Source organism: Lucilia cuprina, chromosome 4 (genome assembly GCF_022045245.1).
Source record: "Lucilia cuprina isolate Lc7/37 chromosome 4, ASM2204524v1, whole genome shotgun sequence".
NCBI classification, from domain to species: domain Eukaryota; kingdom Metazoa; phylum Arthropoda; class Insecta; order Diptera; family Calliphoridae; genus Lucilia; species Lucilia cuprina.
Window position 1 is genome coordinate 2,736,729 of NC_060952.1, and position 144,179 is coordinate 2,880,907.

The 144,179-nt window shown below is 26.9% G+C and overlaps 10 protein-coding genes and 1 long non-coding RNA gene across 14 annotated transcripts in view; 7 read left to right on the top strand and 4 right to left on the bottom strand.

Annotated features, from left to right (window-relative positions):
- LOC111690481 (glycerol-3-phosphate dehydrogenase [NAD(+)], cytoplasmic) overlaps positions 1 to 9,254 on the top strand; it is a 10,193-nt gene extending 939 nt beyond the window's left edge. The window contains exons 3-6 of one of the 3 annotated variants that reach the window (XM_023452962.2): positions 5,709 to 6,104; positions 6,162 to 6,499; positions 6,563 to 6,655; positions 7,844 to 7,994. In XM_023452962.2, coding sequence (XP_023308730.1) covers positions 5,709 to 6,104; positions 6,162 to 6,499; positions 6,563 to 6,655; positions 7,844 to 7,877 — 861 coding nt within the window. In that variant the 3' untranslated portion in view covers positions 7,878 to 7,994. Of the gene's footprint in view, positions 1 to 5,708; positions 6,105 to 6,161; positions 6,500 to 6,562; positions 6,656 to 7,438; positions 7,995 to 8,731 lie in introns of those variants that run through there. The other 2 variants (XM_023452965.2, XM_023452966.2) reach the window with 2 other exon arrangements.
- A 5,358-nt stretch (positions 9,255 to 14,612) lies between these two features.
- Positions 14,613 to 21,294, bottom strand: LOC111690574 (carbonic anhydrase 2-like). Its single transcript, XM_023453078.2, has 7 exons — positions 21,163 to 21,294; positions 20,931 to 21,085; positions 17,208 to 17,302; positions 15,542 to 15,632; positions 15,182 to 15,444; positions 14,894 to 15,124; positions 14,613 to 14,834 (listed from the first exon to the last, which is right to left on the bottom strand). The coding sequence occupies exons 2-7, from the start codon at positions 20,992 to 20,994 to the stop codon at positions 14,697 to 14,699; spliced, it is 882 nt and encodes a 293-aa protein (XP_023308846.2). The 5' UTR covers positions 20,995 to 21,085; positions 21,163 to 21,294; the 3' UTR covers positions 14,613 to 14,696.
- Positions 21,295 to 24,012: 2,718 nt separating this feature from the next.
- LOC111690587 (carbonic anhydrase 2) lies at positions 24,013 to 28,729 on the bottom strand. The gene is made up of 5 exons (XM_023453092.2): positions 28,523 to 28,729; positions 27,249 to 27,358; positions 24,900 to 24,990; positions 24,563 to 24,825; positions 24,013 to 24,482 (listed from the first exon to the last, which is right to left on the bottom strand). Exons 1-5 carry the CDS (start codon positions 28,593 to 28,595, stop codon positions 24,129 to 24,131), a joined length of 891 nt encoding a protein of 296 aa, XP_023308860.2. The 5' UTR covers positions 28,596 to 28,729; the 3' UTR covers positions 24,013 to 24,128.
- A 6,015-nt stretch (positions 28,730 to 34,744) lies between these two features.
- LOC111690553 (protein spindle-F) lies at positions 34,745 to 36,901 on the bottom strand. The gene is made up of 2 exons (XM_023453057.2): positions 35,888 to 36,901; positions 34,745 to 35,215 (listed from the first exon to the last, which is right to left on the bottom strand). Exons 1-2 carry the CDS (start codon positions 36,711 to 36,713, stop codon positions 34,830 to 34,832), a joined length of 1,212 nt encoding a protein of 403 aa, XP_023308825.2. The 5' UTR covers positions 36,714 to 36,901; the 3' UTR covers positions 34,745 to 34,829.
- A 580-nt stretch (positions 36,902 to 37,481) lies between these two features.
- Positions 37,482 to 38,822, top strand: LOC111690544 (methionyl-tRNA formyltransferase, mitochondrial). The gene is made up of 5 exons (XM_023453048.2): positions 37,482 to 37,687; positions 37,750 to 37,941; positions 37,997 to 38,135; positions 38,204 to 38,366; positions 38,419 to 38,822. The coding sequence occupies exons 1-5, from the start codon at positions 37,521 to 37,523 to the stop codon at positions 38,805 to 38,807; spliced, it is 1,050 nt and encodes a 349-aa protein (XP_023308816.2). The 5' UTR covers positions 37,482 to 37,520; the 3' UTR covers positions 38,808 to 38,822.
- LOC111690545 (39S ribosomal protein L32, mitochondrial) lies at positions 38,799 to 39,614 on the bottom strand. The gene is made up of 2 exons (XM_023453049.2): positions 39,450 to 39,614; positions 38,799 to 39,396 (listed from the first exon to the last, which is right to left on the bottom strand). Exons 1-2 carry the CDS (start codon positions 39,541 to 39,543, stop codon positions 38,879 to 38,881), a joined length of 612 nt encoding a protein of 203 aa, XP_023308817.1. The 5' UTR covers positions 39,544 to 39,614; the 3' UTR covers positions 38,799 to 38,878.
- A 1,538-nt stretch (positions 39,615 to 41,152) lies between these two features.
- Positions 41,153 to 85,231, top strand: LOC111690474 (all trans-polyprenyl-diphosphate synthase PDSS1). The gene is made up of 8 exons (XM_023452950.2): positions 41,153 to 42,637; positions 68,053 to 68,232; positions 69,962 to 70,101; positions 71,076 to 71,217; positions 74,114 to 74,203; positions 78,837 to 78,968; positions 79,170 to 79,364; positions 84,814 to 85,231. Exons 1-8 carry the CDS (start codon positions 42,329 to 42,331, stop codon positions 85,033 to 85,035), a joined length of 1,410 nt encoding a protein of 469 aa, XP_023308718.2. The 5' UTR covers positions 41,153 to 42,328; the 3' UTR covers positions 85,036 to 85,231.
- Positions 85,232 to 88,753: 3,522 nt separating this feature from the next.
- Positions 88,754 to 95,192, top strand: LOC111690586. 2 transcript variants are annotated; one of them, XM_046949424.1, is made up of 6 exons: positions 88,754 to 89,167; positions 91,124 to 91,240; positions 91,337 to 91,924; positions 91,996 to 92,085; positions 92,184 to 92,620; positions 94,356 to 95,192. In XM_046949424.1, the coding sequence occupies exons 1-6, from the start codon at positions 88,994 to 88,996 to the stop codon at positions 94,612 to 94,614; spliced, it is 1,665 nt and encodes a 554-aa protein (XP_046805380.1). In that variant the 5' UTR covers positions 88,754 to 88,993; the 3' UTR covers positions 94,615 to 95,192. The 2 variants fall into 2 exon arrangements, with proteins under 2 accessions (XP_046805380.1, XP_046805381.1); XM_046949425.1 differs by having other exon boundaries at positions 94,027 to 94,385.
- Positions 95,193 to 97,183: 1,991 nt separating this feature from the next.
- Positions 97,184 to 106,628, top strand: LOC124419787. Its single transcript, XR_006940811.1, has 3 exons — positions 97,184 to 97,495; positions 106,147 to 106,249; positions 106,313 to 106,628. It is a non-coding gene; the product is annotated as an uncharacterized LOC124419787 (long non-coding RNA).
- Positions 106,629 to 111,513: 4,885 nt separating this feature from the next.
- On the top strand, positions 111,514 to 112,817 carry LOC111690585 (V-type proton ATPase subunit D-like). Its single transcript, XM_023453089.2, has one exon. It carries the CDS (start codon positions 111,599 to 111,601, stop codon positions 112,589 to 112,591), a length of 993 nt encoding a protein of 330 aa, XP_023308857.2. The 5' UTR covers positions 111,514 to 111,598; the 3' UTR covers positions 112,592 to 112,817.
- A 4,415-nt stretch (positions 112,818 to 117,232) lies between these two features.
- Positions 117,233 to 120,242, top strand: LOC111690567 (carbonic anhydrase 2-like). Its single transcript, XM_023453072.2, has 4 exons — positions 117,233 to 117,390; positions 117,569 to 117,666; positions 119,068 to 119,454; positions 119,535 to 120,242. Exons 1-4 carry the CDS (start codon positions 117,336 to 117,338, stop codon positions 119,994 to 119,996), a joined length of 1,002 nt encoding a protein of 333 aa, XP_023308840.2. The 5' UTR covers positions 117,233 to 117,335; the 3' UTR covers positions 119,997 to 120,242.
- The last annotated feature ends 23,937 nt before the right edge of the window (positions 120,243 to 144,179 follow it).

Genomic DNA, 144,179 nt, shown 5'->3' on the forward strand with positions numbered 1-144,179 from the left:
AATGCTATTTGTCGAGTACATCATCTCTTTAGTTTAGTGCATGCAAGACAAGAGTTGCCAAATTTCAATTTATTAATTTTAAAAAAAGTCATTTTAAAATTTTTTTCTAAACGGAGAAAATTAAAAAAAAAACTTTTTAATTTTCATTAACGACACGTGCAATTTTTAAATAATTTATATTTTTTTGAGTTCTAAAGATCATTTATTCCAAAAATCGTGTTTAAGTATGACTTAATTAAGTCTTTCTTTTTTTTTGACTATTATTTATCGCTGAATATATTTATGGCTAAATGAAATTTAAATTCAAATCACGTTCTAATTTGGTTTTGTCGATCTTTACAAATATGTACAATGGATTTTAAAATATACATATTTTTGTTATACCATTTCTAATTAACCTAATTCCATTTATGAATGCAAAAACTAATTCTAAAAACCTAACTTTTTTATTATAAACTATTTTAAAAGGCTTTCCGATAAATAAATGTTTTTCTTTTTTTTTTTTTTTGCTGAATTACCAACTTCTAACCAAAGACATTCTGTATTTCACAGCAATTTGTTTTAATTGTATTACTAATATAGAATTTTTTCTCATTATTACAAATTAAAGTATTTTCTAATTAAAAAACCACTTGGCATTTCTAACATGTAATTAGTTTTAAATTTTATTTACACTTTATTCTCATTTATTTATTTTTAAAAACTAATTTTAAAACTTATATACAAACTGATTTGATGTAGTTTCTAATACAGCATTAAAAAACTAAATTTCTTATTTAAAAAATTCCATTCCCAATAATCAATTTCAAATCTTATGTAAAAATTTGTGACCATATGTTTGTGCCTAATGCACCACTCACTCCATTTGTTCTTATAAATGAAAGTAAAATTCTAGCCTAACATGTATTTACTATGCACCCCGGTTTCCAATATAAACAACATACTACTTGTCTTTGTTGGTATTACCTAATCTAAAAAACATTGACATTGAAATTTTTCATTGTTACGATGGTTTATTTTTAAAATTTAAATAGAAAAAGATAAAGAATATGAATGTGGAAAGTTTTTCTTGTTATGTTTTCTCTTTTGATATATTTATATATTCTTTCAATGTTGCACATTGGCAAAGAGTGTGAAAGACTGTCATGTCATTATTTCAATTTGTTTTAATGTAACAATCAAACACTGCTGCTCTTGACGTCATGTAAAAACTAGCAGAGATGTAAAATTGAAATTTTGAAAGTTTTCTAAATTGTTATCAATAATTTAAATAAGCAATACTTTAACTATATGTTTAACAAAGTTGCAAAGAAGTTTTATTTGAAATATAAACAAGTTTTGAAATAAGTCTAAATATCCATCCCCGTATACCTTTCTCCACCCTAGTGGTTTGATTACTTGATGAACATTGTAGTTTCTGTATAAATGTATTTGTATGTATTTTATTTTTAATGCAATTTTCTCTCTTAACTATATGAGGGAGATGTTTTTCTCTTGCTTTTCTTTTTCATTGTTTTTAAATGAAAGTATAGCTTTTTTTCTCATGCATTAATGCCATTGGTAAGAACTGTAGGTCAAGGCCAAACATATTTATAACAAAGTTTGTTTTTATTGTTGCCAGGGTTTCTTGACTTTGTTTTGATAAAATATTTTGCAAATTGTCATTTGGCACTGTTAATATTATGTAAATTTATTTTGCAAATATTTATGTTTGTCAATTTACATTAATTTTCAATATTTAAAATTTGTTATTTCTTCTAATTTAAAATAGATTTTTATATGTATGTTACTAAACCATAACAGTTAAATTAAAGATTTTTTCTGAACCAAATCTAAATGTAGATAAATAGATAGATAGATAGATAGATAGATAGATAGATAGATAGATAGGTAGGTAGATAGGTAGATAGATAGATAGATAGATAGACAGACAGACAGACAGACAGACAGATAGATAGATAGATAGATAGATAGATAGATAGATAGATAGATAGATAGATAGATAGATAGATAGATAGATAGATAAATATATAGACAGGTATATTTCTGGAAAGAATTAAGTATTTTTAAAATATTGAAATCGAAATACACTTATTTCTGTTTGTTTTATAACTATGTCGGCCTAGTTCTAAAAGTTTGCACATTATACATAATACTTATTTCATTGTACAACAATTAACTACAATTATATTGCAATCAATTAATTAATATATATTTTTTACCATAATATGAAATTTATTGTTAGCGAATTTCAGAATCTTATCATTTAAACTTTAAAAATTTCAAGTTCTATAAAAAAAGTAAACAATGTTCATATATGGCCTTCAGACATACATAAATATAAATGTTGTATGTATTTTGAAAAAAAAAATTACCGATAAAAACAAATATACCCATCAGTCATAACAATCGTATGTTTTTTGATGCTTATCAAAAATCAAACATTTATCTATAAAATTTCTTCTATGAAAGGAAATAGAATCAAAACCACGAACGGCTATCAACAAAATGCACCGTTCCCACGACAATTGGATCTTCGCTCCGGAACGACCCGAGTCATACTCGGCCAAAGATTGTCAACCCAGCGACAACTGTATCAACCGAAAGTTTTTTCCCCAGGAAAGAACTATCGGCCACAGTCGAGCTGTTACAACAACAACAACAAAATGCACTTAAAAACACACTGATATATATGTGCGTATATGATATTTAAAACTTCATAAGTGGATTATATAAATTTTGTTAAAACAAATGATTATGAAAAAAAAAATTACAATATTTTTTTTTTTTTTTTTGATAAAGATTTGTTATTTCAATATTAACTAACTTCTAAACATTATATATGTATGTTTATTAAGTATAGTCGCTTGTCGTCACAATTTTCATTTCATGCTAAAAAATTTGTAAATTTTCGTTTACTTTTGTTTTTATTTATAACTTGTATTTGGCACTTTTACTTGATTTATTTTTTAAATATGTATACATTTATATAAAGAAATAAGCAAACAAACAAGTTTATTGAACTTTGTCTCCAAGTTGTTGCTTTTATTTCCAAAAGACCAAACAAAATAAATACCCAACCGAACTTGTTATGAAAAACTATTTATGCATGTAAATTGTTAAATACTTAAATGCAAAGTGTATGGATAAATTGTATGTATTAAATTTTATCAACGCAGCATTAAAAACCGTTTTTAAGGTTCATTAAACATTAACAGAAAAAACATTTTAAATAATAATCTAAGAATTACTTGTTATTTATTAATAGAAAAGGCATAACCAAAAAGTTTTATAGTTTATAAATAACTGTATTTAAGCTTACAAGGCGAAGCAATCCGTATAGTTATAATAAATTACATATACATATGTATCTATCTACAATGTAGATTCTACATATTTGATTGTATAAAGCTGATGTCATTTAATTAGTAATAATATAAAGAAGTGAATTAATCTAAGATATCTCAATTTGTTTTTTTTATTATTTAAATAATTAATAAGAGATTTACTTAAAAAAGTGATTTTTTAAAATGCAATGAACTTTCTTAATAAGAAATCTCATTATTTGAATGCGTGTTAGATAAATACATATATTTTCTTGACAAAGGCTGTCTAATGGTTTTTTATAATGTTTACATTTCTATTTTTTGGCATGGAATCAAGAAAAAACGACTGCATATAAAAATTGGCTTATTTGTTTATAAATTTAAATATGTATGTTGCAAAAAATTTTAATATTTTTTTCTTTTACAAAAATAGAAATAAATTCCAAATGACATGATTATAAGTATGACATGTGCGCATTCAAAAAATATACAAATTGTTTATATACTAAACACCTTTTCAATTAATCTGATAACCTTTTCTTTCGCCAAAATCTAAAATTATATTTTTATTTACTGAAGAACAGAAAAAAGGGAAAAAACAAATCCAATAATCTAAAAAAGGCAATTCTACTTTTTAGATTATAAACTAGACTATAGACTAGACTATATGCTAGACTATAGACTAGACTATAGACTAGACTATAGACTAGACTATAGACTAGACTATAGACTAGACTATAGACTAGACTATAGACTAGACTATAGACTAGACTATAGACTAGACTATAGACTAGACTATAGACTAGACTATAGACTAGACTATAGACTAGACTATAGACTAGACTATAGACTAGACTATAGACTAGACTAGATTAGACTATAGACTAGACTATAGACTAGACTAGATTAGACTATAGACTAGACTATAGACTAGACAACAGATTGGACTGTAGAGTCTATTGACTGCATATCAAAGATATAAAAAGTAGCATTAAATGCGTGAGGAATTTTTTGATACTAAAGTGCTGAATTTTGAATAGAGATTATACACAAATCCACAAATAACCATATTGGTTAGTCTATAATTATTCTATATTCTTTTTATCAATGGTTTATAACAAATAAAAAACTTTACACTCCTGATTAAAACTCTTATTTTCGATCTCTTTTTTCTATAATTAAACACTCCGGAAGTTAATATTTTTATTTTATTGTGTTCACCATATTGTGTTTTTGGTATTTGAATAAAAATATGATTTAACTATTCTCAAGTTAGCGTAGGCCCTAAGTAGTTGCTTAATTTATAACCAAAAAGGTAAAGAGTATTAAATAACATGCTAATTTATTGCTCAATTTCAAAACAAACTAAATTTTATAAATCATAAACCTTTGCTTAAGATTAGTTTTACATTTTAAACTGAGAACAATGACAACATATATCTCTATATAATACTAAACTCTAAAGTCTAGACACCTTTACTTATTTCTTTAAAATAATTTATAATTTTATTATTTCCAAAACCTATTTTGTATGGAAATGAGGTCGGCTTTTTCACAATTTATGTAAATATATATGTATATGTGGAGTGTTTATTTTTATTATTCTTATTATTTGACGTAATTTATTTGTTATCAACAAAAATACAAAAAACATTTGTTTCTATATTTAATAAAAAAAATACTTTGAAAGGGTTTGAAAGAAAGAAACTTTTGTTTATTTTTAACTTAACATTTCTGTTTTGAATGAAAACAAAACAATTAAATTATTTAAATTCATATAGATAAGCTTGCAATACAAGTGACAAGTTTCTATGACAAAAAGTGGACTAAGACACACTTTAATATGTTAGGAAATAGGTGATTTTTTTTTTAATTTATTAATATGACATTTAAAATATAACAAAACCAAAGATAACCTGTTTATTTTGATTTTATTGAAATTGAAAGCACACTTGTATTACAAATATTATTTAATATTTGTTTAAAAACTTCAATTGTTTATTGTGAGAATTCTTTTCAAAATATTTGTAAATAAATTGTTAGATAAAACAATTTAATTTGATTTTACAAAATTTGTGATAACTTTCATTAATTTAAGCAAATACACCCTTTAATGTTTATTTTAGAACTTAAACCATAAATTCCAAATTCCTTACTAAGAAGCCGTATAATAAACGACTCTATATTTAGTTTAATTTAAACATAGCAACACTTTAATATATACAAATATTATTTAGCTTTATCTATTAAATTAGTTAAAGGCCAACGCCAAAAAATATCAATAATACTTTTTGAATTACGTCTAGAGATTGCTTATCTCTAATTAAAAACATTAACCAAATTAAATTTTTAAATAAAAAAATATATTTTCTTTATTTTTAGGTTGCTGTACCCGATTTGGTAGAGGCTGCCAAAGATGCTGATGTCTTAATTTTCGTTGTACCCCATCAATTCATTCCCAATTTCTGTAAACAACTTTTGGGTAAAATTAAGCCCAATGCTGTAGCAATTTCCCTAATCAAGGGCTTCGATAAGGCCGAAGGTGGTGGCATTGACTTGATCTCACACATTATTACCCGTCATCTTAAAATTCCCTGCTCTGTACTTATGGGTGCCAATTTGGCCAATGAAGTCGCTGAGGGACAATTTTGTGAAACCACAATCGGTTGTCGCGATGCTAAATATGCCAAAACCTTACGTGATCTCTTCCAAGCCAATCACTTCCGTGTGGTAGTGGTTGAGGACTCAGATGCTGTAGAAATCTGTGGTGCTTTAAAGGTAGTTGTGAAAAACAAATGATGTAAATTAAAAACTTAATCTATTTTCTCTTTTTAGAATGTGGTAGCCATGGGTGCTGGTTTCGTTGATGGCTTGGGTTTGGGTGACAACACCAAGGCCGCTGTTATTCGTTTGGGTTTAATGGAAATGATTCGCTTTGTGGAAATCATGTATCCCGGCAGCAAATTGTCAACATTCTTTGAAAGCTGTGGTGTAGCTGATTTAATTACCACCTGTTATGGTGGTCGCAACCGTAAAGTGGGTGAAGCTTTCGTTAAATCTGGCAAAACCATTCAACAATTGGAAACTGAAATGTTGAATGGACAAAAATTACAGGGTCCTCTTACTGCCGAAGAAGTTAGCTACATGTTGAAAAACAAAAACTTGGAAGAAAAGTAGGAAATAACTTATTTTGTTGTAATTATATAATATATTTATTTATTTTTTTGCTTTTAAAGGTTCCCCTTATTTACCGCCGTTAATAAAATCTGCACTGGTGCCCTTAAGCCTCAAGACTTAATTGAATGCATACGCATTCATCCCGAGCATATGTAAGTTGTTCTTCAATTTGTGTGTAAATTTTCTTCTTTCTGTCTTATTTTTATTATTTTTAAATGTGCGTCTATTTTTTTTTTTAATTTTTTAAATTGCAAAATATTTTAAAGAGTGTGTTCACATTTTGGTGCAAATGCGTCGTTTTTTTAAATAGCTTTTTTAAATTTAACTTTTGCCAATTTGCTTTCTAGAATTTAAAATATATTTGCGGCATATTTTTATTAACTTTACTTTTACTTTCATTAAATTCTTAATTTCTTTAAGTATTTTTTATATTTTTTCTTTAAGTTATGCTATTTATGTTTTATATTTAGAAATATTAAGGTCGTGCTGTATTGAACTTGATTAAAATTAAAGAGTTTTTGCCTAATGCGCTTCGTTTAAAATTTTTTTAGAGAAAATTGCAAGATTGCTATATTTGATGAATTGTATATTACAATTATTTTGAAATTTGATCAAAGGATATAAAAAAAATTGGAATATTGAAAAGCTGCTAAATTCATTGATCTTGATTTTTGTAGTTTTTAAACCTTCCTTCAGAAGTTGAATTTAGATTCTAAACATTACAATATAACCTGTTATTTTTAGGAAAAAAAACTTGAGTTTTATTAGTTAAATACAATATTTACTTACTAGTATTAAAATAAACTCGTTATATTTGCTCCAAACTGTGACAAGACCTCGTAATAATTTATTTTGTAATTGTAATTATAAATTTTCTGTTTAAATTGTAACTAATTAAATATAATTTAATTAATGTTTAAACATCAATCTTACAGGATTCAGAATGAAAACAATTAGTTTTAAAGCAAACACTTCTCAAATAACATTAAAAACAAAAAAACTTCAAATACATTTTCTAAGTAAAACATGAAAACCTACACAAAATTTGTGAAACTGCACCAACCCACTGTTCAAGCATTTTGCACAAGAAAATGTTCTATAGAAACACCAAAGAAAAAAAAAACTATTGTAAATAACTAAAATTTGCAAAATGTTAAAAAGAAATTGGGCATATTTGTAAACAATCAGTTATAAATCAAAAACTATTTATTGTAATTTTTTTTTAATTTAAAAATTTTCCTTTTTACCTTTCTCTCATGCAACTGTAGCTAATAGTATATCATTTGACGTCATTTTCAGCATAACATTTTAATCATCATTTGTTGTTGTTTTGTTTTTAGGCAATCATCATTACTGCCGGCACCAAAGCTCTAATAAGTTGTTACCCAGTCCTTACAAAAACAAAAAAACCATAATAAAACCAATAAACAAAAAAAAGCCATTACATGTTTGCAAGTCTTAAATAAATAACAAGCAAAAAAAGCTTAATAATAATAGTGTGTTACTGTCTAAATGCAAAACTAATTGAACAGCAACATGTCACACTACTATACTTCTTAACACTACCACCAACACCAAACACCTGACTTACTAAACCACATAGTTATGGAATCATTATTAAGTTTAAAAACTAAATTTTTATAAAATTTTAATTTTACAAAAAAATAAACGGTTTAATGCTCAAGACTGTCTTGGAAAATATTAAAGTCTACTTTTAGCTGTTTTGTTTATATCTAAACATCTCAAAAGTAGACTTTAATTTTAGATCGAACAGCTGTTAAACTGGGTTTCCTTTGATATGCTTTTATTTTAAAGCACAATTTAACACATCATGTCATTAGAATTTACTATTTTTGTTTTATTTTCTTTTTTTTTATTAATTAATTTTTAATTTTTAAAACCTTTTTATTTCTTTTATTATTTTTGCTATTTTTGTACATAATAAAGTGTAATTAATTGTTATAATATAAAATGCATTATAAAACTAAATTAAAAAAAAAAAAAACATTTTTATAGTTAATAAATAAATAAAAATTTTTCTAGAAGAAAATTCCAAAATCATGTTTCTTTTACAGCTTAATTGGCCTTTAAAAAAATTGTTTTAATTTAATTTGAACACCAAAAAAAATGTTAAATGTAGTGCTTGTCATTGCCTAGAATGTTGATGAGTTCTTCTGACTTTCTCTTACATTTCATAAACCTTATTATTTTCTTTCTTTATTCCACAGGCAAAAATTATAAATTATTTGTAAAAAAATCTGCCTAAAATTATTTAAAAAAAAATACTTATTCAAACAAACCAAACAACATCCTCCTAACCTTGATAAGCTTATAACTTAAACGCATAAACTGTGATTTGTTTTTTTTTAATATAACATCACTATCTAGAAGAAAAAAACAACAACAGCACAATTTAATTTCTTAGATTGCCTTGGAAAAAAATTACAACAAACTAAATAACAAAAATATATTGGTGCTTAAATATTAATATAAAAAAAACTTTACTTTTAAACACCCTTAAGATTTAAAGGCATATCTTCTTAAACTCCCTCTCAAAAATAAAACAAACGAAAACTATCAAACTTGATCTTTTAACTAAAATTTTATTTTAAAGAAAAAAACCAACAAAACAATTGTATTTTTAAAACTATATTTAAGTTGTAAGTAAAACAACACTTTTACAACTAAATATTTTTGTTACAAGAAAAAAACAAGAACGAATAAGTACCTTAAACTAAAACATAAATTAAAGAAATATATTTAATAAGTAAAAAAAGCAAAGAAACAACCAAATACAAAGAAACGAATTAAGGACGACCATTTATTTTATTGTATAAAAAAGACCATAAATACATACATATTTTAGTTTATAATTAAATAACAATGAAACAAATTTTAGTTAATATTTGTCAAAGTAAATAAATAAACAAATACTATATAAATTATATAGATAAACTAAATCCCAAAAAATATGCAATATTGTTTATTATTGACTTAATTATCATCAACAAAAACACTGGATGAGTGTGTGTGTGTAAGTAAACTTATTTTGTTTATTAATAAGTAAAACACTATGTAGTATTTGAAAACATTTAGTACACACTCTTGTTTTTGGTTTATTTTATTTTGGTTTATTTCAAGTGGCATAATTATTGGCTGATGAGAACTTTGAACAAACACTCAATAATATTCAAGTAGGTATTTGCATTCAAATTTGTTATCGTTATTTGTATTTTGTTATTTTGTCTACTATTGTTTATACATGTGTTAATTGGTTATACGAGGGTTGGTTGTTTTTTATAAATTGATCAAGATTAGAGCAATATTATTGATTAAATATTCATATTATTTTAATGTAACAGTTTGATTACAATTAAGACCACAATTGAAATTTAACAAAATTGGTTATTTTATAAAAATATTTTTTGGTCTATTGGAATGATCTGTAGAAAAAACTTCAATTTATAACCAATTGATTAAGAACAATTCGTAAAGTATTAATTGACGCTTTAATTTATAATTTTTGCCTATTTAGTTTTGTTTGCACTAGTAGTTTCTCAGTTTAAAAGAACATTGTTACTATATTCCATAAACTTATTTATGAGATAGACTAATACATATATGCAATAGTGGACTTTTGACTAGTCATCGAACAGGTCTACTTAATAGCCTATAGAATAGACAATGGACTTCTCTACTGACAGACCTATTGAATAGTTTATTAACGTCCTTCCCGCTTTAAACTATGGAATCGATAGAATGTGTGCATGCTGCTTGGGTATAAGTGAGTTCAAGTACTACGAAAACTAAGGCTTTGGAAGCTTTGGTTGGAAGATATTCCATCTATTGAAACATATACAAGATATGAGGCGGCACCTACAGCCAAACGTCTTATAACTTCAGGCGAAAAAGCGGTAATAGCTCACGTCATCAATGTATAAGTATTTGACACATTTGTAGTCTATACACGATTATGGGGCGTGTCCGATTGCATACCAGACATATAATATGTGGAGTACTATGTCCACCAAGGTTCTGAAAGAGTTGATAGACATTCCACCCATTGCTACATATAAAAGATATGCTGCATTTATAGCCGAACGTATTATAACTTTAGGCGAGCTGGCAAAATGCGATAATAGGACAGGTCATCAATGTATTATAGACACATTGGAAGTGTATACACAATCAATGGACATTGCAGATTGCATACCAGACACATAGTACTGAAATACTTATCCCACAGCAAATACCCGTAGAAATCCGTTGCTGCAGGTATGACTCTAAATTGGAAGACATTCAAGACCCATAAACAGAAATATACTACCGTTTACATAATCTTTAAAACTAGCTTCTTGGCAGAAGTCAGAGGAATACGAAACAGTGCCTACAGGACGCTATTAATATCGTATTGGATTGTAAGAAAGCACTAACCGAATAATCTCATAGAGATAAGGTTTACATCATATGGGTACCAGTCAACTCGAGAGTAGTGGACGATAGTTTTAAAGGGACGGCAGCTCGAGGTAGTTAACCTGACGAACACAAAACTATTTGACGCAACGAGGGTAGATCCTAAGGAGCGTCCCTAACAAGAGCCCACAACAGGATGCGATTTAATGTGGATACATCCTACTATTAACGTAACCTAAGTAGTCGATAAATTAGCATTTTATCTAGTCCTTAGGCGACTCTGACTAGCACTGGGTTAATTTATTTATTAGTATATACTAGTTAAATTACACCTAGACAATAGAATATAGACTAGTTATGGACTATTTTTTAACTAATCCATGAACTGATATTTTGGAAAGTTTTTGACCTACTCCCAGACTGTTCTTTAGTCCAGTATATGTCTATAAACTGATCTCTTGACAAGTTTCCATACTAGTCTAGATTATAGTATGTTAAAACGGTCGACCTGAATTCTTAAGGATTTTCAACGTGCTGAATAAACAAATTTTATGATAAGTTTTAAAATGTATACCTAGTTTGTTAAAGTTAAGGAAGATTTTTAATAATGTTTAAAAACAATAGATTTTTTCCATACTCCATAAATAAATCATCAAAAATTAAGTTTTTTTCACATGATTGACACTTGAGGTTGTGAGAAATCAACTGGAACTCGAGTTACTGGTTAGTATTGTTAAATGCAAATATATGTATATAATAAAAATAAATACTAATTTGGGGCTTTTTCAATCATTTTTTGACACCCAACTCTTTTGTTTTAGATTTTTTTATGTTTAAGGTTTTATTGCAACATTTATTTTATATTGTATATCATCTCTTGCAACATTTTCTTTTACCATCATTATAAATAAATATTTTTTGTGGTTTATTAAAAATCGAACATGTTCATAGCTTAGGTGGCCCTAAACAAAAGATGCATTAGTTTGTGTTTAACTTATAGACGCCGACTACAATGACTGATTGTCAGACAATACACTTTGATAAGTTGAATGAATGCTAATTTAACTGATTTACAATTGTATTCATAGTAAATAATATAGGAGTTTGCAAATTAAAACAAACATTTAACAATTAACTTAAATAAATATTTTAATTTAACTTTTTTTGTTATTGAAACAAAAGATTTAAGAAACAAACTTGTTACTTTAATTTTATTTATTTTAAACTCATCTAACAACTTTAGAAATTAATTAAATTTGCAAAAAAATAAATTTGGGAACAACTAAATGATATCAAATATTAACTCTGTGTACAATATCTTCAAAATGTATGTATGTTTATAAAAAAACTTTTAAACTAACTTTTGTTAACTTCTTAAAACATTTATCAACATTTTATCACTTTCAGATACTTTTTCATCTTTAGAGAATCATTAAAAAACATGAATCTGTTTCTCTTTATTTGTTAAATAAATTAAGATTCATTAAGCAATTTTTATGTTAAAAAATTTTGTCTACTCATTATTGCGTCATTTGAACAAAGTTCATAAAATATTTGCTAGACATGTTATTATCAATGATTTATAGAGTTTAAAAAATAACAAGAACAAAAAAAAAGAGAATTTAGAAAAAGTTTGCTTAAATTAATTAAGCTAGACATTTGGGTATTTGTTAGTTTTGTTTTATAAAAAATAAGGATGTTTTTTATTATTCAATTCTGGATTTTTTAATAAACCATTTTAGATAATTAATATTCAAATTTTATATTATACAAAACCTATTTCAAAACATTTAATTAAAATCATTTAATTTGTCTAATATTTGAGGAGAAAAAACCCCTAAGCAGTAATTAGTGTTATTTATATCAATTGGAGAGATTTTGACTATAATTTATATGTTTTTTTTTTCATTAAGATTTTAATCTAAATTTATAAATTGTTGTTCTTTAAATAAACCACAACAACAATAAATAAAAAGTGTTTGAAACCAGTAGAGATGGAAAAAACAAAACGAAACAAACTTGGGATTTTTGAAGTTTTTGGGGAAAATTTCATAAATCAAATTTAATTATTTATTATTTTAATGAAGATTTCAATTAAAACTCTTCGCTGTGTTAAACATAATATGTTGATGCACAATTTGTTGTTAATAATAAGAAATAAATAACAAGTGCTATAAATTTTTATGTTAAGTTATATGTATTAATAAGACACAAACATACATTTGATATTGAAAGGGTTTTCCACTAAGGGCGGATCAATATCAAGTTCGAGATAATTGTTTTTATAAAGGAATTAAGAAAAATTCCTAATATTTTTGACAATTAATATAGTAGGACAATAGGCGTATCAAAAGAAATGCATTTAAAAGGTCTTTCATTTATATATAAATTTAAATGAATACGTGTCTATTTCTGTGTTAAATTGTTCGGTGTCTAAAGTCTGGTAAACAGCGTCAACGATTTTTTTCTGGAAGGCACTATAGGCAACTGTTTTTAAGTGGGCAAGAAGCCATGTCTACAGAAACTCCAATACTTTGATAGGTATAAACATTTGCGGATAAAATAAGCAGAATGGCTTGGCACCTCCCATAAACAGAATATATTAAGTTAGTATATCCTGGAACATTGATATTTATATAAGCAGTTTGGGGTAGGGTTCTATAGTTGAAAAGAAAAGTCGACTTTTCGATTTTTGCATTTAGTTAAAAGTCGATTTTCAACTTTTTGCATTATTCAGTTAGTTAAAAGTCGACTTTTGGTATTTTGTAAATAGTCGACATTTCGACTTTTATCGACCTTTTTCGACTTTTTTACTATTTTAGACTTTTTCCGACTTTTTGACTATTATCGACTTTTTTCGAGTATTTCAGACTTGTCGATGATTTTCGATTTTTCGCTTTATTCAGTTAGTTAAATGTCGACTTTTAGTATTTTGTAAATAGTCGACATTTCGACTTTAATCGATCTTTTTCGACTTTTCGACTATTTTTGACTTTTTCGGACTTTTTGACTATTATCGACTTTTTTTTCGACTATTTCAGACTTGTCGACGATTTTCGACTTTTTTCGCTTTTCAACTATTTTCGACTGTTTGACTATTTCCGACTTTTTTCGACTTTTATTTCCAAAGTCGGCTTTTTGACTCTTTTCACAGACTATAGTCGAGTTATCGACTTTTTTGTAACAAAATAGTCGACTTCGACTTTTTGACTTTTTTCGACAAATTGTTCGAAAGTCTATTTATAGTTTATGGTAACTATTATAGCTAAAATCATTAAATTATGATAGGGCAATATTATAAAAAATATGTACATCCTGTGTTTTAAAAGACCCATTCTTAATGGAAAACCCTTTGAGATTGTACTTAAAAAATTACTATCATAATCACCTAATAAAATAAGACATTTTAATAGAGCTATAAATCATATATGTATATACATATTACTTACAAATTCTCTCTCTCTATTACAAATTTACATAACTAAAATACCATCCTCTGACAGCTGGAGAGCAAAAAACTGTGAAATGAAACTGAACTTGAACCACTTTAGTTTTAAACTAAAATTATAAAATATTAATGATGCTTAAAAAACTAAACTCTAAAAAGCCTATAATAACATCAATAAAAACAACAAAAATTAACATAAAAAATTTATTTAAATTATTTTAAAAGTATAAAATATAAAATATTTGGCTAAGAAAAAAACTAACATTCTCGTACTTAATACTTTAATATAAAAAATATTAATAAATATAAATATAACTTCGTTTGTAAAAAAACTACTTTTGCCAACCAAAATATTTAAATCTAAACAAAGGCTTACGATGATAGATTTTGCGAAAACCATTATTTTGTATGGGTCTTACATTAACAAAGTTTTTACCCTGCTCGTCTAAAACATTCCAGAATTTGGGCAACTAAAACACAAATTTTTAAATTAAATTTTTAAATAATAAAAAAACTAAAAAAAAAGTACTTCTCTATAAGAAATAGGTAGAATATCAGAGAATATTATCCAAGTCACCGCTTCAGCACAAGGTGGTGTAGTCAACGAACCCTGGTAGGTGTAGAAATCTTCACGATTTATATTGCCCAATAAAGAACCCAAACTTATTAATTCGTCAGCCGAGGAGGAAGAATTAAATTGCTGCACATTAGGCAATATACCATAAACTACATTTAAGCCGGGATAATATACTTGATCGGTCTATAGAAAATTATATTAAAAACAATACAAAACAAAAAAAATATTTTTTTTACTCACCTTAACCACCTTAAATAAAACCCCCACCACTGCCACCCCATCTTCAAAAAGAATGGCCGTCTTCATGTTATCATATTTTTTATTTCTATGTACTATATGCATTTCTATATCGTATTGATGACCATTCAAAACATGTTCCGATCCTTTACGTAGTGTTGAACCCCAATGAAAATGCACCTGTTCCACTTCATAGATATCATCTAATATGCCACCAGTTATAAAAGGTTTGTCACCCAATACGGTTGGTGGTACTTTAAACTCAACTTTTTTATGAATGAAAATCATAATGAATGAATTAGTGGTTTTGCTGATTGACATTAAAATTGTGTTTTACTTAAGTATAAAAATTGTAATAAATACCTGTGTGACCATTGTTGCGCATGTTTAATGGTTGTGACATGGGGGCGTCATATAAACCAAATAATATTGGTGGAGCTATCACGTCGATAGTCTGTTTTTTAGGAGAAAAGAGAGAATTTTAAACAGTTTGACAATTAATAAAAAATTTCAACTAACGTTGCCAGTAATAATTTGGTTTAACTATAAACATATTACCAAGTCTATTGGCTCTTCAGTAGTTTTGACTATTCTTTACTCCATACTATAGACTGTTGTATAGTCGAGAGAGTAGACTATTTTATTTTTTAGACTATAGAATGTTCCATATTATAGACATTTCTATAGTCCAAACTATTTACGGTTCTATAGTCCAGACTCTAGACAGTCCAATAGTCCAGACTCTAGACACTTCTATAGTCCAGACTATAGAGAGTTTCATAGGCTAGACTATTGATAGTTCCATAGTCCAGACTAAGACTGTTCAATAGTCCAGACTATAGACTGTACAATAAACCTGACTATAGACTGTTTTATAGTCCAGACTTTAGACCGTTCTATAGTCCAGACTTTAGACAGTTCTATAGTCCAGACTATAGAGAGTTCCATAGGCCAGACTATTGACAGTTCCATAGTCCAAACTATAGGCTGTTCTTTAGTCCAAACTATAGACAGTTCTAAAGTCTAGGCTATAGACTGTTCTATAGTCCAGACTATTACTATTGATAGTAACATAGTCCAGATTATAGACTGTTCAATAGTCCAGACTATAGACTGTACAATAAACCAGACTATAGACTGTTTTATAGTCCAGACTTTAAACTGTTCTATAGTCCAGACTTTAGACTATTCAGTAGTCCAGACTATACACTGTTCTATAGTCCTGACTTAAGACTGTTCTGTAGTCCAGACTCTAGACAGTTCTATAGTCCAGACTATAGAGAGTTCCATAGGCCAGACTATTGACAGTTCCATAGTCCAAACTATAGGCTGTGCTTTAGTCCAAACTATAGACAGTTCTAAAGTCTAGGCTATAGATTGTTCTATAGTCCAGACTATTAACTATTCTATAGTCCAGACTATAGACTGTTCAATAGTCCAGGCTATATACTGTTCTTTAGTCCAGACTTTAGATTATTCTATAGTCCAGACTATAGACTGTTCTATAGTCCAGACTTTAGACTGTTCTATAGTCCAGACTTTAGGCTGTTCTATAGTCCAGACTATTGACTCTTCTATAGTCAAGACTAGATACTGTTCTAAAATCTAGGCTATAGACTGTTCTATAGTATAGACTATTGGCTATTCTATAGTCCAGACTATTGAATTAACTATCCATCCATTTGTATACCTTAGTCTTAACTGGACTGTAAATCTATTGTTTGGAAATTAGTAGTCAATATTCTTTAGTCTGCAATATAAACAAGTTTAAATTCAGAGCGGTATATCTGGACTATTCTTAGTAGGGTTTATAATATAGTCTATAAAAAACTAAAATAATTGCCTGGAAAACTTACAATTTGTATTAAATATATCACATTAAATACCAAATTTTCAATTACACAGTCTATTAGCACACAAAATAATTATACAAAATTTATAAAAAGCTAAATTTTGCATAAAAAGTACTTTTAATGTTAATAACTCTTACTTTAACTGTATGTACTTATGTATATTTTTTCAAGTTTACCTTGTGCGTTGTTATAGCAATTGGTGATTGCTTGTGACCTCCACACTGTGGAAATTCATTATACCATTCTGTTGGTTCATCATAAGTAAAATGATCTATAAATAAACAAATTATGTTTAGTTAAGTAAAAATTTTAAAACAAAATTTTATTACAATAATGTTGCTTCAGTTAAGCTACATAATTATAAAAAAAAAACTTAGAGTCATTTTGTAAACAGCCAACACAATTACAAATTATTACAACATTTAAAATAAAATTTATTAAAGTTAAGTGTTTTGTGTCAAAACTGGCGTTTTAAAATCAGGCCTAAAGTTTAGTGCAAAAAATAATAAAAATATATTTATAATGAAAAACTGAGAAATTTTATCATAATATTTGCATACGCTGGATGGTTGGTGTTGTTTTGAAAGAAATTATTTTAAAATGTTTTTTAGTTTGCTAAACAAATAGAAAAGATTTAGAAATAAATAAATTAAAAGTCTGAGTAAATGTTGACAGTTGACACGCAAGATAGTTATGGTTTTTGCAATATTTGTAAAAAACCAAAACAAAAGAAAATAAAATTTAAACAAAATCCAAAACATGCATACTAACAATTATATAATTAAAGCAATCACTCTTTTACATAAACTAAACTAACTAAATAAATAAATAGTATTTCATTTACTTAATATTTCTTCATATATCATACTTTTTCATTTACATACACACACATGTGTACATACATATAAGCATTTATGAACAATAAAATTTAAGTGCTTTAACTAGATTAACAAAAAAAAACATCTTTGCAATTTATAATTGTTATTGAGAAAACAAATTTAAATGAGTTTTAAATAATTTACATATATTTTTATATTACTATTTAGCAATTCCTCAATAGCAGAATCTAAATCTACATTGCAGAATCCCATAAATAATGGCAAATTTACAATATCTACATTGTCTAAACAATTTTTTCCAAATCAAGGAAATTTTTCGGATTTAAATCAATTAAAACGTCATTTATCACAGTGGAGTGGTAATGACACAATCTGCAATATAAACTCATTGTGTTTGGCGAGATAATACCATAATGTTCTTCATTTAAATCAATTGAAATATAGAAATCCTTGTTTAAATTTGATAAATGTTAACATTTCATGTGCAACTCTAAAGCTAATCACTAAATTTATGAAGGTTTTTAAACGTTTTTATTAGCAAATAATTATAAATTTATTTTTAATATTTGTTTTTTGTTTAATTTATTTACTAGTAATAAATTTTAATGCATTTAGTAAAAGTAGAAAAAAACGGAGTTTTTACTAAAAGTCAAATGAAAAGTCGAATCATGAGATTGAAAGCTTTCATCATATTTTAAGTGTCATGAGCTCAGAAGCCCTATTCGGGGGGTACGGTTGTATGGAGCTAAGCGAAATAATGGACCGATTTTAAACATTTTAAATAACGTCCTTAATCCAAAACTAACCTGAAATTATGCCAAATTTCATCAAATTATCTAGAAAATTGCGACCTGTAGCGTGCGTACATGGACACACAAACGAACTAAACTACTCAGAACGTTATTCAGAGCCCATTGGTACATGTTAAGGTGGGTGTAGGATCTATGTTTTGGCTTCGTACTATCTTGTTCACTAGTCCGACTTAAAAATTTACAACTTTTTAATAAATACAATATTTGACATTTTTAGAAAGACCGCTTTCAACGATATATAAAACTTTACAAAATTAAGCTTAAAATAATTTTATTTAAACAAGATACCTTGAAATTGAAAGATTTGTGTAATATGACAGTCGGTGTAATGTTTATAAAAAAAGGAAGAAATTAGACCGACTTAAATGTCTGATTTAACTAAGGGCTTAGTATATTCATCGTAATAATAGTCAGAAGACTTAAAAAAATCCAAATGCTTTACAACCTTTATAGTTAAATTATTATGTTTAAATATTACGAATAACACTATACAACACTGAAAATGCATTTCCACCTGCTGAGTTCCAAAATTCTTATATTTTGGTTAATGTGTTTTTTACTTTTAACAATATTTGTTCTTCATAAATCATGGTACATAAAATCTATATACAAATAAGAAACATTGGAAGCAATACGATCCTCACAAACATCATAATAAGCACTTAGAAACATCTACAACTACATTTTTTAAAAGAAAGGACATAGCATTTTTCCAATTCACTATTGGTATCGTATTGTTGTATCATCAAAAGAGCAGTGAAAACTTACGACATACAATGTTACGTACTTTATGGAAAAACTAAAATAAATTTAGCACAAAGTATTGTTATAAGGATAAAACAAAAAAGGCTCATGTGGTTAAAAAAACATTGGAATTTAGTTCCAGTTCCGCAAAATAAAGTAAAAACTTCAAAAAAGCAATGTCTGTAAAAAAATCGCAATATCTCAATAACTAGAACTAACCGAAAATTTTAATATCGGTTTTTGAACTCAGCGGTTGGAAATACATAGGAATTAGCTATTTTTATCAAAAGTCACGCAGAAAGTTCGATTTTGTTGACATGTGAAATTTTTATAATTAAAAAAAAATATATATTAAATGTTAGTGATGTATACATTTGTAAACATATCAGACTTTTGAACTAATAATTTCTAATTTATAAGGAGTTCTCAATTGAAGGCTTTATTACCAAGTTCTTTAGATAAATTAGTTTGAAATAAAAATAGCATTTATTTTATTCCTAAGGAGTTCTCAAAATGAGGAAGTCTAAAATTAGTAAAGCAAAATTGGACGTGCTGATTCAGACGAATGTAGAACATGAAAAGGAGCGCACAATATGTTGTAGTATACATCCTCCAATAACATTTCACTTATTCTTCATTAATAGATTTAAATCGTATTGCACATTGACCACAAATTAATTGGTAATTAAATAAAGAGTCCCATAAATATTCGCACACAAAACTTGAAAAATAATTTAAACACTATAACACGTTTTATTTTAAACTTAATTACTTTTTTAATTGCCAATAATTATATACATATTTTTCTCTAAAATATCCCCAAAATATTTTAAAAATAAACAATCATTTATATTTAGCTATTTATAGAAGAAAAAAACACAAAAGTGATATTTACGGAAGATCTAATTATTTTATTTAATGGACTACAAAAATACTAACTACCTACAAACTTTAAAATAATAAACAAACAAAAGACTTAAGACATAAACATTAATGTCAGCATTAAATAAGTAATTAGAAGTTTATGTCTTAAGTCTTTTGTTTTGTTCGCTTTAAAATGTGGTTTGTTTGTCTATTTATAATTTATTATTTAATAGTTTGCGGAATTAGTTCCTAGGAAATGTTTTTAGTTATGCACCTTAAGAAATTTAAAAAAAAAATATCTAATAAAAATTTAATTTTTTTTCATATGCTGTAATACATTTCACTGACCCAAATTGTTTTTTTTCCAAAAAAAATTTTTTTTGAAATATTTTTATACCATGGAAAAACACACATTTAATAGTTATTTATTATTGGCAGCAATTAAAAAAATTTCAAGTTTAAATTGTATGTTGTCACTGCTACTGGAAACGTACAATAATTTAAAAGAGTTCGCTGCATTTGTTATTGTCGATACACCTGATTAATTTCATAGAATAATTCAAAATTTGTTTACATTTTGTTTTGTTTCTTTTTTTTGTGTTTTTAATTTTTTCTTTATTGTCAATCATTGATTACATACCAGAAGCTAATGGCAGCAGAAATAATAAATGTTGATAAAAATTATTGAGCACCGGAAAATTCATGACAATTCTTAACTTCTTTAACAATTCTTAAGAATTAATTATTTATGCTTCAACTTGGTTTTATTATTATTTCACACAGATATTGTTGAATCTAACAATGAAAAATATAAAAAAAACAAATTTTTAATTTCAAATATTCAAATAGTAACGTTTACTTTCTTCAATTACGTTTTGGTTATGTTGTATTTTATTAATTATGAGTAACAACTACCACGACACCGACCGTCTTAAGCCGAGTAAATGCGTTTATCTTCCGTTAACAATTTTAAATGTACTGAACTCGAAATGTTTTGTTACCATTATTTTTTATACATTTTAACTTTTACTCAAAAAAACTAAACAAACTCTAATGTAATTCTTCAATCTTCTGATCATATTTTGAGTTAAACTACAAAACTTATGCTGTAAATATTATACATATGAGTTTATGTTAAAAATTTGCAGCATTTGGTTTTATTTACATGTGGTATTCATATGTTTATATGTAGATATATACATCTCTTTTAGAAATTTAACAAAAGATTTACCGGCATAATATACATACAATGACATATTTCCACTCATATACTTTTAAAATCCTACTCATTTTGCATTAGAGTCGTTTTTGTCATTGTTTTGTCAAAGAAAAAGGTTTTACTCAAACCTTCAAAACCATAAACATTTTTAAAAAGACAATAAGATTTTTTAAACAACAACAATTTGTAAGCATTTTTACCTTTATGTCTTTAACCAATAAGCAACCAAACCACAGGTAAGAGATTTAAGCTCAAGACCAACTATTATTTGAAAAAAAACACTCATATGTACTTTGTTGTAAAATTAAGAAAAACCATAGATTTAATGCACACATTGTTTGCAAAAAATACCTTTAGTATGCGACACTTAATAAAAGATTAAATTTTAATTAACATGTGCCCGAGTTCTTTTATTAAACGTGAATTAGTGTATGTTAGTCTGTCCCTTGATAATGACTTTTGAATTGAAATTAAAATTTATAACAAAAATTGTACAACATGATTTCTATCAATTAATTCATTTTGCTGCACTTATGTTTTACTGTTCAAACTGTTCCATAGTCCAAACTATATATAGACTATTCTATAGTCGAGACTTTAGACCGCTCTAGAATCAAGACTATATAGTCCAAGTTATAGACTGTTCTATAGTCCAAATAATAGACTGTTCTATAGTCTAAATTGTAGACAATTCTATAGTCCAAATTATAAACTGTTCTATAGTCCAAACTGTAGACTGTTCTTTAGTCTAAACAATAGACAGTTCTATAGTCCAAATAATAGACTGATCTATAGTCTAAATTATAGACTGTTCCATGGTCCAAATTATAAACTGTTCTATAGCCCAGGCTATAAACTGTTCTATAGCCCAGGCTATAGACTATTCTAAAGCCCAGGCTATAGACTATTCTATAGTCCAGACTATAGACTATTCTATAGTCCAGACTATAGACTATTCTATAGTCCAGGCTATAGACTATTCTATAGTCCAGACTATGGACTATTCTATAGTACAGACTATAGACTATTCTATAGTCCAGACTATAGACTATTCTATAGTCCATACTGTAGACTATTCTATAGTCCAGACTATAGACTATTATATAGTCCAGACTATAGACTATTATATAGTCCAGACTATAGACTATTCTATATACCAGACTATAGACTATTATATAGTCCAGACTATAGACTATTCTATAGTCCAGACTATAGACTATTTTATAAGCAATCCTATAAACTATTCTATAGTCTAAACTAAAGACTATTCTACAGTCTAGGCTATAAACTGTTCTATAGTCCAGATTATAGACTATTCTATAGTCCAGAATATAGACTGTTCTATAGTCCAGACTGTACATTGTTCTATAATTCCACACACACACTATAGACATTTCTATAGTCCAGACTACATAACTATTGCTCTATAGTTCAAACTATAGACTATCTAGACTATAGACTGTTCTGTTGTACACAGTGTAAACATTTTCAAATAATTATCCTGCTTTTAATGCGAAATTTCTATATTTATCTTAAAAAAATAAACACTCAAAGGGACACCCTATTATACATAAAGCTGACTTTTTTTAATGTATAAGCTTAATCAGTTTAATAAAATTAATTATCTCAATAAACATTGGAGTGGAGAACTATAAATTACAATATTATTATAACTTAGGGAAACCCTGCTCAAATCATGAGCAAATTTTCTGTAGACAATCAAATCGAAAGGGATTCCTTGAAGGCTTTTTAAGTCACGTTTTAGATTTTTAATGAAGATGATACATAATTATCACTATTTTGATTGTAAACATTTTAATGATAAAACATCACGTTTAATTGTGTTACAATCTAATTCTTTGGCAATTTGAATGAGGAATGTGAATATAAAAAAGGTAATTAGAGTTCTATTTATGATAAATCGAAAGTATTTTGTGTATTTATGTATAAAATGTAAACAGTTAGTTCAATAAAGTGTGTTCAAATAAAAGTAAAGATCTATGTATTCAATCATAATCGCAGGAACAGATATGGAAAACAAATTTTTCTTGAGATATAAGAATCTACATTATTTTTAATAATTAGTTTGAAGAATTAATTTATTAAATTTTTAAATTATAACCGCTTTTACTTACGACATATTATACTATTAAATTTTAATATGCAAATTAAACCAATTATCCAATAATTCATTATTATTTCTAAAAACATTTATCCTCATTTATATTATTTTTATATTACTTTCAAAATATTGACTGCACTTTAACAATAGTTAAAATTAAATAAATGTCTCTTTGAACAAAAATAAATAAATTTACTATAAACCATATTTGTTAAGGCTTTAACACAAATCGTGATTTCAGATAATTATATCGTGTAAACAAACGGTTTAAACAAATTATTGGCATAAAAGACAAAATGTTCTGAAATAAAACTGAACAATTGATAGTTTAATATATAATAATAATTGATTTTATTTTAATGATGAAATACTTATACGTGAAATACATAAATAATTTTTTAAATCATGATCAACATGATACATATAAATATGAAAATAATTATGATTTAAGCTTATTAACTAATAAAATGAATGATTTAAAATTAATTTCTCTTAAATTAACCACTTGTTCTGCCAGCAATACGATAGAACACAGGACGTCTATTACGATTCTGTAGTGGTCGAAAGTTGTTATTCAAAACATTACCGTTGACATCTAACAGAGACCAGAATTTTTGTATTTGTTCACGAGCTATGGGCAGGGCACCAGGAAACACATGCCAAGTAACTGATTCAGCGCAATTGGGTGTAGTTAAAGAACCACTATAGGTAAAGAATTGTTTTGTATTCAAATCACCCAACATTTGACCCAAAGACAAGCGACCAGTTACGCTAACAGAGGATTGATAGTTGACAATGACAGGCAGTTGATTAAAGATTCTATTTAAGCCGGGGTAAAGACGATCAGGTACCTAAAGTAATTAAAAGATTTAAAGAAATTGTTTAACTATTTATAGCGAATATTTAAATTACTATTTAATCTATCACTTACATTGACTATTTTAAACATAACTCCTAAAACAGCTAAACCATCTCTATTGCGGGCTGCTTGTTCCATGGTGGCATATTGAACATTTTTGTGAACAATATGCATTTCCACATCAAAACGACGATTGTCAATAACATGTTCCGATCCCTTAGTTGTTGCCGAACCCCAATGGAAATGCACTGCCATGGCTTCATATCGATTCCTCAAGAGGCCACCCGTGATATAGGGACGTTGACCATTTGTTGTTAAAGGCACTGTGTACTCCACTAATGTTAAAATATAAATAATATTTTAATAAATTAATTTATTTCAACAATAATTTAGAATTTGCTGAACTCACCTGAATGACCATTATTTGTTAGATTTAAATTTGTAGACAGCGGAACGTCATAATTGCCGAATCTTATGGGAGCAATGGGCAGAATATAACTCTAAATGATACAAATAGGTTTTGTTTATTATTCAAAAGTTATTCAAGTTTTATGGTATTATTCAATTATAGTTATAATTGAATAATAATGATAATTTATAGTATAATTGTAGAGTTTAAATATGCGTAACGGGGGTGGAACAGAAAAATTGTATGATTATGAAAAAAAATGTGTGAAAATTATTGTTGTTTTAACTTTTAACGAAAATTGTTCACTAGTAAGTGCAGGTTACTTCATATGTATGTATAACATACATATGTATATTGTAATTTAATTAATTAACAAGCAACGGTAAATAATGTTTACAATTGTCAAACGATTAGTCTTAAAATAGATCAGATAAACTGTTAACGTTTTGTATGAACATTAGGTTAATAACCAAAATTAGTCCTTATCAGTACGTTGTAGTCTTAAGTGTTCTAATAACCAACTGGTTGGATCTAATTCTTTTTTCTCCACTAATGTATTTTTTGAAATTAGAGTAAAACTAGTCGTCACTTTAGTGTTCCTTTTGTAAACGAGATTGGGCACCAAACTGAAGCGAAAAGATTCATTGCCATGTATTTCCAGCTTTCTAATTTATGCAATAACAATTAACCCATTTTATTTTGTTAGTATTATCTAAGTCAAATAAGTTGTATTCTATAATGCAAAAATTTCACATCCTAATAACTTCCAAAAAAGAACATCAAAATTACATCCTAGGAATGAATTAAGATGTTGTGAATTTGGAATCAAATAAAAAGAACATCTCTCCTATGACAAGCCTGTGTTAAAATCATCACTTCTTCAGGTCTTTTTCAGTACTTGCTTGGAGTAAATTCTACTTCATTTTTGCTTCTTTGAAAGTTCTTTTTTTGCTGGATAAACACATGGTAAAATAGCTAACTGGATTTCGCTAGGTTAAATAAATAGTTCGAGACTATCACCCCGTAATGCAGGGTAGCATAAAGTTTAATGTTATTTTTAACTTTATTTAAACTTAAACTAATTTACTCCAATTACATGTTTACATATGTAAAGTAATAGTTAAACTTTTTTCATCAGTTTGACATATCGTAATTAAGTTAACGGTAAAGACATAAATTTTTTGGGCTTAAGGTTAATGTAATTTTAAAATTTCCACTTAAATTATACGTATGTAACCTAGTTTTAAAATAATACACCCAACCTTTAATATAAGTTTAAATAACCAACAACCAAATTATATTAAAGTCTACAAACTTTTTAAATATTTAAAATCGTTTAAAATTAAATACAATTTTCTTATTCAAATGGGGCTGATAGTAGGGTAACAAATTATTCCAAAACATACATTTCGTAGTCATTTGAAAATAATAAATAAATTCTTAATTGAATTTCAAATGTGTTAAATTCTAAACAGGATTTTATGAATGCTAATTAGTTAAAACTACCAGTTTACTGACTGTAGTTTATGGCTCATGGAAGATTTAGAAAATTTTGGCGAAACTTGCCATCAATAAAAAAGTCAATAAAAACAAATCTGTTGCTAAGAATAAAAACAGATAGCTATTGTTTATAGCAATTAATATATAGACCTGTTATGATAAATTTTTAAAAATATAAAACTAATAAAATTATTTTAAATTTTCGGAAAATATTTCCGGAAAATTAATAAATTTTTTTATAAAACTTATTTAAATTTTTAAAATTATAATAAACATAAATAGGTATATTTTTAATAGATTGTAAAATATTTATGTTTTTAGCAATATTATGTATAAAAATTTTCCTACATAAATATTTAAACATGTTTTTTTTTTAGTAAATATATCCTTGAAATTCATACTAATTAATTTTGGTTAGTTTTTATTTATTTAAATAAATCTGCACAAATTAAATGGTTTAATGAACTCTTTAACTAGCAAGACATCCATAAACTTTTAAGCTAGGCCTCGTATTGGTTTAGTTTTTAAAATATGTCATTTTTTATATCATCTTTTCTAACATTATTATGCAAAAACGTGTTTTAAAAATTTTATTGAGTTAAAAATAAAATTTTGTTCGATCGAAAACACTTTTGCTTTTTTTTGTTTTATTTTTATCAAATCATTTCATTAATGAGTCAGTTGATCTTTTAGTCAGTCAAACGGTTAACAAGTGTCATTAACATATATTTTGCTGTTAGCATCTTCAAAAATGTATTTTATTTATTTAACACCGAGCATAATTATATATTCAAATATTTTATTGATAAATAAAAACTAAACTAAAAAAAATGTTTTTAAAAAACTCACCGTCGTGCTTCTAATGTGTATGGGAGACTGCCGGTTGCCATTGCACTGTGGTGAGTTAATGCCCCAACTTTGGGGGTTTTCATATGACCAGTCAATAGCACTATCGGGAGCTAAAAATATAAAAGAAAATAAACTGTTATACTTTCTTTCGCATATTTATAAAACTTATAAATTTATGTAAAAGTTTTAATTATGTTAATAATTATATAATAATGGAAATAATATTTGTTTTGAAAGATTAATTAACACTTTTGTTGATTAGTAGTTGCTAAATAATTTATTATTTTATATCGATGTACAGTGGTGGAGGCGTTGGCAAAATACGATCACTTAAGTAATGATTCGTAAAATGTCTAAAAATACATCAACTGTTTGATAAATATTGTAGGGTATACTCCTATCACATGGACAAGTCTAAGCATATGGAGTAGTCTACTGACTCCATAAAAGTATTACTTATTAAGTAAAATATTGTCTAGTCTATATACTATTCTATTAACTAAACTATAGTCTATAGACAACCCATGGATCTGTCTATAGAATAATGTCTGGACTAATTTATTGACTAACATATGAACTATTGACTAGCTTATAGACTAACCAATCGATTTAACTATTAACTAGCCTGTACTATTGACTAGTCCATATACTGTTCTATTGACTTGTCTATAAACTAGTCTATAAACTGTTTTATTGACTTGTCTATAGACTATTCTATGAACTCTTCTATTGACTTACCAATGGAATAGTCTATTGCCTAGCCTAAGGACTTGTCTACAGACTAGCCTATGCACCTGTATATAGACTAATCTATGAACTAGCCTATGGACCTGTCTATAGACTTATCTATGGACTAGTCTATTTACAAGTCTATGGACTAACCTAGATTAGAATATTTTTTTTTAATATTAAAAAAGAGAAAAAGTTTTTTATTAAAACACTTTTTTAAAATGATAAAATAAAGATATTTAATAATAACGTTAAATATTTAATTGTTTCTTTTTTTCTGCAAAACAAGAACTTATTTTTTTTGTAATTAAACTCTAAACATAAAAATAACAATATAATAAAACAGGAAGTAGTTTAAAACCAGAATAAAAATATTTCAATTTCAACAAACAGTAGCCAACGAACACCAAAACAATTAAAATTTTTAAATGTAGATTACTTCACATAAACTAAAAATATTTGTATCTATTGTTTATAATTTATTAACAATTAAGCTTTTATTGCAGTTTAAAAAAAAGTATTTAAATATTTATGTATTTCATTACCTCTGCCCACTGGAGGATATGCCAGTGGCAATAGTAAAAATAATTTTTGAACAGTTTGATTTGCTGCCACCATTTTACTTTTGCACTAAAGTTTTTTATTAATTATCTTTAATTCATAAAATTCCTTAAAATAATTGGATTTTATTTTGTTATTAAAATTTTCTAATCAATGATTTTTTTTAAACAAAATTTATTTGTTTGCTTATTTTTGCTAAAAAAAATATTAAATGAAGTTTTTTGATACACGCCAGACAAGTGACTAAAATGTATATCACCGGTCAAGAGATTTTATAGTCAAATTCATACAAAATCTTTTAATTTTATTTCACATGCAAATTTTTTGTTTTGTATTTTATTTTGTTTTATCGATTTGTTTTATTTTTGTTTTCTGTTATTTGTTTGTGGCCGTTAATTTAAAAAAAATTAATAGCATCTTTTATTGGTGGTATATTATGCATAATTTTTAAAATAAACCTTTAAGTTAAGTTTTAAGCAAAAGTACTCTCTTTGCAATTTCACTTTTATGGTTAATTGTTGTTCAAAATTAATGAACAAAACTAAAATTCTTTTTCTTTTTTTTATTTTGAGATTTTTAAGGACAAAGAAAAATGTTGTATTTAAAAGAAAACTATTAAAATTGAATGTTTAATTTTGGCTTAAGTTAAAACTTTATGGTCAAAATGTTTTATAAAAATAGCTTTGCAATAAAGTTTTATTGAAAGCTGTAAATTTATACTTTTATTTACAAAATGTATATGTCATGTAGGCATTTAAATATTTGTTTTATTTTCTATTATTTGATTATGTTTGTTTAATTCGATTATTATCTATTTTTTTTTGTATTTTATGTACTATACAATCACGCCTAGTTTTATTTTGTTTATTAAATTAAAAAAAAACTAACTTTATTTATATGTTTTAGTCATTAAATAGTTGCCCAGTTTGTTGGTAAAGATTGTATAACAAATTTTAAGAGCAGGTACCTTTAGTTTTTATCTAAAAATCTTTAAATTTTTAAAGAGCCCTTAAATCATTTTACGCAATTTAGTATTTCAATGTCTAAACACAGTGATTATAAAATTTACGAAAAAATACTATGGAAACTTTATTTTTTTAAATAAACTTTTTTGAGTGTATTATCCTAAAAACTGATTTTTGTAATATATGTATTTTTATTGAAAAAATTAATTGATTTTAACAACAAATAGAATGTAAAATTTTTATTTATACTTTCCACAACAATCTAATTAACCATTGTCTCAGGTAAGAATCGAACCCACCACCTACCGTATACCAAACTAGAACACTAACCACTAACCTACGGAGGCCATGACTTTAAACAACCAAAAGACTTCTGCCTGCACTTCGAAATGTTCTGATACCGAGCAAAATAAAAAAAGAACTTCCAAAGAAGCGAAAAAGAAGTAGAATTAACTCCATGTCATTATTGACAAAGACATAAAGAAGTAATGTTTTTAACACAGTCTTGTTATAGGAGGGATGTAATTTTTATTTGTTTCCAAATTCACTACATCTGAACTCATTCTCAGAAATAATTTCATGTTCTTTTTGGAAGTTATTAGGAAGTGAAATTGTGATAATATAGAATACAACTTAGTTAACTTAAATAACATTAACTTAAACTTCAAAGTTTAAAACAAAAAATTTTAAACAAAATTGGATTCTTTTCGCTTCTTTAAAAGTCACTTACACAGAAGGTAAACATATTCAATTAGTGCTACTTTTGAAGTGGTGATAAATGTTATTCTTTTGGAAGTAGTACTTCGTTTTATTTTTGCTAAGTATATGTACATATCATATATCAATATTTTTGGCTTGACTGTAGCTGTATTTTACGTTCGGACAATTCTATGCACGACTTCTGAAATTTAGGATCCTTCTCAAAATGATTAACGTAATTATTACACAAATTTAAAACTCACAGCTCTTGTATTAGTTCTTAATTTTATCGATTACGAATAAACATTATTATTTTATTAATAGTATTAATTAAAATACATAATATGTATCTAGATTTTTCGCCTATCATAAATTTAAAAATGTTGCTAAAAATAAAATAATTAATGGTATTTTTATTTAAATACATCTTAGTTATTTAATTATGTTAATTATGCTTATTTTAATAGCCATATATTTCAAAACAAGTTAAAAAATCGAATATAAACAAAAATAATTGCAGAAACCCCTAAATGTTAGAGTAGGTCACGTTTTTTTTTCTTCCAAAACGTAAAGTACTCTCTCGAGCACGTTGTGATGTTAACACCCTGTATAACGATGTCGTTTTTGTTAGCAAAACATAAAAATCAAAACAAAAATTAATATTTAAAAATAAATTAAATAAACCGGTTGTTAGCGAAAAAACCCACATACTAGAAATATTGCCCTAAAATTTAGACTTTGTATGTTACTTTCGGTTTAATATTTTTTCTCCTTTGAAATTTAAAACATTTAGTTTTTCTGTTTTCACTTCCGACTATTCCGGAAAGGGTATTTAGTTTTCAATCATAAAGCATTTGCCAATAAAAATATAAAATATTTCATAGTTTGATATATTGTTTAAATTAAATTTGTAAACAAGTTTGGCGTTGATTAAGTGGTTGGTGAAAAAGTACGGTTTTGCGTCAGCTTTTAGTGAGTAAAAAGACGAGTTAAGGAAAAACGAATATTATCGATATCGACGCAGAGTATGAGTAATATAGATTTAAAGTAATTTTTTAACACAGTTTACTTCCTAAAAATCTTTATATTTAAACTAATCAATTAGAATATGTTACAACTACTGTAAAAGCTAATTTGCTTAAAATAGATTTTTAAGTTTATTTACCTTTGTTGTTCGTTATATTGGCATTCATCTGTAATTGTCAAAATTAAAAAAATTAACCAAAACAACTTTAATAAAAACAAACAAGTATGAATAAATAAATAAATGTGTATGTTTGTTATATCAGTGTAAAGTGCAAAATTTTGTCTTAAGTAGGACATAATAGATCAAAAACCATAAAAATAAGAAATGATACTTTGACCTAAGAGCAAAAAAACAACAAGCCTATTATAATATTTTTAAATATCTATATGATAAACATCTAGTTTCTATATTTTATTCAAAACTTGACAGATCACGCCATTAAATTAATTTATATACCTTAATCCAAAATTTACTTAAAAATTCATTATATTTTAAAATCAAAACAAGACATTTTAAATTTACGTCTTGCAGTTTTAGATTTGTAGTAAAACTTTTCCATTTTGCAAAATTTTAAATTAATTTTAATAGTTCAAATTCAAAATCGATTTAAAAATGTTTGAAATAATCGCAAGTCATGCAGCTGTATTTCGTCATCTGAAATTTAAAATCGACTTTTGGTTTGAAAATGCATCAAAATATATGTTTCCCGAACTTTTAGAATCTAATATCAAAAACTCCTATTTTATTGACATGAAATTCATAAGGGCGTAACAAAAAATTAACCATTTCCACAAGTCAGATAAGGTTAAATTTTTCAAAATCGAATCATGTTTATAATTTTAATACTTAGGGCGGGTTTCTTACTACTCAGTTAAACTAGACTTAACATGCTGTTAGATTAAACTCCGAACAAATTCAGACTTTCACCGATGATTATGGTTTTCATTTATGGATCTAGAATCAGTTACATTGTTAGTTTTGCCAACTCTTCAGTCAAAAACATAAACAACGAACAACAACGCAAATATCACATTTGAAAATTTAAAATTTTAGAAAAAATATAAATAAAACAATAAAAGTTCTTATTTAAACGTTCAAAACCCTCAGTACTGCCAACTTTTCACTCAAAAATATAAACAATCTGTTTTTTTTTTCAAATAATACTTTTGTAAAATGAAAAATTTTAGAAAAATGATAAATAAACATTTAAAACAATAACAAATAAAGCAAAACAAATCAGAAAATTGCAATTTACATAAAATATTAAGTTTTTGTTCTTCCGAAATCATTGATTTTTTGTTTCTGTTAATTGTGTTTTCTCGCTTATAACTTGAGTTTAATTGGCCAATTACACTCAGTTAAACTAAGATAATAAGTAACTTTAGTGATAACTGAAAAACAAGAAACATATATTAAACCGGCTTTAACCAAAGAATGAAGATTATCTTTATCAAAAAAACTCGCCCTTAATTGTCCAATTACACTCAGTTAAACTTAGACAATAAGTAACTTTACTAATTACTGAAAAACACAAAACAAATATTAAACCAGGTTTAGCCAAAGAATGATCTTTATCAGAAAAACCCCCACTTAGGGCGAGTTTTTCTGATAAAGATAATCTACATTCTTTGGTTAAACCTAGTTTAATATATGTTTTGTGTTTTTCAGTAAACAGTAACGATACTTATTATCTTAGTTTAACTGAGTGTAATTGGCCAATTAAACTCAAGTTATAAGTGAGAAAACACAATTAACAAAAACAATAAAACAATGATTTCGGAAGAACAAAAACTTAATATTTTAAGTAAATTGCAATTTTCTGATTTGTTTTGTTTCATTTATTATTTTTTTTAATGTTTATTTAACATTTTTCCAAAAATTTTCCATTTTACAAAAGTATTGTTTGCAAAAAACAGCTGTTCATTGTTTATGTTTTTGAGTGAAAAGTTGGCAATACTAAAAAAGTTAACTGAGCATAAATTTAAAACTGAAAAACACAATCATCGGTTAAAGTCCGCCTAAATTTGTTTCGAGTTTAATTTAACAGCAAGTTAAGCCTAGTTTAACTGAGGAGTAAGAAACCCGCCCTTAGAAGCTTATGTGGCGGACAGTCGAATACCAAAGCTGCCAAACGGAAAAAATTTCGATTCAAATTGAAATAGAGAATAGCGATCACTAGTTGATTAAAGTTGGGTATCGATTTATTATTTCAGGAAAAACTAATGAAAAACATGTAGAAAAAAACAAGTGGAATAGTCCAAAATTAAAATTTTTATTTTCTTTTACTAACAATTTTTAGTATTAAATTTTACTTTTAGCTTTATTGTTCATATAATAAATTTTCTTTAGCTTTAAATTTAACACATAATTTGTGTTAAACAACAATTTAAAATTGTTTAACACAAATTGCAATTTAAACGCAAAATTAACAACTAATATTGTTGTAATATTAAAAATATTGTTGTAATAAATCAAGACTATTTTTTTTTTTTTTTTTTGTTTTAACAATAATAAGTTCATATTAACTATAATGTTATCCACAATTTTATCAATGAAATATTTTTATATGATGACTAACAAGTATTTGTTGATAATATATTAGATATTTTATTATAAGCAAGAAAAATGAAAAAGTCCCTTATTGCTTAGACTTTAACTATATAATATAAGTTGAAATAATAATTACATGAAAATTTTGAGATTAATTGTATAAAGTTGAAATTATGAAGATTTCGAAAATATTATCACATTTCCAATGTGTTCGATAATATGAAGGTTAATTTAATTCATTCAATATTTAATTTGATTAAATGACACATTTAAACCATGACACAGCAAAATTGTTGTGGTTTTAATCAAACATATGTTTGCATAATATAAATACTAGTTAAATTTAATTCCTTTAAAATAAAAACCAAATTTTTTATTTGTATTTATTTTATTATTTTATTCATAAGTTGAATTTAGTTTTTATGTTCAACATAGTTCAAGTAAAATATAATAAAAGATAGTTAAAATAAAAATATAAGTATATGCATGTAGTATGTATAAAAAGTAAATAAATTGAAAAAATAAAATTCATCATATACATAAATAAATTCATACCTTTTGATAGTATGTTACTTTTATAGAATTAAATTTGATATTTATTTTATTTTTTTTTTGTATATAAAATTAAAAATAACATAAACAATCTGTTAAGGGGATTCAATGTTTCAATTGTTTAAATAAAAATGTGTGCATTTTAAAAAATGTAACAATTTATGAAATAATCAATCGATAAATTTATTTAAACTATGAAGCTCCTTATATGTAACTTTGCAATCAGTCGCCAGCTTAATTTAAGATAAATTATTTATAACTTTAAAAACAAATATTTGTCACATGTATTCAATACCACCATTTATCATCACTTAAATAAACATTTTTCAATCTAATTGGTAAAATTTAATAACATGAAATGTTTTATTTCATATTATTAAAATGCATTAATATTAAAATAAAAAACAGTTTAATCTCTGTAATTAGTTTTATAATTCTTTATGTCTTCTATTTTTTTCTTTACAAATCTGATGAAAAATATATACGATTTCTGTTGGGTCAGAAATCACCTACTGTGTGCGATATTAACTCAAAATTATGCTCCATACTGTGATCAACTTCCGGTATGTTATCGTCACGAAAATGTTCTTCAACATGCTCACAGAAAGATTCAAATGTTACTTGACTATCGTAAATTTTTCCACACATAGGACACATATTATTGGTTTCATCGGCTAATATTTTGTCCTGTATTATATTCAAGTGATTATTTTGAACCACTGGTATTATTTTAGCAGATGACTCTGAGTAAATAGTATTTAAATCATTAGCCGTACTGTTGTTGTATTTTGTTACATCATTTAAGCTCTCATCGGTTTCTAGACTTTTATCGGCCATTTCAGGTTTATGGGATTTCTTAACACATTCTGGACAGGGTTGTAGAGCTGAAATAATCATTTAACAAAAATTTATTTAAATTGTTTACAAATTTATTCCAATATTTTCTATAAATTTCCTCTATATAGAAAAATGTTTACTAAAAAAGAGTAACTCAAGCTTAGAAAATTCGGTGCTTTAGTAATGTTTTCAATACTTTTTGATATCAGCGCGGTACACCTTACTTATATACATATATTTTTACTTCCACTTACTTTTTAATAGATCAGTCTTTAGTCTCGTCATTAATCTAGTCTATAGTCTACTTTACAATCCTAAAGACGACTTTATATTATCGTCTTGTCTATAGTATAGTTTATTCCTGTCTGTTCTGTTCTGTTGAATTCGCATAATTTGTCTCGTTTTAAAACCGAGTACACAAAGCTAGTCTAAGGTATACTGAAAGTATAGTAAAAAATTTAATATTTTTTTTGCGTTTTTTAATACAATTCGATTTTCAGAACACCAAATTCAGTTTTAAAAATTTCTCGGTTTTGAAACCGATTTGATTTGCAAAACAGACATGATTGTCTAGTCTGTAGTCTTGATTTTAGACTTTTCTTTAATCTATTCTATAGTATTGCCCATATTCTAGTCTATAATTAGTCTAGGGGAAAGTTAGTTAATAAAAGTACTTTTTCTGTTAGAAGTTTGTACTATTTTAATAGACAAACACTCACCAATACGACTCTCTAGCAGTGCAAAAACTGAATTTAAATCATGTTGCTGTTTCATCGCTTCACGGCGCATCTCTTGCAAACCCTCCATACATTTTCGTGCCTCTATATTAAAGTCTTGCTCTTGTGATGATCCGTTAGATGAATCCTCAACATTTAAATAACCAAAACCCATAGCAACCTGGTTTACAACAGCATCATTGCCAGCACTTGACTGTTGTCTGCCACTCTCGTCGCCAAAGACCTCTAGAGCTACATCTGTCTCCAAACTAACATCTAACATTTCACAAGAACCACTATTATCGGCCGATAAGAGTTTATGTCGCAAATTCGGATTGGGAGAATGTTGTGTGAATGTTTTAGAGCGTATAAGATTTTGATTTGCTGAACCATTTCCACCTGATCGAGGACTTAGGCCATCATCGCTGGCTACCAAACCGCCACTATTGGAATTTGTTAGTGTGGTGTCTTTGTCCTTTACAATTTTTGTTTGATCTTTGGCCATTTGTGACAGACGCTGCCAGAGCTTGCGATTCTCAGCGGATACCATATTGATGTGAGCATTAAGCTGTACATTTTGTCGTTGCAATTCAGAAACCTGCAAACGTAATTGAAAATTCTCAGCCACTCCACCAGCATTGTGTGACGCATTGCTGTTGTTTGTTTTGGTGTTTTGTGTCAAGCGTTCGCGTAATTGTTGATTTTCCTCTTCCAATTCTGAAAGTCTTTTCTGCTGTAAAATGCAACGATCTTTCATTGTATCCAAAGCTACCCGTAAAGCCAAATGCTGCTTCTGGTTGCTGAGGTTTCCGGGTGATAAGGTATCCATAGTCGTATTCTGTTTTTATCACCAAATTAGAGTATGTTATTTTGTAACACTGTGTTTGTCAAACATTTACGCGTTTGATGCAATTAGTTTTTATTATTAGTAATTGTTTAATAATAAAAAAGGAAAATTTCCCTGCAACAAAAATAAAAACTGAATGTCAAACTTCATATAAAAAAAATAAATTGAATTCGCCTGTCTTTGGCTGTCACTCTTTGTTATTAAAATATTTCCATTGGTTACCGAGTACTTTAATAATCAACGTTGTTAATTTAGTGCTTTTTCGTATATTATTAAAGTTTAATTGCGATTTAAACGTTTTTTAAGTGAAATGTAGTGTAAATTAATTTCACTTGACTTTTATTAAATAATAAATTTAGTACCATTTAAAGTCAAAGAAATTGTTTTATTCTATTAAAATTTTGTTCAAAAGAAAAACAAAAAGTAGTTTTTTCTATTTAATTACATACATTAAAAATTTACATTTAAATATATAATTTTAATGCCAATTTTGTTATACATTTTAGCTATAGTTTTTGCACTTAGAAAAAAGTGACTATTTGTTTAAAAAAGTCGGTTGTTTGCAAGTCGATCTATATGTAAATACAATACATCTTTCAGCCAAATTAAGCAACGGTTATTTCCTTTTATTATAATTTTTTATATGGTAACAATTACATTTCAATAAATACAACCATGCTTTTGTTATTGTGTGAAAGCTCCCTCTGACGGGAAACGAATATATTACAAAAAGAAGAGAAAATAAATTACAAAAAACAAACACAGCTGTTTAGATTTTAGTGCACCGCTATGATTTTATCGAGTATTTCTTCAAATTTTTATAAATATAAAAGAAAACTAACTTTAATAAGAACATTTAGCACAAAAATTAATAAAAATGACTTGAAAGTGTTGTTTTTTGGTACAGACAATTTTTCATTGCCCAGTCTTAAAGTGTTACACAAGCATAATAATAGGTTAGTCGCAAGGGATTGTACAACAAATTTGTTAAAAATATTTATTCATAATTATTTTCCAGTAAAATTGAAAATTTAGCGGTTGTTACCTCATTCAAAAGTCCAGCTAATTGTGTGCGGCTGTATGCCGAACAGCAAAAATTACGTTTATATAAATGGCCAATCGTAGCAGAAGATTGTCATGCTTACGATTTGGGAGTTGTAGTATCCTTTGGTCATATGATACCTTCGCAAATAATAGAAGCATTTCCTTTGTAAGTTATTCTTTATTGAAAAGGCTAAAGAGATTAATTCAATTTTTCTCAATAGGGGTATGATTAATGTACATGCCAGTTTATTGCCAAGATGGCGCGGAGCAGCTCCTATTATTTATGCCATTATGAATGGTGATAAGGAGACTGGTGTAAGCATAATGCGTATAGAACCCAAACGTTTTGATATCGGTGATGTAGGTACATATTTAATAAATAACATTTATGAAATAAAATTTAATGTTTTTTAAATGATATTTTTTAGATTTTTGCCAAAAAATCTGTAACTATAAAAACAGATGTTTATATGCCGGAGTTACATAAAGAATTGGCAGAAAAAGGAGCTAATCTGTTGTTGGAAGTAGTAAAAGGTTGTCCTCAAACTTTGGAAAATCCTTTAAAACAAAATGAACAAGAAGCTACATATGGTAAGTTCCTAAAGCAATTTTTGAAAACTTTTACTTGATATTTAAATTTTAGCTCCCAAAATTACACCCGCGATAACGGAAATAGATTGGTCAAATATGACTGCTCAGGATGTATACAATCGTCATCGGGCTTTATACACTTTCAAAGCTTTAACCTGTAGATTTCAAACTAAATCTATAGAAATATTGGAAGTTAAATTACCACCCGCTACTGTAAAGTCAACATTTTCTATTTCATCACCCCCCGGATCTGTGGAGTATCGCAGAGAACGAAAATGCTTGCAGGTGAAATGTGCTAAGGAAACATTCGTGGAAATCTTTAGACTACGTGTAGAAGGTAAAAAGGCCATGAATGCTATAGATTTTAATAATGGCTTTTTGAAAAAGTTGTCAAAATCCGAAATGGAATTTTATTGTAATAAAACGGCTGTATCTTGTTAAAGTTATTAAATCCAATTTCTTTTACTTTTTTTCAATTATAATTAGTGGTTAAAAATGTTTAAAAATGTAATTTAAGCTAAGTCATTGGGCTTGACTTCCTTGGAATTAGAAGGCTGCTGTGTGGTTTTTTGCAAAAGATTTTTGGTGAACCACAAAGGCCTAGGTTTGGGCATCTCCACAATACGTTTGCCGTTTAACATTTCCGAAGGCTGTTCGGAACGTTCTCCTTCATATAAGACAACAACGTCTTGTTCCACTGGATTCAAGCCCAATTGTTGTTGTATTTGATCTTGCATTTGTTTAGTTTCTTCACGAACTTTGTTATAGCAATGGGGGCACAAAATACCAGCTTCATGATCGTGGCCACATTGATTGCAAGTACGCAAATGGGTCTTGACGCGTAATGGTTTCCAATTGTATTCTGGGTAACCAAATTTGCGATTTAAACGTTTCTCCACAGTGCGTCTGTGTTTCGGAACAGCCCACAGAATCCCATCACCTATAATGTCTTTCAAGGAACGTTGAGAATCTTGGGTATTTTGATTAAAACGACCGGCATAGGTACTGGGCATGCCCGCTAAGGCCAAAGCTAAAATAAATAGTTTTTGTAAAATTTTCTAGTCTTATGTGTGAAAAACTTACCAGGAAATCCAGAATTTTGTTGAAAAATTCTGGGCAAAAGTGACTCTAGACGGTTAATAAAGTTTGCCACATAAAACACCAAATTGCGCGACATTTTTTATTTAATTTCTTATAAATAAATTGAAAAAATTACTTTCACGCTGTTATTACGAAAACAAAATGTAGAAATAAAAAATTAAACAGCTGTTGACAGTGTTGCCAATATTTTTAAGAATTAAATAAGAATGTATCAAAGTGGGTAAAAAGGGTAAAAATTACAAAAAACATACTTAAAACCAAAGACAGTATTAAATAGTGTAGTATATTTTATAATTTGAATTTCGAACTGATTGTTAAAAAAAAAAAAAAAACAATGAAAATAAAACATTTTTGTTATGTTCTTATGGAAACTTTTCGATACTCGTAAATGTAATAATGGTAAAAGGTACAAAAATCATTATATCATAAACTGTAAAATTTGGAATTTTTGTTTCAACTATAAAATGTTCACTCTTAATACAAAATAAAAAGTAAAACCTTTTGAATAAAACTTAAAAAATGCTCCTGTTCAATATATATGTTTTGTTTGTTAATTTATAATATAATATTACATTAAATTTCTTTAAGGTTGAAAAAACTATATTAACATATGTCCATAATGAAATTTTTGTAGTATTATGTATGAATCAATAGTTTCTCAATACATAACTCCTGAATAACACAATTTAATATTTTTTTCGTTAACGATTTACAGTCTTATGCAAAAAAAAACCTTATTATGACCTTAAAGTGTACATTAGTTAACAACGACTTTTAGCTTAATAATCCATTATTAAAAAAGTATATGCAAAAACAGTATTTTAACTAAAATACATTTTTATGTTTTTTTATATTTGATGCTGGCAACACCATTATTTTATTCTGTCAATATTTTCATAATGTTGTATATGAACGATTATTAGTTCATTTGGTATTCGTGTCTAATATTATTTTTTTATGCTTTTATATAAAATAATTGTATTTAATAACATAAAAATGGGGTTGTATTTGTTTATTTAATAAAAACAACGTATAAATCAAATAAAACAACTAATGTAATAGCAAAATTATATATTGATTAAAGAAAGTAATCGAGTAACGTTTTCTTTAAATTTGCATTGATATTTTACACATCACTAAACTATTTTATAAACAAAATTTATGTTTTTGGCAAAAAGAAAAGAAAAAATATGGAGACAATTAAATTGAGTGTATCCATATTGTTTTTTATTTATTTATTTTTTTTATAATTTATTTAAAAAATTAACACAACAATATTTTTCACAAAACGTCAACAGTTATAAATTGTAATACAATAATGACATTTGACTTTAATATAGGTTTAAAGTACGGTTGAACCATTATTAACTTTCGTATATTTAACAATGGTTTACTACAGGTATTTTAAGCTAATTATCGTTTTTGGATATACTTTTATCGAATTTAGCTTAACAACGGTTAGTAAGCATGTTGTAAGTTTTTTTGCATAAGACTGTTAAACATTAAGTTTCCGTTATAATTAAAAAAAAGCTTTTCATCTTATTTTTATTGATCTGGCAACATACTTTCTCGTTGTCTTTGTTTTGTTACGCATATTCGTTAAACACATGTTCGAAAGTGGAGGAAATGGCAATCATATGTTGGCAAAGAAAAAAATTACGTCAAAAATGTCAAAAACCTAAAGAAATTCTTAAAAGTTCCTATTATTAAGCAACAACTTTGATAACAAATAAAATTTATTAAAAATCATAGATAATTATAAGAATTTCATCAAACATAAATGAAATAAATAACGAAATGGTGTAATTATTTTGAAAACAAATGGAGTTGAAACGTAAAATGTTTAAGAATAGCCGGAGAATTTTCGATTGAGGTATTGATTAACTTTGGATCAAGGTTAAAACGAAACTCTTGCTGTTAACCCCTACACTCTCCCCGCTAAACGATCAAAGGTAAAGAAGTTTTATGGTCATTTCTTTGGCAATCAATTGATACGCCTTAACATTCAAGACGATAAGTTCACATACAAGCACTGCAACCAAAAGTTATCCAACTCTAATGTAAAAGCGGGAGAGAGCGTGATTTACAAGTATACTCACCACCACATATTAAGCTGCTCTTTTTTGGGAACAAACAATTGCCAAAAACGAAACCTAGGCGCAGGCGCCTCTGCTGCGAAACAAGTTTAGCCAGTGTATTATTGCCCGCATGTATGTAGCTCTAAAGTCAAGCTTAACAGTCAACATAACAGACGTCGTATCTACCAACCAACCTACCTACCAATAAAGCATATAGCAAGCAAGCTGGCCAGTCGTCAGTCTGTCAACCAGACAAGCAACCAACTATTTTATTAAACTGAAGCTCTTAGGCACTTGCAGCTTAAAACAAAAAACACTTTGCTGAAGCTGTTGGAGCCAAACGCAACGCTCGATTTTGTTGTCTTTTAAGCCGTCCTTAGTCGTGTAAAAATAAATCTTTAAAAAATATTTTCAAATTAGACAAACGTTCATTTTCAGACGTTATGGTCAAATACTTTTTTCGAAAAACAAAAAAGTCATAACAAGTACCAAATAAAAAAAAAGAAAATAAAACGAAAATTTTAATTAAAAAAAAGTGCAAGTGTTATAAAACTAAAAATATTAAAATTTTTAAAATTAAAAATATTAATTTAAAAAATAAAACATAAATTTCTTTATAGCACCAAATGAAGTCGTAACAGTTTTAAAATTAAATAAAATAATTTAAAATTAAAAAATATATATTAAAAAAAGTTTAAAAAATCCTATAACCCGTGTAACGTTCTTAAAATATCTTTTGTTTACTTTAAACATTTTCCCAAAAAAAAAAAAATCTAAAAAAATATGGCCTGTTTAAGTACTTCCGGTCGCCAAGGACTGTTCGTGGCAGTCGGTTCGCGTCGTTATCACAATCAACGTTTTCTATGTCAACTTATGCTGCAACAACAAGAGAACAATCATCGAAAAAATTTAGGTGGATCTATGACAAATACTAAATGCTCCACTGCTACTTCAAGGTTGTTGAGCTGCACCACTTCCGCTTCCCTGTCTAATGCACCGTTACATTTTCAACAGCCTAAACGTTATTTTCATGGATTTAATAAAAATACAACAACTACTACGACAACAGCAACAAGTGTTTTCAATTTAATGGTAAGTCGACACAAAATGAAATAAAATAAAAACAACCGAAAAAAACAGCTTAAAATAAAAATATTACAAATAAAAACTAAACAAATAATTATGAAAGTCTGGTTTGGGTTTTTTTTAAGTTATATATTTGTTTTTTAAAGATTTTAAATAAATAGTTAATAAATTATATAATTGCAAAGTAAAGATGTTTTATTGATAAAAATAAAAAGAGCTAAAACTTTTTATATGTTTATCAGTTTCCTCATCAAATTATGTCTTTAAATAAATAACTTTATTAACTTTTGTTGTTGTATTTTTTTTAACAAATTCTCTTAAATATATCATAGAGATTCGTCTAATCAGTTTAATATCTTAAAAGTTAATTTTTTGTAAACCAAAGTTTTGGAAAAGATTTTATTTAAATAAATTTCTCCTCTTTGCTTTTTATATACCTATTCCATTCTAAAAAATATTTTAATTTATTTAAATAGCAAGGTATAAAACTGTATAAATCTATTGTTTAAGATAACAAAAGATTTCTTTAAAAGTGTGTTGTCTGATTTGGTTTTTGTTCAGCAAGTATTTGTCTGTGTAGACTTCTAATACAAAGATTTTTTTGTCGAAATCCCATTTTTAAAATCAACAAATAAACCTAATTTATACAATTGTGTGTAAGATAAATTTTTGTTAATTCTAGTTGACTGTTGATAGTTTTTTATTATTCAGTTATAGTAAGTTATTAATTTAACTTTAAACATTTTCAAATTATTTTTTATGAAAATTTTAAATTCTAATTTCAACTTTCCATTACTTTTTGTAATCGTTTTTGCATTATTTTAACCAGTCCACTTGCACAACAAAATTATTTAATAAAAGTTTCAATAAAAATAACATAACCATAATAAAAATATTAATTCAAAAAACTATTTTTTGAAAGTCCAATTCAACTTTTTAAATCAACATTTTAGTGTACATATTAACAAAACAATTTTGCTTTTAAGCTAAACATATGCCAATAATTTCCTTTTGGGGAAAATTTTGTGACATCTAATAGTCAAATTATTGGCACTTAAACAATTCGCAAATGTACAACGGACGGTTTGGCTTTAAAACTACAACGATGTTGTTTTTTGAAATTTTTAGCAAGAAAACCATAATGTCTACCTAAACCGAATTAACCCGTTTGAAACTTATCAACTAAAACTTAAATTAATCAATGAATATTTGTAATAAAATTGTTTAATTAATTAACTAAGATAATAATTCATTCACAGCTTTGTAAAAAATATTCTAGTTTTAAATCTTAGTTACACAATTATAAGCAAAAAATACTAACAGTATTTCCCCATGCAACGCCCAAAAAATGTCTAAAAAATATTCATAAACCATGTAAGATTTACAAGTTAATGTTTTTTTATAAGTGAGTTACAAAGACAAAATGCAATAAGTTCCACCACAAACTTTGAGGAAAAAAAGTGTCAAGTTGAGACTAAAACTAAAATGATTAAATTAAAAATTGGTCAAAGTCTAAAAGAGTTGTGGTGGTTGCATGGCGGCCAACACCGTCACACACAGTTAAAAAACCAAAAAAACACTGTAACGGTGTTTTAACTGTTAAAGTTTTTGTTATTCATACAACCAGCAATAAATAAAATATAAATAAATAAAAAGAAACTAAACAAAAACAACAAACACATGTTGTAACTGAAGTGTGTTGTTGCTTACCGTACAACTACTACCTACAACAACAACTTCGAGCAAAGTTGTGGTAAGTAGTTGTTTGCTTCAGTTGCAGTTTGTAAATGAAAGTGAAATTTATACGCAGCAACAATATTTCTCTTTATTTTTAATTTTTTTTTAGCTACATGTTGCTGTTGTTGTTAAAAGAATAGTTAATATATTATTTATTTAATACGATTTTGTTTTTTGTTAAATTTATAAAAAACTCACCTTATTATTTATTACTTTGCCAATTAGAAGCCTTGGTTATTTTTTCTATTTATTTTTTTTTTGCTTTTAAAAATTATTTTAATATTTCTTTTTGCAAAGCTTCAAGTACTTTATGTAGTTTATTATGTTGTTATTTTGTTTTCTTGTTTGTGTGTTTTTGGCGGCCTTTCTCTTCATTTCGTTTTCATTTACTTTGTTTTTTTTTTGTGCAATAAATATTTCTGCATTATGTAATTTATATTTGCAAGCGAAAACAAATGTTTAAAGGCAATAACATATTCCTCAATAAATTGTTTTGTTGATGTGTTTTCTTTTCTTCTGTCTTTTGCTTTTAAAGCTTTCTTTCATATGTTGTCATTTAATTTTTTGTATTCTTTGTTTTGTTCTCTAGATTTGTAAACACTCAGTTAAATGCACTTGAAAAAATTTATGAATTTATATATAATATTGTTGATTTTAGTTTTATTTTGCAACAAGTTTAAAAAAAAATATTGTCAGTTATAATAAACTGAATTTGTTTACAACTTCTAAACAAAAAAAAAAACTTTTTTTGAACTTTCTTTTTTAAGAAAATGATTCGTTTAAGACTTTCTTGTGCATTTCTTAATACAAATGGTGAACTGTAATCAAAAATAAAAAGTAAATTTTAATCAAGAATGCTTTTTTTTGTTGAAATATTAAAATGCACTTTTTTCATTATTTGCCCTTCAAATATAGATATCAGAATCTATATTGATAGTCAAGTCTCCATTTAATTCCTGATCGATGTATATTCTACATCAAGCCTTGTCCAAGAGTGCCGGGCGTGTCTTAATGAGTTGTTTAGACATTCAACAATTACCCTTGTTTAGGTTAAAGGACACGGGGACACAAACGGGAATGGCTACTCGGAACACAGACCAATTCTGTGGAGTCAAACTATTGGCCATAAAGAAATGCATATATGCTACATGGTTTATCTCAAAACTGTTGTTCTCATGAACTTCTTACGAGACATGAGCATACACAGTGGTCTCGCTTGGATCTTCATAGAATATCGTTTCAGTTATCACTGGTCACTGTAAATTTGGAAAACATGTTAGACGTATGGGTCTTCCATATAATGACTTTTGTAGAAGCTGTCAGAATGGGGAGGACGAAACAATTACTCATCTTCTTGAAACTATTCGCTATCAAACGATAGGGTCGTCGCACTTCTCTGAACTATCTGATCTATCAGATATTCAACTGGAGTATAATGGGTGTGAACTTAGTTTATCTACTTTAACGAATATTGTTTACGAAATTGTAAATATTTTGATATTATTTTGAATAAATATAAAAAAGGTTTTGATTTAGCAAAGTCATGTTTTTAATGATGCTTTTGAATAAAAAACAAAAGTATTTTAATATTGTTTATTTAAAGTTTATTAATAAATGTTTTAAAATTCATATAAACTGTTTATAAATAACCCTATTTAATTTTTATTAGCTTTTTTTCGCTTAAGTTCCACACAAAAAGACCGCTCATTATGTATAAATTAAATTCAAATGAAATAGAAAATATTCCGCTGTTACACAATACTTAATTAAAAATGAAGGATTAAAGAGATTTTAAGGAAATTTGTTATTATTAAGTGTTCCCGTAGTCTATGTAGTGCTACTAATAGACTAATAGAATAGTATAGAGGCTTGAAACCATCGATTCACCCCAAAGAAAGCAAAAGTTGATTTTATTTTTTGAATATTTTTAAAAAAAGTTACTAGAATACTTTTTTATATTAAAGAACACTAAATTTTTAAAAAAAGTTATTAAACAATTTATAGTATTTTCTTTATAATAATAAAAAAACAAATTTCAATTTTGTAACTTAATTAAGAATTGACCATGGCATTTGTAAGTTAAATAAAACTTTGATGATAGTTTGTTGAATTTAAATTATTTATTTTCTTTAGTACAGCCAACCAGCCAAGTTTAAATGTCATTAAAAAAATGTAATTTTATGACACTTGAACAGTATTATATTCATTCATTGTATGAACTTATTATGAAGTTTAATTAACACTACCTTAAACTGTAAACAAACAAAACGTATAACAACAACTATAATAAAATTATGATAATTTTTAATTTTAAACAATTTTAATGGTTTCTTGTTTTGGCCTCAATTTAATTGAAAGCCTTTTATTTTACAGGCGATAACATGTATAAAATACATTTATTAAGTTTTTTTTATTTAATGTTTGAATTATTTATTTGATTTCTTTATTTATAACTATGTTTATGAATAATTGACAATTTTAATGGATTTGAAATATTTCGGTTTTTTTTTTTAATTTTAAAATAAAATTATTAAATTGTTAAACTTTCCCATAAGCCAAAAACAAAATAATATATTTAAAATTAAAAAAATAAAAAACTCAAGTAGCTAAATGTGTTTGACACCACTTAACATTAAATATATATTTTAGGTTTTTATACAAATATCTGTTTGTCCTGCTATTCAGCTCAATGTTAAAAAAAATTAAAATTTTATTATGCAGTAGTTGTTGTTCATTTTTTATTCATATTGTTAAAATATATTTATGACCAAAGTTTGTTTGAATGTTTTGCAGGCATAAATATACCAGAAATTATTATTTTTTATTTAAGCTTAAAGTTTGAATTTTAACAAAAAAGAAAAAAACAAAAACAATAAAACAAAATTAAATGAAATTAAACGAATTCATCTATCATCAGTAAACAATAAATAAACGCAAATAGAAAGCGCACGTTCAAGACAAGACCAGCAACAAACTATGACCAACCGAAACATTGTATATTCACTCTACCTCCACCCTGGCCCCACACACATACTCATACACACAAAAGATCACCACCAATTCAAAATACCGAAAAAATAATCAAAACTTTTAATAAGTCAAGAAAAAGAAAAACGTCAAAATTGTTATTTTTTTTTTTGTGTTAAACACTTTCTCAGCCATTCATGTTGCTGTTAACGGTAACAGAAAATAATACAACAAAAATTATAATAAACAACGGTCACATCCCAGAGAAACAAAAAAAATTTATCTTTTAAATAAATTGTAAATATCGTATTTTGTGTCGTACTCATGGTGTTACAAATTTCTATTTCATTCATTAATTAAATGATCATAATAAAAACTGTATTTTTAAATTTGTTTATCAAAAGAAAAACAAACAAAATTTTGAATTTTCCAAATAATTTAAAAATTTTTATTCTGTCAGATGCATTTTTTACTAATAGTTAACATTTATATAAAGATTTTAAAAATCTTTTAGATAAAATCTTTTATTTATTTTTTAAATTTCACTTTTCATTAGATCACATCTTGTGGGAAAGTGTGTGAGCGTAAATAGGAATTTCTATTTTAAAACTTTATTTAAATTCTCTCTCTTCTTTAGTAAAAAATAACAACAACAAATTTAAATTTTGAGTAACTTTAGTGTTGTAATATGTTATCGATCTTGTTACAAATTTAGTCTCGCTTTTAATTTCTAGTCTAGTTTTTTTCAACACTTTACATGCGTGCTGTATATATTTTTCAACATTTAACATTGATATTTATCTCTAACTGTCTAGCTATCTCAACGATCATCATTTTATCTATAGGCAGTTAAAACTAAATCTCTAATTTCTTGTTTAAATTATTTTTTTTTTAATTTTGTTGTATTAGTTTTTTGTAGTATAGTATTGTTACTTTTTGAAATAACAACTTGTAGTCTACGCCTATTTTATATATTTTTTTTCATTTTCAAATTAGTTCCGATTAACACCTTAATGTAAATTGAATGGAATTAAGTTCATTATTTCGAAATTATTGATTTTTTTATTTTAGGCAATTTTGTTTTTATAATTTTATTTTATTGTTAACTAAAGCTGGAAGTCCATTCCACGCGTTTTCGCGTCAAAGCATTGTAAGCTTTTCTTTTTACACTTCAAGTTACATGCGACGTTATACAAGCTTCAATTTTTTGTTTTATTTGTAATAAACTTTACGTTTTTCTGCAGCATCCATTTATTTTTTCCAAGCATGAATTCGTTTTAATTTATTAAAATTAATTAATACGCTTTAAAAATAATCAATAGTCAAAATCAGTTGACATGTTCTTATGCCTCTTGTGACGCTTATAAAAGTAGAAAGAATATCTATTTTAAGCATTTTACGCGTCAAAGCTTTTGTACCTGTTTCTTGCAGCATACTAATACATTGATTCTACACTTTTGACAGACACATAGAATGCAAGAAAACATAAAACGCGTGCTATGGACTTCCAGCTTCAGTTTTCCAATATAAATAAATAAACAAATATTACTAAATTGTTTCTCAACTTGAAGTTTATCTTTTATCTCACTTTTTCCTCTATTATTGTTTACAAAAATATATTTTAATATAATTTTGAATTAAAAACTTTTTTATGATATTTTCAAATATTTATCAATATGCGTTATAAAATTCACATAAAATGTTTATTTTTTATCGCATATTTTTTTATTTGTTTGTTTCTTAAATATCACACAAAAGAATGTCCAGTTTGCATAAATGAAGAAATATCGTTATAAAATTTAAATAAAATATAAAACTCAGCAAAATTTCTGTAATCGGTTGTACGTCTGCGTTACTTAGAATTACTTTAAAAACAAAATAACTTCATTCTAAGTGAAATTGCAAGAACCTTTTTAACTCCCTATTTATATGCGAGCGTGGAAGTACTTTTGTGTTAAAATAATGAGTTAAAATGCTAATGAAGAAGTGGTTAAAAGGCTTTTTATTAGCAAATTAACTCATTACTTTTCAATGTAAGTTTTTCTTAGGTTGTAAGGGTGAAAATGTTAAAATTTAAAGATATTATTATAACACGTTGATGTCACCGAATGCAAGTACTTACCACAAATGCTTACAAGTAATTAGAAAAAAGTTGTCGTTTTAAATCACATATAAAAAGTATACAGCATATACTTTGTTCATGCTTCACAGGCAAGGAACTAATGTATTTATATAACATATTACTAGTAGGACCTTATTAGCGTTCTTCTAGTATTACAGACAGTATGTAGTAGTCATTGAAAAGTATGTTGTTAGGTAAGTAATTACAATTGAAAGTCATTAACTAGTTTTTGCTGGGAATATTTCATTATTACTTAACTAAAGAATCAAAAAACACTCAGATTTTAAGCTATATTGTAAAAATAATATTATTTCTTTCCATACATAACATCCCAGCAAAATTTTTACTTACCCAGTAAGTAGGCAAGTAATATTGGAGAAAAGTGTAAGTAATTACTTTTTGGGTGAATAACTACTTATTACAAATCTTATTACCCGACTTTCTTTTAAACTAGTTTTAAAGTTGTTTTTTTATGTTTGCTAGTTTATTCTCTTACTCAATGTCCCATTAAAAAGTAATTTTATCATTCTATCTGGAATGATTTCCACTCAAATGTAAATATCAACATTTCTTGAAAAAGACTTCCAAAATCGATTACGGTTAGAAATACTAACTAATTCCTTATTGGACATACGCTACAGACAATTGACTACAAATTCTATTAAAAAAAATAATTTATGTCATTGATAACGACAACTCATTACCAAAATTTGAAAATATTTTATTGGGATACTTACATACATGACATTTTGTTCTTTTACTTTTGTGGTCTATTGACTGTTCTGGAGAATTTACTTGACTAATCCAAGTTTGTGAAGTATGGATAGGTCTATTGATTAGTCCATAGACTATTGAATAATTTATTTACAAGTCTATTGACTAGTCCAATGACTATAAACTAGTCTTGTGGCTGGTTCAAATATTAGTCTAGTCCATAGACTAGACTGTTTTATTAAGTATACTTTTGATTTACTAAATAGTGATTGACATTGACAACTAAGCAAATGTTAAAGGTATGTTAAGAAATGTATTAATTTTGCACAAAGACATATGAATGTATTCTAATTCTGAGCTACAAAGCGTATGAGTAATTTGAATTTTATAACATTAATTATTACACTTAAATGTTTCTTCTAAATAATTAAATAATAAAAGTTTTAAATGTAAAAATATTGCTCACGTTTCTTGATTTAATCATTTTAAACTTTAAATTTATTATTTACCTTAAGTTCTTTAAAAGTATATAATATTATTATGATTTTTTCTGGTCATAATTTTAATAAAATTTCACTTTCATGCAAAAAAATAATAAAAAAAACTTGCTACCTAGATCTTACTGGTATACGAATTAGCACTTCCATATTTAAATCTGCTGTTATTCATTAAGAAGTCAAACAACACTTGAAATGTGTGCAAAACACTTTCACCAGTTTTTTATTATTTTTAAACTTTAACAAAATTTGTTGTCCAAAATAAAAAAAAAAAACTTCAAGGCACAAAATAATTATGGCATCTTTAACTAGATTTTTATTAAAATTTATGTTGCTTAGTTACAAAGAAAAAAATACCAAGTAACGTTTCTTAAAAGAAGAAAATTTATTATATTATATATTATATAATTTCATTGTTCTATGAATAAAACTACAAATTAGAAAATTATGCAGATATTTATGTATGAAATTAAATAAACAAAAACAAACTACTTACAAATTTCATAAGTATCTGTATGTCTGTCCATCTATTGGTATGTATATAATTGTAGTATTTGGCTAAATACCTCAGAAATATTTCACAAATATTTACCCTGACTTGTTAACACAAAAACATTTATTGTTGAAGAGGCTCTTTACAATCAAATAAATATATGTATTATGTTTGTAGATATTAGTTACTGGTATTGATGGTACTGAATGGTGTATCTAAGGTGTAGACATGGTTCCAAATTAATAAATACATTTTTTTTGTAAAGAGCAATAATTCGTATGCATATATGTATTATTGGCAGTTTGTTGTAGTTACAACATCTACTTATTATCAACAAACAAATTATGTACCTGCCTGTATTTTTAATCAAATACACGAGCCCACATTACACCTGTTTTATAGGTTTTGTTTTTCATATTTTAGTTTTGGTATTTTAACTTAAATATAACTTGAAGTTGAAGTTAAAGAGATCGTTAAATAAGCCCAACTAAAAGAGGTCTACTGCTATGTGCATATTAGAGTGTATGTAAACATGTACATTAACACAAACACACATTTATATAGTTTGAGGTGAAAAAAATATTTACCAAGTGTGTGCAGGCAGGGGTTCCTCAATATTTAACTGGATTTTATTTTAAGGTTTCGCTTTTATTTCGGCTATTTTTGTTGCTGTTGTTGTTGTTGTTTTGGACTTGCTGACCTAATTTTAAAAATTCACTTAAAGAAATGTTTATAAACTGGTTTTCGTTATTGACCAAAGTTATTTCTTGCAGGGTAAATATTGGTTTTACATTTTATTATTACGTTCTTCGAAAAAAAAGAAGAAAAAATCACATGCCAACATAAAAAAGAAATTGAAAAAAATGCGTTCAATGAAATTAACATAAAACTGCTTAAATATGCGCTCTGTTTTTTTGGGAATTTATTTTAATTTATTCATGCAGCAATGTAACTACAAAACACACGCACACACTCAATTCAATTCCCAAAATCATATCAATAGCTGCTGTCGATCAATGTTAAAAGTTGTTAAAACTGCCTAACTAAAACTGCGCTTGTCCGCCATCTATCCATCGTTTCTTTCAGCCTATTGACTGTCGGTATGTCTGGCTGTTTGCCATTGATGAAATGCATTGATAAATGTATTATTTGATTTGAGTTTAAGTTTATGTTTTGGCTAAAGATTGTGTGCGTGTGAAACTAGTCATCATCAATTGTATCTCTTTATTTGTTATTTAAAATATTGCATAAGTTTATGTATTTGGCAGTAAAGATCTTCCTACTTATTGCTGGTGTTGCTTTTGTTTTCTCACATTGTTTTGAATATCGATTTCATTAAATATAAAAAATGTTTGATTTATAACAGCTTTAGAGAATATTCAAATGAAATTGAAAGCGTTTCATTAAATGACCATTAAATAAGGTTTATTTATTTACAATTTTATTATAATTTAAGCTAAATTGATTTAAATTTGAATAGTATTTAATTTAGTCTAATATTATATGTTGTAATTGTGATAAATACTAATAAACGTGTTTTTGGCATAAACAGTAAAGTTTGGAAATGTTTTAAAGAGCTTCTAAATCATTATGTCTAAGGAGTGAGATCGAAAAATTTTTAACACACGTTTTTCATTACATTTTTCAACCAAAGTATTATTTGATTTTTTTTTTGATCAAGTTACCTTTGAAAAACATGTCAGTTATTATGTGTAATGTCAATTATATTAATTTTTTTGTTAATCTGATTAAAATGAGTGATCAGAAAAAAGTGCGTACAGAAATTATTAAATATTTTCAATTAAACCCAACTTGGTCTTACAAAAAGTTGGCCAAGCATACAAAGGTCTGCCGTCAAACTGTTTCCAATGTTATTAAACAGTACCCTGAGAACTTGTCAGTTGATAGAAAATCTGGTTCAGGTAGAAGGAATGGTCCACATGATGTTTCTAAAGCCAAAAAAATAGAACGCATTTTCAAAAGAGCTCCCAACACATCCGGTAGGAAAGCAGCTCGGTTAGCTCAGTGCTCGGACTATTTGGTACGAAAAGTTAAAGCTAATGCAGGTTTAAAAACATACAAGGCTCAAAAAGTTCCTGACAGGAACGCTGCTAAAAATTTAGAGGCCAAAAACAGAGCACGGAAATTGAAGTCAAGTTTTATAAAAAAATATTCTTGCTGCATAATGGATGACGAAACGTATGTTCTGGCAGATTTTTCGCAACTTCCAGGTCAAAAGTTTTATGTTGCTGATGCTCGAGGGAATGTTGAAGAAAAGTTTAGGACCCAAAAGCAGACAAAATTTCCCAGAAAGTTCTTGGTATGGCAAGCAATATGCAGTTGCGGCAAAAGAAGCCAATCATTTGTTACAACGGGCTCTATAAATACCGAAATTTACATCAAGGAATGTTTACAAAAAAGGCTGCTTCCATTCATAAGACTTCATAATGTGTCCACTTATTTTTGGCCTGACTTGGCATCCTGTCACTATGGTAAACAAGCCCTTGAGTGGTACAAGAACAATAATGTGGTATTTGTACCAAGAGAGGCAAATCCTCCAAACTGCCCGGAGCTAAGGCCAGTGGAGAGATATTGGGCTCTTGTTAAAAGAGAATTGAAGAGTACAAAAAGGTGTCCAAAAGTGTGGTAGATTTTAAACGGAGATGGACTACATGTTCGAGCAAAGTGACAGAAAGCACTATAAAAACGTTAATGGAAGGGTTTCCGAAAAGGGTTCAAAATTTCATCACTAGTGATTAAAACTATAAAAATATTTTTTTTTTTGTAAATTGTAATAATAATTTGAATCAAATAAAAAAAAAATAAAGCTGTAAGTTTAGTGGTTTCTTTTTTATAAACATATATGTATGTTAAGAATTTTTCGATCTCACTCCTTATACAGTCTAAATGGTATCACATTTCGACGACATTTTCTAATGATATTTTTATTAGACAAATGAAAATATAATAATTAGACTTTTTAATAAACTAGTCCGCTGAGTTGTATATAGGTTAGTCCATAGATTAGTTAATATACAATTGATCATATACTGGTCAATAAACAAGCCCACAGACTAGTTAATAAACTATTCTATAAACATATTTTAATAGATCAGTATATTAGTTTGTAAAGAGATTAATAGAAAAGTCCATATGCGTAGTGAAATGGATATTTGACTTGTTTAGTATAATCTAAATACCTCCATCTACATATTAGTCTGGTGACTAGTCAATATATTATTTCGGGAATAAGTACATAGACTGGGCCATAAACATGCCTATAGTGAAGCCGTGGAGTAATTTATAGATTTGTCCATGTAATAAGTCTATATTATAGTTCATATATTAGTCAATAGTCCATAAAGTAGTGATGGTCACCCGAATTGTAATCAAAAAAACCTATAGGTAACTTTGTATTTGTTAACAATAGTATGTCATAGTACTATTTGCTTCTTTGTTTTTTAAGTGCCACTTTACTCCAAAGTATCCTCAAATACAGTACAATTCAATAGATTTTTTTCTATCTACATTTTCCATAAAACTGTTGCTAACTTCTTCAACCAACCATTAAATTCACCATGAGGTAACAAAATATTACAAGTAATGAAATGCAATGAAAGTAAAAGTTGAAGTCAGAAAGTAAAAAAAAAACTAAATATAAAAATAAAATCCAAGTAAAGTTGATGTAAGAAAGAAAGAAAAACTAAATTTAAAAATAAAATCCAAAACATAAACAACATTTGTAAATCGATAGTAAATTTAAGCGCGCAAATCTGATATACATTCACTTTTTTCATGAGAAGTTTTCATATTTGCGTGTATCTTTAACTAACGGCCTCTATTGTATCTAAGAAAAAAAAATAAATAAATAAATAAGAAAACACTACAAAAATATCTACGATGTGACTATTGTGTGACTTTTTGCAGCGTACAAGTGCTTATAGTCAGCATAGCTAGTTGCTGGCTGGTAGTCTGACTGACTGAATGGCTGGTTACTCAAACTACTTATTGCCAGCTTAAAAAAAAAAACAACAACTGAACTAACAACAATAATAACAATATCAACAGCAAGTATAAACTGCATTTGACGCGTGCCACAAATTACCGCAATGTTATTGCACTCCACTCCACAAGAGTTTTAATGTTTTTAGCTTTTCTGGTCTATGAATTCATTCATATACTCTCACTCACTCGTTCTTCGGTTTGTATTTATTCGTCATCTTCTTATATACAAAAATAGTTGTTGTTGTTGCTGTTTTTTGTAATAAGGCTTAACTACACGCACGTACATACAATATTTATTTATGCATATAGGATTTTTTTTGGTTTTTCTAAAATTTTTAAATCGGTTTAGTCTACGTTTTTTAATATTTTTAATAATAATACATTAGACTTGTATAAAAAACAACATAATTCTTGTATTTAAATAGGAAATAATTGTTGCTTCGTAAAAGTGGTTGATCTAGTCGAATGATATTTAGTAATTATAGTCTTAAAGGGGATAAAAATTAATTGAATAAGTGATAGTTATTTACAATTAAAAGTGTGACATTATTTATCTATTGTAATAACGACTAGATTTTAGATTGTTGATGACACTTACTGCTGTTTCTAAGAAGTTTCCAAATATCGATATAGATATAAGAATTTCAACCTGCCCCTGCCTGTCACTGCTCTATTTATTTGTTAGTTATAACAAATTACATATTTAAATCATAATAAAATTATTATTGAAATCTTTCAAAAATGTTTGATATTTGATCATTATTTTGAATACTAACCCTTTTAGATCTCAATTTTTTTAAAACAATCTTCGTACTTCTAATGGATAACAGCCAGGAAAACTAGTTTTTTTAATTAAAAGACCGCCAAGTTGTAAACATTGTTATTTTAAGAAAAAGTATATATTTTTCCTAATTACCAACTGATTTGTTTGGTTTGATTACACCACAATTATAGTTGTTAATTCAGGGTTTTTTTCTTTAAAATTTTCACATTGACTGCACCAATTACGCTGAAGAAAAAGAAAAAAAAAACTTATTACATTTTACAAAATTAACAAAAGAAAATAAAATCCTGTTTTCGGTTTTTTTACAAAACAACTAACAACTATCATGCATTGTTTTAAGCCAAACCCAGAGCCACCAAATAAACTTGAATTTTAGCCAAAATAAACACTTGAATTAACTGTCATAAACATTGTTTCTTTCTTTTGGTATTACAAGTTTTTTTCTTTTTCGTTTAATAATTTTGTAAGAAAAAATAAAGCATTTCTTTTATTGTGGTTATTTTCAATTTCATTTTTTGCCACAAATTATAAATAATTTTAGATATTTTTTAAAATTTTTTTGAGATCATTGCTAAATGGGCGTTCAATATGTGGTTTGGTTAATAACAGTTACTGCAATATAAAGTATAAAATTATTTATTTGTTTTAAATAAAAAAGTGCATTTTATTAATTACATAATAATCATGATTTTTAACATGGTTATGAGTGTCGGTTTGCAAGTATGAATATGAGACAGTGTGCTGTTTTTTTGTTTAATTTCTTTACAATTATTTATTATTTGTTTAAAGTTGTTTTTAATCAAGTTGTTGGCTTCTTCCCTGCTTGTCTGCCTGCCTGGTTTTTATGCAATTTTGATTTTAATTTTAGTTTCTTGTTCGTCTTCGTCTTTTTCTCTTTACTTTTTTTGTTGTTGTTGCATTTAAAATATTTATTTTCGTTATATTTTTCGGTTTTTATACTCGTATGTGGGTTCATTGAGAGCTACTGAATAAATAGTTTTGTCTATAAACAACTTTAGTAAGTACAAACATATGTACAAGTTTACAGTGTGGGTCATAATATTTTAAAATTAAATTTATTTTTTTTATAAGTAAAGCCAGAACTTTCATAAAGTTGACAACTTTAGTATGTCACCTACTTGTATAACCCCTTAAACCTAATCTAAAGCCTAAACTGTGATATTTTAGCAACTTATGAGATAATGTTCTTAACCATACTAGAGCGTACTCAAAATCTTCTTTTGTACCTGTTCTTAAGTAAAACATACTTTTTTCACCTCATGCTTAACACTAAATCTAGTTAATTTAAATTTGTTTTAGCTGACACTGTAAGTTTATTTTTGCTATTGTAGCTGTGTTGTATGTTTGTTTTTATTATTATTGATTTTAAATGTAACACTACGATTACATTATGAACTAGGCAATCCTTCCGCATACCATAACTATGCTCTGCTCCAAATTCAATTGACTTTAACTTTTCACAGCAATACATGTTCAGACACAAAATACTGGTAAATAAACCTGATCGATTGTAAGATAACTAATGTTTCATATTTTATTAAACTAATATTTTAAGTTATTTTGTTACACATAAAATTTCAAGTAAACAATTTTATATATTTTGTAACAATGTCGGCAAAGAGTTGGTAATTTTAATTACTTACCTATCAACATACTTTTCAGTGATTTCTTCATATCGTCCTGATAACACAGTAGCCTAGTAACGCGTTTATTATAATGTGTTATATAAATTCTTTCTAATTCATTAGTCAATTTTTTCATGATTATATAGAAACTATTTACGATTTTTTCACGCTATTGACATTCATTGATATCTCTTCACTGACATCATGTGTAAGTAAATTTTGACATTTTAACTCCTTACATGGTAATGAGAGTTTTTATTGGAATATAATAGTTCATTGATTTGACCTTATAACATATATAACATAGTTTATAGACAAATCCGATGATCGTTTTTAGTCCAGTCCAGTTTATCTATAATACTGCATAATAAATTGAACATTATTTTTCTCAACTATAAAAAATTTAAAGTTCCAAAAGCTCAAATCAAACCTATTTCGGGATTTATTCAATGTTTTATATTTTTAAATTAATCTTATATTTAACTCAAATCTTGTAAGTTAAAAAATCAATAAGAGAACTAGTAAATTCTTTTGGAGACGATTCTATACCATTTAAAATATATTTTTGAAATGTAATAAATTCGTTCGATAATCTTGATATTTTGCAAAATCACTTTAATAATGGTAAAAAACCTCTGTTATCACAATTCTTCAATTTATCTTCGATATTTAAATATGTCTTTTATATAATGACCTTAAACATGCAATTAAACTGTTACAAATTTATTAATATGATTATTTTGTATAAAAATATATTTCACATACAAGACTTTCATTTCGTCTTAATGAATCTCTAATTGTTGCTGAGTCTGCAAAAATTTACCTACATTTATGTTAACAATGCTATTGAAATGTTGTTAAATTGAATAACAGATTGAAGCAAATAATATTATAACAAAATATTTTTATAAATTGTAACATTCATACAAAATAAGTGGAGAAAAAAATTGAAATAAAACAGTAATGAATATTTATTGCATTTAACACAACTACTTATGAGTACTAAATTGATTGTAAACTAAAACCCAATTACAAATTCCCCAAAGGCTAAATGAAATACATATAAATATAAATATCTGTCTGTTTGTATCTATATATGTCGGTTTGCAGTAATATAAAAACAATTTGTATTTATTTTTTTGGTCTAAAAACATTTTGGTTTAATAAACATTGTTAGCAAATCGCAATTGATAGCGAGCCATCATTATTATCATCAATATATCATCATCATTATTATACAAACAAACCAACAAATAAATACACATGTATTAAAACAACAAGTGTTTGCAATACCCATGTTTGGCCATAAAATTTCGATAATCATTTAAAGTAAAACACAAACTCACACAAACATTTATTTTCATTCAAAAATAATTAAATTAAATTGTTAGAGGGAATCTAATGCAAATTTGTTGAAAAAAATATGTTCATGCAAATCAGCAGTAATAGCAACAACAGAAATAACTACAACAGTAATCCCCACAACAATATCACACATACACTTCCCTTTAAACAGCAATGATACGTGTCAACAACAATGTTTTATTTGATGTTGATGTATGATTGTTAAGAGTTTATGTGTTTATGAATGGCTGTGAGTTTGTCTGGGCCCCTGCAGTTCATGAAGACTTGCCCGAAAATAGATTAATTTATTCGCCCCTCTTCTGGTTAAGTTTTAAAGTTAATAATAAGTAGACTACATAGATACACTTAAGTGTCGACTCACTTCCAACTCAGTAAAAAACATTCAAACAATATCTATAGAGCTTACTCTGTAGACTACTTAGAGACAATAAAGTAAATACTAATTTTTTGACCACTGACCAAAAGACAATTGATTTTTTAAAAAGATTACTTCTGTTGCACTTAGGTGCAGGTTTAAAGTGTCTACTTAGTAGTTTACTTAGGAACACTTAAGTGCCAATGAACTTTCTCACAACGTATTTGGAAAATTACATTGACTCTTTTGAAAATTGCTGGGTAAACCAAAGAGTAAAAGAGAGAGTGCAAATTGCACACTGTATGCAGAGTGTGAATTAAACAAGTGTCTTTCTGTCTGCCGGTCTCTGTGTGTGTATGACATTTACAAAATTTATCAACATTGTTTTGGAAAACACTTGTGTTGGAAAATTTTACTCTATTATTTGATTGTTTAATTACTGGTAGATGCTTAAATGCATAGTTTTAATTATTGTTAATTTATTAAAGAGATAAATATAAAATAGAGTTTGACACGAGTATTTTAAACTTTAAATATGTGGTGTTTAGAAATGTAATACTTGATAATTAACTTTAACAGCCCTTTATGAATGCGATGGAATCTTTAATGTTTTTAATGGAAAAAATCGTGAGAATATATTTAAAAACTAAAACTTAATTGAATATTAGGTTTTACAGCAATATTTTTATAAATAAAATTTCTTTAAAGAAACAGTTTTCATTGCATTAATCTAAATTTAAAACTGTTGGAACCTGTTGGAGACTTATAGTCAGGACTATAGTCTGCTCTATAGTCAGTACTATATACAGATCTATAATCAACATTATAATTAATATAAATTTAAAACAGTTGGAATCTAGATTTTAGATCTATACAATACTTTTTTATATCCTGTAGACTTATAGTCAGGACTATAGCCTGCTCTATAGTCAATACATTATACAGATCTATAATCAACACTATTAACTAAATTAAAGCCAAGACAAGACTGCAGGTCATTCTGATTGCTAAAATTTTAGATTGATCTATAATCAGCAATATAGACTGAGTTAATACAATAACGTAGAATTATCTATAGTTAGCATTATAGACTGATTTATAGCCAAGACTGCGGATCAGTCTAATAGCTAAAGCTATATAGATAATACTGATCTACTGCCTATAGTCTAGACTACAAATTGATCTATTTTGACTTTAGATTGATATATGGTACTGATCTATAGCTAAGACTATAGATTGATTGATAGCTATGGATATAGATTAATCTATAGCTAGGGCTATAAATTGATGTTTAGACTAATATATAATCATGTTTTTAAACTGAACTATAGTTAAGAGGCTTGATTCGACTTTTATTCAATCAAACTTAATTTAAGCCAATGGAATGATTAAAGCTCGGGCGGCTTGATTCTTATTTTGATTGTATATACATATGTACATATACAAACAAATCTAACCAATTAGACACAGGGCTAGTTCTGCGTCCCTAATTTCAGATTGTAGATGATCTATTTTTAAGAATTATTAATAATTTCATGATAGATTATGATGATACTTTTAGAGAATATGTTAGGAAATGAAATTGGTGAATAACCCAAATTTCTAAATGTTTTTTTAATATTATGCAAAATAAGATGTTTCGTCTATTTTAATTCTGTGTTTTGTTACAAAAATCTCTATTAAGTCAATGAACTACAATATTGTATAAATTTAAATAATATATTCTTAAACTGTGTGTAACCAGTTGTTTTAAAAACAAGTTATAGATAAAAATAAATTTTTTTCAATCAGATTTGGTTAAGACGTACATACATTTGGTACAAAATACCTTTTTTTCAAAAAGATTTGTTCGTACTTTTATACTTATGTAAATTGTTTATTAATCTAAAACGTTCTTTTTAAACTAAAACTATAAGGGAATCACATAAAATGGTTAATTGCTAAAAATTATCACTAGCTTAAAGAAGTTTTTTTAAAAATATAAAAATTGTTATAAAACTTAAATTTGTTATTTTAAAATTTATTATTACTAATAAAAATTGTATTTTTTTATAAAAATAACTATATTTTTATAATTATGTCATAATAAAGTCCAGAATAGTAAAAATATTAATTTCAATTCAATAAATATGTAATATTATTATTTATAAATAGATAATCGTATAAAGCTTTTACTAATCAATATTATTCACTACTTTGTCTCACTGCATAGATTTATGGCTAAAACGTGCAAAAATGTTTAAATATTTAAACATTAGCATAAGTTTAGCAAAGTTTCTTCTTTTTGATTTGTTTTTAAACTAACAAAAGAAATTTTGAAAAAACAAAAATTAAAAAGAAATTATTTCATAATAAAACGCATTTGAAGGCGAATAATTGATATGTATTAAAGTAATCACATTGTTTTATACTAATAATACTTTTTGCTTTTTTTTTGTTTATCATTACCGGAATTGCTTATGGATTTTTGGACAACAATTAACGTTAACTGAATGCAAAATTTGTTGGAAAAAATATTTTAAATCATAGTCAAAGAAAACAATTACTAACAGCTTTTTTTATTTAAATAACAACAAAAAATTAAAGTTAAATAAAAAAGAAACCTAATTTATAAGGCGGTCAATTCATTGGGGTTATGGCAGGTGTTTGTTTGATTGTTTGTTTATTTTCGAAATTGTGTGAGTTTGTTTTTTTTTCTGTTTTCTTTTTTAATACCCACTACTCTTTATTTTAATTCAAAATGTGTGAGAAATTGTACTCTTGCTCTATAAGACCTTCAGATTATTCAATATCTATTCAATAAAACTCTCTTTTCTAAATACCGTTGCTTTTGATTGAGAGATTGTGTTTGATTATTTACTTTTGTCTTCATTTCTTCTTTTTCTGTTTTTTTCCATGTGCATGTATGTATGTTTGTTTGTGAGTGTAAAATTTTTGATATTGTCCATCATCAATTCATCATCGTTGGCTGTAGTCGTCGTCATTATCATCATTGTTAATGAACATTGTATATGAATAAAATGTATAAAATAAATGTATGACGGACGGACAACTTTCCCTTTTTGCTGACATAACATAAAGCAACAATACTGACAATAACAACAATGTAATAACTTTAAAAATAAATACCAATAACCAAGTTGTATTTTAAGTGATTTTTTTTAACTTCTTTTTTACCATTTCTTTTTTAATTTTGCTTGTCTTCTTTCTTGTTTGTTGTTTTTTAACTTCTTCATTTCTTCATTCCCTTAACTATCTTTATTATCTGCGTGTGTTTTGTTTTTCTTTTTATTTTGGTATGACCATAAAAATAGTTTTAAATACCAATTTTAATTTAACCGAAAATTTTGTTGTTGTATTAAATACTTGTTTATATATTTACCTATGTCTGCAGATTGTTGTGGTTTTCAATGCTGTTAGTGCAGAAAATAACTATATTTAAGCTGGAAGAAAGAATCAATATATGTTAGTCTAATATTCCGTAGTCTTTAAAATAGTCCTTAGATTAGTCGAAAGACGAGTCCATAAACTAGTCAAGATAATAGTCAATAGGGCTGTCGAAAGAGTAGTCAATAGACTATTCAATGGAATATTAAAGCCAAATTCGTTATAGGGAATTATACATATTTATATATTTTGGTAACGATTCTCATTCAAAAAGGTTATTACGAATCCTTGGAAGGAAGTTTATAAATACACCAGTCTAGAAACTAGTTTACAAGCTAGTCATATGCACATTCTATTCAAGAGATTTGAGAATATACTATTCTATAAACTACATAGGTAGCTAACCCGTAGGCCATTGACAAGTCCATAGACTAATTAAGGGAATTGTCAATAGAGCAGTCTATAAACTAGTCCAGTAGACTATGAATAAATTAGCCCATATACTAGTAAAGAGACAACTCCATAGATTAGTTTTGTGAATAGTTCGTGGTCCCATCATAGAAAATTTTATTATCTAGTACAACAATTCGAATGCCTATAAGTATGCCACATTTTTGCTCATTAAAGAAATTGAAAGAACTAAGTTCTAGGAATATTCTCGAGTGTATTTAAAATTTAATAAAAATCTAAAAAAATTTACAAATTTGACTGAATGTTTTTTTTTATTCCAATTTAGAGTTCCTAATACTTTTCTCAACTGCTAATCATCAAATATTAAAACGTGAAGTGTGTCAGAGTACTTGTTAAAGATAATAATCATAATGAGTACTGTCAGATAAATCTCAATAATATTTAACATTATATTTTTATTACGTTTTTTTTTTTTAATGTGACAACAATTTGTATTAGTACGAGTATTTGGTATTTTGGTTAAAACCACAAATATTTACATATTTAACAACTACTTAATGAAATTGTTTGGTTTTTTCTTTCTGGGGTTTTCTTGGCATTTTTAAAGTACTAAACAATTATTTAAAGGTTGAGATCATTGCGTGTTAAAAACACATTGTTGATGCAAATACTATAATGTGAATTATGAAGGGGGAATATTAAATAAGTCTCTAATTTTGTTAAATTACTTTAAAAAGATTAAAAACGCACATGTCAGAAAGTTTACAGATTTCGCGGAAATTAAATGTTAAATTAATGCGATGGAATAGTTTAGGTCTTATGAAATCATTTGATTTACATACATGCTATTTTAGAATTCCTAAGAAATAGTTTAAGAAATATCTACAATTCTAAGGTGTAAGCCCTAGTATTTAAAAGATTTTAAATTTTTTTTATAATAGAAATTTAAAAAAATAATAGCAAAAGCATTAATAATTCGCTTTTAATATTTGTTCACAATATACTTATTATTAATAATTGCTACAATTTGGAAAATTTTACGCCCTGCTGCCTTTAAATCTCTGTGACAAATGACTGTATGATTTTAGTATAAATACTTTTGACATTTATATTTTGTTGACACATAAAATAAAACTTTATGTTTATTTTGAAAATAAATTTGTGTTAAAGTTTATGTGAAATTTAAAAATCAATTGCTTGTGAATGGGCGAAAATTACAACAAGTAGAAGGAAAAACAATTTGCACTAAAATACAATTTTTAGTTTTTATTTGTTATGTGATTCTTTTTTTATAGTTTTGGAACTTGATTTTAATGGAGTTTTTTCTGCATTTTATTCTGCATTGCTGCATTTTCTTATCAGACATACATATAAAATTTTAACGTTAAAATATTATTAAATTGTAGGTTTTGTATATTTTAAATGAAGGAACTCTGCACAATGGGTGTTTAAGACATTAAGTAGTTAAATAAAAAGAAACTGCAAAATATTGAGAGATATTTTTATTTTTAACAAATTTACTGATTAAAATAAAAATTAAAAACAACAATATCGAAACAGTTTGCGACCAATATTGTGCACTTATGAAGTAATGGCATCTAAAACAAAACATTGCGATCGGTTAGACTAAATGAGAGACAATGTCTCTTATGTTGAATTAAAAGATCTTTAAAAGATCATCACGATCGGATACGATTTATAAAGAGTTATCGTTATAGCATTTAATAGAAAGTTCTTATTGTTTTGCTTTGACATTTAACATGTAAAAAGAAGTTGACACCAAATATCGCGATCATTCAGGAAAAAAAAACGTTTTCCTAAAGGAGGGGTAATATCACCAATTTTGTATCCGTAGTTGAAAGAAAAAAATAGAATAAATGTTCAACTACTAAACAATGATGACGATCTACACGACCCTTTCGATTCCTTAGATAATATCGATTGTCTTTTTATTATTCGTCAACGGTTAATTAAAGCTATCAAACAGGATCTTGACCAAGAAGTAGCGGTCAGGCAGACGACCTTATAATATGATATACAGATGAAGAAATATTAAACAATTTTAAATAACTGTCACAAACGATAATGGATAAGAGAGGGAGAGATCTCTTGTTCTCTCATCAGATTATCGAATTTTTCTAAAAGATCTTGAAATTTGAACTTTTGCTGGAAGACAACTTGTCGCTCACTTTAACATTGAAAGAGAGTGAGATTGGATATAAAGAAACGATCGCTGATCTCGAATAGTCAAGGTATTCAATATGAAATCGTTAATACATTATTGTTTAACAATTTCAACACCATCATCCAATGTAACTACCGGTTTCATTCACATGATCATCATGATCGTCTTCAATAAATGAATCGCATGCAAGCTCAATGATGATCCACTTGCTATACGTTGTTGCTTGCAACATGCATGTTTAGGGCATCCTCTTACATGCATGTAAGTAAAACTGGTTCCAGAGTGTATGGGCAACATTTTGTAACTGCATTCTGGACACATGTTTTCTTTTTTTGACGATGTATTAGTGCGCGTGCAGATATTGTAAAAGTGTGTGTGTGCATAAATACCATTAATAATTGCAGGTATGCAAGAGTAAACTTGATGATTATCATTGGATTTTTTTTTTTTGAGTTTAAAACGAAACAAATTTATAACATTTTTTGGAGGTTTCAGGTTTTTTTTGTGGTTGTTGATAGTTGTCATAATTTATGGACTAAAACTACGTGCATTTTAACATGCGGTCAAAACCTGTCTTATCTTGAGAGTTTATTAAAAAAGGACTTAAATTATTAAAAGTTATAACGAAAATGTTGCTTAAATAATTTAAAAGTTTTTAAACCAAAGCTTAAAAAAAATCCTTTTTTTATTGAAAAAAATTAGGTTGATTTTAATTTAGATTTTCAATTAAAATTATTTAACTTATTGGTGAAATATTTTTATCTTAAATAAAATCAACAAAACATAAAAATATTTATGACTATTATGTCTTCAACAATAATAGTTTCAGGTTTGCATGATAAGCAACAACAAAGTGTCTGTATATCAGTGAATGACTGACTAACTAACTGATTGAACGATTTAGTTACTAAAAGTGTATAAAGTAAGCTACTAAAGATTTCAGTCACTATGACTACAAATATTGATCGTTTATAAATAATTGACAAATACTGATGAACATTATTTGTCATTTGCTCTTGTTGCCATAAGCAATTTTAATGTAAAAAAATGTCTTTGTCTATTAAAGACTTACTGTAGATGTTGTCTTTTCTTTTCTTTTTTTATTCATTATTTAATACATATTAATTTTATTTATTTTTCTGCACAAATAAAATATCAATAAACTCATTTAAAAAGGCCATATTAAGTTACAACAAATTATTGTTTATTGCATAATTTTAGTTTATTTAATTTCTATTATTTAAACGGAGGCTGTTTGGTGTAAGATATTTATTCATGATGTTGTTGTTGTTGTTAGAAGAGACATTGAATTTGTCAACAATTTGTTGTTGATATTACTAAGCAGTTGGTCACCATAAAGTGTCAATAGAGTGACAACAGAAAAAAGTATTTGGCATTGAATAGATCATCTTAACATGTTTTTAATATTAATGTGTACTTGTGTTATCTATGGTTTGGTGCAAATTATTTATGCAGCCATCAATGTTGTAATCAAAACTCATAAAAAATGTAAATTCTATTAAATAAATATATGCGTAATAACTTTATAATCTCCTCTTAGTCAAGGTTAACAAATTACATAAATGCTGGTTTGTTTGAGATAAAATAATATTGGTATTTTAGAGTAAATAATTATGTTGGTTTTTTTTTCCTGATTTATAGTTGTTTTATGATTTTGTCCATGTTTTTTTTTTCAAAGGAATTAATGAACTTGACTTTTATTTTTGTTTTAGTTAAGGAATTGTAGTTTTCATGGTGACAACATTATTATTTTTTAATAGTTTTCCAATTTAAGATGTTGAAACTCAAACAAGTACCAATTACTAGTTAATATCAGTTTAAATATAGTCGTTGGATAAGTATGAAAAATATCATAAAAACATAAACACAATAAATACGTTAAACGTTAGAAAGCTTTCCTATTATATAAAAAGCTTTTTATGGAACACTTTAAGTGGAACGTTATCAAAAAAAGTTCATATGCATCCGAAACAATGCTCAGAGCAATAAGCTTCTTTGTAAAGAAAGCCTTTTAAAAAATATATAGAAATTTTTATATAACACCTATTCTATAAGCTAATTTGTTCGGACTTGTTTGAAAAAGCTCATTGCTTATAAGCTTTTGGAAGAGCTTTATTTTATATTTTAAAACTAAAAATATAAGCTTTTTTTAAATACATATTTTAACTTTTAACTTTTTAAATACATAGTTACATTTTTTGCAGGAGCATTTCTAGAAAAAAATCTATTTGGAAAAGCTTTACGTTAAAAAGTTTTTTGTTACAAAACAGCTTTATTAGAGCTTTAAGACTTTTTAAAAAATCTAAACTTCGCAAAATGTATTATAATATTTTGTTGTGGCCTGCAGTCGGTCGCATTAGTTGTTTTAGTTGTTTTGCTTGTTTATACATTTATAAGCGTACAGTTAATTGAATGTTGGTTTTTTACAGCAATGTTTTTCTAAGAAACTACTGTGATAAGTTTTTCTTTATTTGATTTTAATTAAATAATGATTTTCTCAACGTATTGCAGCAATATTAGAAAAATTAGAAGTAAAATAAATTATTTTAAAATCACATATAAATAGTTAAAATATTTAAATTGCATAAACAAAATTAAACACATTTACACCTTTAGAATATTTGACGCTTAATTATTTTAATCAAAAAGCGTGCCATTATTATTATTTTTATTTCATTAAACATTCAAAAAATCTTCTATAACTCTTTTTTCTTATTTCCTTCTCTTTTTAGCATAATTCTCCTACAGCCACTACAAATTCTAAAACGAAATGCTCAAATTTGAAAACAAACTGCCGTCATTACAGTTCGGTTCATACACAACAGCCAGCTGGTCCTGTACGTGAGATCCAAATAGATCCCTATATAATATTGGATGATGAACTAAAATATTTTTATGATGATGTTAGAGATGTAAGTATTATAATTTATAAATATTTTATTCATGATTTTATTGTCAAGATTAAGCCATTAACATTGACTTCTGTACATTAAATGGTCAATTATTTTGTAGCCGGCCATTAACCATGTTTTATGTTTTTATTCCACAAAATGCATCATATTTGGTAGTAAGTGCTGCGTTTGGGGTTTTTCTTTTAAGGAATTGTTTGGTTGTAACAAGTTTTATTAGATTTTTGAAATAATCTCATGTATTGTCTTGTCATGTCGTGTTTTTGGTTTTGTTAAGTGGTTATTTTTAAGAGTTGTTAAAAAGTTTGTTGTAATGTCAATGTAATGTTGTGAGAGAATAATAAATTTTCTGGATTTTAAAGAAATTCAAAAAATATGTATTTAATTTAAAATTGTTTAATTGAGAATTAATTAAAACCCGAATTAAGAGAAAATATGTTGTATGAAAACTATTCAGTTTTTGTTAGTGTTTTTCATACGAAATTTCAAATATTATTTGATTTGATTTTCTATTTATAGAGAATTTTCGACGATTTTTCTATTCATTGAGAACTTTTGACGAATTCTCTTTTTAATTTAAATTATATAATTTTATATGAATTTAAGATAGAAAATTTAGTTCCATAAAAGTTTGTTGATTGTTTTTTAAACGACTTTTTTATTTACAGACAATTTTCGACGAATTTTCTATTGGTTGAAAATTTTCGACGAATTCTCTTTTTATGTTGAATTTGCAACAAATTCTACTTTTATACAGAATTTACTTTTTATGAAGAATCTTCGACAGATTCCATTTTTACAGAGAATTTAAAGAAAATGTTTCATTTTGAAAAGATTTTTTTACAGAGATATTTCGACAAATTTTTATACTTCTTTAAAGTACAATTTTACTTTTTGGAACTTTTTGTTAAAAAATATATTTATAGAGAATTTCTGACAATATTTTTCTGAGAATTTTTGATAAAAAAAAGAATTTTCGACGAATTTTGTTTCTGTAAATAATTTTCGATAAATTTTCATTAAATTTAATTTTATTCGATTTTTTATTTATGGAGACTATTCGACGAGTTTTGTTTTTAATAAAGATTTTTGAAAAATTTTTCATTGAAAATTTTCTTTATACATATAGACAATTTTCGATAAATTTGTTTTTATAGAAAGAATTTTTAACGAAACAGACAATTCAAGAAGAGTTAACCACATTATTTAACAAACAGTTTTTGAAGAGAAGATATTCGAGAATTTTTTATTAATTGATATTTTTTTGATGAATTTTTTTTTTGTAAAGACATTTTTGATGAATTTTATGTTTTACGGAACATTCAATAAATTCTTTTTTAATAGAGAATGTTTTATGAATATTATAATTTTGATTAAAATGTCAATTTCAAAAACTTCGATTCATAAAATTTTCAAATAAAACTTTCGAAATTAATTTTTGGAATTTCTCAAAAAAAAAAAAAAAAAAAAAAAATAAAAAATAATATAATTAAAACAAAATTTTTAATAAATTATTTTTTTATAAATATTAATTAGAATGACAATTTCAAAAAATTTCGATTCATAAAATTCTCAAAACAAATTCTTTAAATATTCTTGAAAAATATATAATATTAATAAAACAAAAGTAATTCATTGAATTCAGATTTTATCTCTTGTTTTTTTCATTACTTTTAGTTTAATTTTAAAGTTATGCTAATTCCATTTTCTTATCATCCCTCTCATATTGCAGTTACTTGCACAAGGTACAAGTCAAGCAGAACTTGATAAAATCGCCACATACTACTTCGATGGCCAGGGTAAGGCCTTAAGGCCCATGGTCACCATGCTCATGTCCAAAGCTATAAATTATCATTTAAATAAAGAATCAAGGTAAGTATACATATTAAAATTTAGAGCAATTTATAAGCAATTTTCATTTAATTGCTTTCGATTAGTTTTAATTAAAATTTAATTTAAATAAATTGCCTAAAATCGACTTTTTTGGGAGAATAATCATTGTTAACCTTTAGAAAAAGTAATTTATTTAAATTTTACATAAAAAAAGGGAAAAACTAACAACAAATTGCATTCATTTATTAAGTCAATCACTTTGTACAATCAGTGAAATACAATGTTTTTCCATTGTTATTGTTGCGGTGTGTGTTTTTTTATAATGTTAATGATTTTTTATAAATATTTAAATTAAATTTAATGTATTTTTTTCCACTTTTGTTAAAAAAATGCAATTTTATTGTGTTGTATTGATATTAGTTATTGACCCTATAAAAAATTGGCCAAAAGGCTATAACAAATAAATATTTTGTAATTGTATTCGAGCATAATCATACACACGCATACACGTGTTTAAACACACATATATTACATATACAGTTACAGTGTGCACTAAAACTGTGTGTATCAACAGCGTTTACATAATTGTGGAAAAACCAATTTAATATTGTACAACCTGTAAGCCGATTTATGCAATCTTTAAATTGAACAATTGTTTTGTTAGCCACTGTATGAGTAAATTTTTGCAATATTTCTTTTTTTTTTTGCATTTTTGTTTGTCGATAGGCTTTTGCAAGTAATTAGTTGTCGTATTAACCTTATTTTTATGATTTAGTGCAAATATATCTGAACACAAAAATTTCAATATATTTCATTCAAGTACTCGTACAGCAATTGTTATAACATTTTTGTACTAACAATTATTTATTCGTGCCTGTCTGCATGTATGGAACTTATAGATTGTTTATCAGAGTGATTGTATGATTTTATGTCATCATTTTTATATATTTTATCTTTTATAAATGGTTTTTTTTCCAAACATTTTATTTTATTTATATGTGTTTTTTCCATAGACAATTGCTGCATAAACAACGACAAATCGCTTTGTTTTCTGAAATGGTGCATTCGGCCAGTTTGGTACATGATGATGTTATTGATCAGTCTGATTTTCGTCGTGGCAAACCAAGTGTGAATGTATTATGGAATCATAAAAAGGTATGTTTGTCTACAGTTTTATTTTGTTTGCATATCGCAAATTACTGTTAAATTGACCTAAATTAAAGTTATAAACTATATTTTAAATGAATTGTAGTATACAGTTTATGTTTAATGCAAAGTGTTATTTAAGTTTAATTGCATTGAATTCTAAATGACCCGATCATTGTCACTTGACTAAAAACTTTCATTTTAACAAATTCAGTGATTGTTTGATTTTATGATTTATTTTATTACGTTACTAGAAATGTTTTATTCAAATGTTGAAGGTTTTTAATATTTAATCCTTCATTATTTCACACCTTCTCAATAATCATTGATTGATTTGTTAAATAAATTTTGTTTTCGGCTTTATATTAAGATGTTTCCCGATATGTTTGGTATTTCCAATAATTCCTGTTTTTGTTATGAATTATTCTTTTGTAGGTAAAGAATTCTCTTTTTATATTTTTCGAGAAATTTTATTTAAAGAGTTAAATTCTCTCTTTAGAAATTGTTACATAAATGTTGTCGTTCTTTATAAATAATGTTTTCAAATTTTTCTATTTAAAAATAATTTTCAAAACAAATTGTTGAACTATTTGTGAAAAGAAATTTTACTAAACCGATAAATTTACTAAATTAAAAAAGTAAGAAAGTTATAGTCGGGCGAGGCCGACCATATAATACCCTACACTTGCATACGAATAAAATGTAATTTAGTTTTCATAATAAAGCAATAAAGCAGATCATCAAGATTAGTATAGAACTTGATTTTGCAGCTTTTTGTCGAGATACGGGTATATTAAACATAATTATAAACTTAAAAGTCCTATTTGGCGGGTTCAGTTCTACGGGGCCTGGGTGAAATAATGGACCGATGTTAACATTTCTCAATAAGCTTTGTCTACAGTACCATAAAAGATCATGTGCCAAATTTCATTGAATTATCTCCAAAATTGCGACCTGCAGTTTGATTACAATGTTTACAAGCCCTATTCGGGTGTTCAGTTGTATGGGACCGATCTTAACCATTTTCAATAGGGTTCGTCCCTGGGACAATAGAAAATCATGTACCAAATTTCATTCAATTATCTTCAAAATTGTAGTATGATTAAAGGTTTACATGGACGGACGGCCATAGCTAAATCAACTCAGATAACGATTCCGTTTATTACATATTCACATTTTGTGGGTCATATACCCAAAAAATTGTATATATTCTAAGACGATCTAGCGATGTCTGTCCGTACGTCTGTCTGTCTGTTTGTTTAAAGCAAATAAGTTACTTACGAGTCAAAATTTCTTGAAAAAATGTTATAAAGATTGGTCCACGGTTGACTCTACTCCGCATTATAGGTCCTCCTCAAAAAATAACATTAATACTCATTAGTTTATTACTAAACAAAATTTTTAGACCTTTTTTACCTTAGCGACAACAAAGTCGTCAAAGTACGGCCCTTCGGATCCCTATTTGTTTCAGATCCCACTGAACTAAATCTCTTTTTCTACAAATTGCCAATAATAATAATAATAATAATAATAATAATAAAATTTTGATTTATAAAAACTTCGTTAATTTTTTTAAAGAGAATTTTGAATGATTTTTTTAATAGAGAGTTTTCGACAATTTCTCTAAAAAAGCAAAGAATTTGATAAATTTTTATTTTATACAAAATTTTTCATGTTAAAAACAAATTCTCTTTTTATATAAAATTTTCAAAAAATTTTGTGTAAGTTTTAAAACAAATTCTTGGAATATTCTCGAATATTTTCTATATTAAATTTTGTAAATGTTATAGTTATTTATATTCACAATTCATATGTGACATGAATTATAATTTTTAACGATTTGCTGTTGCAACATGCTCTTAAAAACTCAAAAATTATTGCAACATTCAATTTTCGAATATAATTCTTAAAAACAACAAACTTCCTAAAATTGCATGCAATAATAACTGTCTAGTATAGCTAACAGCTAAAAAAATTATAAGACCAAGAAATAAAAAAACAAAATAATCTTGTAATTTATCTAGTGTTACACTACAAGTGTAGTGCCAAAAATTAAAAAAGAAAAACAGAAGTAAAATGTGTCTTATCTTTAGTTGTTAGTTTTGTTGTTTAACATGTTGTAAAAGAACCTTCAAGAAAAATTAACAACAGTATTATAATAATTTAAACTTAAAAATTTTATATTTTAAAAAATCATATATGTATGTAGTAGTATGTCCGCAATTCTTTACACATGCTCAATTATAAAATTTACTAAAATAAATAACAAGTCATTTACAATGAAAACAAGCGAAAAATATGAAATATTTGTAAAATCACATTAAATTGTAAAGAGTTTTTTGAAAAGACAGAACAATGTGGTCAATAGTCTGTGAAAAATTAAGAAACAATTTAAAAAACTACAAACTAATATGTAATAAGCTGCATACTACTGTTTAAACGAGGGTTGTATGAGAAGGCCAAATGCCAACAATTTTGACACTAAAAATTTTTCGATATTTCATAACGTTTGAAATAGTAACAAAAACAATATTCAATCAATTACTTATCTCACAACCCTCCTATAAATAGTTAAACCGAAATGTGTTTTATTTATAATAACAAAACTCACAAAATGCAAACTTTAATAAGTAAATCTATGACTCAATTCTTATACACTTTCAAATACTACTACACACTACTTTTTGGCCATTCAATTTAACCGCTCATTCATTGATTTCTTTTTAACCCAAATACTACGAACATATTTCGTTATAATTAATTAATGTTTATTAAAATGATGATCACCATGATAATGATGATGATGATGATGGCGACAAAAATGTTGATGATTTCTAAAGTTACTCATGTTGCTAATGTGTTGTTTTAATTTCTATTGTTAAATATATTTCTTTGTACTTTCCAGGTTACAATGGCTGGTGATTATATTTTATCGGTGGCTTCCATAATGATTGCCCGTCTGAAAAGTGACGATGTAACAATCGTTTTAAGTCAAGTGAGTATTTAATAATATTGATAAATTCATTAATAATAACGCTGTTTTTTTTACTTTTGAGTAACAAATTGTTTTCTTGTACATATTGTTTAAATACGTTAAATTATATTTAATTGTTATGAGGAAGTGTTTTTTAGGTCTGCTTTGAAATTAAGGTTCATTTGTGCAATTTTTTTTAAATATCATTGTTTTGAATTAAAATTTTAAGGGTTTGGAAGACTAAAAATGACCCAGTTACATTTTTAATCACTGGGTCTGCTGTTTGTTTCTTGCGATGAACATACAGTTGGCAATTTTTGTACATGATTCTGCCAGTCTATGAGCAAGCATTTTGCTCAAGTACTCAAGTTATTTTCAAAATTCAAGAACATTGCTTCCGTTTATATACATACATAGATGGGATTCTATTTGTTGATTAGTTTAACAGCACATATAGACGAATTTATGCAAACAAGACAAATTTACTCCCAAAAAAACACTATCCTGTTATGAACAGAATCAAGCAGAAATATTCCTTGACAGGGTAATTTTTGTAGATTTCTCTCTGTATCATTACATTAACCAACATTCTTTTCGCGCGAATTTGACGATTCCAATAATGGGACAAGACAAAGTCTGAAACTTTGTCCTGCGGTTTTACCAATTATATGGTTCGACGCCAGTTCAAATCATTTCAAAGTAAGGCAGAGAATGTATTACACACTACCAGTTTATAGTCCCTACATACTAGAGGATTGTAATCACACTAAAGAGATATCCTGTCTGGTCAGACCATCACATGTGAACTGTTGCGAATGCCACTGCGATATTTGGTCAATAATACATCCTTAAAAATTCTAAAAGCGAAATTATCTATCACAATGTACGTTTTACTTCAGAACAAAGTATCAAAAGATGACTTGATTTGTTCTTAACCTCAAAAGATGAGCAGTGACATATTTGAACCATTTTTAATATAAAGTTTGGTCCATTTTTTAACATCGTCCTTTCTCTTCCAATTAAACAAGTATCTTGCGCTTTAAAAAAGTAAATTTTTCACCAATAAATTATTTTTTCAATAAAAATCCATTTATTTACATTTAATTAAAATTTTCTCTAGAAACGAGATATTTCACTAAAACCCCAATTTACTCAAATTTACTAAAAATCTAACTTAACAGCAAAGTAATCCGTTCATTAAAAATTTACATTTTTTATTCAAAATTCGATTTGTCGATTTATAAAAAGGATTTTTTGAACCGTTTTATAGATCTTTAAATTATATGGGTAAATTATATGGGTTTTGCAAGATTAATTTCTTAAAAACCACTGTACTCTCTGCTTTTTAAAAAGCTCTCTTAAAAAAGGAGCACAAATTAACAAACAAACAACAAGAGGTAAATTCATTCCCTTGAACTCGCGATTGCAACAGGAAGTACTCGCGTTGGTTACACTAAAGTTGACAACCTTGAAAACCAGACAACATTTAAAAAAATTTTCAAGTTCTTAAACAAGAATCCAACTGTGCAACACCGAACAAAGGCAGCAGCAGTAGTTTTTATGTTTAAACTCAGAATAAATGTTTATTTTTAAACTTTCGGCCATAAAAATGTTTAAGATCATTTAATATTTAAAGTACAACAAATAGTTTAAACCATTAAAATAAATTAAATAAACTACGAAAAAAAAGAAGATATGGTCAACTACTACCAAAACAAAAATTTTATTAAAAAAAAGCCGCTAAAAGGTGTGTCAAATTAAAATTTTGAATATTTATGACAGAAGAGTATGTTTTTAAGAAATATGCTTTTTAGTCATAGTCGCACTTATAAACGCACCTTTATCAAAGATGTTAAACAAATATATGTTGTTTTATTTTTGATTTTTTTTGGTTTGAAATTTACATTAATACATGTTTTATGTTTTATTTCAAATTTAAATATTACATAACATATGAGTTTTTTTTTTGGGTTTTGGATGATGCCAAATTCCAAAATATTTACACCATGTCAGTCAGACATACATACTACTATTGCCAAACCTCAGTTAATAGTTTAAATGAATTTAAAATTTGCATATGTATGGAAAAGAGTTGCTTTGCTAAGCTCATTTGTGTGTGTGTGTGTAAACGTAACTAATCAATTTCCGCATGCTTGACTTGCATTGTAAAATATTTGATTTGTATTTCTTAACTTTATTATCTCTCTTTACTTTATTGTAAAAAATTCTTCTAACTGACGGGATGACACATTGTGGATTTTTTTTCTTAAACACATAATTTATATTCATTAATTCAGGGACTTTTTTCTTCTTTAGATGCTTTAATAAATATAAAAATTTTAAACGTTTTAGTTTTTTTTTCGTTTTTATTTGTTTTTATTTAACAACTCTCGTAGTGGTGCAAACTTATTAAATAAATATTGACCAAAAAATATTTCTATTCAGTCAAATATTTTTCAACAAAAAATTAGTCTTCTACACTTTGAATTAAATATGATGATGGGTGATGCTGCTGCTGGGAGTGACAATGTTTAATTTAACGATGAATGTTTAAAAGATTTTATTTCGTTTTCAAGTGAGCCTTTCAATGATGTGTATTACGAATCGTCGACATATTAGTTTTGTTATTAAGTTTGTAACAATTATTAGTATGTAGTTTGGATATATCAGATCGAAAGTAATATACCTAAGCAACTATGAGTGCTGTTTTGTTTTCCTTTAATTGAGTCTTTTAGGCTAGCGAACTTATGAGCTTTACAATGATAGACTATACAACTACCGAGCAAAAATAAAACGAAGTTCGTCCAAAAGAATTACATTTATCACCACTTTAAAAGTAGCACTGAGTGATTTTTTTAGCATCTGTGGAAGTGATGTTTATGGAAGATATATTTTCAAATTAGATGTATTCTTTAATACTACAATTTCACTTCGAAAAATAACATAAAAATGACTTCTTGAGAATGTCTTTAAAAGCAGTGAATTTGGATCAAATAAAAATGATATTCTATATATGACAAGGCCTTTTTACACGGGCTTCTCTTCTTCAGGTCTTTTTTCAGTACTTCCAATGGAGTAAATTCTTTTCATTTTCCCTGCAAAGGATAATATTTTAAATTAAATTAGATATTATTTGAGAAAAGTTTGTAAGGGAAAATGTAATAACTTACAAAAAAAGCTTTAGGAAAAATTCCTAATATCTTGTGGTGCTTATAATATCACCACTGCCTATTCATATTAAGAATTCAAATTGCTAATATTATTGACTATTTCTATTAGTTATGCATGCTAGAAGAGGAGATGAGCTCAGATAAATTTAATTTTGGCAGTTTATTTTCTAAATGTTTAAAATAGAGAATTCAAAAAAATAAATATTTAGTGTCAATGCCAATTAACATTGTTTTCTCAGTATTTATACATAGTATTTGAAATTTACATAAATAAATCCGGTTTAAAGTACTTTAAACTAAAGTATTGTTAAGTAAAACAATTTACGTTAAAATTAGTATTTTCAATTTTAAATCATATACAATCTTCCATCCCTGATAGTATCATCACCCTTGACTGCCGCAGTAGTTAAGAGGTTTTAGCATACCTGATTTTTAGTTCAGACATTCTCCCGACCCAATATTTCCGATCTATGCTGAACGATATGCTGAGCGATATCAAAAGAACGGGTATGGAAAGTTGACTTGATTCGATCATAATCTCAAAAGATGAGCAGATATTTTAGGTCGAAAACCATGTGTTGCCAGAAACAATTCACAACTGAAAAATTCTTTAGAACTTGACTTGATTTGCAAGAAAAATTTTTTTAATTTTTTTTCTAAAAATAACTTATAATTTTAATAAACATATTTTTTTGAACCCTCCTAATGCTCTTTAATTTTAATATTATTAAGCAGTTAACATTATTAATTTGAAAACTTATGGACATAAAAACAATTTAGAAAATAATTAAAAACGTAATTGCCTTCAAAAACAAAATATTAGAATAGACATTTTATTACTTAAATTAATCATACGCACCAATGTACCATGGAAATTTATTAAATAGAAAAAATGTTAAATAATAATAAAAAAATATTAAATTTTTTCTTAAACATTTTTTTTGGCAACAAAATAATATTTTTATAAATTATGGATTTTTATCAAGTTCAAAACGATTAAAATTGCAATAAAACTCATTCATGTGCAAATGCGTAAAAATACATTTTATTGCCTCTAAAGCCAACCCAACTCAAGGCTGTTTCTATATTTAAGTTTTGTTCATTATTTAGAAAGAAATCGATGTTAAATAAAAACAGTTTTAAAAAAATTACACGAATTTAGAAGTTTAAGTTTTGTTTTTGTTGTTTAACAATGAAATACCTTAAACTTGTTAATTAAACAAATTAATTACATGCCATAAATATGCAAAGAGTACAAATAAACTAAACACATTAACATATACAAGTACAATTAAATCTAGACACAGACATTAGAAATATTTAACATTTAAAAGTGTTGGTAAGAAAACTATGACTTCCGTTTGAATTAAAACAAAAATATTCTTTGCTTTAATTTAAATTAGTTAATTAAAATATGTATATGTTTAATTTAATTTTTTTATTATTTTATTTAAAAAATTTCTGTATTTGTTTATATTTTTCAGATTTTAACTGATTTGGTACAAGGTGAATTTATGCAGTTGGGTTCAAGGGAAACTGAAAATGAACGTTTTGCCCACTATTTAACAAAAACATACAGGAAGACGGCTTCTCTGATAGCCAATACATTAAAAGCGGTTAGTACAAAATTTGCCATTAACAAAATATTAACAATAGATGCAATCGTGCATAAACTACAACTAATAAAACAAACTGTTTACATGTTAGCACTATGTAATCTATTAAATAACTATATTGTTGTAAAGAACCTTAACCTGGTAATAGTTTAAATAAAATTATTTATTTTAATTTTATTTGTTTTTTATCTACAATTATAGACGGCTGTTATTGCTGAAGCTGATGAAAATATGACCGAGCTTGCTTTCCAATATGGCCGTAATATTGGTTTAGCTTTCCAATTAGTGGATGATATGTTGGACTTTGTTTCCTCCACAGAGACAATGGGTAAACCAACAGCAGCCGATTTAAAATTGGGTCTTGCAACGGCGCCTGTTTTATTTGCCTGCGAAAAGGTAAGTGTTAGATTTATTTAATTATTTTATTAAGTGCAATCTTAACTTTAAGCCTTATCATATTTTATAAATATTTATTCTACACTTATCTTTAATATACATTGTATTTAATTGTTTTTTACTATTAAGTATATTTTTGTCTGCTGACCTTGTCTGCTTATTTCCTTATGGGTTTTTATTGCAACGTTTGTGTGGGATACAGACAATTTACACATTTTTATACCCTACACCACTATAGTGGGGAGGGTATTATACGTTTGTGCTGATGTTTGTAACATACAAAAATATTGGTCCAATACCCACCTTAAAGTATACCGATCGATTCAGAATCATTTTTTAAGTCGATTAAGACATGTCCGTCCGTCCGTCTGTCCGGCTGGCTGGCTGTCCATGTAAACCTTGTGCGCAAGGTACAGGCCGCAATTTTCAAGATAATTTGATGAAATTTGGACCAAGCATGTTTTTTTGCACAAGGACGAAGCCTATTGAAAATGGTTGAAATCGGTCCATTATTTCACCTAGCCCCCATACAACCGTACCTCCCGATTTGAACTTTTTATGCTATAATTACGTCAAATATTCTGCTATCTCTCTAAAAATTGGCACAAATATGTTTTATATAAGTATAAATGATACTGCAGATTTTCGTAAGGATCGGCCTATATTTGACCCTAGCCCCCATACAAACCCCCCTTCAAAAAATGACTTAAACGTCTAAAATTGACTTGTAAGCATTTGTATCGCAATGAAACTCAACAAAACTAACTGTTATTTAGAAATATATATACTTCCCAAATTTACCGAGGATCGGCCCATATTTGACCTATATAAAGCCTCATTTAGAAATTTTAGTTTTTTATCAATAAATGGCTTAAATATTTTGGAATTATGGTAATATTCAACATAAAAGTTTCTTTACAAAAAATAAAAATTTTATAAAAGTAAAAATTGTAAAAATATACTCATGGTGTAGGGTATCATATGGTCGGCCATGCCCGACTATACTTTCCTACTTGTTTGTTTTGCGGTAAATTTTTAACAAAAAAACATAAATTTTGTATAATTTAGTTGGTTTTAACATTAAAATCCCCTAAAACCATAACTGAAACTAAACGGATTAAAATATTTTGTATTCATGTGAATTACAATGCACCGTGGTAATGACGATAAAAATATGTGATATAAAGCTGTGTTAACTTGAATATTTTTTAACTCCACCACTTTATTGGGATGAGTATTAATGCACTTGTGCTGTTGTTTATAACACCTTAATTATGCTTATCGATTAGGCCATGTCTATTAAAGTATAAATCTTAACTTTTAAATAGTTCGATATAATTTGGAACATGTACTCTTCAAGGGAGAACTTTATTAATTTTCATTAAAATCGATCCATTATCCTATGCAACTATATTTACTAACAATAAACATAGTTGTACTGAATTTTATTAGATTATAATAAATGAGGAAATCGTTGTGTAAAATTCCTTGAAAATCAATCCATAAACGAAGGTTTAGGGTAAAATATAGTCCGCCTTAACCGACTATGATTTCTTAAATATTGTTAAATGGACTTAACATATTTTGTATTAATAACAACGAAATTATTTAGACTCTAAACACTATTAAGTTAGGTCAAAAAGAATGAACATAAAATCAGATCCTTAAAATACACTTATCCCATTATCCTGGAAAGAAAAAACAACTAAAATGTTTAGAAACTCAATTTCTTTGACGTAGTTCCTTAGAATTTTCCAATAAGTGTTCCTGAGTGATGTAATATCTGGAATAGTAAAACTTCCAAGATATTTAGGTCTAATTCGGCGATTGCCTGACAATGACAAAGAAAGTGTTTCCTAGAATTCCACTATCCTCTCTTTGTGTCAATCAGGATACCAATCTGGGACTTGTTTACATCAGGTGATATATTCTAGTTAACATTGTCCTAGATGAGGGATAAGATCCTTTCCCTTACATTATCTTAATTTTCTCTAGTCACTCCCTTTATAGGTATTATATACATTCCCTCTTTCGTTGCCAATTATTTTGTAGTGGCCATCATATGTGTATGATGCAAAGGCGACCTCTGGAAGCATACTCTGTGTTACGACTCTCTTAAAGTTAAAAACGGTTTAAGATTTCCATTTTTGCACAGAATATGCTTTGCTTTCTTTTGTATCCTTATTTAGATTAAACTCTGTTTATTTTTTAAAAAATTTAAAAGAATAGATTCCTGACTTGGAAAAAATAAAAATAGCATGTAGGAATATACTCCATTCTTTTTATACCCTTCACCTTCGTGAGATGGGTATATATAAGTTTGTCATTCTGTTTGTAATTTCTATAATATAATTTTCCGATCCTATAAAGTATATATATATATATATTCTGGATCCTTATAGATAGCGGAGTCGATTAAGCTATGTCCGTCTGTATGTCTGACCGTCTGTATGTCTGTTGAAATCAATTTTCTGAAGACTACAGATATCTTCGAGATCCAAATCTTCAATAATTCTGTTAGACATGCTTTCGAGAAGTTTTCTATTGAAAATCAGCAAAATCGGTCCATAAATCTGACTTGTTTATAAATAAGTATTATATTTTGATTGATATGGATGTCGGTGTAACAATGTTCCTATGTCAGAATGAACTTAGCAACGTTCCAAGGGTTTATATTAGAATTTGTGTGCCTAAGATAGGTAAGTAGTTAGTGTTCCAATATGTCAGAGTGGAGATCACAGGTTCGAATTCTACAACAGACAATGATAAAGAATCGAATAACAGGTCCACGGAACGAAATATTTCTTAAAATTTCTTTAAAATAAAAGTCTTGAATTAAACCCCATTAAAAAATTTCAATTATTTAAAAAATCTTTATAAAATTCATATGTCACAAAAGGCGAAAGTAGTATCACTCCTTTTTTAATGTCTAACCAAAAATAATGCCACCAAATTGAGTTCATTCATCTACAAACATACACACACATAACTTTTAAAGTTGGCAACACTTTTAAATGTTGCCATTTATGCATTCAAAACTATAAGCATTTTTTTTACTTAATACAAGTAGTCGTGCATAAAATACTAAAATAAATCATTAAACATTATTTAATGATTAAGTCATACACATACCGATGATTTGCAATGCACTAAAACAAATAACAGCACAAAATATTCGTTCGAATAATCAAAATAAATACAAATATACTTTTATTTTCACCCTCTTTCTTTTCTCTCACTCTTTCTTACATACAATGTATTGATATAAGTTTTCGATAAATTATCAATCAATATTGCAAAAAAAAAAATGTTTAAAATAAAAACAACAAAAATTGGCATTAATACAAAATATATTGCCTATATTCTACAATTGTTTTGTATTTAATTAAAAATATTACGATAGACATGAAATGAATGGATTTCCCTTTAGTTGGAAATTAAAATGAAAGCTATTTTTTATGTCTAAACTTAAATTAAAAACTTAAGGAGGGACATTACAGCTAAACTCTGTATTGTGCCCGCAATTAATCTTCTTAATATAGGAAGCCATTTTTTGTTATAAAAAAACTGTGGATATATGGAGTGCATAAAAAAAATAAATCCATTAAGCAATTAACAATATTTGTGTGGTGGAATTTATGTCTGGCATTCTGTCATTTCACAGTCAGTCGTAGTAGTCAGACAGTAGTGCTTCTAAATGCATTTAAAACAACAGAAATATTAAATGCGCCAATCAAACAAAAGTGAGTGAAGTGTGCACGTGTTATGCATAATTGTTGTTGAACAAAATTTAAAAAAAAAAAAAATATTCAATATTCGATTCAATGCAACGCCACGCATCCCAATTCAATATTCAGACTAAATGTAAAATACGTAAAACAAACAAACATACATATTTACTTACTACAATTTTTACATTTATTGAAATGCGTCAATTGACTGTCATCGTAATACATCCTCGTTCAAGTAGTTGTAGTTTCTTACTGTAACCGTTTATCTTGTTGTCTATCTAACTGTCCCTCTGTATATCAGTCCATCTGCTTAAATTTTCCACAAGATTGATCGAATTAATGATCAGTAAGTAAGCATTAACAGTCATTCAGTTTAACATCATGAAGTTTATCTATATTTACACTTGAGTTATAAATATAAACTGTTACGTAAGATTTATTTAAAATTGCTTTTTGGTTAATTTCCATTCTTTTGTTTAGAACTTTGCATTTCGGTATTTGTTTGTTATTTTTTTGATTTGACAGTTACTTATTTCAATTGTAATCAATGTCAAAATTATTCAGTTATGATTAGATCTTGGTAATATTATATTATTGCTTTTTTGATGTCTAGCAAAAGAGAAAAATATGTATAAGTCGTAAGAGAGTGTGTTAAGCATTAAGGGTATTCACAGTTCAACTGGCGTCTTTCAAAAAAGTTGAATAAATATAATTGTATACTGAAAGTTACAAATACAAAAGCGTAGAATGCATTGGCGCTTAGAATGTTTAAAGGAGATAAACATTCTACTTTTATAAGCGTCACAAGCTGCACACGAACATGTCAGCTGATTTTGACACTTTATAATATTTTTTAACAAATAAAAGCTTTCTACAGCTAAACGCGAAGTTTTTAAAAGTAAAACAAGAAATTGACGCTTAAAAAATCGTCAAAAATTTATGTTTTTGTTAAAAATGTTTAACTATATTTTACAGACTAAATTGAAATGAATTTATAATCTATATTCATAAGAGATTTCTCTATATAACAATCGCATATATAGACAAATTTCAAAAAAATCGTAATATTTTATAACAAGCTGCCGCAACCAATCAAAAAATGGTCGAGACGCCTTCGATCGTTTTGCATTAAACAATTTCAAAATCAAACAAACGCAGATTTTAAACTTTTTCAAATGTCAAAAGTGACATCTCTGTATAGTTTGTGCTGACTAGCAAAGAATTTGTTTAAATAAATTGATAAATTTTTAGTCAAATTTGACTGAAACCTAATTCCGTACATATTAGGTATCAGTGTTTAAAAGTAATAAAATGTTTTTTAAATCTATTCTGGCAATTAACTTAAGTGAATACCCTTAATAACAACAAATTAGAATTCATTACAGTGTGCCAATGGTAAAACGATTTGTATGCAAAACTTCATGTTAAAAAGCATTTATTTAGCAAAAAATTAACAATTGTTTATTTTTTTAATTTTTTATAGACAATTTCATTATTATTGTTGTTACTGTAGATATTTTTAACGTTTTATATAGACGATAATAATATTAGAATGTTAAATTTCTAAAAATATGTGGGATTTCTGTAAAGTGTATAGTGGGTGCGTTTTACTTAAAATAAAACTAAACTATAATTATAAAAAAATAATAACAATAATAAAAATAAAATAAATTCCTAAACAAACATTAATTTCTTATAACTAATTCATATCTTTTCAGTATCCCGAATTAAATCCCATGATTATGCGCCGATTTGGTGAACCCGGTGATGTAGAACGTGCCTTTGAATTAGTACACAAATCTCATGGTTTGGAACAAACTCGCTTTTTAGCCAAGAAACATTGTATTGAAGCGATACGATTGGCCCAAGAAATGACAGAGTCACCCTATCAGAAGGGTCTGCAGGTGGTAGCTGATTTAGTCATTAATCGCATGAAATAATATATATATATATAATTATTTCTTTTTAATTTTATAATGTAAAATTTGAACAATTATTTTTGGCCAAAACAAAAATATTTACAAAATTACAAATTTATTAATAATAATTTATAAAACCCTTTTTTTTATATACAAAACTACACCACACACATACACTTGCATATACACGAATGATTGTAATGATAAAACAACAAAATTGAGGAAAAAAATATTTAAAATTTAAAATAAATTAAAAAAAAGTTTAACAAAAACTCATAATGAAAAAGAATCTAGTTAATAAGTCTTGTTGACATTGTAAATAATTTCTAAATAAAAAAGAAAAACATATAAAATGATGTAAAAAATTTAAAGAAAACAAATCTTTAATAGAAAATGAAAAAAAAAAACAAATTATATACAATTTGAAATTGTACATACAGTGAAACACAAAATAAATTTTATATGTACATAATATACAAAATAAAAATTAAAAAAAAATTGTAATAATATTATACACAAAATGAACAAAAATTTACAATAAAAATTAAATTTTTTTGTAAAAATCTACAAAAATTAAATAAAAATAGTCAATTTTTAAAAAGTTTTAAAGTCTTGTGTATCAAGATCCAAACATCTTACAAATAACAATTTAACACACTCTCCCCGATTCACCATCCCTTTAACTTAAATAAAACAAAAAAAAAAAAAAAACATTTCTTTTTGTGTTCTTTAATTTTTTGATAAGAAAATATTAAAATAATAAAAAAAATATTATTGATTGTTGTTAATAAAGTAAATTATAACTTAAATAAAATTATAAATTAAAAAAGTAAAAGATTTAAAAAAACATTTTGTTAAAGTTGTATGAATGTACGTACGTAATTTTATAGTCAATATTTCTAATTACTTTTCTTAAACTCTTTAAATAATATTTGTAAATTTTTTTGCAATTTATATGGTTTCTTATTTTTTCATTTTTGAGACATTTTAAATAAATTATTCTCTTTATTATTATTTTTATTTCAAAATCTATTTTTCTTTTATATTAAGCAAATTAAGACAAATCTATTGAAATTCTTATTATTTTCTATATAATTTTTTTGTAAATCAAGAAAAACTCAAAATGTTGTATAATTTAATAATTGATTTGATATTTTAAATAAAGCAAAAAGAAAATTATATAAAAAAGTACAAAAAATAATTGCTTGATTTTTATTTGTTAGAGAAGCTTTACAGAAAATGACAAAAATACTCACATTTTTATAATTTCAAGATTTTGAGATTTCCTGACAAATAAATCTAAAATCGTTATACTAGTATGTGGTACCAATGAAGGCATAAGGTCTTCCGAATTAAGAGATAAAGAATGTATCAGATGTATTATAAAAAAACTAATAATGCAAAAAAATGTTTGATTATATACATCCAAATGACTAATTCAGTTATAGTTTAGTTCTATTTTAGTTCTTTTAGCTCTAGTTCAGTTCTAGTTCTGTTCTAGTTCTGTTCTAGTTCTGTTCTAGTTCTGTTCTAGATCTGTTCTAGATCTGTTCTAGTTCTGTTCTAGTTCTGTTCTAGTTCTGTTCTAGTTCTGTTCTAGTTCTGTTCTAGTTCTGTTCTAGTTCTGTTCTAGTTCTGTACTAGTTCTGTTCTAGTTCTGTTCTAGTTCTGTTCTAGTTCTGTTCTAGATTGGAAATTCTCATTGGATAGCCTTACCAACCAATATTTGGTAGTGGAACTGTTACAATAAAGCGATCTCCGTTCTCCAAGTGTTGTTAAAACTTCGTTTGATAACCATTTGATTAAGCATAAAACTTTGAATTATGTAGGTCACAATTGTTTTTATAAAAATTTAACTACTAATCGAAATATTAAAGTAACATAATAGCTTTAACATAAATATTTATTAAACTTTTAAAAAAATATAAAAACAATATGTATTTTTCGCTTTGCAAATATGCGTTGTTGTTTGTTTTTCTTTTTATTTATAAACCAAAGTCAACCAATATCTGCGAGTAGAAGAAATTATGCATAAATATTTGTTTGTTTGTATTGAAAAGTGGGCCAAATAAATATTCAAACATTTATGAGAAAAGTTGTGCAAGGACTCGCCCACCATTTTTATGCTACAACAACATTTTATAAATTGTCGTAGTCATGTTTTGTGTGTATGTATATATGTTTGTTTTTTATGTTTTTGATTGGCAGAACTAAAACTGAAGCAAATTTATTTTGATTTTAACTGTGTTTGTCATGTTTATAAAACATCAAAATCAAATTTAGTTTTTGTAGTAGTTAAGTTTTGTAACTCGTATCATGTTTATATCAAACTTCTTTATTCTATTAAAAGATTGAAAAAAGATTTGATAAATGTTTATAGTTAATTTATGTTACAAATTGTTAAATAAATTTGCAATGAAAATATTTTGGGGAATCTTAAAGAAAAAAGAATAACATGTTTTCTATATTGTATGGTAAAATTTTTAGGTACAAATTGTAGTAAATTTTTCAAATTAAAATGTCATTTTTGTACTTTTTGAATTTTCTATAATATTGAATATATTATCATAAAGTTACATATGTAGAGCCCGGATTAAGTGGGAACCAAGAAAAGGGGACTTTTTGGTACTTACTCGTTATCAATGGGACTTTTTGAATTTTCTATAATATTAAACCTAAAAACATGAAAAATAATTAAGTGGGAATCCATAAAAGGGGACTTAGTATTACTTTTTTGCTCTTCAAAATTTATGTTCAAAATTTGAACCTAGAAAACCACCCTAACTGCTTTATTTATGTATATTGTATTTTATAAAAAAGTTCTTCCCCACTGTGCAATGTATCAAAGTAACTTTTTAAATTCAACCCATTACCTGTTTCCTATAATAACTATGTCAAATATTTGCTTAAAATATATGCTGCCAATCAAAGTTTCAACTTGATATTGATGTTTTTTTGTTCGTTTCGCATTTTGTATGTTTTATTTAGTTTTCCTAATAGGGTCAGTATTATGGATAAAAAGTTCTGTGCATAAAAATAAATGGGCAAAAAAATAAAAACTTTCTCCAGTTTTTTTTTAGTGTTCCCAAATAAAGTGCAGATTTCGTTTTAAAAATATACTCTTCCATATCATCCACCTGGTATACAAATGTATGTATGAATACTGTTTGTTTAATTTTGTTTTATGTAAAACTTGTGTTTATGAATAATAATTTTATCTACAAGGACATTGCATGCATGCATGTATTGCTAAGGAATTCGTTGTCGAAAAAAGTCTAAAAAAGGGAAAATGTTATAATCTGTTGTCTATTGTTTTATAATTTTGCCACTGCCAATAGTTTGTCTGTAGCTGAAAATGTTGAAATAACACAAAAACTACACGTGCTTTATATAAAAGGATTCATAACAAGGAACTTATTTACTGGTATTTCCTTATTCCCTCCTTACCTTTAGCAACTTCATCCGCCAAAACATAAAGCGCGCGCATTATAAAATTTTGTTATTTACCAGTTACCAACTGGTACCTATAAGGTGCCTTTAAACGATTTTATGTCTGCTTTGGGAAAATAAAAAAAAAACAACAACTAACAAAAATCCTTTAGTATTATTTTGCTTCAATTTAGTTTTTTGTTGGTAGGAGCTAGAACACGAGACTTTAGTTTAAAACTATTACTTGAACGCACCACTTCCATTTCCGGTTAAATTATCCTTGACAAAGACTATTGCTAGTTTAACACAATAGACAAAAATTATAAGAAAACAAATTCATTGCTACAAATTTATTATTATTGTAGTAATAGTTGTTGTTTTTGTTAGCCACAGAAAATTTTACTCAACATAAAGTTCATTTAAATGTTGTTACGCTTCTTTGATTTTGATTATTTCTGCCCAAAGACCATAGAAAGGGAATCACTAAAAGTAACAGAAGTCTATAAAGAAAAAAGTGTGATGTGAGTGAGAGATTTTTGTCGCAGACATAATGACGACAAGCGATGAAGCGGCTGCCTTTTGCCACGACCACATCCAACATCCTTTGATGTGGTGTGATGAAAAAAGACGTCTAGTGGAACGTAGAAATGCGGAAGAAAGTCTAAGGATGTGGAGGCGCAGAAAGGCTGAAGAAATGGCACGTAAAGAAAAAGATAAACAGGAAGTAAGTATGAAATTTAAGAAAACGAAATAAATTGTTTTAAAATTTTTAAATAAATAGTGGAGGAATTGAAGAATTGTGCACAGATAAAAACAGTTTTGGATTAATTTGTATAGTCATCATAATCATAAAGAAAATAAATTATGGTTTGCTTACCAAAACTTAAACACAGATTAAAAAAAATGTATTTATATGATTATATACAATTTTAAATTTAGATGGTCCTAGTAAAAATTTATATAAACCAAGGAAAGATTTAGAACTTTTCCTAGAATGAGTGTAAAGAGAACCACTTTAGATTCATAAACAACAATATTGGAACTAGTTATGTCAAATCACTTCTGGGATTCGATCTATTAACATTGGTTTTGTTTAAAACTTCTTACTTAGTTAGTTAGTGTGGCCTCCGGTAGGTTAGTGTTCTAGTCTGGTAGACCGGAGGTGGTGGGTTCGATTCCCACCTGAAACACTGGTTAAGGAGCGCACAACAGGCCCGATACAAAAACAAACAAATACCAATGCAATGAAAGAACAGAAACCAAAAATATGTCCACTTACTTAGTTAGTTAGTGTGGCCTCCGGTAGGTCAGTGGTTAGAGTTCTAGTCTGGTAGACCGGAGGTGGTGGGTAGAGGCCTAGGTGTATTTCTTCGGATTTTATGTATATATGTACATCCTTTTTCAAACTAACTAGTTAGTTAGTTAGTTAGTTAGTTAATAAGTCATATAGTCATATTGTCATATTATGCTAAAATTGCCCTGAAATGCTTTTATATGATTAATATATAATTGCTTAAAAGTTTTAATTGTTCATTTTATTGAGAAAATTCTTATCTTCTTATATGTTTTAATATTTGTATTTTTTTTTTATAAAAATTTTAAAATAACAGGTTAAAAGCACTGTCAGTCATTGTGTCACTTTTATTTTATTTCAGTAAATCGAACAAAAAAATTTCAAACAAAACGATGTGTTTGCGTACTTCCCCTTGTTGTTTTATACAAGTTTAATGACCTTTTCAGCAAATGTGAATGAATTTTGTCGCAAAAAAAAATTAATTTAAAATGTATGTTTTTATAAAAGACTATATCAATAATTTATCAAAGTAGATTTAAATGACATTATTTTTCTAACTAAATTTAAATAATTAAATGACATGAAGATACAATGTATACAAGTAGAAGTATACAGTACAGGGTGTATATAAAGTCAATGTCATTAAATTTACCAATTTCAAAACGCTTTATAAAAATGTCAAACTTTTTACTCAAGTCCTTTTTACCCCGATTTCAATATCGGTAATTCATTTCTATGCGAACTTTGTTCTACTGTAATCGAAAATTTTTTTCATTTTTCATGATATCGGGAAGCTTTAAAAACTTGGCGGTTGATCAATATAATAAAAAACACCTAATTTCATAACTCGCTGTTTCCTTAAAGTAGCAAAATACTTATTACCAAGTTATCAAGCTTTTTTGTATTTTTGGCAAATTGCGTGACTACGATTATTATGAATTCTACTTTGCAAAGTCAGACAAAATTTTATATTTGCAACAATGTTTGTAAGTTTATTGGTATGTACGTGTATGCATTTGATTATGTATTTGCAACTATAACAACAACCTATAAATTCAAATCAATATCTGGCTAAATTTATAAAACTTTTGCAACAATTGCGAACAGACACAGAGGTGGAACAAAACGAGACAAACTCCTTAAGAAAAGCAGACATAGAGAAATTCTGATGTCTGAAAATCAATGTTTATGTTAATAATTGGTGTCTGCACGTGTTTGCCAAATAGTAGCCGAGTAGCAACAACTAACTACTGTTGCAACAAAAACTTTGTTATAAATTGAGAAAATAATAATGAAAAATTATTGTAGACTTGAATAAATAAATTTTAATTTTCTAATATTAATATTTAAATGTTATTTTCGCACTTCTTCTCTTTTACATTTTAGTATTATGAATTATTTGTAAAACACTGTCCTTGGGGTAGACCAGGAGGTGGTGCCCCCAACATTGATGTGAGACGAAAGGATATAACAGCAGTGGGTCTACATTCCACCGCACCAATTGTTAGTATAAACTGCTATAATGTTGTTAATTAAAAATTTTAATTTGTTATTTATTGTTGGTTTGTGTAAATTTGTATTTTGTTTATTTTGCTTTAGACCACTACTCATCGTTTGACTTCATTGCAACCATGTCGTTTTAGTGATTATTTTGCTAAACACAAACGTTGCTTAGATCCAGTAGCCGCATATCATCCTCATTATCATCATCATCACCACCAGCAGCAACACCATTCGGTGCCTCGTGTCACCGCTCACACACATCATGCCGTGCAACATATAAGTGGTGATAATGCACGTCCCATGCAAGCCAGTAGCACTTTAACACTGTGTGAACGTGATGTGGGTACAGCAGCTACCAGTAGTGGTGGTAATGGTGGTGGAGCTACTAATACAGGGGCTGGAGGTGGTGTTGGTATTAAGAGCGATGGCAATAAACATGCTGAAAGTTTGCAAATTACCTTAAAAGATCATCCATCCATGTCATTTCGCAACAAGGGGCATGTTGACATAGAAGTGCGTTATAAACCCAATGCTGCCACAAAGGGTAAACCAATGTTAGAAAAAATTGTGGTTACCGAAAGTGACAAGTGTCCTTTGTTGTTGGATCACAAGAATGCCAAGATGGTGGAGGCAAAAGTGATGACAACAAGACCAAAGAAAACATTAGAGAAAATTGAAAAGCCGGTGAGATGTCAATTATAAGGGTGTAGAATTAAAACTTTATTGGTTTTTGTTTTTTTTTCTGAAATATTTAGCCAAGCAAGGATCCCTGGGGTAAGGCAGGTCCTGGTGGTAAGCCCTGGCGTAGTCCTAAGGCAGTGGGAAGTTCTTTTATGAAATCGTTGGTAAGCTAAAATTTGCCATACAAAACACTTTTCATAAACTTTGTATAACTTTATTAAATGTTTATGCATTCATGGTTATTTTTATTAACTTCTTTTAGGGTTGGACTAACAAACAAATGCTTAAAGATTTAGATCAAGATAATCCTGCCACACCAGCGGAAAAACCAACATTTCGCAAATCACGTGCTTCCCGTAAACTCACAAGATGTTGTGACGTATGCACCTGTACATGTCCGGCCATGATCTTAAATACCAGCCCACTTAAACCGATACAAAAACAAACAAATACCAATGCAATGAAAGAACAGAAACCAAAAATATGTCCACGTTTGTTGCGGCACAACAAAACGATTGATACGACCACAGACAATAGTGCCAATATGAAAGTTGGCGGTGGTGGTGGTAATAAAACTGCGACAATGGCTGATAATAATGGCGTTGAATTGGTGCCGTTGTTGGCACGTAGACGTGCCTTTGAACGTCCCATTAGTTTATCGACAACGGATGTAACCAAACGTACAGCATCAAATGATAGGTACGCTACAAAATTGAACATGAACATGCATAGTAACAACAACAACATCAACAGCAACAATAAATACAATAAAAACTTTAATAACAACAACAGCAATAACAACATTAATAACAACAATACAAATGGCACTACATGTTGCTTGAAAAAATTCACACTGCATATTCGTTAGATACCAATGTATCTATCCCCAACATTTCAATTCCCTTAAATATAATACACCAACTACATATACACACATACTCATACGCAAACAATTATTAATCTAGAATTGGAATTAGTAGAATAAAAAACAAAGTTATGCCAAAAATGTTTGGCAACAAAATTATCACATTATAACATCAAACCATGGCATAGATTGGTATGAAATTGCATAGATTTTTTGTTGTATAATTAGTTCATCTATAGAATTGGTTGCCGCAAAAATAAAATTCAATAAGTTCTTTAGAGATGTTCACTGTTAAATATTTAAAACATCTGCGAGTTTTTAACGCATTCATAAATTTTGGTAAATAATTTAAAAAATTTGTATGTTGATATGCTGCATATTATGTTGCACAATGGTTTGGAAATTAACTAATTTTGAAAACAATTTTGAGATTTTCTTCTAAGCCATAACTTTTTTCTTTCAAATAATTGAAAATATAGTAAAATAGTTTTGACTCTTATCAAATTCTAACAAATGCTTTAGAATATTTTTAAAAGTTTAAAGATCAAGGTTAAGTTTCTTAGCAATGGGGAGGAAATAATATAAAATATTTCAAGAATTATATCTTGATTTGAAATGTTTAATCTAATAAAAATTAACTAAAAAAACATTTATCAAATATTTCCCATGAGAATTTTAAGAACAAAAAGTGTAAACAATAATCAGACATATATCAGCAGCTTATTTAATATTCCAGAGCTTGCACTTAGTATACGGGTTAAAACTGTAACTTTGTATCATTTTTCTCGAACGTACTTAAAACAATTAATTTTATGTTTAATCGTGAAAACTTGTTTAATACCTATTGTGCAACACATCCAAAAACCAACAAAATAATTTTGTAAATATTTGAAAGTTTTATTTAAACAATTTCAACCAATTAGATATTTTTTTTATTTAATAAACGCTAACCATGAAAATTACCAAAAAATATCGAACAAAATTCAATTTATTTCATGTACAAATCATGTATATTTCTCATTATCTTAATCACCACTATAATTAATGTTCTGCAAGCACTTGTTTTTTGTCTGTCTATTTGAAATGTACAAAAATCAATTTAAAAAAAAAACTTATTTATATGTACTTTTTTTCCTCTTTCTTTTAAAAACTTTATATTACAATGTGTGTGTGCGTTTAAATCTATATGTTTGTGTATGCGTGCTATATGTTTTTTCATTCTAACTAATAAAACCAGCAGAACAGTAACAATTGTTATTAAATTACAATTGCCAAAGAAGTAGTTGCAATTACAACAAGTTTCAACAACAAACAACAAACTACTTGAAACAACAACAAACTACTGCCCCCACAAGTGCATATTTTTACTTACAGAATTTCTTTCTTTAATTTTATTAATCTATAACTTGAAATCAAAAAACAAACTAATTAACATTTATATTTTAAAAACAACTCGTACTAATCTTTAAACCACCACCCACTACAAAATAAACCAACAACAACACCCTTAAAAACACCACAACTACTACTTACAACCATTATTGTATTGAATTGCATCTGTATAAATAGACTCCACACAGCGGCAGCAGCAGCTGATGTTGCAACCACTGATATGCGTTACTTGCATGACCTCAATTGTCAAGTTGCACAAAAAAGACGTTCGATTAGCGTGGCTCAACAGCTCGATAGGGATGAGTGTAATCAACATTTCATGGTCTTTGATACATTTTGGGGTCGTCCCGGCCATGGGGCGCCACCAGTGCTAACAAATAGAAAATTAAAATTGGACAATTTGCTTTATGGCACTCCCGGTTGTAACTCCGAATAAAGCAAAATTTAGTGCAATGCTAGAGATGAAACAGAAAAAAAAAACAATGAGTGAAATAATGAAAAATCCACGTCATCATGAAATCTACATTTAATTTCTTTATTTCATTCCCAATTGCATCTTTTAGTTGCAATAAACTTCGTTTATTTTGTTTCACCCTCCGATTAAAAGTGTTGCAGCAAGGAACAAAGGAACATTAAGACAAGCAACCATAAAAATAAACCAAAAAAAAAAAAAACTATTTTAATTGAGTTTATTTGTTGTTATCATTTTTTTTGCCAGACTAAAGAAACTAAATATATATCTAAACTAAACTTTCACCAACTTCCCAGGTAGTAAGATGGTAAAAAGTTTGTTCTTAGCCACGTTAAGGATTTGAGCAGAAGTACTTGGCAAAACTATTTCTCTGTGTTTGTATTGTTTATACAACAACAACTGTTTAATGCAAAACTTTTTCATTTACTTTTAATAAATTCAATCCTTGTTTGTTCGTTCGCTTGTTACGATATAGTATAAAATTGGTTGAAATTAATTAAAAATTGTTTATGTATATAATTTAGAAGAAAATTTATTTAATAATAAAGAATTTTATACAAAACAAATATGTTGACTTCTTAATTATAAGGGATTAAAGAAAATAATTGAATATTTATTGTTCAACAGAACGTATGATTGTTTTTGTATTCTTAACGATAGAATTATTTCGTTTGTTTGGAATGAGGCGTATGAGTAATAATATTTTTAGTTTTAAGAAAGTATATTCAGTATACGTTATCATAACTTAAGAAGAAACGCTCTTGGCAAAAACATCCTAATATGTATGTTCTTTACCTTCGTAAGAAGGGTATATATAAGTTTGTCATTCCGTTTGCAATTCTTCAATATAATTTTCCAAACCTCATATATGTATATTTAGGATCCTAATAGATAGCTTGTTGAAATCAATTTTTCTAAGACTCTAGAAGAAACAAATCTTCAACAATTCTGTCATACATGCTTTCGAAAAGTTTCCTATTTAAATTTGTAAAAATCAAAAATAAATTACGATGATATGAGCAAAAATCACATAAAATGGAGATTTTTTGGTACTTTTTATTGTTCAAATTTTCTTTTTGCATTTTCTAATAAATATTAGCTAGAAACATTCACACCTAACAAATATTTGACGTAAAAGACGTGACGTTTTGATTTCCTTTAGATATATGTATATTTATTTATACAAACAAACATATATATGACGACATCATTTTAGAACGTCTTTATTGTATGTTTCAACATTTTTTGCATGTTAAATTAAAAATAAATTTAAAAAAATTGTGGTTACGTCTTTTGGCTCAAATATTTGATAGATCTGAGTGTACTTTAAGTGAGAACCAAAAAAAGCAGACTTTTTGGTATTAAGCAGTCTTTAGCTGGTACTTTTTTGTTGTTTATGCAATATTGAACCTTGAAACATATAATCACATATCTTTGTTGAATACAAAACTATAAAAGGAAACTTTTTATTAATTGTTCGATTTAAAACTGATACTTTTTGATTCATTGTAATATACTTTGCAGATTCTGCTTTTTAACATTATAATGAAGGGTATATGAGATTCTCTAAAGCTGAATATAGAACTTTATCTTCTTCAAATTGTACTAATTAAACATATACACTACATATGAATGTGCATTGTACAGTGTACATATAAATATTATGATGGAATAAAAATGTATAAGAGTGATTTTCTTTTGGTACTTTTTTTCAATGGTATATTTTGAATTTCTCTATCATTGGGCCTAATAAAAAGATTATTTAAAAAGGTTTTTAATTTTCAGCATCAACTTTACATGAAGTTGGAAGTAAAATTCTTAATTTATTTGTTTAGAGTAAAACAACAATATAAAATAATAGTATTCTTACAAAATTATTGACTAAAGTCGTATTTTTCACAAAATTATCTAATTTGATTTCGCAATTGGGCAAAATATCAATAATACAAATATTAATAATAAAATCAGTATGTAGTGAAAATATTTGTTGATAAAATAATTTGATTTAATGTTAAGCAGTTTAAATTACATGTACACTGTTCAATACAGTTTTAAAAGTACTGCCTGGGAAAAAAGCTTTCTGTTAAAAAGTTAACAGTAAATGGAACTTAAACGTTTCCAAGAATAACAGTATCAAGAAAACAATAAATGTTAAATTTCTACTTCCAAACAGCAATGACGACAAAATTTGGGTTAACAACATACAAATGTATGTTTGTTACAACTGTAACAAACATACATTTGTAAATAAAAGAACAGCAACAATAAATGTTGTGGATGTTGTGACGATTTACGAGTGTGAATATTTCAACTGTTTGTTCGTATGTATATTCGTAACATTTGTTAATTTGTATGTTTATGTGTTAATTTTTGTTTGTTTTAGTTGTTGTTGCTTTTGGTAGCAATTGAACCACTGTTACCACTACCACCGCAAACATGTAAAGCACATTCGTAAATTCATTTGGACGACTGTTAAAAAGCAAAAGAAGCAGAATTAGCAGCAGCATTTGTTGTTGCTGCTGCTGTTGGCTGTGTAAGTAACACGGTGGTTTCTGCTGACAAGGTTCAGGCATTGCAGATGGATGTTGGTTCGTTATTTTGTCCGTCGGTTGCTACGTTAGATGGACCCAACAACTACTAGATGAATGAATGGTGAATTTTAAATAAAACAACAAAACAAGAAGAAAATATTGAACTGAAATTTTAAACAGAAAATGTGTAATGACGTTGCAGATGGCACATAAAAATTAAAAAAAAATGCAAATAAAATAACAAAAACATCATAAAGTTTTGTTTGCAACTACCAGAGAATTGAGTTCAGTTTATTTGAAATTCATTTCAGAAGGTTTGTAACTAAATACAACTAAAGATGTAAAGGTGTGTGAGTTTGTGCAAGAAGTTTATTGAATGTTTATAAAATAGTATATTTATTTTATTATATTTGTGTGTGTTTTTTTAATAAAACTTTAAGAAACCAGGGAATTCCTTTAGTCCTCAATTCAAAAACAAATGTACAACGTAGAAAAGAGTGTGTGTTTTTATGTAAATATAAAAAGTTTAGTTAATAAAACAAGAAACCAAGGATTTTTGTGTCCTGGTCCTTTCGTTTGTTTAGCACTTCTTTTATTATAAAAAACGGGTGATGGAAATTAGTTTTATTTTGTTCACATCTTTGTATTTGTATATTTTTTTATTTTCCATTCATTTATGTGTCCGTTTGTTTATTACAACTGAGAGTAATAAATATTTGAATGTCGTATTGTTTGGGGAATTTCATCAGTTTTATCATGTATACAATTGCATATTTATTTATTTATTTTTTTTTTTTTGGTTTTATATAATATTCGTTTCATAAATTTAATTTCTAAGCTGTGTCTCTAAACAATTATATTGTTAGGTTCTGTAAAAGGAAGTTATTAGTTTTTGAATATTAAGAAATTGTTAAGATAATGCTTGCAGAAAATGTTTAATTTCAATATTTACTAACTAATTAAATAAACTAATATACTAATAACAATCAAACTAACAAAGAGACAAATAAATAAACAAACAAACTAACTAAATAACGATCTAAATTTGTATTACACAGTTTACAATTAGTATGCCATCTTATGATTGCTCAAAGAAAATACTTTATCACATACTCAACTAATATTCGAACTAATTCATATAACTGAAGCATACTTTAGGGCCTTTTTTTAAAATAAAACAACAACTAATAATAACAAGGAAACGTATGAATACATATGAGCCTCTTGTATTTTTCATTCTTTTAATAGAATGAAATTACTTTTATATAAATCTGTCCCTCATTTCCTGATTTCCACAGTCATTAACAAAGACTTAAAACAAAATAAAAACCGATAAGAGGCAAACGATTACGAGTACAATAATTGAAACCAGGAAGTAAAGGAAATGAAGTGTTCAGTTTTGTTTTTAACATAAATGTAATGAAAATGGGAAGGTGTGCGTGAGAATGTATAAATATATTTCCGGTTCCCTGTTTTAACACATGTATACAAGCTGCCTCCTCTTGTTCTCCACTTATTGTTAACATTAACAATTTGCACATGATTCACATAATGATAATTTTACCACAATTTTATAAAATTGTGGAATAGAAAACGAAAGAAACACAAAGAAACCTTTTAGTCTTTTTTTTAATATGAAAACCAAATTCTGTTAGATTTAAATTTCATATGTGCACAAAGTTGTAGAAATATTTGGCGTAGTTTTTTAATACATTTTTGTAATTTTGGTAACATAATGGTTGGAGAAAGGTGTTGCATGTTGTTCATTTAATTTATTAGATACGTTAGTGAGACTTGTTTCTGCCTTCGAGAATAAAAAAAAGGTTTTTTGTTTTAGATTTGTTTTACGCATTTTATATGTCAGTTACAACAAATATTATGACAGAGATTTGCTTTTGATTTAAGCAGAGTTAAGGAAAATTATAGTTATTCTAGCTAATGTAATTTATAGACTCACAACTATACAGAGCTGTGTGTTTGTGCGTATTTTAAAATAGTAAAAGACATGTAGCAAGATTAGTAATAAACTACTACAATCATATGAAAATCATAATATTTTTAAGTAAAATAATCACGTATCATCTATTCCAAAACCTCAGACTGATGTGACACCACAATTTTGTAAAAATAAAAATAAAACACAGAAAACTAAAAGACATAAAACAAATATGAAATTTGAATTAAGTTAAAACAACGTTGCCAATTTTATTCTGTTATTTTTGTAGGGACTACATAAATTGCGTGAAATAAGTTAGATGACAGAGCTGGATTCTTTATACCCTACAGGCCAGACTATGGACTAGATTATAGAGTAGGCTATAGACTAGACTACAGACTAGACTATAGACTAAACTAGACTATACGCTAGACTATAAAAAACACTATAGACTAGACTATAGACTAGACTATAGACTAGACTATAGACTAGACTATAGACTAGACTATAGAATAGACTATAGACTAGACTATAGACTAGACTATAGACTAGAATATAGACTAGACTATAAACTAGACTATAGACTAGACTATAGATTAGACTATAGACTAGACTATAGACTAGACTATAGACTAGACTATAGACTAGACTATAGACTAGACTATAGACTAGACTAGACTATAGACTAGACTATAGACTAGACTATAGACTAGACTATAGACTAGACTATAGACTAGACTAGACTATAGACTAGACTATAGACTAGACTATAGACTAGACTATAGACTAGACTATAGACTAGACTATAGACTAGACTATAGACTAGACTGTAGACTAGACTATAGACTAGACTATAGACTAGACTATAGACTAGACTATAGACTAGACTATAGACTAGACTATAGACTAGACTATAGACTGGACTATAGACTAGACTATAGACAAGACTATAGACTAGACTATAGACTAGACTATAGACTTGACTATAGACTTGACTATAGACTAGACTATAGACTAGACTATAGACTAGACTATAGACTAGACTATAGACTAGACTATAGACTAGACTATAGACTAGACTATAGACTATAGACTAGACTATAGACTAGACTATAGACTAGACTATAGACTAGACTATAGACTAGACTATAGACTAGACTATAGACTAGACTATAGACTAGACTATATACTAGACTATAGACTAGACTATAGACTAGACTATAGACTAGACTATAGACTAGACTATAGACTAGACTATAGACTAGACTATAGACTAGACTATAGACTAGACTATAGACTAGACTATAGACTAGACTATAGACTAGACTATAGACTAGACTATAGACTAGACTATAGACTAGACTATAGACTAGACTATAGACTAGACTATAGACTAGACTATAGACTAGACTATAGACTAGACTATAGACTAGACTATAGACTAGACTATAGACTAGACTATAGACTAGACTATAGACTAGAATATAGACTAGACTATAGACTAGACTATAGACTAGACTATAGACTAGACTATAGACTAGACTATAGACTAGACTATAGACTAGACTATAGACTAGACTATAGACTAGACTATAGACTAGACTATAGACTAGACTATAGACTAGACTATAGACTAGACTATAGACTAGACTATAGACTAGACTATAGACTAGATTATAGACTAGACTATAGACTAGACTATAGACTAGACTATAGACTAGACTATAGACTTGACTATAGACTAGACTATAGACTAGACTATAGACTAGACTATAGACTAGACTATAGACTAGACTATAGACTAGACTATAGACTAGACTATAGACTAGACTATAGACTAGACTATAGACTAGACTATAGACTAGACTATAGACTAGACTATAGACTAGACTATAGACTAGACTATAGACTAGACTATAGACCAGACTATAGACTAGACTATAGACTAGACTATAGACTAGACTACAGACTAGACTATAGACTAGACTATAGACTAGACTATAGACTAGACTATAGACTAGACTATAGACTTGACTATAGACTAGACTATAGACTAGACTATAGACTAGACTATAGACTAGACTATAGACTAGACTACAGACTAGACTATAGACTTGACTATAGACTAGACTATAGACTAGACTATAGACTAGACTATAGACTAGACTATAGACTAGACTATAGACTAGACTATAGACCAGACTATAGACTAGACTATAGACTAGACTATAGACTAGACTATAGACTAGACTATAAACTAGACTATAGACTAGACTATAGACTGGACTATAGACTAGACTATAGACTAGACTATAGACTAGACTATAGACTAGACTGTAGACTGGACTATAGACTAGACTATAGGCTAGACTATAGACTAGACTATAGACTAGATTATAGACTTGACTATAGACTAGATTATAGGCTAGGCTATAAAATATACCATAAACTATAGACTAGAGGTATCAGTGAAATCTCGATACAATAGTTCAAATATCCCATGAAATATTGCGTCATATTTACGATAAAACGTTTTTATCCACTGTGAATTCTGGAAATGTCGATCCATCATGTGGTAGAATATGAACCGAATATTTGTTTGCAATGTTACAATCCCTATATACTTTAACATACTCCATAAGGAATTGAATGTAAGGGAAGAATACAAGAAGTTTTTCCAAACGCTTTCAACTCACATACACATTACTCGTACCCCTTTTGCTGAAGATATGTATTTATATTTTATTTATGCTTATTTTTACCTTCATACTCTAATACATAAATTTCCCATACTTACACATGCACTTAAAGGTCCTTAAAACATAATGTTTGTAGTTTACATGTACATTTGTAAGACTTTTACTTTGTGTGTCTTCTCAATTTTTATTTAAATACAAATTGAAAGTCACGTTCTTGTCATTTGTTTCCATAGATCACCTGATAAATATTGTATTTTTATGGCAATTTCGAAACGAAAACGAACGAAAAAAACATTTATTAATACAAGTGAAACAGTTTTACAACAATTGCAATAACAAAACTTTATCTCATTTGCTACATGTATAAAAAGTTTGGTACTTGCTCTCGAACACATTCTTATAAGTTTCAATAAAATTGTATATAGAAATGAAAATGATGTAAAATCATCAATTTCATCGCTTTTTTATTTTTGCTGGAATACACTTTGAAAAACGATCTAAAAATTAACTTTTTAAGGCGTGAGTGTCAAGTCATTCTTGATTAATACATTTAAGTTGAAAATAATCAAAATTTCTTGTTTCAGTAGAAGTTTTTTGAGAAAAAATCTTTTCCTTATTGATAAAATTTTAATTTGTTTAGTAAAAAATTTCAAGTCATTGTTAAGTCACGTTTAATTTGTATTTGAATAAAATGCAAGGAAAAAAGGTATTCTTCAAATTTTAACAAAATGATGGTAAGAATAATTGTTTAGTAGGGAAAAAAAACTTATTTTAATAACTTTTTAAACATTTTCCATTTTCAATTAAAAATTTATTTTTTGAAAATTTTCAAAGTGTACTTAATTTTCATAATTTGCTCTTGAACAGCGATTAAAATTTATATTTAAAACACTTTTTAGTTTAAGCAACAAATTTAGTCATTATTCATTGTTTTTGTTTTTTTTTACAGAGATCTTAATTTAATTAATTAAAATGTCAAACATTTCCACAAAAAAACAAAAACACATCCTTTAACGTCTGGAAAACAAAAAAAACTTGGTGAAAAGACCTCAAAAACAACAATTAAATATAACGAAGGTTTTTTTTTAATATTTGGTAACAAAAAACCTTAAACTTTCATAAAATCACGTAAAAACATACGAACATACATACAAATATAAATATTTGTTTGTTAATATGTATTTATTAAGTATAATTTATATAATAAATTAAATTATTTATCCTGTTTAACTTTAACCTTTTGTGGACAATTATTATAAATATATGAGTAAATGTGTGTGTGTGTGTAAAAGGCAAAAATAGTGTTTTTGTATTTAGTTACTAACTAATTGCATGTAATTATGTACATACATTACAACCATTAAGGTTTTTCGTAAAAACTCACACACAAACAAAAAACACATACATTAATGTTCATTAGGGTGTCCCTGGCACCAGTAATGCCTCTAAAACGATGCGTATTTATATATGTACTGAGTAGGAAAAAATAATATAAAATATTTTTAAAAAGCTCCTCAGTTTAATTTATTTGAAAAAAAAAAAAACTCGCGTAATTTTGAGCTTATCTCAAGAATAATAATTAGTTTTTTTTAAGTTTTTCTGCTCCGCATTTGTATGGGTATTTAAAATATAGTTCCTCGGGACACTCTAATGTTTATACATACATATACATACAAATAAATGTAAGGATTTTTGTTCATTTGCTTAACAAAGTATTAACATCTCAGAAGACTGAAAAATAAAACATATACAGTAGAGAGTAAATAAATGGCACAAAATTAATTATTGGGCACACAAATATTAGACTATGTGGAATGGAAAAAAGTGCTGGCCTTAACTACTGCTTTAATACTTTGGTATACTCATGAATACTCATGAACGGAATTGAAAACTTCCCTCGATGTTGAAGATAATGGAAATGCTATTTATAAGGAATGCAAAGGCAGAATTGATGGTAATGATAAGTATGTGATTTCGGATCCACACATCGTACCGTGTGGATCCGAAATCATATACCAATTCTGCCTTTCTACTTGTTCGGTTAAATGTCTTTTTAATATAGAATTATGTGTATACCCAGCAAACACGTGAGTAATGACGTGTGTTTTCTCAAAAACTTTAATATAAGTACTTGGTTTAAAGCCTTGAGATATTGTTTTCGAGGTTTTGTTTTTTACAGAAAAGTTATAAAATTATTACTTACTATTATCTAACTAAATCTTTGCATTTTAATTTTTTACTTTTAAATATAAGTTTTTGCTGGGTTTCTTTTTCATAACAAGAAAACCAAAGAAAAAAAACCAAGTCGTACATATGAAGAAGCTAATTACCATATGAAAAATAAAAAAAATAAACAGAAACAAGAAAAATTTATAAAGAAATAAATAAAATTAAATAAAAACACGTAAATTAATTTATCTACAAAATATATATGTTTGTGTGTATATGTATAATAATGTGTATGAATGTACTTGAAGAATTAACATTTAAGGAAAAGACAAGCCGTCTAACAATACTATGTATATACATACACAAATATAAAAATATTACGACAATAACAACATATGTAAAGATTCAGCAATATACATACCTCTACAGTGTGACTGATTATTAAAGAAACAAATTTTTTTAAGATTTTCATTTTATTAAAATAATAAAAAAGTTTATTTATTTCTAAATAATTTTTTTTTGTTAATTTTGTAATAGTTTTCTTTTTTAATGTAAGTTTGTGTGTTTGTTAATATGTACATTCCACACACAGTATCTTGTCCAGCTTCTACAAAGTTGTATAAAAATATTTAAAGCCTTCTGAATATAAACATATATATGTATGTACATATGTATGTGTGTATATAAAATGAAGTAAATAACATCTACAAGATCCTTTCCTATTCACATGTGAATTAATAACTAAGTTGTTCTAGTTGCTGCTGGTTTCATTATTTCCTTCTCATCAAATGTCTGCTGGTTGGCTTCTATGTATTATTAACATTTGTGTTTGGTAATGATGATGTTAATGTTAATGATTTCACTTGTAAAATGTTGATGACGTTGGCTCGTTTATTGTTTTTCCTTTTGAGCTTTTTTTAATTTTATTTACTCTGTAAATAATTACTGCAAATAAAACAACATCATTAAATAAGTAAGACACTGAAATATCCTTTGAAGAGGGTTTCCGATTACTTTTTGTGGTTCTATTCTTGTCTTTTACTTATTTTAATGTGATATTAGTTAAATTTGCAGTAAAATTAAGTTGTTAGGGTAAAATTATTTTCAAAATATTTACATTGAATTTTTAACAAAAGATAAAATGAAAAAGATTTGTTTTAAAGGAATTTAAAAAAAAGTTGTAAACATTTTATACAGACTTAGTGAAGAGCAAAATGGGGATTGAATAATCTTTGGAGAGTAACAGAAAAATTAACTCCTTAGTTAGTAATGAAAATTCTTATTTAATTTATTTTTTAAAATTTAATTAAATCTAGTTACATATACTAATTAAATCTTACTATCTCTTTGTCACAAACTTTATTTGACGAATATAAAAAGAATCTTTTTATTTAAATTACTTGAGACTACTCAAGGCTTAAACAATTCCTGCAGTCATGTCATCTGTGTCATTTGAGTTCCTTTACCCAGTTTTCATCTTATTTTGACACTTTTGCTGTACTTATTCTCTATTATTATGAATTAATGCATGAAAACTTAACCGCATTTCCTGCAACAATTGTAACAATTTTAACAACAACAACTATACACACACAAATACAACCAAATATTTAGTCTCTTCTGCAACTAAACAAAGAAAAATGTAATACATACATAGTTGTACATTAGTAAGGTACTTTTTTATTTTATTTGAAGTCGTATCCCAAATATTTAATTATTTAGTTATGTAGTCATTTAGACTAGTAATTTACTTACCACCAGGCGTTCCTTATTTTCTTCCGGAATAAGAGACGCCCTATTATTCTGTAATGTAAAGTACTTTAGTTTTTTGTTATATAAAAAATGTTGTATGTGTTCAAGTTTTTATTTCAAAACAGACGTTTTCCATTCATTTGGTTCCTTCATTTTTCATAAATTCTGTGTTTTTTGTCATCCGTCCGCCAGTCACTCAGCCATAACTAACACACCAAAAGAACACATATTCTCCATTACATTTTCAAACATATACAACGGTAAAAAGGACATTTATAAAAACATATTCTTCTTTTTTAAAGAGAGTACAAACAATTTACAACAGCATACTTTTAGGTTATAAACTAAAAGTTTCGTATATTTTGTGTGAAAAAAAGCAAAATGAAAATAAACTTATTTTTAATTGCAGCATTTTACTAGAGATGGCAACTTTTTCTTCTGTTACAACTTGTTCAACAAAAATGTTTTTTGGGTATTTGGTGGATTTAAGTACGAATATGTTGTTGTACTTAGTAAGTAGAAGGAAAAGTATAACTTGTAACTTATAACTATAAAAAGATTTTTCATTTCATAAGATGTTGTTTTGCGAACATGAAATGTGGCGAAAAAAAAAAACTAAAAACTTTTTTAAGTGCTGAGTTTCATTTCATACCAACAAACATGCCAACAGCCTGTCTGCGATGGCTCATGTATTCATAAGATACAAAAGTGGAGAAAGCTAAATGTGAAACCTCAAATTTAAAATTACGAAAATGAAGACATGGTGAACCAATATCAATCATACTTGTGAATGTAGAGCAGATTGTTACTTTAATTTTGGAATATTTAGTACATTTTAAGTTTATTTTCTTTTACTTTAATAATTTTAAATACGTACTTGAAGAAAAGTTTTACGCATAATTTAATATTAATTTAGTCTTTTAACAATTGACCTATTGCATAAAGGTACAGAATAAATGTTTAACCACCTGTAATAATTGATTTAAATTAAAAAAAAAAATTTGTTAGTTCTCTCTTTTTTAGAAAGAAACACTTTATTGGATAATTCATTAGACGACAATCAAGGATATAAATGAATTATTTTATATTTAATATTCTTAATTGTCATTTTGTTCTAAAACCTTCATAATATTAGCCCAGGAAAAACTTACATTGAAAAGAAATAAGTTAAAAAGCCGCTTGTCACTACTTCTTCATTAGTGTTTTAAGTCATTATTTAAACACGGTGATGTCATTGGACTTCTTAAAGTCCCTAAGTCATTACAAATAGGGACTGAAGTCATAACAAATAAGGACTTTTCAAATAGAAACTTCAAGTAGTCATTATAAATAGGAAGATTGATGCACAAAAATCCCAAATTAACACAAATTTAGTTACTAACAAAAATTCAATCATTCAAAATTTTTTTATTATGAATTAATATAAAATTTCGGAAATCCCCCTAAAGTAAAGTACTTCTGTAACGCATTATATGTAAGTCATTACTAAAGTACTTCTAAGTAATGAAGACTATAAATAGAGGTCATTGAAAAGAAAGTAGTTATGGAAGTACAACCCCTTACCGATTTTTTGCTAGATAGGAATGATTTGTTAAAAGATATGCATAAAAATCCTTAAAAAAACGAACAAATATTAAAGTCGATTGAACATGATGCCATTGCACAATGAGTGCAATATAAACATGTTTTTTATTTTTTTAATTTCTGTGAACATCAAATAAATACAAACATATGTACATACATTCATCCACAGATACCAACATACTTGTAAACAAACATTTTTGGACTGATAGTTGGAATTAAAAGGATACGTCGTTACACATTAAATCCCAACATATAAAAGTAACAATTTTACTTGGTAACATGTGCGGCTGTATTTGTAAGAAATACTAGAATCTGTAAAACATAACAACAACTACATATGTGATACTTAATATCAGCTTCAAAAGCCAACAACATGGTATGGTTTTTCCATGTTTGCCGGCATGAGTATGCATACAAAGAGAAACACACTCATTATGCACCCTACATCAGGCGGGCATATTATAGGTTTTGAAATTTTGGGATAAAAAGTAATAAAATTATTTAAACACTCTAATAAAATCATCATAAATAAGTTATTAAATAAGTTATTAAAATAAGTTATTAAGTTAATCTTGCGATTTCTATAGAGTTTTAAAAAATTAATTTAAGTTAATAATGATGTAGTATGTTATATATTCCACCATGTTCGACATTAGTTTTATTGTAAATCAACTAACACCACTAACAACAGTGATTCGACTATTATGTAGTACAATACAAAGGTGGTGCTTTAAGCCAAAGACACATATGTATTCTTGTTCAGAGTAAAAGTATTGAAAGTGCAATAGTTGTCGTAGCCGACATTAGAAAGAAGTTAGAATTCTATTTGCTATCATCAAATGGCGACCTAAAGACATACATATGTACATATATGTACACACATGCATACATACACTTGAGTATTGCAGAGAACGAGGTAAAAATTTAAATTGAAACAGATGGTAAACTGTTTACTATTGTATATGTACACATGTATGAATGAATGTTTAAGTACGTACACATCTACTACGATACAGAAGTTGTTTGGTTGAATGGTTGGATGGTTAGTTGCATTCTTGTTGGATTGGTAAGAGTCTGATCTAACACAGATTTGTTGCAGTTAAGTGTGGCAAATGGTAAATGTCATTAAAGCTTGAAGCACATTCTAAAATATAAAATTTGCCAGAAGATTTTATAAACTCATACTTACAATTTACCTTTACTCTGGTATAACAAGAAGAAAAGAAATTTTGAAAAAAACAAGCTAACAAACAAACTCATACATATATTTATTATAAAATGCATTTTTGTAGTAAAACGTTTATTGCATTATTCTAAGAAACTTTTCATTGTGTCTCATAGTGTTTTCACATCAATGAAATACACATGAAAATCAGAAGAAAAAAAACTAAAATTAAATTAAATTTGTGTGTATCTCGACATATACAAATGTAACAAAATTGTACATTTAGACACTTGCATTTATATTTATCTGTTCAAGGGATACATGCCACTATGGAATATGTATTTTTTTCAGGTGTATTTTCTTTGTCAATGTATTTTTTTGTGTTTTTGAAAATTATACTAAAGCTGACATTTACTTCTATTTGTAACAATGACATCAAAAAACTTTTCTTCAAGTATGATTGTATATATTGTTTCATATTTGTTTCGAAATTTTAAGTAATATATTGGCATATACCTTATGTGAGTAATTGTAATAAAATCGTAATAACAAGCTATGAAAAACATTATGTATTCTCGACTTTAATATTGGAAATTCATGTAGCATAACTTCAACAGATAGACTGACGAACTGGACTAGATCGGCTATAAATTTATAATCCCAGCATGAAAAAAAATATATTTATTTTTGTATTCCGTAGGGGCCACGTGGAATCAGTTTTTTATTTACAATAACAAACAAACCTTTTCTTCAATGTTTCATATTTATACTCTCTTGCTTCTCGCTTAGGTCCCCATAGGGACTTCAACAGTCAAGTCTAATATATAAACCTTCACATACAATACATGTATCATAAATAAGTTAAAGAAGTGATGCCAATATCAGTACTTCTATAACATACGTTATGTATTTTTTATTGAATCAAATAAATATTAATTATACGTAGTGTTGTCTGTCACAACTGGAAGAAATAATTAATTTAAATATTTTTTAATAAGCATTACAAGAGGTCTATTGCTTTATTTGTTTCCAAGATAATTTAGTGATGAACAGATATCTAGATTAGATTTCTATCATCTGAAAATTAATTTTTAATAAAAACATTTTTTACTTAATTTTCAGCTAAATATTGTTTATTATTTGCCACTAATTTTAATTTAAAATCACGTTATACAAATTTGAGTAACATTTTTTTGGAGAATTTTTTAAAAATCTACTAATGAATAAATTTTCAATTTAAATACAATTAGAGAAAACCACCCGCACATTCGCATAATACTGTGGTTAATTAATATGGTTTTTTGGTGAAAAAATATCTCGTACATTTGGTTGGAATTAAAAATGAAATTTTATTGAGTGAAAATATACATATAAATAAATTTGGTTACTTTAATGTAATTTTAATTTTAAATATTTTATTATATTTGTGTATGAGTTTGAGTGTGCACGAATGTAGTTGCACAACTAACATAAAATAAATTTTTAAGCCAAAAAATTTTGTTAGTTAAAGCTTTATGACTATTATAGCAACCACATGTAAACATACATACTTAGATCTATATTTGTATATATTTATGTATATAAATACATAAAAATACCACAATTATTTACATAGAATTATTTTTTGCAACAAGAACTAACTAACATATTATGCTTCAACTATTAACAATAGACTAGTAGTGATACTTCTGTTCTATTTTATACAAAACAACATACATTCAAACAATGAAATTTATTGTTTACTCTACTGCAGACAAATTGTTACATACTTACATATACACATATGAATGTATACATATATAAATATGTTATGTAATTTCTTATATTTTCTCTCAGAATTCCTTGCCTCATCACATCCCATGCCTCTTCTCTACTATTTTGCATTGTTTTCATATGCATTGTGTTGGTAAAATAATTGTACATTATTTCTTTGTTGTTTTTTTTTTTTTTTTTGTATAAACATTAAATTTCTTATTGTTGCTGTCTTAGTCGTAAACATACAACTAAAATGTCGAATACGAAAGTTGCTTACTATTGTTTTAGTTGGTTTTTGCTGTAAGAGTGAGAAATGCTAGTTGGTTGGTAATAGTAAAAATATGTTTTGTACATGTTTATTCCCTGTCCTCTCCTGCTCATCTGAATTTTTTTTAAAATTTTATTATTTGTTCTTCAGTAATTTTCACCGTGTTAATAATGAAGGAATGAATAAAAAAGAACGAACGACTGAACGAATAAACACATGACATTAGTTTTTTAAGTTTTTTTTTCAATTTACTGTTTTTTTAAATGGTAATGGTAGTAGTAAAAATTCGAGGACATAGACTCACATACACAGACAATATTCTGGTAGACAAATAATACAAACAGCAAACAGTGCAAAAACTGAGGAAAGGTAGTGCAACAAAAGAAGATTAAACCAAAACAAGGTAAAGATGTCAAAATGTCAAGGTCATAACAAAACCTAACTACCGCCATCACTGTTAACAGACTTTAATTCTTAATTTTTCATTTAAGGTTAAATCCATAAAAGCATAACAACTACAAAATAGTAGCAACAACTAATAACTCATTATTGATTACATTCTTTTGTAAGTTTCACGGCAACAACGAAAAATAAATATTGGTTTGATTAAAAGTAACAGTAAAATACACTCAGAGCACATTCATTATATTTTACAGTAATTTATTTATCGATTTATTCTACATACTCATACTATATTAAGTGATAAGTGAGGATATGTTTGATAAAAAAGTAATAATTACAATAATATTAATAAATATTAATTATACGCTGTCAGCCATTGAAACTAAAAAATGATAATAATCTATAAAGGATATACAATTGATATCAAGGACAACGCAGTTCTAGTTTTAGTTCATTTCTAGTTCAGTTCAAGTTCAGTTCTAGTTCAGTTCTAGTTAAGTTCTAGTTCAGTTCTAGTTAAATTCTAGTATAATTTTGGTTCTGTTCCATGGTAAAAATATCATATTTTTATCATGTTCTGTTCTTTATACTATTCCATGTAGGCTTCGAATAATTCGTCAAAACCCTTTTGTTTAATTATATTTTATATTTTATTTTATATACGAATTATTAATAAACAATAACGAAATGGCCGGTAGCGATCGTATTACTATTTTTCCCTCTAGGGCAAATTTTGTTCTAATGAAACAGCGCATTGCGAGCGCCCAAAAAGGTTTAAGTCTCTTGAAACGGAAGCGTGATGCTCTCGAAATTCATTTAAGACAACTTGCATCGGAATTGAAAATAAATCGGCAAAAATTGGAAGGAGTAATGCATGATGCCATATTTTCACTTGCAAAAGCCAAATTCTTATGTACAGATTTCAAACCGGCCTCTGTTATAAATCCCGATAGGGCGGATATATATTTGCGTATTAAAAATACTAAAATTGTTGGAATGCAAGTTCCCACCTTGGAACTGATGCTAAGACAAACAAATGCCTTAAATTTTACTGGGCTTTCAGGAGGAGGTCAGCAAGTAAAAATAGTACGAGAAAAATTTCAAGAAGCTCTTAAAATATTGGTGGCAGTGGCCTCATTAGAGTATTCCGTCAATGCCATACAAGAAGCTGTGAAACAAAATAATATGCGTGTAAATGGTTTAGAGTATGTTGTTCTGCCTCGTTATCAGAATACAGTGACCTATATACGTGATGAATTGGATGAATTTGAAAGAGAAGACTTTTATCGTTTAAAACGTTCCCAAGCCAAACAGTTAAAGAAAAAGTCTGACTTTATAAAACTAATGAGACAGCGTAAGAGGGAAAAAGAAAGTGTCCAAGATCCTGGTTATGATTTCACCGATACGCATTTAAAAACACCCGCGTATGAAGTAATAGCCACCAAACCGGAATCTAGTGTACATGAACGTCGAAAAACTGTAGCTAAAATTATAGATAAAACTACAATTGTTGAAATAGAGGATCCCAAACCTCTTAATTTGGATGTGCAGTTTTCTAAGGCTGTTTTAATTAAAAATAAATATGATGATGATGAAATGGATATAAAACCTAAACTAGTAGTTTCCTCATCATCATCTTCTGCTTCATCATCATCTGCAGAACATAGTCAGTCCAATTAAGTTGGAGTTGTAAATATTTTAATTTAATATATCAAATTTATAAAACGTTTTTCGTAACTAAATTGTTATCTGGAAATGGTCTGTGTACTGTAAGTCCGTTTACAAGAAAAGTTTTTCTGATAAAATTGTTTGTTCTAAATTTTCTACTTTTTGCAACCAATGCCAGCGGACTTCCGTGTGTTGTCATAATTGCGCAAAAATATACAAATAAAAACTATATAAATGAAACTAATAATTGTTGTTTTTACACAATTTTTAAACTAAAGAAAATATAGTAATTTTGTTATTTAGTTTAACGGTGTTACAGATTTTAGTACTTAAAATCTTTTGACTCCTTATTTGAGTTCTTAATATAAGTGAACTTCAGGTTTTTCAAAAGAAATGCGAATCTTATATATCATTGCCCAGAAATGTTTTTTAGTTTTAGTCTAGGCTATAGTCTAATCTATAGTCTAATCTATAGTCTAGTCTATAGTCTAGTCTATAGTATAGTCTATAGTCTAGTCTATAGTCAAGTCTGTAGTCTAGTCTATAGTCTAGTCTATAGTCTAGTCTATAGTCTAGTCTATAGTCTAGTCTATAGTCTAGTCTATAGTCTAGTCTATAGTCTAGTCTATAGTCTAGTCTATAGTCTAGTCTATAGTCTAGTCTATAGTCTAGTCTATAGTCTAGTCTATAGTCTAGTCTATAGTTTAGTCTATAGTCTAGTCTATAGTCTAGTCTATAGTCTAGTCTATAGTCTAGCCTATAGTCTAGTCTATAGTTTAGCCTATAGTCTAGTCTATAGTCGAGCCTATAGTCTAGTCTATAGTCGAGCCTATAGTCTAGTCAATAGTCTAGTCTGTAGTCTAGTCTATAGTCTAGTCTATATAATACAATTAAATTGTAGCAATATACAAAGTTTAGACTGCAAACTATATTAAAATATAAATGTTTCCGTTTCTGTGAAAATATACACATTGTTTCGTTTTTTTTTTTACAAAATTTATATCAAACTTTAAAATAATATTGATTAATAACATTTGCTGGCATTTTCAACTAAAACCAAACTTGCTATTCAGCAGTTTTTAAACTAAAACCAACACAACCGAAACTCATTATTTAGGAATGGTACAAATTTTTTAAGAATTTCACTGAAGTCGTTAATATTTTTCCACAAAATATTATTAAATTTTAACTAGAAGAGTAAAATTTCATATAAAAACTTGTGTAGCTACAAGAAGAAAGACAGCATGTTAAATATATTTAAGTGTATAAGTTTATATGTATACAATCTTCGCATCTATGTATTTAAGTATACATTACATTAGTTAGTTACATATTCATGTATGGAAATTTATGTCAGAAGAAGAAAAGGATACAAGATATACAACTGTGCAAGTAACTAGAAATGCCAAACAGACATTTGCATACATAAATATGTACGTGTAAATATACAATTTAGTTGGAAATGAAAATTTCTTTAAAATAATTTCTTTTATTTTATTTCAAATGTTTTATAGTTAAATGTAGATAAATGTAATATTAGACAAGCAATAGCAAACGAACTTACATACAGCTGGTATTTATTTTCATTAAAAGTGAACTCAACTAAATGTTATGTACATAAATATGTATGTATAAATGGAACTATGAACGAATGGTTACATCTGTATATATTTATGCATGCAGTAGGTTATGGCATATTTTTGTGTACATTTATAAATTTAACATTTTATTCCTATAATTGAAATGGTCTTATGAAATACCAGTACTACGATTTACAGTGAAGATCAAATTTTGATAAACGGTTTACAACTTCCTTTAATTTGAGAAGTTTGTATACTTGGCTGTTGTTATTTATTGTAATATTGTTATTGCTTCGTAGTTTGAAAATTTTTGTTCAGTACTACGAAATGTTATATATTCCATTTCTCATGTGCCTTACTGCACCAAGGAAAAGCAGAAAAAATATATTTATGTATTAAAAATTGTACACAATTTATTAACATTTCGTGTAAAAAAATGTTGGTTTTCAATTAAGAGTATTTTAAATTTGTTTTCCTGCAAAAACACAGAAATATGCATATAATTTTTTTAATAAAACTATAACTGTAATACTAAAAGCTGTAAAAAGCTTTAATTACTCTTCTACATGAAAAATTTGAAATTGTTGTTGGCAACAAAATAAAAATTAATAATCATAAAATAAAAATATAATTTAAATTTGCTATAACTTTTTACCAGCAACAATGTACATGTTTGCAACTAATAACTGCCAGCATGTAAAACATTTAAAAGGTGCTAATTTTATTTGAGCATTTTGTTGAAGAGAGAGAAGAAAAAAGAAAGTAAAATGTATTTATATTGCATGTGGATAATCTACTTGCAACTTTAAGCTAAATTGGAAAAAATAAAAATGCTAATTTTATTAATGTCTGCTAAACGAACACGATTTTCTAGCCAGTTTTACACTTTTTGTCCTTTTAACTCGATTTTTTGAATTAGCATTAATATTTGTGTGTGCTGTAGATTGTGTTGGGAGGAGGTCTTTACTTGTTTCAGTTTTAGTGTTACAGTTTTGTGTAAAAACAGAAATATTGACCTGAATTCTGTTGGTACATGTATGAGTGTATGTTTATACAAATAAAACTTTTTATGTTTCCTTATATATACATATGTATGTATGTATGTAGATATGCTCATATATTCATTTGTTTACTTTCTAAAATGGTGTCAACATACATAAATAATATTCAGTAAATAAAACGAATAGAAATTGATAAAAATGTTTGATAAATGTAAAATTTTAAATTCAATTTTGTTCTTTGTTTGTTTATCAAAAAGGAAAATGAACTTTTATTCGGGCAGCTTCTATTTATGGGCAAATATTTTTAGGACTTTATTTTATAACATCCCTTACAATATGAATATAAAAAGTAAAGTTTGTTTTTTTAATTTTGTTTGTTTAAATAATCAGTTTTTATTGATTTATTTAAAACTAGAAACTAATATTACTTTTCCTTTAATATTTCAGATATTTTAATTAAAATATGTTTTTTTATTTTACACGCAAATCCACTTGAAACTAGAGTACCGATTCTAATCAACTCTTAATCAACTATAATTTGCCATATAAAATCAAAAGTTATATTTATTAAAAATCGCAAATTCTAATTCTAATAAAATTTAAAAGACCCACATTAGGTTTATAATAACATAAAAACAACAATGTTTTTACTTACACAACACAATACTTTTCAATAGCTACTACATACCGACGGCATTACTTTAAATTGACTTACAGGTACTTTTTGATTCTTTAGTAATAAAAGCTTTCTGAATGAAAGTTAAGGTCGTTTTTCTTGGTTTTTTCTTTTTTAATTATATTGTTACTAAGTGTTTAGATAAATGACAAATAAAAACATAAACATAAAGGTAATAATAAATTTGCACCTTTAAATTATCTGATTAATTTTTTCTCATATAAGTTACCTTACCTCTCACCATCATTTCATAGTTTTATCAGTTTATGATTTTGTTTTGAATTTGCTGATTTTCTTGTTTACTTTTTTCTCACGGAATATAAAAGGTTCCGTTTGACTTTTAGTCTTCCGTTGAACCGGGGCCCTATAAATTTTATGATTATTTCTTGATTAAGCAGAATTTGGTGTTTTTCTGTATTTTTATACCCTTCATCTTCGTGAGAACGGTATATATAAGTTTGTCATTCCGTTTGTAATTTCCTCAATATTATTTTCCGACTCTTTAAAGTTTATATGTTATGGGTCCTAGATTAAGTCATGTCTGTTTATTGATATCTATTTTCCGAAGACCCCAGATATATTCGGGATCCAAATCTTCAATAATTCTGTCTGACATGCTTTTGTGAAGTTCGGCAAAATTTATCCACCAATAACTGCGATATAAGCAAAAATCTAATTTTGATAAAATGTTGTTTTCAAATTATGAATTGAAACAACAACAGCAAGATAAAGCAGTTATATTTGGGTAATGCAGCTTATTGTTTAAATAATTGTTTCAACTTGGTAATACAGCGCATATGTTGAACTAGTCTTTTAGCTGAACTGTCTATCAGTATCAGTAAGTTGAACTTTGCATCAATATGTTATTAATTTAAATCGTATTTAAATCTTATACTATGGATTTTTTTAATATATACTTTTAGGTTTCCACTTAGTCGACTTTGATTAACTAAAATTTTCTTGTTTTTTTTTACGTCAGCATTTACGTCTGGCTTATCTTTTTAACCAAATTGACTTCTAGACAAAAACTTAATGGAATTTTGTGAATTTCTTATAAAAAATAAAAAGACAAGAAAAGAGAGGTGGTTTGCAAGGTGTTTCTTTTTTTGCTACGAAACACATACAGATATTATGACCATTATTTTAAGATTATTATAAATTTTTATGTTTCCTTTTTTATTGTTATTGACATGAAAATTGAAATTATTTTTATTACTGAATGAGTGAACGTATGTATACGCAATAATTAGTGTCTTTATAGTTGTTGTTAAATAAAAAAATATTTGGTATTAAGTTCATTTTCGATTAAATGTGATTTCAATAATCAGTTAATTATGACATTGATTTTTATGACATTTTTAGTTTCTTTATAAAATCACAGCAAAAATGTGAAATTGCAGACAATTGTTTTTTGAACGGTGAAGAAAGCGTTAGTGGTGTTCATTAATTGTAGTTTTAAAAGCGAAGTGGTTTTTGTGTTCTAGTAAGAATTTGCCAAAATGAGATTCTCATTGAGTTTATTAATTGTAGTGGCAGTTTTGTCTTATAATAAAGGTACTTAATAGTTGTAATAAAATTGTAATCATAAATTTTGTAATAAAATATATATAAATAAAACAATAAATATATATAAATAAAAGTAGCGTGAAGTGTAATAAAAAGTATTAAGTACTTGAAAAACTGTAAACAATATTTAATAAAATATTTTGTAAAAATTTGTTATAACCCACAGCTGATGATTTCGATTATCGTTATCAATCCAAATGGTATGATATAAATGATCAGTGCAGTTATAATCGTCAATCGCCTATTGAGTTAAGTTCTGAAGAGGTAAGTAAAGTTTTTTGACTATTATGTTGTAACAACTAATGATTACAAATATGAAAGTGAATGTTAATGATGAGTTCTTATAGAAATTTCTATATTTTTCTTAAATAAAAAAAAAATAAACCAAATATTTATATAGTTATAATCTTGCTGATAACTTATTGTGTTATTTTATATCCGTAAAATTTAATTTATGTTAAAGGCTGTTATCTTTTCATATTAAACATTTTAACGGAAGTGTTAAATGTATGAAAACAATGAATAATATTGCAATTGAATATTCATTTGCTATAAATCTTTAAATTTAAATTATTATTTATGAGTTTTGACCGTTAAACAAATTTTATCGCAGACATAGGATTAATAAAAATGTATTAAAAATAAATTGAATTGCTGTAGATATAAGATTACTTAATTGAAAATTATAGACAGAAAAACTTAAAAATAAAATTTTAAAAATATTAAAAAAAATTTAAGTTAAAAATTTTAACAACAACAGCAAAAACTGGGTAATGGCTTTCAATTGTAATTACTTATCCAACAACATACCTTTCAGTAACTACTAGATATCGCCTGGATTACATAGAAGTAGTCTAATAATGACATGACATCACCGTGTTAAAATAATGACTTAAAATGCGTTTGTGTAAGTTTTAGCATTTAAACCCCTTACATCGCAATGGAAGTTTTTATTTTTTTTTTAAATATTTATAAACCTTTTATAAAATCTACGATGTTTATGAATAAGGGAAAAAATATAATTTATATTACTATAATAGTTACTTAGGTATTTATTTAGTTAGTTAGTCATCCAATAAGCACTTAATTGATATAAATAAAATTTTTCATAGAGAATTAACCTATGATAAATTTTTATGAATAAGTCACAAAATGTATTGTAATTATTTACTATTCCAATACTAAATTTAGTACACATTATTAAATAATTAATCATACAATAAATGACAAGAACTTTATCCACCTCGAAACAGCCATTAAACAAACAATTGCTCAAACTTAAATACTTATCAATAGTGACAAAAAAACAACAACAAGTAATTAATCAAACAAATCAAATACATAAAAAACTACAATCAAATCACTTAAAACTTATCACAAAGTGTCAAGTGGTTCTCATATAAAAATTTCGATCAATAAAGAAAAAACACAACAAAATCACTTATTGATTGACATGCAAATCTGATAACACTTCAAACAATAACATTAATGTAAACAAAATACTAATATAACGCCTTTGTAAAAACAATAGTTTAATTAAATATTTATTTAACATAAATAACTTTAATTTTAATAATTTAACACTTAACAAAAGTCTTGTTATTAATGTCACTGCCACTTTTTGTATTTACCCTTAATAATTAATGTAATTCGTTTTTTCTTTAGGCTGTTATTACCGGTGACATACCCGCCCTTCGTTTTTACAACTACAATTTGACTTATACCAAACCAGTTGTAGCGTCCAACAATGGCCACACTGCCAATTTACAATTGCCCAAGCCCGATAGTTATATAGACAGTCTGTGGCAAACATACGATAGATTTTTACCCACCATCTCGGGTGGCTTGCTGTTGGATGCACGTTTCGTCACAGAGTCTGTACATTTTCATTGGGGCTCCAAGGATACTCATGGCTCAGAGCATGTTATTAACAATCAACGCTACTCCATGGAAATGCACATTTTACATCGTAATACAAAATATCAAACTGTAGAGGAGGCCAAAAAACACACAGATGGTTTAGCTGTATTGGCTGTTTTCTATCATGTTAAGGTTTGTTAAAACACACACACACATATACACAAACGCACAATCGAATGACTTCGATAATTTAATTTGCATTTATTTTGCAGCCAAATCAACTGACTGCCTTTAAGGGTTTGGAGCATATTATTGATGCCCTGGTCGGTATCAAAGAATTCAATCATTCAGCACAAATAGAAAATTTCACATTGTCCGAATTGTTGGGTGACATGTCTACTTTGGAATTTTACACATATCAAGGTTCTTTGACCACACCACCCTGTTCACAGGCCGTTCAATGGATTGTTTTTCCACAAGTGATTAATATATCTCATAACCAAATTAAACATTTCCGTTCACTGTCCGACAGTCATGGTGAAGTACTTGAGAACAATTATCGTCATCTACAGCCTAAAGGGCCAAGGAAAGTGTTCTATCGTCAGAAGCACAGTTTAATTGATGACGTCATTAGCTCACCCAACTTTTGGACGGTTATGGATAAATTGAAACCACAACCCTGGGAAAGTAGTATAATTATGAAGGCTTTGACCAACAATAATAACAACAATTAATCAATCAATTACATGCGTTATGGATTTGAAGTATTAATCTTTCTTTAGACTGATAAGTAAAGTGTATGAAAACTGCAGGCAGTCAATTTTGCTGGTCATTGATTAAAAAAAAAAAGAAAAAAAAAGTATTTGTAAACATGTCATTGAATCAAGAGTTCTAAAATTGTTATGTCTTTTTAATTAAGTATTATTTAAGTAAAACGATTATTTAATAAAATAATGTATACGATTATGAAACGCAATGAATATTCGCTTTACAAATAGATTTCTTATTTACTTTTTATATAAAGCTTTTGGTCGTTTTATCTTAGACAGATAAACTATATTAGCTAATCAGGGGTATTGTTTAATACAAAATTTATTTTTTTTATTTTCTTAAATTTTTATTTTGGAGTTAAATCGTTATTTTCCTCTATTTAAACATCATATTTTACAATGACACTCAGTGTTGAAAAATAAAACTCAACAAGCACTTGGCTTTAGAATATGATAAATCATAAGAGTATTAGTTGTTGTTCTCTGCTTCGTTTTTCAACTGTATTCCAATTTGTTTATAAACAAATTTTGTTTAAAGTAAAACATGGAAGGAAGTGCGAAAAAAACGCCTTACAAATTGTCTAAATTGTTGGCACTTATGTATATGAACAACGAGGAGGTTTTTGCTTGTTGTGATTTTGGCACAGAGGGAATTTTGAACAGAATCGTTGTAGTTATTTTCAAATGTTTACACTGATTCAAAATAATGATTGATGATTTGTTTGGAAAAATATACTGATACAGAGATTAAAGCGGAATAAACAAATATTTGAAAAGAAAGAATGCAACAGCAAAAAGTTAAAAAAAACAATGAACAAATAATATATCTAAAATTTTAGAGGCATATAACAGATGTTTGGCACTATGTTGAGTTGAAAATATGTAATGTTGATAAAAAAAGGAATTATTAAAAGTTTAACTTTAATTCAATTGAGCAATATTAATTGTTAGAAGAATATTTCTTTGCACCCATTCTAGAGCTTTCACATTAATCCCTATCGCGTTTGTTGTATAAGGAAATCATTCGTCACTCAATAGATTACAAAGAGTTAGTCTGAAAGCCAGTCCAAAAGAATCAATGCATAGCAATGAATCTTTTTGCTAAAGTTTCGGTTTTTAGTGTCCATTATCTGGAATACTTGGAAATTGTAAAGAGACTGTTATGAAAAACCCCTTTTTGGTGTGATTGAAATCCCGGCGAACAGAGGTGATAAATGTACCTCTAGTACTGCCAGAACTATAAACTTGTGATGAACAAATGGATCCTCGGGCTTTTCTTAGAATGATTTGACATGGGGTTTAACCTGGCCGGTTCGGTTATTCGAGAGTTGCCTAAGGTACATCCCTGGTGGCTGCGGTTTAAACCCAAACTCCTGAGAAGAGAATGTCGGTTAAAAGACTGATGCACGAACAGACAACATATACCCCACAGAGGAGTGACTGTGGTACTAAGCGTTGAAAATGAGTCGGTGTTAAGTGTACATGATTCAACATGAATCTAAGATTATACGGAGAAGTATGCTGGGTTGAATGATTATAGTTAAAAGTACAAGTGATACTATTGAAATTTCCTTGCTTCACGAAAACTCTGTTCATACCAGATTTACTACAATGTGTTCTCTGTGAGTAATAACAAAGTCCTCAACTAATTTTATAGAATCGTCTACCGGTTACGTATTTAGGTGCTATTGCCGACTCAACAGAGGCCCTACCATTTGCGAGGTTTTAAACGGAAGTGATGTTTTTGAATCTTGGAAGTTAAGCAGCAATAATCAGAGATCAAATAGCTTAAGTACCTAAGAAAAGTGCTAGCATAATGGACATATAGGTAAGTTAATGAGATCATTCAACTAAATATTATAGTTTTTTATTAAGAATTTGCGTAAGACATAATTAAAATAAAAACTTCGTACCCTGGGGTAATATTTATCTGCAATTTCTTTTTTACAATGATAAACTATAAAACAAGCTTAAAACTATTTTTGTTTCAAGTCAATTGCTAAAAAAAATGAGCTACCTATTGTATACCATTCATGTTGCAATAAATCAACTATCAAAAGTTTATTTTGTGACATAATATCCTACAGCTGCAGTATTCAATATAAAATTAAACTGAAACGTAAATCTCTATTGAACGTCTTCAAAAAAAATGCAAAAATGATTTCAATTTTGACTTTTGTTTATCTTCTGACAAAAAAAAAAAAAACATTAAAAGTGTTTGTTGAGATTTAAAATTTATTTCTGCTGTGCATTTTTACAGAAATGAAAAAAAGTTTGGAACAAACAATGTAGTTGGTAGTAAATTGTCTTTAAGTTTGGTAATAAAAACACTGTGATTTGTTAAGTTTAACTTATTGAATTGCAGTTTTATTTCTTTGTGTTGGAATTTTTCCCTCCAGAAGATTTTTTATGAACAAAATTTGTGAAGTTTAAAGAACAATCGCTGGGAATTGAAACACAACTTTCAATAGTTTGAAGCAGTATTATATATGAGCCTCTTATAAGATAAAGGGTAAAGCTAAAAGAATAAAAACTAAATATACTAAAATTTTCTTTATCGGGAAATTAACAATGTCATTGTTGTATAGTAGAAAGTTGTTGGAAAAACATTTTGACATCAAGCACATATCACTTTTAATAATATGAAATAAAAAACGCATTTCAATAATTGTGAAAAACTACATTTTACTTAAAATTACTTATGTAGAAAGTGAATTAACAATTCAAAACTTTATACCATCACAAAAAATTTTTGTTAAAAATTTCATTTATTAGAAATAGTTAATAATTTGCCATTAATTATTCAATAAGATCATTCCCGACAACCACAAATGGTTTTTAAGGAGTTGCAAGGAAAAAAATCAATAAAATATATGCAAGTTCATTTAACCAAAAGCTTGTGTGGCAAAATAAATAATTTAAAACCCAATATTGCGCATACAACTTTTTTTTAAATGAAAACTGTTTTGGAAATGTGGTCAAATATATTGAACCAATACAAATAAAAATGGATAAAAATAAATCTACATTCACATATACATACATATGTACATATATATGAAAAAAACCTTCAAAAGGACTATGTATTGCACTAAAAACTACAAACGAATAAGCCAAAGAGAAAAAAGTATTTTACTGATAAAGCTTTTTCGCTGAAAAGTTATTTTCCTAGTGGTAATTTTTTCATGTATATCCTGCAGTTTTATTAGAGGTCAATGTATCATGTATTTGCACATGCTTTCAATATATAAAATCATTTGTCAAGTATACCAGACAACACAACCGGCAGGGTAATGTTAGCTGAGTTTGTAGAGGTGGTATTGCTGCTACTGGAGATGGTGTTGGGTTCTAGTGTTGATAACTGAAACTACATTGTTGATGTTGCTATATAGTTGTTGATGATGAGAACGCAGATGATGATGATACTTGCAGAATAGTTAATTGAAAATACCATTGAATATTATTTTCCTTTGGCGCGCAACATAATAAAGATTTTGGAATTATGCCAAAAATTGTTTGTTGTTGTGTTTTCTTCCTTTTGCCTCCGTTAAGTTTTTTTTTTCTGCAAATTCGGCTGTGAAAATAAAAATGAAAGAAATCTATTAAAATGGTATTTCATAACTAATATACAAATTCACATATAAAAACCAAAACGTATTTTTCTGTAGTTATGGTTGGCTTAGTGAAAAGGATTTATTTTGTATTATATGTTTCCTTTTTTATCTAAATCCTCCGCATTGGATTAGTAAAGTCCCTGCGATTATATTGACTTTTATAGAAAAATTGCAAAAATATGTTCATATAAGAATTTAGTAAAAATGGATTACAAAGGAAAATGAGAGAAAGTGTAAAATAGGTATTATTTTAATAATTTGATTATAATGAGATTTAAGTAAAGCGAAAGGTATTGAGTTGTAAAGAAGAAATACTTTCCATTTATTAAAAAATAAATTGCAATTCGAGAAAATCGCCTGTCTGACATTACCCTTGTTTGCGCATAGGGACTACAATGGTGCTGAACAAGCAGATGAGCATGTCAGACTGGAATCTGATCTTGATATTTCCTAGATTTTTCATCTTCTCTATGAATGTCTTGCTTTGACCGTAAATAGAAAGTGTTTCCTTGGTAGTTACTTTATATAAAACTTTGGACATATCTTCAAAATCCTCACAACAACAGACTGGATAAATACTGTAAAAAGTAGATTTTTGAAAAAAAAAGAAAATAAAATTTAAAAAAATTAAAATTTTAAATGTCTAAAGCAATTGTATACTCTATAAAAGATCTAGAATAATTATAATACAAAAATGTCTTAAAAAATTTTTGATGTTTTTGAAAATTTGTAAATACATAATTCTAAATAACTTTCAAAATATATATTTATATGTATGTATCTTTCTTTATGGTAAAACACAATATCTTCTCATTTGATTTAATATAAATTATATTCATCTTATCTTTTTAGCTTTTTTATTAGTTTATAATCAAATATTATTGGCTTAACAAAGCATTTTGTTGATGAAAAAAATTTCAAAAATTTTCATAAATCATCAAACGTGCTCGAAAAATACATACAACTACTCTAATACTCCACAACAAGTCTTAAAAATAGTAGGAAATACTATTCAACTATTTCGTGTTGTTATAGACTGCAAAAAGGACATATTTTAAAGTGTTTTTTTTTATCATTCTCTATTTTACTTTTGTGACTTATGGTTTTCATATTGATGCAGCATAAAACCAAAATAATAAGTACGACAATAAAACGTGCTGGAAAAGTGTATTAAAAGCTGCTAAAAGGTCGAAGTAAAGGAAGTATTCAGTACAATATGGTATTGCTTTGACATTATTTCTTTATGTTCTGTTTTATATTATTTTATCAAACGAAATAAATGTATTTTTAAAGTTTGACGAATTTCTGATGGAAGCAAATTTGTAAAGCCATAACGAATAAAATTTAGGCTCTTGTCAAAAAAACAGTAATACTAATGAAAGTTGCAGTGAATTTAATAACAGTGACCTTAATTACAGTAAACATAACTACATACTTATAATTTTTATTAAAGGAAATACACAACTTGGGTCACTAAAACAGTTAAGTCAAACTATGTTTTTTATAACTGTTACATATTTAATGATTTACTTAAGTCACTTATATTATCTTTAGGTAAGAAAGATTACATAAAAGAAAAACTGAATTCACTAGGGTGTTATTGATGGCATTACAGTTTAATGTTTATGATTGAAAATTGATGTTCTTTCTGTTTTCATATTTATTTTTTTTGCCATTTTTTGCCTCTTAAACTTCGTAAACAAGAAAAAAGTAGAAAATAACAAATGAGACAATTTCTCAAGAATTTAAACGGAATAGAGTACATTTGTATTATTAAACGTGCACTCAAATGTAAATGTAGAAATCTATAAAGATTATTAAAATACGTTTTGTTAAATTCCTATTCGGTCTTCTTTAAATCATCATAAATGGAATATGCAGTACAGTTGTTAGTATAGATATATGTATATCTATAAGAACATATAAAGCAACTGACTGAAATTACTGTCTGTTTGCCTGGCTTGCTGATTTGTTTTTCTTCTTATAGACTTCTCAGTTATTTACTGAGTTGTTTTACTTAAAGACCAAAAACAACAGTTATTTTAACCTGTATTCTTATTCATTCCTACATAAATATACATGTGTATGTAGAGTGTAAGCTGTATATTTGTATTACAAGTAAGTTATGCAGTTAGTCAACCATTTTGATACCGGAAGCTTGTGCTAAACTTGTTTATATATTTGTCTTTGTAATGAAAACATATACAAGCATAAGTTCGTATAAGTGAATAGGTATGTTCTTATAAATATGTGTTTGTTTTTTTTTTTTAAATATAATATGTATGCATTAAGGTAACCACATCTATATCAAAACATAGTCGGATGCCAATAAAAGTTAACATTCTTTTAAATTAAAATGTCAGCCTTTGCTTGCACTATATACTAGACCATAAAGTAGACTAAAGACTAGACTATGGACTAGATTAGAGACTAGACTAGACTATTGACTAGACTATATAGTAGACTATAGACTAGACTATATACTAGGCTATAGACTAGAGTATATACTAGACTATAGACTAGACTATATACTAGGCTATAGACTAGAGTATATACTAGACTATAGACTATGGTATAGACTTTAGACTAAACTACAGACTAGACTATAGACTAGAGTATAGACTAGAGTATGGACTAGAATATAGAGTATTCTATATATTAGACTATAGACTAGACTCTAGACTATACTAGACTATGTTAGTAAGCGCCTGTAGGTTAGTGTTCTAGCCTGGTAGACTCGAACACCACGACTATCACTGGTTAAGGAGCGCACAACAAGCCCGATAGAAGCCTAGGTGTATTTTTTTTTTGGACTTTGATGTACATATAAATATTAACACATGTAGCTAGATTTTATTTAATAACTTAAAAACGTTACAGCCCTATTAAACATTCATACATCTGTGTGTATAGTAAATAATTTCTCTACAACAAGTCCATTCAATATATGTATGTGTAAGTATTTACGAAATGAAGGTTGTCCTTCAGTTGATTCAAAAGAAAAAAGTTCATTATAATTTTTATTATTATTTTAACTTCTGCTGTTGAAATGCAAGTAAAATGTGAAATTATATAATTTATGCTCATTGTTATTATAAATTGTACTTATAGTTACGTGGCGTATGATTTATTTACGGGCAATGATTTATTACTTATACGTGCTGTTATACTGTTGGCAGAAGTAGAAAAGGATGCCTTTGAGTACTTAGTTTTAAGTAAATAACTTTTTTAAGCTTAAATAACAATAATTATATTGACAAACTTTAAGTAAAGTTTGAAACTTGTTTATATAATTTTTTTGCAAATATTCAATTTATTACTGATTGGTTTAAAATTAAAAATGACTCTATTAAAGTATGTATTAGGTAAAATTATTAACTTTAAAAATGCAAACATTTGACTTAAACGTCTAAAGATATAGATCGATGTTTGCCACAACTCATTGTTACAATCACATAACAAATATACACATACATCGAAACCTTGCGCCAACAACATTGTGTACAAAATATTAGTTTCGATCTAAAAAAGAAAACTTTAGAAAGAAATATTGACATTGACAAAAAATGTTCACTATAAACTAAAAAAAACATTTCTCTTAGCAAGAAAAAATATAGTTTTTTCGTTAGGAAGTTTTTAGAAAAATATTCTTTTAGTTTTGCCATGTAAGCAAAACAATTTTTAACTAAACTGAGAAAAAAATTAAAAAACTTTTATCACAAACAGAAAAACAACAGAACAAGGAAATGTTGTATTAAAAGAAATAAAAAAAAAGCTGGGAAAAATTTAGAACAACAACAAAATGATTTATAATGACAACATGAGGTGTCGAAACGTAATTGAAATTGGTGAAAAATTTACTTAGCCATAAGAGTTTTATTAAATTTATTGAGTATTTTTTTTTTTTTTTGAAATTTAATATAAATTTCAAAATGATTAATTAAGTGTTTAGTACAACATGTATGTTGCTTGTTTGGTAATAATTGGGTTGTTTTGTGTCAGTTATTTCTTTCGGCAAAATAAAGTAAACAATAATGAGTTTTTTTTTTTTGTAAAATATATACAAATTTAAAACGTATTTGCTGTCAAACCCTTGTCAGACAAACAGACATATTTTACACTTTCATACACATTTGCATTTATGCACATACATAAATATACACATATATACATACAAGCATATGTATGTATTTTATGTTATGTGGTTGTTAGCAAAAGGATATTTTTATATTTCCTTAAATAAAACATACAAAAGTTTATCCTTCTTAGGATTTTGATAGATTATTTTTCTTAGTTTAGGAGTAAATCCGAGAGATGTTAAGAAATTTACCATAATTATTTTATACTTTGAATAAAAATTATTAAATTTTAAAAACATATTGTATATTTTTAAGTTTTTTAAAGTTTTTTTGTTTTTCATAAAAAAGCTTCTTTTCATAAAAAGTTTAAACAATGATCTTTGAAAAAACCTCAAACAAGCTATTTGGATAGAAAAAGCAAAGCATACGTTATAAATATAAAAACTTAGTTAGAAAAAAACTCTTCTTAGTTTGTTTTGTATAAATATTTAATTAATTGTTAAAAATTTGTTTTTAGGAAATCTTATATATAAAATATAATAAAAATTTCTTATGTATTTTTTAAGGAAGTTTATTAATGTTTTACAATCTTCAATTCTGTATGAAAGGTATAATAAGAAACTTTTTAACAAAAAGCTTCTTGTCATGAAAAAGCTTAGACGACTTTGTGGGCTTTTTTAAAAAATGTTATAAGTATACTGTTTTAAAGACTTTATATCTAATAAATGACTACTGAATATACTGAGTATAATGGAAAATTAATTTTATGTATTTTTTATTAAGACAATAAAAAAATTAACCCTCGTTAAGTATTTAAAAGAAAAATATTTTATTGCTTGCTTATTTGTTATTCCTTTCTTTTGCAAATAAATTGTCTCTGTCCTGTCAAAGTGTCACTATTTTTGAGTTCATTTTATTTATTGAAAACCACTTTAAGGGTTTTGCCAAATAATGACATTTAAATTTATTTTTCTGAAAATAATTATTGACATTTTAATTCGATTTTCCCCTTTATAAGGGATATTGTTAATTGTACAATTATTCCATTGTTGTTCTCGTTACTGTATATAATTTAACTGTAACAAAAGCAAGCTCATCGATCATCATTAGTATAATTGATGTTTTAATAATATTTTTTTTTAATTTAATAATGTACAAATTGAAAATTTGCTTCATTAAAAAACAACAAAGACTTTTAACAATTAGTGTATCAATATGTTTGAAAATAATAAATGGGTGTACTCTTACATATTTTTTATACATATCAACAGTCTACTTAACAATGACAAACTTAAGAATAAACTCACACCCACACACAATTGGTAGAAGAGGAATCGGAAGTCCTTCCATACAACTTTTGATACAAGGATTTGTATACAATAAAATTATATCTCTTGGTTTGTTTTGGATTGTATTTATTGTTGGTGTTTATTTTGAATTTTTTATTGCATGAATAAATATTTACATTGTATTTATGTCCTTTGAGATTTCTTTTCAAAACATTTTTGTTTAAATTTTGATTCACTTTTGTGTAAAAGTTTTTGGCAACAAATTATTACATGATACACTGTAGAATACATACATATGAAAAAGTCAAGAAAAAGTTAGCTGAAAAAGTTTTGCTTAAATGCAATTGGAGGCATATAGATGAAAATTTAAAATAACAAAATATTGCTAGTATCACAAGAATTTACAAGTTTTTATTGTATTTATTGTATCATGGGCTATGTAGTAAACCACATTTTAAAGCAGAATATATGTACACAGACGTTATGTAGTAAGTATGACTCAAAATTTTAATATTTTAATACCATCTTTTCGTAACATAAACTAAGCTTTATAAATTTAAAAATAGAAGTAATTAGCAAAATTTATTTAAATAGCAGTAATAATTCTGTTTCTATTAATGCTCTCCCATATAAGAATGTATGAATATATTTTCAAATTAGTAGGTTATTATCTTGGTTTATCTTTGTTCTCTCTACTATCGACATATTGCAACATCAATTGTCAAGGTTCAAAGAAACTTAAGGAAAAATAAGTATCAGAGCAGCTTTTGTTTTAATTTCCTTTTAAAACATTTCCCTTGTATAAATATTAGATATTTCTATTATTGACTTCTTTCCCCTTGTACACACATATGTACATTAGGGATATAAACAAAACTAGGCTCCATTATAACGTTGTAGCCAATAGTGTTCTAATAACGAAAACCAGTTTCTTGGGTCATTTTGGTGCAAAAACTTTCAGCGCTAAATTGATTTTCTAAAGCTATTCACTTACAATTTTACATACATTTTTAACAGAATATTCTACGAGTTTGGATAACAAAATTGGGAAAGAGCTTAATCGCAGCCCCTATCCCTGATTTTTCATCGTATATGTGTTGAGAGTCAAACAAGTACTTTTGTTTGTACCAAAAAACCTTAATTTAAAATTTTTTAAGCGTAAATTTTGAAAACTTTAAAGCCTTTGCCGCGGAAACCTCGTGAAAAGTGATTTTTTTCGACGTACTTTTTTTTCTATGCGGAATAGGTAGGGGACTGATTTGAAATTTTCAAAAATTTTATAAGAGTTTTTACCCTAATATACATATGTATGTATACATGTTTTTAAACATTTTTTTTACTGACCAAACCGACATGAAAACAATAATGCTTATAAAACAACTTGGACTAAATGGAAAATCTCAATGAAACAAAAATTAAAAGGAATGAATGAAAGTATAAATATACAGGAAAATATATGTAAATATTTCTGTATTAAAAAAAATAAAAATAAAAAAATACACAAGAATTATGTACAACCATACGCATTGATTATTAGTGAAAAACTCAAGTAAAATGCATCCGGAAGCAAGCAAGTGGGAGTTATTGGAGGTGACGTAGATGCTTCCTTTGAAACTGAAACAAATACATTGAAGGATATATTGAATACAAAAATACGAGTTTTATTTTAAATGCATGTTAAATTTAATCATGACCCTTAAGTGCTACAAATGGATTGAACATTAAATATCGACATCATCAATGGTTAGTCAGGAAACCAAGAACCAACCAATATTCATACATTCTTTTACACTCACATATGTAAACATTCAAATTCATACACAAATAAATAAATGTTGTATAAAAAATATACATTTGAGAAAAGAAGAGAAAAACGACAATCCATTGCTTAATGAAGAGTATTTAAAATTTTGCAAAAAATATCTATATTTTAACAAGAATTTTTCATAAGGAAAATGGGGTAATAAGAAACAGCTTTAAATATGTAAAAGTGGAAAAGGTGTCATTTAAGTAAACCTTTCTTTTTTCGAAGAAAAATTATTTTTTAACCAAAAAATTCATTATACTTTTTACAAATACATTATACTTTTGTTACAAAAAACTATCGAATGAAAAGTTTGTTAAAGAAATATATAAATAAAAATACTAGATACTAGTAGAAAAAAGGTTTTACAAATTCTTTGCAAATCAAACTGTGTAAAATAAAAGCTTTTTAAAAAGCTTTTTGTAAAAAAAGAAATAAGTTTAAAGTTTGTATATGCTTTTTCTTAAAACTTTGATGTATAAGAAAATATTTTAAATATAAAGTATATTTTTTACCGTTCAAAACTTTTAACAAATAACTTACGCAAATGTCCATAAAAGCTAAAAATATAGAAAATGTATAGAATTTTCTTTTTTAGAAAGCTTTTTTAAATCTTATATAAGTAAAAATATTTGTTTAAAAGCTTTGTATTTCCTTTTAAAATCTTCTCTTAAGCATTTGCTTTTCTGCACTTATTTTTATTGCCACAGAGAATGTAAAGTGGACGAATACTTTACAATTTAAATGTTTATACATATGATATGTATTTTCAGTTCATTTTGCAAATATTTTAAAATATTTTCTGCAAAACTTAAATGTTTTTACTCCCATTGCAGTTTTTAACATTTCTCTCGTGTACTGATAAATCCAATGAAACTTTAAATCAACAGTTTTTACTTACACTTGCAAATCCAATCGATACCTACACACACCCAACTGCATATGAATAAAACCATTACGAGTATAAATGTTTAAGTATTAAAAACCTTTTTGGTTTTAAATTCTTTATATCTTTACATTCATTAATTGTAAAAAAATTATTTACAAGTGAATATTTGTTTTTTTCCTTTACAGTTCTGTAGAAAAGTGAAGAAAGTGGGTAATGAAAAAATATATTGCATTTTCGCCAGCAATTGGTTTAACTTGTTTTCCACTCTATATTGGTCGGGATACAAGCATTTATACAATGTATTATTTATTTCAGTATATTGATGTATGTAAGTGCATACATGTGAACCTAACTAAATCACACATAGCCACATGTACATTCAATGTAGAAGTTTCATTTTATGCACTTAAATTCATATACTCACAGGAAGTCACAGGATGGTGGAGGATACTTGTATTTTACCGTAAATTGTTCTTGTATGAGAATATCTTAGTTTTAATGTATAAAATACCAGAAGAAATTTTAAATAGTTTTCTTTTATTGTTTTTCCTTTATTTTAATTACACACTGAGGGAAACTTTTACTTAAAGTATTTGGTTGTGATAAAATATTTTTTTTATGAATTTAAAAATATTTAGAAGTAAAAGCAAACATAAGCTAAAAACTTTGTGGTTTGTTTAGTCGAGCATAAAGTTGTAGATATTGCTGGTTATCTTCTTTTATCGATATTAAGGAAAGAAACAACTTTAAAGACAAGTACTAAGCTTTTCCAACTTTAGAGCTACTTTGTGTCAGTGTACATTATCTTTATGTTAATTTATCCTGTCAATGCGTATATTCTTGTTGTTGCCACATGTAGGTAACATGCACTTTTGCCAATATGTATTGACTCATATAATTGGCTTACGTTTTGCGGTTAACGTGTGTTGTTATTTCTTATTTTCTTTTTAATATATTTTTTTAATTTTCTTATTGAAATTAAAACATGATGGCAAAAATAATTCGTTTATATTACACAAACCATCGTATAGGAAATGTGTTTCAGCTCAGGGATACACACACAGGCAAACAAGTCACATGCACGTTGAAGTTTAAATTAAAAAAAAAACTAAAGGGAAAACTTTTGTCGCAGCAGCTTTAAAAAGAAGATTAATTTTTTTGCAGTTTTTAATTTAATTTATTTATAAACACATATTTTTAGGCTTTTGTAACGAATTCAAAAGAATACTAGACTTTTTATGTAAAAGTAATAAGCATAAGGGTGTCCCGTGGATCTCTTTTTAATAGGAATACCTCTTAAAGGAAGACTATTTGGGTAATAAGTTAAAGAAAATTAAACGAAAAATTAAAAATGACTTCCAGTTCCCTGGATTGGTTTAAAAAACCTCTATCTCAGTACGATATGTTTAATGTTTACAAAATGATTCTAAAATATTTCATAATTTTAAATCTAACGTGAGGAAAATAATTAAAATTCATTTGAGTATTCCTTATCTTTTGGTGCATTTTAAGAGGCTTGTATATCTAATGTATCTAATAAACTAAATATTCTAATGATTTTTATAAATACACATAAACTTTTTTAATATATTATTCAAAAGAACAGCTGTGTAATCACAACAATTACAGAGAAGAAAATTCAAATTTTTTTATTTAAAAAATACTTTTTGAAATTGATTACATATTTACAATGTTGATTGCTTATTATTTTCTTAAACTTTTACAAGGTACAATGCTGTTAAGTTGTAGATTTTTTGAAGACATAAGAATCCCTTAACACCTGTGCACTCACTTCATAAAGTCAAATATTAATATATACATATACTTCATAACAAATTGTCAAAGTAATTTTAAACTTTGAAACTCCACATGACTTTATTGTTTCATTTTAGTTGGTAACCCAAGATGTTAAGTCAAAAAGTCAAGAGGTATAAAGTTAAAAATAGAATATGTACATATACTTAACACAAGAACCTTATATAGAGCAATAGACATTAGATCGATCGAATGGATATATGTATATACTTATACATAAATAGACTTATATGCATATAAAGTATAACGTTGTATGGTTTTGAGTATTTAACCTTAAAAGCAAACATTTTATTAAAAATTTGTTTTTCCAACAAAATTTATGGCTAACCTTTACTTTTGCTTTTCTGCACATTATAAAACAAATATTTTCTTAAAAAATATTTAACATATCACCTTTTTTATCCAGCATCTCAAGAATTTAACACAATTTTAATTTTATTGTTTACTTTTATGCCCTATACCACAATTAAAAAAAATAATAATTCATAAAGTTTACACTAAAGAGAAAAAAAGATTAAACATTTTATTAAAATCTATCTTAACGAAACCTCAGCCATTAAATCTCAATGCATACAAGTGTAAATATCTTGATATTATTCAAAGTTCGGTTAACATTAGTACAATTGTTTTTTTTCCAACTACCAGTTTTTCCAATCCACTTAAACATAGTAGGATATCAGTTTTAATTTTTCAATATTTCTATATTTTTACTTTCTAATTGTAGCCTTATCTTCAGGCGTATTAAGCCATTATATTTACAAAATAGTTACTATGTATAAGAACATTATTCATTTTCACCAAATTGTATACCTAAACTTATTTCTAGCAGATAAAAAAGTTTATAGTATTTTTCCAACAAAGAAGCAAAGTCCTGTTCTATCTTTCATACCGGCATATTGTTTCTGTTTTATTGTTATGCTCCTTCTGTTCTATATGTAGAATTAAAAGGTGGAAATCAAAATAGCAAAAAAAAAGTTGTTCCTTTTGTTAAAAACTTTCGTTTCCTTTTTTGCCATGCAACGTGTATGGGGCATAGTTTTCCTGTAACGTAAATATGAAAACAAGCTAAATACTTAGCAGGAGAAAGGAATTTACAGTGGACTCTATTAATATTGAAATTTTAAAAGGTTTTCGGAACAGCAAACAGTAAAACTTGTTTTTTAAGGGACATATGTTGCTTCTTTCATCATTGTAATTTGTCTTCCTAAAGTCTTTTGTTTTATTGTTTTTATGCAGTATTTAATTTTAACAAACAAATTGTTTGCCGTTTATTACACAAAATGTGCTACAAAATTTTAAAAAATGTCTTTTGTTTTTGGTTTGTTTATAATTTTAAAAATACCAGTAACTATTCAATTTCAAATAAAATTTCTGTATATAATTTGTGACGATATCTGTTGAAAATAGTTACAACGATACAACTAAATCCCAGAGAAGGGTTTTTGAGAACATAATTTGTGTAGGATTTCACCATCATATTAGTTTTTTAATTTAATTTCGTCCTTCAAATAATTTTCTAAAGGGGATCTTAAAGGGAGGTTGGGGGCGAATTATTGACCGATTTTACCCATTTTCAATAGGAATCGTTTTTAGGTCACTAGAGTTTACACATGGACACACAGAGGGACGGACGGATAGATATAGCTAAATGAAGTTATTAGTGTAAGACCAATATTTTTGAATATTACAACCATCAGCGTAAACTCTGACTATAAATTTTTCCATTCCAATAAAATACATATTTAATTATTAAGTTTTTCCTTTCACTTTTATCTTTCAATTCAGCTTTTGTTATGCAAATAATGTGCCTGTCATGCCTGTCTAAAACAGTACGAAATTTGACACGTTTTAGTTTGTTTGATTTATGTGCAAATTGTATAGAAAAGGTAAATGTATGTGAATATGTATACAAGCATACATATTCAAAAAATTTTAAGCATATTTACGTACAAATGTATGTACATATGTATGTATGTAACGCAGATAGTTTTCTATTGCCTTTAACTTTAGAAACAGCCATGACGTATGACTAATGTCTTTTAATATCACATACTAAAAATATAAATCATACGCAGGCGACCTATAAGTCAATGTTACAAATCCACATACATACGTATGATTGTTATTTCAAATTTATATAAATCCTACGTAAAAAGAGAATATTTAAATATAGATTAAAATATAATGTGGATTATTTACGTTGTGATTAAAATCGTTTTTAACGAATTCATAAATAGTTATAAAATGTTGGTATTATATTCATTTGTAAATATTAATTAAATATTAATACCTTAGATTGTTAAATATTTAGCACATATACTCGGATAAATAATGAGGTATATCTAAAATTAAAAGCATATTTATGAATAGGTAATATTTTAAAGTTTTCGATATTATTATTACTAAAGAATATTTAGCTTTAATTTCAAATTATATTATTTCAATATTATATCAATATTATTTTTAAGCAAATCCTTAATTATTACTTTCACACAATTTTCAACTAATTACTTTTGCCATTAAAATTTGAAATGAATTCTTTTTATTGTATAAAATTTTCCCCAAGATAATTAAAAAATCATTGAAATGCCAAATGACTGAAGTAAGTAAAAGAAATATATTATTTGTATTTTAACAACTCCAGATGTTTAAAATTGAGTTTTCAAAAAAGAAAAATCTGTTGGTCATGTTCACAAATAAAACATTTACGAACAATATTCTTCCTTGGCTGGTGCTAATGAGCCATGGCATGGAAATAAAAATGCCCCCTTTTTAATTGTGCCAAAATAATGAACAAACATAATCTAGACACAAATAAATAAAATAACAAAAAAATAAATAAAGTGTCATGACTGGTATTTTATTCAACACTTAAGATTGCCAAAAATTTATAATGAAATAAATGAACAAGTTAATTTTTATACTTAAGCATCATTGAAATATAAAAACATACAAAAAAAGGAAACTAATTTGTTTTAATTTTAAATTATTTGCCAAAAAATTTTTTCAATAAATAAAATCTATTTTATTTTAAAATTTGCTTACATTGCCAAATTTATCACTAACTGCTAATTTTAAATAGCAGTTTATGATATTTTATTTAAAAACTAATACATTTTAAGCACATATTTCTGACATAAACCACCACAAATGTTATTTATTTCAAATAAGCAAAACTAACCAAAACAAAACATTTGAAATAGTGAGTCAATAAATTTTAAATTTTCCAAAGGCTATTTTCTAATATTTAATTATTTGCAAATATTTTTGTTGACTAAAGCGACATTGATATTTACAACAATTTATCTTTTTCATTATTCGAAAAAAAAAATTAAATTACAAACAGTCGTTGGTTGACAGTCGTTAAAAACACTAAATAAACAAAAATATTGTAAATAAAATTCAATTTGAATATGGTTAGAAAAATGCATACATATGTAAAATTTACATATATATGTGTGTGTATTACTTAATAGGAAAAAACCAGTAGTTATTCAGGAAGAGATTAGCATTGTAAGGTGTGTGTTTATGTTTTTGGAATTAAGCCAAAAATAATGTGACAAAATCTAAAAATTGCAAATTTAGCATAAATAGTATGTTGATAGGCCACATCTGGAAAGATTTTGTATCTTATTTGGATTTTAAATATTTTTTTTACTAATAGCACTATTCAGTGTACAGTACTCTATGTACTTCGTTATTCAACATCATCATTTTCTTTTAAAATTTAAAAATTAAAATTTTGCAGATGTTTGTTGTATGTATTAATTTTGTAGATATATTTGTCTTTTAAGTCACTTGCTATTATAAAAAAAATGCAAAAATAAGTATATAAAAGAAAACAAAATAACTTTGTTTAACAAAAAGTAATTAGTATTTTCTTTGTTTATTATTGTCTTTAATATTTCAATTCTCTTTTACAAGAATAAATACATCATCACTTCTCAAAGACTAATAAGGTGTTTACATATTTTTTGTAGAAAATAAGATTTAATGTATGATTCTATAAATCATTTTTAAAGAGAATAAGATATAATATTTAAAACACAGTTTCTTTGAAAACTTTTCTTTAACAAATTCACAAATTGATTTATTTGAATCCTCTTAATATACATATTTAAGTATATCTTTCTACATATGCACTAAAGTATGTATATATATAGTACTATATATCTAAAAACTAAACAAACAAAATTGTTAATCATTCAAGGCTAGTTTATTTTCTACAAACATACTAAAATAAATTTACTCATACACACACAAATGCAGTCATTTCTAAACATACATATACATACGTCATTTTAATAGATTTTCTCTGCTGCCAAAAAGCAAACAAAAGAATGTACAAATAAACTACAAAACAAATATTTTAAAAGGGATAAAACAAATTACAAAAAAAAAAAAAAAACATAATGTCCACCCAATGTTCAATATTAAAAAGTTATTTACAATAAGAAAAAGATTGTATCTTTGAGAGAAATGAGGAAACAAATGTCCTTAATTGGATAATAGGAAATTTGATAGTAGAAATAGTAATTAATATATTTATATGTTATTATATATACTTGTATAATTTGTCAATTTCATAGTTCCTGTTGTGTATTTTTTGAAAAGTGCCTACGATCCCTACTAGTGAGATACAATATATTAAAAAAGGTCTTCAATTCCTTCATTTATAACACTAGGGACTAAAAATCCTTAAAATGATAATAATTTTTTGAGAGTTATTTATTCGGCTGTGCTTCTGTGGGTTCTAATATACACGTATTCGGCTTTTGTGGTCATACGCCATTTTCAATAGCGTTCGTCCTTACACCAAAAGAAAAGTATGTGCCAAATTTCATCAAATTATCATGAAAATTGCGACCAGTAGCGTGTGCACAAGTTTTACATGGACAATTACACAGACAGACAGACGGACATAGCTAAATTGACTCAAAAAGTGATTCTGAGCCAATTGGTATAATTTAGGGTGGTTTAGGACCAAAATTTTTGGGTGTTACAAACATCAGCACCAACGCATAATACCCTTCTATTATAGTGGTGTAGGGGATAAAAACTACCAAAAAATACATTTTATTGGTTTTTATTTACACCGGGCTATACATTCCCGATTTCAAGTTTCTATCCAATAATAACACAATGCCTTTATTTGTAACTTATTATTTTTTCTCTGTTTTGTTGTTATAAACAATCAAATACAATAACAAAATTTACCGTATGGTACTGTTTGTTGCTGCACCAAAAATCTAAATTATTTATGAACCGATATTTACTGATTTAAAAAAAAACAAACTTTTTAGTACAATTCTTTTTTTTTCTTTTTAGTACAGTTCTTATTATTTACGGTTAAATGTTTAATAAGTTGTTATAGGAATTTAATAAATATTTTAAAAATCGCATAGTACATATTTCATTAAGTCATGAAAAATAAAAGAGAAACAAAAAATTAAAAAAAGATTAAAAAGACCTTCAAACAAATTAATTTTATATAAACCAATTTTTCTTTTGGAAGACCTAAAGGTAAATTTATTTTTCTTTTCATAATACATACTACAAATGTATTTAAACTAAATTAACAAATAATTCAAACCGGGTACTGAAGCGTTCCTTTTTTCAATTTCTTTTAACAAAAAAGGTCAAATTTTGCAAAGAAAATCCTTTATGCCTAAAAAATGTTAAATAACATACCAATGTTGTTAATAGAATTTCGCATTTTTTTGTTAATATTTTAAAGGTTTATTTTATGTTGTTAAAGGTTTAAAGGGTATTTGTAAAATGGTGAATGTTAATATTTATGTTGATAGAGTAGGGCGTGAAGAAGAAGTACATATTTGAATGTTGGACAGTTTAAAAAGGCGACCTTACTGTTGTTTTAAATATTTAGCAACAATTCTAAGTTGAAAGCCAGTTTTAAAACACCTGATGAATACGTTAATAGAGCATTTTGTATTTTTTTTTTCTATTCTATTCAATACAGTTCGTAGCTTATATTATTCTCCAACTGAATCAGTAAGTCCAATATTTTAACGAACTGACTATACCTTACTTCTCAACATGACTAAGAATGTGATTGCACTAAATAGTAACCTGCCAAAGGCAGAGAAGGAAAATAAAAAAATCAACTTAATTTGACCCAAAAACTGACCCACAAAAAGGTGAAGCATAAAACTATAAAATGTAATTGAAAAAAATAATTTAAGAAAAACTGGAAACGAAAACAAACTGTGCAAAAATTATCAACCAAACGATGAACTAAAGATTTTTTTTTTTAAATTTCATGTACAAAAGGATTAAAGAATTTTCCAACATTAAAATTTGTTATCTGTGCAAAAAGGTACGGTAAAATGATGCCAACAAAAAAACATAGAACAGAAAAAAACATTATTTAAAAAAAGTTAAACAAACGCAATACACACAAACAAACACACTTATACAATATCTTGCTTTTAACAGCTCATCAAGGAACAACAAACAATTGAATATTTTTTGCCAACTGTTAGAAATTTTTCTATAGAAAGCAAAAATAAATAGAATTTTAAAGAAAAAAGTCGTAAAGGTAAAAAAATAGAAGTGGAGTGAAAAAAATGGTACAAAAATACAAGAAATACCAAACAAGCCATTTAAGCCATTCAGCACACAAAAGGACCTTTAATCGTTATTTTCAGCTGTCGTAAGAGAATGAATGAAAGAATCAGCTAAATTGAATGTATGTTTGTGTATGCGTAAGAGTGTTTAAAAATTCTACTCAACTTGTATGTTTACAAATAAATATATATGTACATACGTAGTATGTATGTAGATTTAAAGCACTCACCCCACGTTCTAACTAGTCTACATTCAAGTGGTAAAAGTCCAAACCAAAGTATGTGTGCAAGAGTTCTATATCTATGTGTATGTGTATGTTTATGTGTGCGGTTTAAGTGTTGTTGCAGGTGTGTTGTGGTAACATGAAAATGAATTTATTGTATTCGATGTGTGGTATTCGTTGTTTCTTTTTTCTCTTCTGTTTTTTTTGCCTGCCACATGTTAGAAAGGCATTGGTAATGATCACGGCAGCTTGATGACGTTACAAAAAAAAATTTGACTGAATGATTTTTTTTCTGTTTTTGCCTCATTTGCAATAGTAACAACAACAGCTATACAATACTATGTATATGTAGTGTTGAAACATTTTTCCGTTTGACTGAATTTTGCAATGATTTGGAATGAGCTCTTTCAAGGTACTACCGTTGTTGTGTATTTTATGTTTCTTTGTTTGTGTGTAAAATGCGTGAATTTATTGAAAAAATTATTTGAAAAAGTTTAAATTTAAAATTAACTTCCGTAATGAGTTTATTATGAGAGATTTTAATGGGATATTTAAAAATGAATTGTTATAAGAGTGTTGTAAGTCAAAATTTTCACTGTGTTCTGCCTTATGTAAATCGCGTGGTCAAAATAGAATAAAGTATTTTTAGTTTAATTAGACTAGTTATAAATAGTCATTCGATTAACTCGTAGATTAGCACATAAACTCATCAATAGACTACTTAACTCCATTTAAAATTGTTTTTTATTTATTTTACTCTGGTTATTACTCAATATAGTAATTTTAATGTTGACCAATTTTATTTCTATCTTTTCAATTGCTAAGTACTAATTCAACGTTCAATAATTCGTACTAAACTGTAAGATTACAACTGTTTTATAAATGTATTAAAAAGTGTTTTATGCTAATTATGCATTTTATATGAAAACCGTTTCAAATTTTATCAATTTTGTGCAAAACTATGTGTTTATAATAAATATTCGCATATATGTTTATATGCACTGCATATTAAGTATGCATTGTGTTTAGTACTACCCTGTAGTATGAAGTGTGACCCTATAGTATAAAGTGTGAGTTTTCGAGTACTTTAATTTCGTTTATACTACTTAATACGCCTATAAAAATTTTCTAAAGGTTATGATCAGAGCAAGGATTTCTATGCAAATACATGTGTAAATTTAATAACTAAACATAATTTGGGTGTTCGTTTCCAATAAGAGACAGCTCGGTACATTGTAGTAGAATATAACTTTCAATTGTACTGTTCTCACAATAAAGTATCACCTCAGAATCACTTCCTGATTCTTTCCTATCTGTTCATATAAACAAATAACTAACGAAATTTTGCACAAATATCTCTCTTACCCAAGGTCAAGAACCAAAAGTTGTAAGTTATAGGGTTATTATGAATTACATTGTATTAACACATTTAAACTGCTGGGTTAACTTATATAAACCAACTAATGTAATTTCCAACATTTGGTGTCATTTGCGTTTATTTTCTTCATTTTTAAACTCCTTCTGAAAAATCACATTATTAAATGTTTTTATCGCAAATGAAAGCTAAATTGTGTTTTTTTGTTTCGGTTCTTGGTATGAAAAGTGTATGTTTATACATTTTTATTGGTAACGTTCCTTGGCATATATTTTCTTCTACAAATATGAATTTTTTAAAATGTTAATGTTGTCATTTTTATTTTCTTTCAAAAGGATGTTTTAATGTAAATATTTTTCAGGATGCCTTTTCCTCTATATCTCGTGTAAATTTCAACACGTACTGTATGCAAAACTAAATTGCGTCTCTGTGTCAGTTACTATTCAATCGAAAGCAGAACAACGACTAGCTATTAGAAACAGAGTTGTGGGTAAATAATTGAAATTTAAATTTTACAGCAACTTATCTATTTTATTTTTGCTTCAATTGCATTTCGTTTTTTTAATTTATTTCTTTATCATACAATTTTTATTTGTTTTTTTTTTCTATTTCGCATAAAATGACTATTTAGTAACTTATGCATTTAAAACTTTATGTACATATTTTAACTGTTAGAAATAAGTTTTAAATAAATTATTTACATAAACATTTTTTTCGATTTTTATTACAGATTTGCGGTTTTATTTTAAAGTTTTTTTCTTTTAAAACCAATTATTTTCATTAAATTATATATAACAGCTAATGCATCATAATTGTGGTCATATTTAATTGATATTTTATATATTTTTAATTACATATAAATTTTAAATAATTAAATACGGTTAAGACATTATTTATTTTGTTTTCAATAAGAATTTGGGAAATTTTTAAAAATAAACAATATACAAATTGCTTATAAGCATGTCCAATAATCACACCAAATTAAATAAATTTTATTACTACATATTATCGGGGGAAACATGTGAAAAGCACTTGTTTTCAAAAACACAATAATACCTACATATTAGCACATATGTACATAATTTAATAACAGTAATCGAATGATAGATATAAAGCCATAAACATATTTTACTTAAATTCCAAAAAACATAAACACAAAACAATAAAAATTTAATGGAAAATTATTGGAACTTATTAGAAAAATAATGAAACAAATAGTCAGGACACTGAACTGCTCTGCTTTAAGAGCTTAACACAAACTACAATATGCACTTCTTAATAAGCAAGCGTTAAGCTGGAGGTCCACACCACGCTTTCTCGCATTCTATGCGTCTGTCAAAAAAGTAAAATCAATGTATTTATATGCTGAATGTTAGAAACACAAAAGCGTAGAATACATTGACGCGTAGAATGCTCTACTGTTATAAGCGTCACAAGCGGCTCACAAAAAAGTCAGCTTATTTTGACATTTTATATTCTTTATTTAATGCGTATTTATCAATTTCAATAAATTAAAATGAGTTTAATGATGCAAAAATAAATAAAAGTTGTAGAAAAACGCGAAGTTTTTTAAAAATAAAACAAAACAATTACGCTTTAAAAACGTAGCATGTAATTTGAAGCGTAGTACGCGAAGTAGGTATAAAAAGCGCGTAAAGCTTTGATTTGAAGACGCGTAGTGTGGACCTCCGGCTTTAGACACAAGGCTGATGTGTCAAATGATGCCATCATATCACATTTGTGGGGAAATGCCAATAGATCATGAAGAATTGTTAAACAAAGATTGTTTAATGTTATTTTATAAAAATAAACAGGAAATTTAAGTCGGGTAAGTGCAAGTCTATGGTGATACCCTATATCCAATTAAAGAAATAATTAACACTATATATTTCAATAATTTAATCTATAGCTAATTAATTCTTTAATTGTATTAGTTAAATATTTAGAGTCTTATTCATAAACTTTTATCAAAGGTTTATAAATCAAAGTTTTAAATAAACTATTTATTATTTAATTTAATGATTTCTAACCAAATTAGTTTTTCGAACTTGTAATATTCTCTAAAAGTCCATTCTGCCAGCTTTAAAATAATATCTTTACCTAAAGCAATAAATTGACAAAAACTTAAACACTTAATTTTAAGTCGAATCGTCATGGAACATAGTCACGTAGGTGTGGATCTTATATTTTGGTTCATTGTAAACAGTATGATCTGAGATCAGTTTCAGCGCTACACAATCCTTAGAAACGTCTAACTTGGTCTCAGGGATTCGACTGTTCAAATTTTATCGGCCTGTGCTATTATTCACTATTTTAGAAGTATTATAATCAGAATGAAATATTAATTTTAAATAAGGAGTGAAATCGAAAAATTCTTAACATACATATATGTTTATAAAAAAGAAACCACTAAACTTACAGCTTTATTTTTTTTTTTATTTGATTCAAATTATTATTACAATCTACAAAAA

Coding starts and splice junctions, on each gene's coding strand:
- LOC111690574 (XM_023453078.2), bottom strand. CDS start 20,994: ATGAATTTTCCGGTGCTCAATAATTTTTATCAACATTTATTATTTCTG. Junction 15,633..17,207: donor TTGCTATAACAACGCACAAG/GTAAACTTGAAA, acceptor CCTAAAAAACAG/ACTATCGACGTGATAGCTCC. Junction 15,445..15,541: donor GCGCAACAATGGTCACACAG/GTATTTATTACA, acceptor TTCATAAAAAAG/TTGAGTTTAAAGTACCACCA.
- LOC111690587 (XM_023453092.2), bottom strand. CDS start 28,595: ATGGTGGCAGCAAATCAAACTGTTCAAAAATTATTTTTACTATTGCCA. Junction 24,991..27,248: donor TACACATTAGAAGCACGACG/GTGAGTTTTTTA, acceptor TGTATCATTTAG/AGTTATATTCTGCCCATTGC. Junction 24,483..24,562: donor TTATGTTTAAAATAGTCAAT/GTAAGTGATAGA, acceptor TAATTACTTTAG/GTACCTGATCGTCTTTACCC.
- LOC111690553 (XM_023453057.2), bottom strand. CDS start 36,713: ATGGATACCTTATCACCCGGAAACCTCAGCAACCAGAAGCAGCATTTG. Junction 35,216..35,887: donor ACTGCTAGAGAGTCGTATTG/GTGAGTGTTTGT, acceptor TGATTATTTCAG/CTCTACAACCCTGTCCAGAA.
- LOC111690544 (XM_023453048.2), top strand. CDS start 37,521: ATGATTTTATCGAGTATTTCTTCAAATTTTTATAAATATAAAAGAAAA. Junction 37,942..37,996: donor ATAATAGAAGCATTTCCTTT/GTAAGTTATTCT, acceptor TTTTCTCAATAG/GGGTATGATTAATGTACATG. Junction 38,367..38,418: donor TGAACAAGAAGCTACATATG/GTAAGTTCCTAA, acceptor TTTAAATTTTAG/CTCCCAAAATTACACCCGCG.
- LOC111690545 (XM_023453049.2), bottom strand. CDS start 39,543: ATGTCGCGCAATTTGGTGTTTTATGTGGCAAACTTTATTAACCGTCTA. Junction 39,397..39,449: donor ACAAAATTCTGGATTTCCTG/GTAAGTTTTTCA, acceptor TATTTATTTTAG/CTTTGGCCTTAGCGGGCATG.
- LOC111690474 (XM_023452950.2), top strand. CDS start 42,329: ATGGCCTGTTTAAGTACTTCCGGTCGCCAAGGACTGTTCGTGGCAGTC. Junction 70,102..71,075: donor CATTTAAATAAAGAATCAAG/GTAAGTATACAT, acceptor TTTTTTCCATAG/ACAATTGCTGCATAAACAAC. Junction 71,218..74,113: donor TATTATGGAATCATAAAAAG/GTATGTTTGTCT, acceptor TGTACTTTCCAG/GTTACAATGGCTGGTGATTA.
- LOC111690586 (XM_046949424.1), top strand. CDS start 88,994: ATGACGACAAGCGATGAAGCGGCTGCCTTTTGCCACGACCACATCCAA. Junction 91,241..91,336: donor TACATTCCACCGCACCAATT/GTTAGTATAAAC, acceptor ATTTTGCTTTAG/ACCACTACTCATCGTTTGAC. Junction 92,621..94,355: donor CGTACAGCATCAAATGATAG/GTACGCTACAAA, acceptor CTGTATAAATAG/ACTCCACACAGCGGCAGCAG.
- LOC111690585 (XM_023453089.2), top strand. CDS start 111,599: ATGGCCGGTAGCGATCGTATTACTATTTTTCCCTCTAGGGCAAATTTT.
- LOC111690567 (XM_023453072.2), top strand. CDS start 117,336: ATGAGATTCTCATTGAGTTTATTAATTGTAGTGGCAGTTTTGTCTTAT. Junction 117,391..117,568: donor AGTTTTGTCTTATAATAAAG/GTACTTAATAGT, acceptor TATAACCCACAG/CTGATGATTTCGATTATCGT. Junction 117,667..119,067: donor TTGAGTTAAGTTCTGAAGAG/GTAAGTAAAGTT, acceptor TTTTTTCTTTAG/GCTGTTATTACCGGTGACAT.